Source organism: Triturus cristatus, chromosome 6, assembly GCF_964204655.1.
Source record: "Triturus cristatus chromosome 6, aTriCri1.1, whole genome shotgun sequence".
Classification (NCBI taxonomy): Eukaryota; Metazoa; Chordata; class Amphibia; order Caudata; family Salamandridae; genus Triturus; species Triturus cristatus.
The window spans coordinates 516,397,371-516,541,549 of NC_140589.1; positions in this window are offsets into that span (position 1 = coordinate 516,397,371).

A 144,179-nucleotide genomic window follows, 5' to 3' on the forward strand; every position below is an offset into this window, starting at 1 on the left:
CAGCTTTTAGCACACCTCACCCCACCGCACACTCTGAATTTTCAATGAACAGTGAAGGGGAAAAAAACATATATTCGTAGACTCGTCTTACACCAGTCTCATCTTCATTTAATTCCCAACATTGATTTTCTTCCTCCGGAGGTTCTGGGCTGCTACAGTGTGTTTCATTCACTGACTGAGCTGTTGTTGTAATGAAAACCAGAGCAGCGTGCGGTGCCCTCTGCAGCACACTGCCACAAGTGCTGCAGCGCACTTCACAACTCCGCACTGCATGCAAGGGATTTGTTGTGGAAACGTAACGTTTTGTATGTATTACTGTTTATTATCACGCGATCTGTGCTTCGCAAATAGAATGTGCCCGGGACAGTACTCCCGGGCGAGGCGAATTGTTGATTATTTATTCATTCATTGCGGGTTTAAGGAGTCTGGGAAAGGCCCTTTGCGATGGCCCATGTGAACTGCTGCCCTCTCCCTAGTGCAGCGCCCCCTCCCGTCGCAGCTGTGCTGATACAAAGTTTGCCCGCAGAGCAGGCATCTCCTTGCGGCTTCGTCTCTCTGCATAACCTCCGCATCCTTTCCCCATTCCAATTCAGCAGGTACTGCGGGCGCCACGCACATCACTGCATGCGCATCACAACATCCTTGTAGGCAGGGCCAGGGCGATGAAAAGGTAACGGGCACGGTGCAGACTGTGCCCTTTGGTAGAGTTGTTGTGTTAGTGTCTGGTAGGATAGAGGCACCCCGCAGCCATGGCGAGGTATCAGTCCTTAAAATCGACTGTGCTCTGCAGATAGGCGCTCGGAGTTCAGTTCATAAAATGAAAACCGCATGTAAAACAACTGCTCGACACATAAGTCTAATGTTGTGTACTCGACTGATGTGAAATGCAGGCTCACAATTGAAAAGGAGGCTTCTTAGTCCCTCCTTGTTACCGCCCTATCCACTTTAGGCTCCGCTCACCGGGATTGGATCTCTCACTTGCGGCATTACACACTGTCCTTCATTAGCTGCCACGCACTATATTTTTCGCACAACGCTCTGTATGACCTCTACGGCTCTACGGCTTCCCGTCCAGCTGCCTCCAGCTGCCCCTCGTCTGCCTGTACTAGCGTCACATTTAACGCTAATATTCCTCGAGGCTGCCTGTACTAGCGTCACATTTAACGCTAATATTCCTCGAGGCCGCTTGTACTAGCGTCGCATTTAACAGTAATATTCCTCGAGGCTATCCGTGCTGCCCCTGTGCTCGGTGATTTCAACATTCCTCCCTCCTTTGTTATTCTCTGCTGTTTAACTACTGCTCTCTTTTCCTGCCTCCAGACTCTTATTTACTTCTGCCTGATTAAAACGCTGCCTCACTGCGGTCTTTCTGCCTGGGCTCCTGGCTTGTAAGCAGTGCTGCCTCACTTCTGTGTCACCTCCCACTGTGCGGTCTTCCTATAATTCTGAGCCCCTCCTGGCTTTTTGCCTCACTGCCGTCACTCTCTGCTGGCTCATTGTTTTCATGCTGGTAACCTACACTCCCACCTGCTGTGCTGCTCCCCGTTATTATGGGCAGCCTTCGTGTTCTGCTGTGTTCCCTCCCTGTTATATCACTTCTCCGTTGTTATTCAACGCTGCCACCGTGCTAGGATGCCTCCGTTATCCAAGGAGCATTTTTAGTCTGCTGCCTCGCTGCTGTGCCATCGTGAGGTGCCATCACTGTTATTCTGAGCAGCCGGCGCCCTGCTGCCTCACTGATGCTCTTCCATGCTGCCTCCGCGCGATGCAACCTCCCTGCTATGCCATGCGGCTGTCCCACATAGAAAAAGTAACTTTTCACCCGCTCAGAGCCATATCCAAAAATCTAACTTAAAAAAAATCTTACTAAAAGATCAAATCAAATCAAATCAGGGACATTTGTATTGCGCACACATCACTCAAAGAGTCTCATGGCGCATGCAGACGGTTTATAAAATAAAACCTAATCGTTCCTAAGATTGGCCAGTTATGATTAACAGCTCATCCCCTGCCATGCACTGCTTATGACCTCACACATCACCACTGGTGACACCTCAACCAACATCATTAATGAGCTCCCAACATCACTGTACAACTAGTGTAATGTATGCTGCGGAGCATATACATGTCCAGAAACCACACGAAATCATTAACAATCATGGACATAGCCAATGGGTCTCACCTTTAGGACAGAATGGCTTTGACAATTGCTTTTGGTGATGCTTCACAGGCTAGGGGGATGCTGTGCAGCATTGTTAAAGTAACATTTAGTAGAAAATGTTTTAAAAAGTGTGATTGCGGCCGTCTAATTCCACTGACATCAGCATGCCTCAGAACGCATGTGCGCCAGCAGAATGACATGGGTACCATGGTGTACTTATCTAGGATGGCAGAAAAAAAATAGGATTTTTTTAGACCAGAAACAAAACAAAAAAAAACCAAGAAATGGAGAGAATAGCGCGCAGGAAGAAAAAGCGGATGGGATGAGAGAAAGCAACACAGAGTGGGGGCAGGGGAAGCACTTGTGGGAGACAGCTAAAAAAACAAGCATTGAAAATGCAATAGGTCGCGCCTTTGATTAAGTTAAAGCCATTTGCTTTGCTAATGGTATTGTATAGCAAAGCAAATGGCTTTAACTTAATAAAAGACTAGACCTATTGCATTTTTAATGCTTGTTACTACTAAACAGGCAGTCACAAGTGCAGTTACCTTGCAGACAACAGAGTCATGATTTGAATGGTGCAGTAGGTGCAGTGGCACTGGGCCCAAAGTCAGAACTCCTCTAAACACCTAATATTTCTATATTACTACTATACAGGCAGTCACAATTGCAGTTACGTTGCAGTTGAAAGGAGTTTGATTTAAATGGTGCAGCAGGTGCAGTGCCATCGGGGCCAAAAGTTGTCATAGCTTCACTAAACACCAAATATTGCTATATTTTACTACTAAATAGGCAGTCACAAGTGCAGTTATCTTGCAGGCACAGGGTCATTATTTGAATGGGGCAGCAGGTGTAGTGGCACCGGCCCCAAAAGTCATCAGAACTCCTCTAAACACCTTATATTGCTATATTTTACAACTGAACAGGCAGTCACAAGTGCAGTTATCTAGCAAGCACTAGGGTCATGATTTCAATAGTGCAGCAAGTGCAGTGGCACCAGGATCAAAAGCTCCAGGCACCCCACTAAACACCTAATATAGCTATAAACAGGCAACTACAAGTGCAGTTACCTTACAGACAACAGGGTCATGATTTGAATGGTGCAGCAAGTGCAGTAGCACCGGGCCCAAAAGTTTTCAGAACTCCTCTAAACACATAAAATTGCTTTATTTGACTACTAAACAGGTAGTCTCAATTGCAGTTAAAAGGGACTTCATTTGAATAGTGCAGCAGATGAATTGGGGCCAAAAGGCTTAGGGACCCCACTGAACCCAGATTATTGCTAAATTTTACTACTAAACAAGACAGTTACAAGTGCATTTATCTAGCAGGCAATTGGATCATGATTTGAATGGTGCCACAGGTGCAGTGGCACCAGGACCAAAAGCTCTAGGCACCCCACTAAACACCTATGACATATTTTAGTGCTAAACATGCAGTCACAAGTGCAGTTACCTTGCAGAAAACAGGGTTATGATTTGAATGGTGCAACAGGTGCAGGGGCACCGGCTCCAAAAGCTCTAGGGACCCCACTAAAAGCTGAATATTGCTAAACTTTACTACTAAACAGTCAGTCACAAGTGAAGTTATCTAACAGGCACTAGGGCCATGATTTCAATGGTTCTGCAGGTACTGTGGCACCTGGACCAAAAGTTGTCAGAACTCCTTTAAACACATAATATTGCTATTACATCAATTAATTCTATTATTTCCCTCTTTCATTTCATTTTGCAAAATTTTGCTACTACTTACCAGCACTATACCACTAGTAACAGCACAGTATATTCCCTTTTTGTACATAAACAAGTCATAACACTTTAACAGACTTTCTGTAACTTATATTATACAGCTACTCAGAAAGCTACAACTTACAACAAAAAACAGCTTATTATTAATCTCATAGGCAAAACCTAATGCATTTACCAATGCTTGTTTTTCTCTGCATCGGAAATATTTTTCGCCTCTGGAGAAATCCTTTCCCGTATGCTCTCACCAAATTTGGTTGTAATCCATTTCCCTTTCTACCTTGAAAAGGGATTTATGCTACCCGTTGGCTGTTGTAAATATATGACCCTTTCCAGTTCTGATACCAGAAAGACAGGGGTTTGTAAATGCTGACTGAAAGCTATATTTGTGTGCATTGACAAACTTCCATGGGTAACCAAACCTTGGAAGGCCTACTTTCTCACACATTTAGTGGGATTTAGCACTCATGACAGAGATTCCCGCACTTGTAAGTGGGCTTATATCTACCAGGAATCCCTGTGAGGATTCCTGGCAAGGGTGTGAGTGAGGTAAATTCGGTCATAAATCTATTCATACCGTGTTAGAAATGGGGGTCTCTGGTTGGCAGTGGATGGCCACTGTCCAAGCAGGGACCCTTCTTCCTAAGTCAGAGTGAAGGGCTGCACCCCTTTGACAACCCCTGCTCCACCCTGTGGTAACGTAGCACGAGCAGTTAGGCTAATCTCAGAGGCAGTGTGTTAAGCGTTTATGACCATACACAGTAATACAGTGAGGAACACTACAAAGGGACACAACACAGGTAGGTATAAAAAAAATAGTTATCTTTATATATAGGCTTATCACAAGACCAAATAACAAGAAAACCACAATACTGTGCAAAAATAATTCTCTCTGGATGCTGCAAAAATAGTTCAAATGGGGAATGCAAAGTTCAGTTCAGGGCAGTGGTCTCTGCGACCCTTTTACTCACAGTTCCGGGATGTTGTTGTCAATAATCCACAAAAATGCCGCTACGGCGGGATAGCGATGTTTTTCCTCGCGCTCTTGGTCGTGGCCGCTTGCTAACAGGTGTTAGTGACAATTTTTAGGCCGGCAAACGTGCGGGGCGATGATCAGGCCAGCGAGCCCTCAGCGGCAGCAACGCGATGAATTTCTTGACGCTTCGTGGCTGTGCGGCTCGCTAATGGGCCTTAGCGACAATTTCGAGGCCCACAAGCGTGCGGGGCGATGATCAGGCCAGCGAGCCCTCAGCAGCAGCCACGCGATGATTTTCCTGGCGCTCCGCGGCTGTGGCGATAATTTTAAGGCCCGCAAACGTGCGGGGCGATGATCAGGACAGCGAGCCCTCAGCGGCAGCAGTGCGATGATTTTCCTGACGCTCCGTGGCTGTGGCGGCTCGCTAACAGGCTTTAGCGATAATTTTGAGGCCTGCAAACATGCGGGGCGATGATCAGGCCAGCGAGAGCTCGGCGGCAGCAGTGCGATGATTTTCTTGACCTTCCTCGGCTGCGGCAGCTCGCTAACAGGCCTTAGCGACAAAATGAAGTCTACTGGTCCTGAGACTTCAGTCAGGAGGCAAGTTCTCTCTCTAGCCCTTGGTTGATTGCAGGTTCAAGATTAAAAAGTTCTCTTACAGCTCCTTTTCCCTCTTATTTCCAGTCCAATGAAAACTACTGCAGGCCAATCCAGGGAACAGCACACAACACCAGGACAGTCCTCTCCTGCAGCTTCCTTCAGTTCCACGGACAGAGGTTGGTCTTGAGATCCAGGGGCAATACAATTGGTAGGGGTTTCAGCACAGATAGTTATACCCCAAAAGTCTTTGTTCTCAGAAGCTACAAGTCACTGAACCCAGCCAGAACCAGTTCTGCCCAGCCCTGGAGCACTTTGTTTACCAGGCTGCATCCTTGCTTTCAGAAAGAGGGGGTCTGCCATCAGACGCACAGTGGGAGGTGGAGCTTTTGAAAAGTTGGTAGAGGTGGTCTTTACTACATGTTTTAAATACCTCACTCAGGGGTAATGGTGTTTAACATGTGTAATCATATCCCTTAGTCTCTTGCCAGGATAGCCTGAAGACGAGGTAGTATACCCGACAGTCGAGTTGAAGCATTCATTATGCAATATTCACTAATGGTGCCAAGAGCCTTGTTGCACCACTCACTGTTTTCTGACACTCAGATAGCATGACTCTCATTGTGCTTTGGGGTGTACCTTTCACATGAATACACTATTGAGGTATCACGCTGGTATGACATATTATGACATATTGATATCATTGCTTGTATAATGTTCTGACCATTTACTATTTCAATCTCACAGTTATCCCACGAGGTGGATCTCTGTTGCCCATTGGTGACTACTGTTTGTACCAGTATTTTTTATGGCTTTACATATATCACTTTTATTTATAGCGGAATGATTCTATTAGGTCCTGATGAATGCCCACTACACCTCTTCAAGCGTAATTTTAGGGCAGAAACATGTTGAACAATCTACCTAGTCAGGGATGGATCTCTTTCCTGCTTCACTGCATTGCTTTCTAATCATGCCCCTGGTAGACAGAATAAAATTGTAAAATCTGACCAGGGGATAGTTTTAACTTCACCACACTACTCGTTTTTTACTCTCTGAAAATGCACACACACCTTAGACTTCCATAAATTCTGGTTTAACATCAAAGAGCTTATCCTGTTTCAGGAATTGTAGCCCACACCACAATAGGTGTTTGTGGCGTGAGAAGGGACCCTATGATGAAGCATGCCACCTCAGGGTGGGTGAAGGTTCTCATCCTAAAGAAGGCTCTCTTCTCTTTCTTGTCAGAAACATTGGTTTTTAGTGATTATTCAAATATTGATTCAGATTCTAGTTGACAGACCCAGGTACAGTTTTGTGATTTACATCTTATAATACACACAGAATATGCAAAGGCAGTGAAAAGGCGCAACTATAACTGAATCCTTGTTTTTAGGTCTCGCGAGCCAAAGGCTCGAAGAGACATTTTATATGTGGGCTTCTCAAAGTGCTGCCGTGGCCTAAAGCTACAGTGCACGTGAACGTGCACGCGCGCAGCGCCATGTGTCTTTCCTCCGTAGCGATCGTAATCACGATCACTTTCACTTTCGCGGGCTCCTCTGTTGCTGGCATTCCCCCCTCCCTTCTCGCCCAGCCCTTCTTGTTCTTCGTGCCTCTACTCTCTCTGCCCCCTTCTCTATCTCTCTTTGTTCTCTCGTCCTCCCGTCTCTCCACCCGCCAATCCGTCTTCTTTCCTGAACTGTGGCGTTTGTCTGAGACTCACCTGACCCCTCCCTCTCTCAGACCCTGTCTTGTTTAGGAAGACATTGAACAGTAAAATAGCAATGCACGAAAAGAAGACTGGCTGCATTTCTCGTGTCTGTCGCAACATATTTTGGAACTATTTCTAGAAATGCACTCTACACTTGCGGTGATTAACTCTGTTCCTGCCACTGCCTAGCCTGGAAAGGCTCTCTTCTGAGGCCTGCTTAGATCGTGCAGCGGCTGCACAGACTGCAGTTCTTCTGAAACACAATGCAGGTAGTGTTGCAGTGGTGTATTGTCCCCCAAAATATAGGCCTACTGCACTGTTTATAGCGGCCATGGATCCATCAGCCAGCTTTCGTTTTTATTCAGTTAGCCCTTTGCATTCTGGGACCTGTAGTCACGCATTTACTAATTAATACTCGATACTAGCTAAAAGTGCCAAGCACGACCCAGGGCTCATTGACGGCTAAAATTAGGTTTTCAATAAAGTGGAACAATCCAACCCCTTACAAGTCCTGGGGTCTCTCACAAAGAAAAGCCGATGACCACGGGCTAAATTGCTCCATCCTTATTGGCGCTGCTACTCAAATCAATGGCATCCATTTAAGGAGTTCTGAAGGATGAAACACGAGTGGCCCCAACTCGAGTTCGCATTAGGGCCCACATGCTACACGCAAACAGCCGCCGGCCGGTTGTACAGAGGTCAGTTGCTATTCTCGCTTTTCTTTTTAAGCAGTGCTTAATTTGAGTCGGTGGTTTCCGGTGCTCAGCACCAGCACTTAACCATCTACACCGTGCTTTTCCGGAGCACCACTTGCAGACACATTCATTTATGGCAGGCACCTGAATTTGAAGTGATTTGCCCAGAATCACAGGATGTTGAACGGACGCAGAGGCTCAAACTTGGGGGCATATTAACAAGCCAGGCGATAAAATTATCGCCGCTTTAGCGGCAGAAAACTGCCGCTAAAGCGGCGATAATAGGCTTGATAATATGCTCTATGGAATTCTAATTGAAGCCCATGTTAGATGTCATTCACATTTAACATAGGCTTCAATTGGAATTCCATAGAGCATATTATCAAGCCCAGTATCGCCGTTTTAGCGGCAGTTTTCTGCCGCTAAAGCGGCGATAATTTTATCGCCTGGCTTGTTAATATGCTCCTTAGTTTCTCCGTTCCGAAGTCGGCAACTCTCGCATTTATTATTGAGCAGTGGGAGGAGACGCGGGAGAAGCTGCGAGGCGGGAACAGCTCACTTGTTTGTTGCATGATAGCAGACACAATAGACAATTATTTGTTAAGGCAGGTGGAAAGGAAGGTTCACACAGGTGTCAATATGGGGTCCTTAAAAGTTACATCTAACAAAGAAACGGTCCATTATTTTGTTAATCTTTCATTTTACTAATTACATTCTTTGGCTTGATGAACAGGCTGACCATGAACCCCAGGGACAACTGTTTACAAACTTCACAATCTCAACAGTATTATTTCAAAATTCAGTAATGAAGCAGGAACTCCAGATGCTATTTTTGATGTGTGATAATTCTAAAGAAAATAAAAAAAAACAAATATGTGCCTCATATTATACACTAATAATATTAATAACATTATATATTATAGCCTTATAGCCCGCCGTAGCGGGCTATACCGGCTGTTAATGGCCCGCTGCAGCGTTAAAGGCCCGAGCCGAAGGCGAGGGACTTTAACAACAGCAGCGGGACATTAACAGCGGTATAGCCCTGCTACGAAGGGCTATAAGGCTATTAGAACATTCTGCCACTAGAGGGCAGAATGTTCTAACAAAACGAAGCCCTTCAGGGAGCGCGAGGGGATTCAAATCCCCTCCGGCTCCCTGAAGTCTTTGTTCACAGCCAGAGCTGTGAACAAAGACAATCATTGGAATGTTGGAGCTCCGGGCTTATACCAGCCAGTATTAGCCCGGAGCGCTCCATTGTCTTCAATGGAGCTGCCAACGTTCCAATGTTCTAATTAGCTTTGTTCCTAGAAAAAAAATACGGAAAAATCCTGCATCCTACTACATGTTAGGAGCCGCTGAACAGCCCCTCATGCTTATACACGTTTTTTGCCCCTAGTAATAAATTAATTTCTGAATGACACAGCCCAGAACACTCAACTCAACGAAAGATGGTTGAAATAGATACCTTCAGCAATCACGTGACAAGCTGTATATGCCCTGGAGCTGCCATTATAGACCCCGGAGTGTTTCTACCAAATCAAAGAAATAACTAACTTGACCGAAAAGAGCACAGCCACTATTGCACACGTAGTACCGTTCTGGGGATGTTATTACAACATACCACCTGGCCAAATCAGAATAGATACAATCTTGTAAAGAGTGGCTAGATCTCCGTGGGGCCCATCCCATGAGCAACCTGAAACAGTTCAAACATTGCAGATACTTTTGATATGGGGAAGAAGTCGCTATATGATCTTCAATATCTATAAATCCCTTAGATCTACACAAAGCAAGGACCTAAATCCTCTAAAGTCTTGTTGGGAGAGCGACCTGGTAGTATATCTCACAGACCATGAATGGGAAGCCTCTGTCGGGTGTGTTGGTAAAAGCTCAAGGAACGCCCGTCTGAAATGTTTACAATTCAGCTACCTACACTGCTCTTACCTCATCCCATCCAAATCGCTCAGGAGGCTTTCTACTGTTTCTGCCTCAGATATTCTAATCCTGAAGCAACATTATTCAACAACGTATATTCGTTTCCGAATATCTTTGGGCTAAAATAACAGACTGATTTCTAGCTGGACAGATAAACACTGGTTACTGAAGCCAAAGGTTTGCCTTCTAGGGCTATTGCCTAGACCCAAGACAGACGCAATAAGGTGCAGCCTCATTGATTTGGCTTTCTTGATAGCTTAAAAAACATATCACAATCTGTTAAAAGTCATCTTGTGTACCGGAAATTACCAAATGGAGATCTGAGCTTTATAAATGTGCATACACAGGATACTCTGTAATTTGACTCAGTGGCGGCTGGTGACATTTAGGAAAGTGGTGCAGCGCAAAAGTTACGGTGAGTGCACTGTGGCGAGAGAGCGTAGCGAGTGAGCCCAATCGGCATAAGAGGGGTTCTGGTTGTTGCAGTGGAGAATAATGACTTGTATATGTTAGGATGTATACAGAACAAGGGAGCCCAAATAGAATCCGTCATATATGGAGAGCTTTAAGGTAGATACCAGGGCGAGGGTTCGGTGACTTGGTAGTCAGGATAACGAAGCCTCAGTTAAGGAGTGATGCTGGAAATGTTGTAATGGTCCAGGGTCGGCGTGTTGTATGGAACAAGCCTCGATTATAGCATGAAGCGGTGTGTGGTAGTCACCGCTCTCTGGGAGGTATACTACTACTGGTGTGTGTGTGGCCGTGGTGTGCATCAAAATTAAACCCCACCCACCCACTTCAAAGCTGCTGATGTCCATGGCTGAGGCTGACTTCAGTGGTGCATGAAATCAAACAAAATGCTGTTAGTCATTGTTTTAAAACTTACATTTATATATGCACATTAAAAGGGGGTTCAGGAGGGCCAAAATCCCAGTGGTGGCTGTTGAGATTTGAAAGTGGTGAGGCGCAAAGGTTGCTGGGAGTGCACTGTGGTGAGGAAGTGTAGCGAGTGAGCCCGATGGGCATAAGAGGAGTTCTGGTTGTTGCAGTGGTGAATAGTTACTTGTATATGTTTAGTGGTACAAGGTTTCAGTCTGAGACAGCAAGCACTGTGAACCTGTAAGTCATTATTTTAAACTTGCATTACACACAGTATAAAATAGACTGCTACAGAATGCACAAAAATGTTTAAAATAAAAAGTGTTACCAAAATATAGATTTTCTTTGCAGAGAGTACGTAGTGCATTTGTTTTATAACTGTCTTTCAAAAGCACTCACTTCACAGTTTAGCTGGTAGCACCTTACATTACCCCTCAAAAAGAATGAAGGTGTAGCAGAAACCTTCAAGTGGTTCCATCAATTAAAGCCAATACCTTCCAGGCACCCTTTACTTGCAGATTGACCAGTTGCGCACATTTACATTTCTTTCTGGGAAGCAGGCAAACTGGGCCTAGGTGTCGTGCGCTCACCGCTCACCCGCTCCAGTATACTACTGGTGTGTGTATGGCTGTGGTGTCCATCAAAGTTAAACACCCACACCCACTTCAAAGTCACTGATGCCCGTAGCTAAGGCTGACTGCAGACTGCTGCGAGCGCATGAAATCAAACAAAATGGCAGTAGTCATTGTCTTAAAACGTACCTTTATATGCACATTAAAAGGGGGTTCAGGAGGGCCAAAATACCTGTGGGTCAACGCCCCAACGCTGCAAGGCAGGAACCGGCCCTGCTTCGACTTCTGCGATAGCGCACAAAAAATCCAGCGAAGCTAACTGAATGGCATTCTCTTTTGCTCAAAATCAATTCAAAATGAGATAAGAAACCACCGTAGCCTAAGCTTATTAACTCTAGCTTCTAATGCTAGTTTTGCGCCATCTTGCGGCTTCTTAATTTGTTAATCTTCTTAGCTGACAATGTAACATACCTTTTGATCTGATGTATGGTTTATTTTGCCATACCTTGCTCATATTTATGATGACATTATGATAAATTGTAAGCCTCTCGTCTGTTATTGTCTTCAGTCTCTCACTATTAGTAGTTGTATGGTACCATGTCTCTTTTCTTGCACGCCTACTGCCTTATACTGCTGATAACACTGGATTCTACTACTAAAGTTACTGAGAATCCTTGGTCGACTGGATCTTTATTACCTGCTGAAAAGTGTATAAAGGGGAGAAACCATACGTTCACGACTAGCTAGCATGGTCCAATAAGTAAGACTCGAAAAGGATCACTGACTCGGAACTTCAATTTAGGGGTTTTATTACAAAGCCAAAAATAACTGAACGTTCAGGCACCTCATAACGAGGTTGTAAAAATACATAGGCACTAATACAAAGTCAATCCTACGAATCAATCTAATCCGATGCAGCATAGAGAGAATGAGCAACTCCAGAAATACTAAACAAGCAATAACTGCACCAACATCGATATTAGTCTTCATTAGTGGCTGTAAAAGAAATTCATTAATCTATCCCTACACTATCACTAAGGTGGCATCCCTACTTAACATTTCCCAGGCAAAACCAAGGAAAGGTGTCAGCTCATGAAGACTTCCTAAGAAGTACACTCACATTGTAAGGGTCAGTTGCCAAAGCTACAAATTCGTTCTAAGTCTTCCTTATGAGAATCGATCCCTTCCTTCTACCCTCTAACGGCTATCTGCTAACTCATCCCTCGGGGCACTGTCCCTAATACAAAATGCACAATTGATAAAACACACCCCTGAAACACCTCCTCTGGCCAGGCGCATCTCGTAGGTCATTTTCCACCAAAACTTGTACTCGGTCCAGCGGCGGTTGGGGTGTCCTTGGGCCTCAGGCTTCTTCAGCAAGAAAGAATATCGGCTCCCAATTATCGGCATTCCTGAATAATATGTAGCAGGTCTCCTCCATACCTAACTCCTGAAACAAAGGCGTTACGAGGACGGTGTCCTTGCACCTGCAACAGAACCATGAGAACAGAATAACCTTGCACACACATGAATTTCGCTGACTGCCTCTAAATGAGAGCTTTACCAGGGCAAAATACATTTCTGGCCTACACAAACCAGCTAACATAAGAAAAACGAATAGGTCTATCTTGGAATGTAAGAGCAAATACTCCATCTACGCCTTCGTCATCAAATTAAACACACATTTATAAAAGTTGCATCTACAAGCACCACATTTCATCACATTTAAGGCGTAATTAATCATTTCTACACATGCAGACTTTATGGTGCACATTTAAATCTAGTGCATTACGTTACATATGAGCTAATATATATTAAGCGTATGCAATGAACATCGAAAATCGACTCATTCTAACATTTCATTTACCATTGATTATTACAACACAAGTTACTAACTAAAGCTAACACACATAAGAATATATGCGGGTACGGACTATCCATGAATATGAGGTGACCCTATAATTTCCAGAATATCGCTGCGCTCTATCACTGCTAATGGTGTCTTTTTGCAACTGGTACCTGTTATATGTAAAACCAATAAACACATTTTTTTAAACTCTGGAAGAGATATTTGAGTTAGTGAAAACATCATCATTATCAAAAGTAGTGTAACTTGAGGTGGCAGGAGTAAAGTTACCAATGGTTTAAATTGCTCTCAGGTTCTTGGAATAGAGTGGTCAGGAGTATCCGGTTCATCTAAGGACCAGGTACCAGTCTTCCAGACCAGGATTAATGAAGATTTGCTTTATATTTTTGGCATATGTTATCAAAGATACAAACACAGAATCTATTAATAGTGAAACGTTTCTTGCGAGATAGCTTGCTGATGCAGAGTCTGCATGGAGATATAGATAACAATTGTAATGTTGGGATGTACTTGCAGGATAGCAGAACTATTTTAGGTATCCTGACAGAGAGGTATTCCACCACACAATGAGCTGGTTGGGTTTTCATAACATTGCAAAGGACTTTGAATCTTTTGTTGATTTGTTGATTGTGCGGTTCACTCTCCCATAGCAGTTTTGTTTTTGTTTCAATAGCTTAGAGGGTTGTTATCTCTTGTTAATGTAGGCTTTGACCCATTGTGAAATGTATTTGTTACTTCCTACTTGAGCTTACCCAGAATTTCTGATTTCCCCCAGTAATTCCTTATTTCTAAGGGGACCTTAAAGATCCCACTTGTAATAGCCTTAATTTTCCCCACCCCCTGAGTTGCCAATATCCCCAGTATTTGTTACTTCAACAGAGGGGAACATCTGGTCCCTTTTCCAGGCCTCTCGTAATGAGGGCCAAAGTGTATTACAGATGTCATACTGCAGCGACAGTATTGTCACCTGGCCAGGGAGATATTCAAACCCTTTTCCTGCAGCTGCACCACAACTTGCAGGAGTTTAATTTGATGCTCCTTGAAAGTTTTTTTTTCAAGGATATTAGTAAAGTCCAGATTAACAAGGACTTCTCGGAGGCTTATTACTCCAAGAGTGCATAAACTCTGCATTGGGACTTCTTCTCAACTTGTCTTTTCTGCCCAGAAATAGAAGCTCTAGACTATGAGTGTACCTTTTTCTTTTGAAAATGAAACATAATCTGACGAGAGTTTGATACATAATAGCCTTTGGTTAAATAAGGCTGGATATTTTTCATCACATGCTTCTCTGGGCAATTGCGTTCCTCTGTGTCAAGCTTTTGATTTAAAATCACAACTTTTTGGGGAACCATATGCAGACTGTTGTCTAGCTTTGATAAGTGCATTTGATGTTTCAAAATCCTGGAAGCATAAACCCTTTTAAAGGCTGCAGCAGCTGTTGCTCCAAGAATTCCCAGTAGAATGACTTCTAATGTATTGAAAATTTGAACCTTCTGTCCTGATAGCAGTGCAAGCAATCCTTCTAGCTACATGGGGAAATCTGCAATAGGATTCAGTGGCATTTTAGTACTTTAACAGGGAGCTCATTCACTCTTGGTATATCAGGTCAGGACTAAGTAGTTCTCTTTGCAAGTTCTCAAGCAGTTAATTCCTGGAGCAATTAGTCATTTTTGTGTATTTTGATTTTAGTAAATGCTCAGCGTGATGGTCACTCTTTGATGGCTGGAGGATGATCTCTACTAGATGAGGTGTTACCCTTTTCTATCCTCCTGGGTTGATCATAGCTATATTGAAAACTGGGTGGTCCTCACAGGGTTATGGATTTTGTGCTTTTTTTTCTTGATGCATGAATTATCTGCACCCTTATCCACCTTTGAGTCCTGTTTATTTCATCTTCTTGAATTACTCACAACTTTCCAATGTACATTTATAACAAAATGGGTTCTACTACAGCATGACCAAACTGGATAATTGTAACAATAATTCAACACAACGTTTCGGAAACACCAAAAGATTTTTAGCTCAAGCAATTTCTGCTTAGGATATTTGAAACAACACAAAAAGCAAAAAACAAGACAAAGATATACGATTAAACTAGATAGTACTAGATGATCAGTGATCAAAACAGGTGCAATCACAGTAAGAATTCATCTAACTGCCCTCTGTAGTTTAGGATGATAGCCATGGAATATATGTGTAATATAAGCCCCATTAAGGGCAGCAGGAGTACAATAACGTTCAGAGTAATAGAATTCGTGGTTATTTTTTTACTTTGTTCACTCAAGCAGGAGCAGCTCTGACATGATATCTGAGGAAACCTCACCAAATCTAAGTGGCTGATGCTTTCAGCGAAGGAGGCTTTACATCATGAAAAAGCTCGGGATCAGTGCTGTTGAAAAAAGAAAGAGGCTGTGAGATCCTCGAATCAATCAATACAGAAATATTCCTTTAGCCAGTTCTTTTGAGGTTTGTGTTATAAGGCAAACCTTCTCCCCGACAGGGTCCACAATGGCGTAATACTTTAAAGATTGCGAGTTCAGCTTTTCATTTAGTTTTGATGCCCTTTGAACTAGTGATAGTCACATGCAGAATTTGAAGGTGGCTTTGTTTTAAAATAGGCTTTTTGCGAGAACTAATATTTCTCCTAGACAGTGCTTAGCGTTTGTAAACAAAAAGAGGGCCCCTGTAATGATAAAGGCAGGAAAGCAGGGGTAAACAAGTCATGGACTGAACAAAAGTAACCTGCCTTCAGCTGCTAGTTAAGCAGGAGAGAGGAGTTTGGGGAGGGGAGTTGGCCTAATGGCTTGGGCACTCGACCCCGGATCTGGGGAACAGGGTTCGAGTCTCGATAATGAGGCTGAACATCCTGTGATTCTGGGCAAATCACTTAATCTCCCCGTGCCTAACAAAAAATGAATGTGTGTCCTCATGTAACGTAACTGGTGCAATGTAAAGCGCTGATACCTGATTGGATTCGGGTCAAGTTCGCGCTAAATAAAACTCTGCAGAAAATCTCGCTGTAATGAAGGAAAAGTTCACAGTCGCAATAGACCCATGGGATTCAAACAATGTGTATCAAAATGATTTCGAGCAAAAAGATAAATCTAATTATTTTTTTTAAAACTTCAGTTTTTAATTTAAATAAAGGCCAAATAAATATTAATAACATACATCAATGATATCAATTGACATTTATAAAAATGAAATTAGATTGATCTTTTTGCTTGAAACGATTTTGATATACATTGTCTGAATCACATGGCTCTATTGCGACTGTGAGATTTTCCTTCATTACAGCAAGATTTTCCGCTTAATTAGCAGCTTAAGGTAGGTTACTTTTGTGCAGTATAGTGCTCAGCATTTGCTTTATAATTATTTGTATTATTATTATTATTATTGTATATAATTATTTTACTGCATTTCTATAAAGCACTAATCTACTGGACGGAGTCAGTGCGGTAATCAGAGTACAATTTAGAAATGTATGTAATCCCTTTCAGAGAACCATAAAATAGCGAAAGCTGGAAAATGATACAGAAGGACATCTTTTGCAAGATATGGGGTAGTACGTAAATTAAGGGAAATAGGGCGCAAGATAGAAAAGAGAATCAAAGGAGGGTTGTAGTTTGGCAATATGAGGAAAGGATCTAAGAGAGTGGAACTGAGGGCAGATCAGAAAGTTTTGTGATATTATTGGGGTAAGGAGAGGATAAGCGATCTGGAAGATAAAGTGAAGAAAAATAGAGAAAAAAGAATGAGGTGAGAAGAATGACAGTGGAAGGTGAAGAACAAAGGTAGAGGGTTGAAGGTACTAAAAAGAGAAATAGGTAAAGAATAGGGAAGAGAAGTTTAGGTGGGTGAACATAATTCTAGGGAGAGGGAGAGTAACACAAGAGGAATCAGAGTGGAGAATGGAACTAGCCAAGCTAAAGATAACTTGTTGAATTTTTATTATTTCCAGTCCTATAGATGGTCCTCTGAAGATACAGTTTTGTTAAACTGGGAGCGAGTTCTAAATAGAGCTAAGCTGAGTAGCATGGCATTCTACCTAATATCATTTTTAAAAATATTGGGGCGTATTCTCAAGGTCTTATCGCCAAGTTAGCGGCACTTTATCGCAGCCAAAGTGGCAATAGATTTACCTCCCTATTCACAAGCTGGTGCTAACAGCCGATATCACCATTTTTCCTGCGATAGCAGCCGCAAAACACATCGCCACGGATGACACCGGCAAATAACTCTAATGAGATGTAGAGTAGGTGTTCCCGTGCAAAAAGCCACGATAACACCACTCCGCAATATTATTAACGACCAGCCAGATCAGTGATAAGATCTCAAAATAGGCGATAAGGCGCGTTAGCAGCAGGGATTTAACACCTGCCCTTACCTGCTGTTAAGTCGGACGACAACCTGCACCATAAAAGGGAGCCCAGCCCAGAGCCACACCTGAAAAACAACACATGCCAAAGAGCTACTGATCATGCAGCTTTGAGCCCCAAGAGGGCCACAACACCCACCGCCACCCCCGCCCTAGACCATCCCCCCGGACTACCACAGACGCAGCGCAGACAAAGACAGCGGACCATCAGAAAACGCACCAGCCTCACAGACTTAACACCAGAGGATGTCATTGCCCACTACAGGCTCAAAAGGACAACCATCCTCCGCATCCTCACCCACATTGTCCACAGGCTGACGATACCAACACAGCGGACAACCAACATCCCTCCGCAGACAAAGCTGCTGGCTGTGCTGCACCTGTTGGCCTCTGGAACCTTCCAACCAACAACTGCCAGAGTCGGAGGAGTCTTACAGCCAGACTACCAGAGTTGCTCACATCTGTCTTGGATGCCATCATCAGCTTGATACCCTGCTCAGCTCAGCCTAAACGGGTTTGGGTTAGGGAACAGAAGGTGCGTCCGACTGATTCCGCCATCAAGCCACAGCTTCTAATCGGCGATCGAGCCGTCCAAGATACATAATTGTACCTATCCTTTACCGGGTTAAAATCCCGAAGAATTCAACTGACGCCGCCATTGTAGCAGCGCTCTCACTCCCAATCGCCGCCAATTCAGCAGCACACCAGAAGCACCTTCTGTTCCCTAACCCAAACCCGTTTAGGCTAATAGGCTCTACCTAACAGGCATGTACCTTATGTCCTGATGATGAACTGCCCATTCTCTCCATGGTTTGAAACGCCGTCGACACCTTGATACACCTTATACGAAAAAACTGTTATTTATTTCTTTGTAAAGGTGTTTTTTGCGATTTGTTCCTCACAATTCTGTGTATACTCATGTGAAACAAACCAATTAGCATTGCCTGAGCCTCCTGTTGTTCACCGTTCTCTCTTGTACCTCATGACTAAGTAGGACACAGGCCTGTGAGACATTTAGGGGCCGATTCCGATCCTGGAAAAACCGGGTACGAACCGTCGGTCGGAGCGTTTTCTCCGTCCGACTCGTACCCGGTAAAAACACCATACAAACTTGCAAGTACGATTCTTACGGATACACCATTTCCGTACGAGTCGGAAAAAACACCGACCGACAGCAAAATCCATACGAATGTGATCCGGGACACCGCAGACGTGACGTCTGACGGAGTTAGGCATGTTTTTACGTCCCAGCAAGTACGATTCGCACCAACAGCAGTCCGGACGGCAATATTTTTACGGCACCCAAAAAGTGCCGTAAAAGCGAAGGACACCGCGATGCGAGCGGAATAGGGGGCCCGGTACGTGCCGTCTCCCCCCCTGCCCCACGTATGTACGCCCCGTCCCCCCCCAGCCCACGGATGGCCGTGCCGTCCCCCCCAGCACCGCGGATGGACGCGCCGTACCCCCAGCCCCCCCGCGGATGTACGCGCCGTACCCCCAGCTCCGTAGGTACGGCACGTACCCCCACCCGTGTATGTACGACACGTACCCCCACCCATGTATGTACGGCACGTACCCCCACCCGTGTATGTACGGCACGTACCCCCACCCGTGTATGTACGACACGTACCACCACGTAGCGCTGGGGGTCCGCACCGTACCTACGGGGGTGGGGGAACGTGCCGTACATACATGGGTGGGGGTACGTGCCGTACATACACGGGTGGGGTACGTGCCATACATACGGGGGTGGGGGTACGTGCCATACATACACGGGTGGGGGTACGTGCCGTACATACACGGGTGGGGGTACGTGTCGTACATACACGGGTGGGGGTACGTGCCGTACCTACGGGGGTGGGAGTACATGCCATACATACATGGGTGGGGGTACGTGCTGTACATACACGGGTGGGGGTACGTGCCATACATACACAGGTGGGGGTACGTGCCGTACATACACGGGTGGGGGTACGTGTCGTACATACACGGGTGGGGGTAAGTGCCGTACCTACGGGGGTGGGGGTACGTGCCGTACATACACGGGTGGGGGTACGTGCTATACATACATGGGTGGGGGTACGTGCCGTACATACACGGGTGGGGGTACGTGCCATACATACACGGGTGGGGGTACGTGCCGTACATACACGGGTGGGGGTACGTGTCGTACATACACGGGTGGGGGTACGTGCCGTACCTACGGGGGTGGGGGTACGTGCCATACATACACGGGTGGGGGTATGTGCCGTACATACACGGGTGGGGGTACGTGCCATACATACACGAGTGGGGGTACGTGCCATACATACACGGGTGGGGGTACGTGCCGTACCTACGGGGGTGGGGGTACGTGCCGTACATACACAGGGCTGGGGGGGGTACGGCACGTACATACGGGGGGCTGGGGGGGTTGTTCGGCGCGTACCGGGCACCTGTTTGGATGTCTCCATGGTTGCTATAGGAGTTCGCTCCGGACGGTCTTTTTACCATACGGTTGTACAATCGGACGGACGGTAGGAATCGTACTCGCGCGCTCGGACTTCAGTTTTCAGATTCGGACGTAAAAATGTCCGGGGACGTGTCGGACACCTTTTCCGACCCGAGGACGTGTCTGGGAATTTACCCAATGCGATTCGTATGGACTTTTTCACATACGAATCGTACTTGCCAGTTTGTACGGGACTTGTACGATTCGTACGGTAAAAAATCCAGATACGATTCGTACGGGGAATATTTTTCCAGGATTGGAATCGGCCCCAAAGTAGGGGCTTCAAAAAGTGCTGGTTTGGCTGGCCTAGCGCCTGCGTTCACACAAGCGTGCACGTGCGCAACCGCCAGCTTTCAGCGCCCAATCAGGCGCCATCTGTCTTTCCTCTCACTTGAGTGCTTTCTTAACGCTCCTCCGCCCCTCCCCTTCCCCGCCGCGTCGCGCTGCTTTCTCTTTCGACATTTTGTTTAGGATTAGCACGATGCCTACCTCACGGCCACCGCGCTAATTTAAATCATGGCAGCTGCTTCCGCAAACTGCACGGCTTTCTTGTGTATGCATGCGCCCGAATGTAACATTTTGTTTAAGATCAGTGCTGTGCCTGCCTCACAGCCACCGCGAAAATTTAAATCATGGCAGCTGCTTCCGGAGACTGCACGGCTTTCTTTTGTTTTGACTGGTTCCACACTACCTTCTTCCCGGCTTGCTGATGAAATTATTGCTTGACTGAATAAATGAATTTGCTCTTACTTTTCTGGATAGAAATTTAATTTTGCAGATATCCCAAGAAATGGGCTAAGTTCCTAAACGAATCTGAAAGAACTATTGTGCCTTTCAATACCGGTGTATATAAAATGCAGTAATGCAGCCGTGTTCATGCCTTGTCAAAAATGGCAACTACCTCTAAATATCTTTGATTGCAGTTAGACTTGACAGGTTAAAGGCCTCCCTATGGCTTTAGTTTGATCATGACTTTCTTTTGGGATGTGTCTCCAATAAAATGACTCTGGCTACTTAAACTCTAATCACTTCACGCAACAGCAAATCTGGCATGAGCCTTCATATATTAACCGAGTGCAACCAAGCATGAGCTATCTGCTCTCTATAACAGACTCCCCAGGTGCTTCCATCTACACCACCTCACCCCATGTGTAAACCACTTACCTCTCACAGCTCAGACATCCACTGGTTCCAATACCTCACAGTCACGTTTTTATGCTCCTCGGCTCTGGCACTTTTCTCCTCCTCAGGTCTGTACCCTTTCTATGTGACTAGGCCGAACATCCCCTCACTTCAAAATCCTCACTTCTACATGCGAACCCAGTCCGCCTTGAAGCTCAGACACCCATTGGCTCCAGTCTGGCTACATTACCTCACCATAACTTTTTTGCGGTGCTTCTCAGCTCAGGGAACCCCCTCTCTCGCATGTCTCGCCACACCACCTCACACCCTCTTCTCAGTCTAACTCTCTCTCGCCTTAGGACCCCCCACACTTCAGTTCACATTACCTCGCAACCTCTGATGCTTGCCACCCCCTCCTCCCCTTCTATGCAGACACATCCATGCTCCAGTCTGGCCTCCCACCGCAGACGTCTCCTCCCTCACATTCCACACCACCTCCACTTCACACACTAACATTCTGAGCTTATTGCGTTCACCCCTGTCTGTACTGCTTGCATCAGTGGCGCCACTCGCTGCCTAACTTAGCGCCTCACATGCCCACCTCACAGCTCCTCACCTACTCACCCTGAAGGCACCCTGTGAGCGGATGCCAGACTGCCTCCTTGAAAGGTACAGTCTTTACTTCAGGCTCAGGGGTACCTGCCCCTCGCTGCATATTGTTCATTTCAATACTGGTTATTATTGAGCGATGTATGTGCCTCGCAGCATGCTGGCTGTTCTGACTCTCACGCTCTCTGGTGCCCATTCTTTGATTAAAACAAAAACCTAACCTTTAAAATGAAGCACCTGTGCTCATGTGTTGTTTGGTTGGGGCATGCACTTTGACTGAGCGAGGCTCCCTGACTTTGTGACGGCCCGTGAAGGCTCAGCCTCACTGGTAGTGCCAGGTTGATTTGTGTTCACCTTTCCACATCCTTCTTCGTGGGCTGGACCTTGTGGTGGCCCCGGTTACAGTATGCGTAGCATTGTGAGAACATCTTTGCCCATACAGAGAGAAACTTAATTCTCACGTGAACACACTCTCCAGCAGCACAAGTTACCTATTACAATGGGCATCACTGAGCAGGCGATTGGAGCATTAGGGGGTTGTCTCTTGGTTGCGGTTATTTTACTTGGTTTTTACTATTGTGTGCCCTCAGGGCATTCATTTTAATTTACTGCCTTATGGGTTGCGTAAGGGATGCATCATTAAAAAGCCTTTGTTGCTCTTTTATGACAGCTCTCCATCGGTCAGGTCAGTAGGCAAGCCTATGCATTCCTGTATATGTTTTCAGTAATCGACCCAATGAATTATAATTGGCATTCAGTAATTAAGATTTGTTTTCTTTTCTTTTTAGTTGGCAATTGGTTTGTGCAGATGTAACCATAGACTGCTTATTGTGTTTCTGTGTTTACCTAGGTAAAGGTTTACCCAGTGGAAGATGCTGTAAGTTCTTCACATTTGGGGGATGGGCATAGTGTGACTTCGCAAAACAGACTCTTCAGTTTTGCCATTTACATGTTGTGGTCTGTGTGACTTGTATTTCCATTAGGAGTGTTGGTATCTTAGGTAATACGTCATATTAATCCTACCATCAGATTTAGCAGACTGTAAGCCCGTGGAAAGTTTATTGGCCTAATCCTGCACAACTGATATTATGTGCTCACCGCATTACCAAAAAAACACACTTGTAGTGTATCATGAGCTCAGTGCAGCCATCCAGTCGATAGTTTTGGAGCGGACGTCCTGTGGACGCATATAAAGGAACTTTATCACAAAACTTTTCAAAATGGAGTCCATCCATAATTTTGCTACTGGTTTGTTCTTTTGAACCGTTGGCAGATCTCTACTGGATGGTATGATATCGCTCGGCATCCCATGACCCACCATCCATCATTCTTCAATAAACTGGTCATTTTAAGTCGCAGTACATGTGCATTGCCCGGTTTTAGTATCCACCGAGCAAATTTTATTTTCAACTATTGGTTTTTGTACAGTCCTGCTTGTGGTTTTCTTGATGAAAGCGCCTTGGTCGCTGAAATGCTCGTAGATTCTAAAAAGACCTATCAACGACTCGAGCCACACATTCTGTGATCATGTCAATTGGGACATATGATCATATTTGAGAATCATTGCTCGCTCGTGATTCATGACTACTGTTGCCCTGACTTGAAAGGAATCAGACCAAGTTATTAGAGGCAATATATATTGATGTTGTTATTTTGTTGTGTGCATCGACGTTTGGATGGAGATGTGACTGTCGTTTGATATATGTGTGATGGTATTCTGAGGAAGAAGTGTGGCGAAGCGGCCAGAGCGGCTGACTCTGGAGCATGGGGCTTACGGTTCGATTCCTTGTGGCAGCTCAGCTCACCATCATGTGGCTCTGGCCATTTATACAATAGCCCATTTTTACAGTCATCAATCATTGTTGAAGTGTGCATAGTTGCTCTGGGGTGTTCTAATTACAATACTCAGTGCAGCCAGACACACTGTAAACAATGCATTATTCATGGGTGCTCTTAGTGCGTTCAGGAATTGGCCAAACACACTGGAATAGCGCACCCTAATACACACACTGTAAAAAAGCAAAGTGTAATAATTATATAGCTCTTTAATCCCTGGTGGTACAGCACCAAGGATAATGTGCTGCATGGCTGCACACTTATAATGTCCAAAAAGCGAGACCTATTAGCTATGCCAATGCTTGTTATGTATAGTCAGTGCTGTCTCTGACATTGCAGCGTGCATATGTACAAGGGTTAAAATACACATGTATATTTACCATTTCTGAGTGTAGATTTACACCTATGTGTAGACTTGCTTGCCTCCACCCCCTCAAATAAGTAGGTGGAGCCTCCTACAACAGAAATTAGAAGTGTAAAGTTGTTACTAGCAACTTTGCACACATATCTAGTGATCTCTGCCACCGTTACAGAGATCTTACTATCGGAAAGAATATGGAGCATTAATCAAGTTTATTATTATTTTTTAAAAATGTGGAAATATTTGAATGAAAGATATACAGGTAAATTAATTTTACATATTTATTTTTAACCTATAAATACTAGATTAAAGTGTTTCAGATCACTAATTTATCAAAGTATATGTGTATTAAATAAGTCATTAATTTAAATATATCAATGTATTTATAAATAATATTTTTAAACAATTAAACAAAATCCCACTCTCACTTTTATTTGTATGTAATATATAGTAAACTATGTTAAATGCATTTAACAAATGTAATTTTCTTTTTTTTAATGTAAAGTTAATTAATTTCTTTCAATTAAGTTTTCAGCACCAAGACACCTTTCGAGCTAATTTATGTACTTTAGAAATCATATAACATAACAATGAATGATTACACATATGCATTTTTTTAACGATAACATGTGCCAAGGCTGGGCTATATTACATTTACACTTGTTTTGACACTTTCATGGCTGTAATCAATTCAGAAGTGAAGTTTCTGAATAGCAATGGTTTTACCCTTTTGTGGGTATTGTGTTTGTGTTACCATGTCCCTCCCCAAACCCTCCTTCAATTACCCTAAACACCTCCCATTTAGTAGTATGTATTCCCCATTTTCCACCCACTCCTCTTTGTCCCTCCCACATTTACTACTGAAACGTATACTATATGTGGGAATGATCTGCTCCTGTGGTAGAGATTTCCACACAAAAAATATAGGACAGGTGTAGGTCTCTGGCCCTAGGTTTGTGAAAAGCATTTTGTAGCGAATCAGTTGTACTGCTTTAGTACATCTTTACATACTACAAAATGCAGTTTGTGAATCAGCCTCCTGTTTGCATTCTTAAGGCTGGTGTACATTTGGTAGACAACATTGAACATGTGAAGTATGATCAGAAACTCAATCTTTCAGGTGAAACAACAAAAACTCATTGAAGGGCCCCAGATCTTTTTGAATATCTTGGGACATCATTTCCCCTCAAATGCATATTTTTCTGTGGCCAAGCAGCAATCCAACTTCCTGGTAAAATACGGTTTTCTCCACCCTTTATGGGACTATTGGTCATACAGATCCAACTGCTTCTGAACATCAGGTGTTTGTTTGTTAAGCGCGACTACTCACCCGTAAGGGTCTCAAGGCGCTGGGGGGTGGGGTCGCAGGTTGCAGTCCATCAAGGAGGGGGTCTGTCGAAGTGCCAGGTTTTGAGGTTTCTTGCGAAGATGGGGAGCGATGTTGTCTGTCTGAGTTGGAGCGGAAGGTCGTTCCAGGCTCTGGCCGCACGGAAGGAGAAGGCCTCCCGATCTGGTCTTTCTGGTGCGGGGGACCACGGCGTAGGAGAGCTGGGCTGATCATAGGGTCCTTTGGGGTGCGTGGAATTTGAGTCGGCTGTTCAGGTCTGCTGGTCCGGTGTCGTGGAGGGCCTAGTGAGCGTAGGTTAGCATCTTGAAGGTGACTCTAGCTTCGATGGGGAGCCAGTGGCTTGTGCGCAGGTGCTGGGAGATGTGGCAGTGTCTTGGCAGGTCGAGGACTAGTCTTGCAGCGGCATTTTGGATGTTCTGTAGCTTGCGGGTGAGGATTTTGTTTATTCCGGCATAGAATGCGTTACCGTAGTCGAGTCTGCTGGTGACCAGGGCATGAGTGACGGTCTTTCTGTGTTCGAGGGGATCCATTTGAAGGTCTTACGTAAGAGGCAGAGGGTGTGGAAGCAGGAGGACGAGACTGAGTTGATCTGGCAGTCCATTTTGAGCTCTGAGTCCAGGATGATTCCCAGGTTGCGTACGTGGTCCGTGGGGGTAGGCGGCCTTCCGAGGGCTAGGGGGCACCAGTTGTCGTCCCAGGCATCGGGGTTTGGGCTCATGATAAGTACTTCCATTTTGTTGGTGTTTAGTTGTAGGCAGCTGTTTTTCATCCATTTGGCGACGACTTCCATGCCTTCTCGAAAGTTGTGTCTGGCGGTGTTGGGTTTGTTGGATAGGGAGAGGATGAGTTGGGTGTCATCTGCGTATGACACAATGTTGAGTCCATAGGTTCTGACGATGGGGGCGAGCGGAGCCATGTAGACGTTGAAGAGCGTAGGGCTGAGGGAGGACCCCTGGGGGACTCTGCAGGTGGTAAGTGTAGGGTCTGAGAGGAAAGGGGGGAGTCTGACCCGCTGCGTTCTGCCGGAGAGGAAGGAGCGGATCCAGTTGAGGGCCTTGTCTTGGATCCCTGCGTCATGTGGTCTGCGTATTAGGGTGCAGTGAGAGACTGTGTTGAACGCCGCTGAGAGGTCGAGGAGGATGAGGGCTGGTGTTTCTCCTTTGTCCCGTAAGGTGCGGATGTCGTCTGTTGAGGCGAGGAGGGCGGTTTCCGTACTGTGGTTTTTACTGAAGCCGGATTGGGAGGAGTCGAGGATGTTGTGTTCTTCGATGAATGTGGCGAGTTGGCTGTTGATGGCTTTCTCGATGACTTTAGCTGGGAAAGGGAGCAGGGAGATGGGTCTGTATTCTTTGAAGTCGGTGGGGTCTGCCGAGGATTTCTTCAGGAGGGGGTTGATCTCTGCGTGTTTCCAGTCGTCCGGGAACGAGGCGGTTGCCAGGGAGCGGCTGATGGTGTGGCAGAGCATGGGTGTGATGGTGTCAGCGGCTCTGTTGAAAATGTGGTGGGGACAGGGGTCCGTGGGGGCCCCGGAGTGAATTGACTTCATCGTCTTCAGTGTTTTTTCGGTGGTGAGGGCTGTCCAGTTGTCGATCGCCGGCTTCAGGGTGTCGGGGGTGGTTGGTGAGGGTTCAGTGTGTTGGTTGTCTTCGTCGAAGTTGTTGTAGATGCTCTTGATTTTGTGGTGGAAAAAGGTGCTGAGTTTGTCGCAGAGGTCTTGTGAGGGAGGGATGTCGGTGGACTCGCTGGTGGGTTGGGCGAACTCCTTGATGATGTTGAAGAGTTCTTTGCTGTTGTGTGCATGAGTGGAGATTCTGTCTTCAATCGCTTTTTTCCTTGTTTTTCTGATGAGTTGGTGTTGGGCGTTGGTAGCAGCTCTGAAGTTGTTGTGGGCTTCTGTGGATCTGGTGTTCCTCCAGGCCTTTTAGAGGCGGCGGCAAGTGCGTCTGGACTCTCAAAGTTTGGTGGTGAACCATCTAGCTTTCTTGGCGTGGGTGTTGTTTTTCTTGAGGGGGGATATGGTGTTGACGCTGTCGGAGATCCATCTGTGCAGGGTTCGTGCTGCGGTGTTGGGGTCGTCATTTTCCACGATGGTTGGGGTGGAGTTGCTGAGTGACGAGGTTAGCTGGTCGTCGGTGATTCTGGTCCAGTTTCTTCGTGGGAGCAGGTGCTGGTGTCTGTGGATGGTGGAAGTTCTGAAGGTGAAGTGGACCCATCGATGGTCAGTCCATGGGAGTTCGGTGGTGTGGCTGAAGGTGATGGAGTTTCCTGTTGTGAAGAGGGGGTCAAGGGTGTGTCCTGCTGAGTGCATGGGTTCAGTCACGATCTGGCAGAGTCCAATGTTGTGGAGGTTGTTCAGGAGGGATGTGGTGCTGGGGTCCAGTTGGTTGTCGAGGTGGAAGTTGAGGTCTCCCAGTAGGGTGTACTTGTTGGAAGTGATGGCATGCGGGGAGATTATGTCCGTGATGGAGTTGGCGAAAAGTCCGCAGGGTCCAGGGGATCGGTAGATGAGGGTTCCTCGGAGGGTGGAGGTAGGGCTGGCCAGTATCTTGAAGTGAAGGTGTTTCATAGGGTCTGTGGGCTCGTCCTGGAGTGTGCCCAGGTGGAGGATGGATTTGTGGAAGATGGCGATTCCTCCTCCCCGGCCGGTGGGGCGATCCTTCCTGGAGATCTTCTATCCTTGGGGAATGGCGATGTCCAGTCCCGAGGTGGTGTTGGTTCAGGTTTCAGTAAAGAATGCTATGTCCCGGGTGGTGCTGTCGAGGAGGTCCCAGATTTCGGTGGCATGTTTGTGGAGCGATCGGACATTGAGGAGGATGCATTGCAGGGTCTTCGGTTCTGTTGTGTTCTTGCGGGCGGGTTGTGCTGGGTCCGTGGTCTTGGCGGTGCTGCAGGTGTGCCGGCAGCGGTGACAGCTGAAGGGTCTGTGGGTGTCGGCTGGTGATGCTAGCTTGCAGTTGTTGTTGCGGCCTGGGTTGAGAGCATGGAGTGCCACTGGGTCGTAGCATTGGCGGTGCAGAGATCCAGGGTTCCTGGCGCTGGTCGCAGTTGGGTCGCGAACGGGCGCATATGGGCTTGCCTTTGGCGTGCCGGCGGCGCGGCCGTGACCGCCATTAAGTAGGGGTCGGGGAGGGCTGGACAGCTGGGAGGCGGGAGTGGGGAGGGGAGCAGGATTGGGCTGGTCGCACTGGTCGTGCTGGGGGGGAAGGGCTGCGGGGGCAGCAGCGGCAGGGAAAAACGGGCTGAAAAAAGGCAAAAACAGACAGAGAGCAAAGTGCAAATAAGGCAGCAAAAGTGCAAGAAAGAGTGGAGGAAAGACACAGAGGAACAGGAGAGTGAAAGGGGGAGATTGAGATGAGGGTACAAAACGAGTGAAAAACGGAGGAAAGACACAGAAGGAGAGTGAAGGGGGAGCTTGAAATGAGGGGAAAACGACAGAAAACGGAGGAAAGACCCAGAAGGAGAGTGAAGGGGGGAGATAGAAGTGTGGGAAAAAACGAGTGAAAAGGAGAGAAAAAGTGGAGCAAGAGAATGGAGACAGAGGTCCACTGGACCACCAGGGATGAGGCGCAGGTGAAACCTGCAGGTGGAGGAGGGCCTCAAACACCAACACTTGAGAGTGCAGGGGCTCGGGGGAAGGCCTCACTTAATGGTGGAGCTGCGAGGGAGGGAGAGCAATTTCACTGACAATTAGTCATAAAAAGAAAGGCCGCAGTTTGGAACCTGGTCAAATATTATGATTTAAATCCCCAACCTATCCACAGCCTCTGGAGCACAGATCCCTAAGCAATGTGTTTTTTTCTGGGCGGGGTTACTGGGGACGTGTGGACGCGAATGAGCTGTATGGGCTTATACATTTTCATTCAGTTTACTTAAAGCCAACCGTGAGCCTTATTAGAAGTGGCTGCTCATATGTTGCACACTTGGGCTCTTCATATAGTCACTGTTAATGGGCTTCTGATTTTTGTGATTTGAGGTGTTTTTATTTTAACAAAGGAAGCTTCTGATTTAAGGTTACATTTGTAGACTAATTAGGCCCACTGCTCATTTCATAGATTGCTCCATTTACTTTCGTATTTCCTCCCACTGTGCTGAGTGCCTTATGTAACTTGGTATTGTCTGTATATTAGTATTCAGGGTTCATCTTATCCTTTAGAAAAGCACATAGTAGATTACAGCCTTGCTTCCTTGTCAACTTTTTATAGAATTTAATTTGATTTTATCTTGTTTTAATTGCTTTATTTCCATGTATAAAAGAAACGGTATTATTAAATCGCTGAACCCTTTTTGCATCATAAATGCAGCATGGTCTTCATCGAAAGAATGAAGCCTAAAATCTTTTCTAAAAATATTTGGAACCTTTCTGATTATATAATCTGAAATATCTAGATCCTGTAAGCTTGTTCTTTAATCATCCCGAGAATTTCCAGTTTTTATGGAAGCTGGTTCTGGGCTCATATGCCCTCTACTTCAGTAGAGTGTATGATTATAGACTTTAATTCTTTTAATTTTCAAATTGAACAACTAATTTCAATGACGTGTATTTGTATTCCACATTATATGAGTTGAATTTATTTTTTAATCAATTGTTTCTTTTCTGTATACCTTCCTATCCTTATAAAATGCATTGCAAAAATGGTCTGAGTTTTCAGACTTTAATGAGCCTTAAAAATGCCAATACATGTTAACTGCCTCTGTTGGTTTTGCCAGTGCTTGCAGAATTTTCACACAAGCATTGTGAAGCCAAGAGCGGCAGGGAGCCATCTTGGAATGTTATTTTTCTACTCCCAAGCTGAATCTAAATGAAACGTGATGGCAATTTTAGGCCAACATAACGATAATTATACCGAATAATATTGTATTGATGGCCATCACGTTTCAGACTACACCTGTGGCTAACGGCCCTCTCCTTCCTTACTGACCCGTACCTCTGCCCTATAGCTATGTGCAGTCCTTCAACAACTGCTATAGCGCTTGCCAAAATGCTAAAATGCTATATTAGAACATTGAGAGCTCTACCGAAGACAATGGAATGGTTAAGGGTCAATAATGTCTAGTAAAAACGTTCTGCTCAAACTTTCTAATGTTTGTCTTTCTGTTTCCCCCTCTTTAAACTTAACATTCAACCCTCAGTGTGTGTAATGTTCTCATAGCAATATCAGTGGCGACTGATGGCCTTTGAAAGTGATGGGGTGCGCAAAAGTGAAATATATTTAGAACAAACAGTAAATGCTTTATGAATAGAATAGATGCAAACACCTCTGCAATACGAATTCCATTTTGAAGCATAGTATAGACACAAAAAGGAATTCGTAATGCAGAGGAGATCTGGCACTTTCTATATAGAAAGCATTTCCTTTCCAAAACATGAAGTACTGTAATAATAAACATTAACTTACCTTGGGCTAACACCTTTAGTTAGCACACATTCAGCTTGCAGTACACGTCACCCATGTTAAATTCTCCCACATCGCTCTGCCTCGCTGTAAAATAGGTGAATGCTGGTTCAAGAGAAAATAAGCCTGAAGCTTCCCAGCCAATCTAAGCAGGGCCGGACTGGCCGTAGCGGGTACCGAGCAATCCCCCAATGCGCCGCACGGGTAGGTGCCGGTTTTGGGCCCCTGGGGGCCGTTTTTGTTACAGGGCAGTTTTTGCAGCAAAATCGGCCCTATAACAAAATCGGTCCTAAAAACCGGCCCTGGCAAAGAGCTCGGCGGCACCCCACCCCCCAGCCCCCTTGGGGGGGGGGGGAGGGGTGGGGGGGGAGCCGGCCGAGCACTCTGCCAGGGCCGGTTGTGGTTGTGGTTCCCAGTCCGGCCCTGAATCTAAGCACTGCTTTCATGCTGCCTATAATACTAAACAGCATAAGAGCAGTGCCAAGATTGGCTGGGTCATGCAAACACAACGCTCCATCGGAGACCGATGGGGCAGTGTCTCTGCTATTCCAGCTCCCTCATAGCATTGGTCTGGAAGCCTGCACTGCACGTTAGGCTGGCCACAGTGAAAACACCGTCCAACATGACATGCGCAGTCCAGCTTTCATAACCTCAGCTGGTCCTAGTCAGCCAAGAGTGAGCGCGCTGTAGCCCCGTCCCTAGTGGGAGAACAAGTGATGTGCGGATATGTTTTGAGAAGGGAAAGTATTTTAATAATGAGTCTCTCGGCCTGTGGGGGCTCACAGCAGCAGGTCAACGCCCCCACGCTCCAGCAGAGGAACCGCTCCTGGGCAATATAGCCCTTCTGCTTAGCACTATACCTGCTGGTAAAGGTCCCCATGCCAAGTATATGCCCTCATCTGCAGCTTGGGGCATTGGCTTAAGTTCAGAGCATATAACAGTTGTTATCATCCTCGGAAGAAGGATATAATGCTATAATAATTTTGAGATCTTTGAAAGCAGCTGGCAGAAGAGCCACTCCGAAATGCATGGTACATGCTGATAAAGCAAGAGGGACAGACCTCCGCGTTCTACAGCACAATTCCCACATAAATATGCAAACGAGCCCTAGGTACTGAAAGGAAACTCATGAAATATGCATGGAACCAGAATCTCGTTCTCAGAATATTGTACATAAATACTTTGTCCTAAATAAGGGCCTTTTGGAGTTAATAATAGAGCATTCCCAGGTGTGGTGGGGGTTCACGCATACCAAGAAACAAGAAGAAATGGTTGTACTCTTTCTAACAAAAAAACAGTCTGAAACACCATTGGTGTTACAAGCAATTCAGAAAAAATAATTTCACCTGGCCTACTTTTTCTAGCAACCTTTTTCACTTCTAAGGTTTAGTTAATTGTATTTTCCACTTGACCACTGCACGTAGATTCTCAGCCAGATGTTATAATGGAGAATTTCTGTAGAAGGGGTCGGGGTGTAATATAAAAATGTCACGATTTGAGGCCACAGACCGCAGAGTTGGGCAGATTGTACAGGCTCATGCAACACTGCTATCACTCAGGTTACGGATACCTTACATGTGCGGATAGCAGACTGTTTGCACCAACGCTACAGGGTGGAGTAATAAACTACCTACAGCAATGGCGATTATCACGGAAATATTGGCTTTTGATATATGTATGGTTATGCAATCATTTTTTCCCATGTGTTAACATTTATTTTATGAAAAAACACACAACACTATCAAATAGAAAATGTTAATTTTTGAAGAAAAAAAATGTCATTTCCCAAAGCAAATGGTTATCATTTTCATGAAGAGAACTTTAGTGCAGCACGGCTTCATTTTCAGTAAATACATGTCTGGTGCCCAAATAGCAGTTTGTCATTTTCATAAGCTACTCACTAATGCCACTTTCACGCACGGTTTGATTCTGCCTAGCATGACCATGTTTCCCGGTCTCATACCAAGTATGCTCATCACAAGTCAGGAATTACTATCATTATACAAGTCAGCATCATACCAGGTTTGTGCATAATCGTGTCATTGACATCCACGTTATGCTAAGAGTTACCATCAGAGTACCAGGACAGGGTTGTTTGATACAACAATGCATGCCATAACCATGCATGCCTAAACAACGCTGTCTGAGCCACGACCGGGCCTTTACTACGCATGCTTTTACAACGAATTTCGGTGTAAAGGCATGATTAGTAAAGCGATAGGCATGGTAAAGATCACACCCCAGCCTCCTCGCCCTGAGCCCTAAAACCCGATAACCCAGCCCTGCAATCCACCCCACCCTGCCCTAAAAACGGCCGAACTCCCCACACTGAGCCCTAAAACCCAGCCCCCTGCCCAAAAAGCTTCCCTGACCCCATCCCCCCAACCTGAGGCCTAAAACTGACCCCAGACCTAAAAACTATGCAACCTCCAAAAAACACAGCCTCTGCCCCACTTACCAAGCTGTATCCTGGTCCTTCCTCTCCTGATCCTTCCTGGTCCTCTCCCCGCCCATCTGCTCTGCATCTAGACCGCTGACTGCCTTAACCACACATATGCTTTGTTAAGGCATATGCGTGGTTCAGGAAAGCATGGTTCCGCTTGCTTTGAAACAGCATGCATGGCTCTGCCCACGTTGTAAATGCTGTTTCCCCCAGGACAGCATTATATATGGCATGAGAACCTTTATGCTCTGGAGGTACACAATATGTGTAGAACGACCACGTTTCATTATCTGGGCTTGACATTAGATAATGCTGTTGTTGCCCCCTGTAAGGAATTTGCCTTTTCTGCATGTTCCCCCAGATTTTTATTTATTTGTATGTACATATATTGCTGTCCATTTTGGACCTCTAGGCAATGGGAGGTTGATAACCAATGTGGCGAACAGTTAAAAAACATAAACTGGACTATTTAACTTTCATTTAATTTCTTGACAAAAGTGTACAAAGCCTGTGCAAGCTACATAAATGCCAAACAACCAATTTAGAACACAGCACAACTTTCAGCGATGCAGAGGTGGAATTAAAACATAGGAAATGGGCAACCAGAGGGCTATGTAACACTGCAGACAAGGTTTTAGTGTTAACATTTCAAAGCAATCTGTTTTTGACATATGTATATATATTTTATAAATATGACATTTAGTAAGCAATCTATGTGTGTTGAACCTTCTGCTACACTATCAACCAAAGCAATTCTCTCAAACTTGTAGAGATTGTGACCAATCTTGCTTGTCACAATATTGTCCTTATGGAGGAAACTGAGGATTTTTCTCAGCAGGCATAGAATGAGAAAGCATGAACTAGTCACAGACCTGATCTGCAATTACAAAGTCACGAAGTACTCCCAGTGACTGAATCTTTGGAGCTGTAGATTGAAGACCATCAATATAGATTGGCCACAACCTATTGTCCCAGTGTTGAGTAATTACCCAAGAATACAGTTTTACTCATGTGTATAAGCACTGAGTACAAAGAAGGAGTTTGTCTAGTATGATAATCAATTGTGGATCATCTGCAAAGAATGAGGTTGGTGCCCAGAAGATCTTATAATAGTAGTTGGACTTGAACCTAGATAGAGAACAGTACTGGTGATAGTGACGACCCTAGTGGGATTACACAAGACAGGTGACCTGAGGGATTGCAGCTCGGATTGAAAAAACCCAGTCAAAAAGAAGGTAAATCAATGCTCCACCATGCTCTAATGAGGATCTAACTAACATCCATACCAGCAGTCCATGCTCCACTGTGTCATCAGCAGTAAATTGATCCATTAAGATCAGACCCCACATCCAGAATCATCCTGATCTCATCAAACGTAGGTAGCATTATACATTTAGTTTGCTGCCAAGAACAAAACAAGCCTGCCAGCAGTCTAAAATATCTTTTTGACAGTTGTTTTGTAACCTGCTTCTCCATTTGCTTTCCCAGTGCAGGGACAAGAGTACTAGGCCTATAATTATTGGTAATAAGAATCAAAAGGAGAGGCAGGAAAGGTACTGGAGCCAGTTCACTTTCCCTGTTATATATGTTTTATCAAAGAGAACTAGCCCTGGAGTGGGTGCTCCTAGCGTATGTTTGTTTTGGAAAGGAAACACATCATGATTATAGTAATACCCTTACTCACCAATCTGGTTGGTGACATGCTTCGTCAGCGGGCCCCACCCAAGGCACAGAGTGCACCTTGGGTGTGCTGTGATGCCTGGATACAGCGGAGCTGGTATTGTGCCGTGAGAGAGCAGTGAAAGGAAGTGAGTGAATGTTAAAAAAGATGGCCTAAGGGTCCCTGATGAGTGGTCCCTTGGCAGTTAATAAAAACGAGAGTCGGATATTTAAAGAGATCTTGAGGTAACTTCAATATCCTAGTCGGTCAACATGTTTCAGCCATGCTCTCTTAGTGGTATGGCTTTCTTCAGGACTCCATGGCGGCTGACGCAGGTACAGCGAAGGGTCCTAGACCTTGATGAAAGTGTGACTACAGGTCTGGCCCCCACATGGAACTCATGAGGCACTTTCCGGATATTGTCTGAGAAAGCGCCACTAAAAGAAATTCTCCTCTACCACATATCACACCTTAGCGCGGGTGTCACATATATGGTCTTTTAATAACACGTTTTAAGACCACTCACTTTGTACTACATATAGGTCCTGAAGAAAGCCATACCACTAAGAGAGCATGGCTGAAACATGTTGACCGACTAGGATATTGGAGTTACATTAAGATCTCCTTAAATATCCAACTCTCGTTTTTATTAACTGCCAAGGGCCCATTCATTAAAATAGTCATTTTTTTTATCCCAGGGACCCTTAGGACAGCTTTTTTAACATTCACTCACTTCCTTTCACTGCACTCTCACGGTACAATACCAGCTCTGCTGTATCCAGGCATCGTAGCACACCCAAGGTGCACTTGGTGCCTTGGGTGGGGCCCGATGATGAAGCATGTCACCAACTAGGTTGGTGAGTGAGGGCCTTACTATAAACATAATGTGTTTCCTTTCCAAAACAAACATACACTAGGAGCACCCACTCCAAAGCTAGTTCTCTTTGATAAAACCTATGATTATTGGTGTCAGTTGGGTTAAGGTTAGGCTTTTTCAGAAGGGGAATAGTGCCCTCAGCTCCTTAAACACCAGCCTGGAGGTGATGCTTACATTAAACATTTGAGTAACAAGACTGTCAATGTAAGGTTCTAAACTCTTGAAAGCTGCCACTGGGCATAGATTGTTTGGGGCGCCATGATTTGGAGATCAGAATTAGGGTTTCCACCTCATCCACTGGGATGAGTGAAAAGGATCCCAATTTTGTCCAGACAAAACTTTGGGAGTAGAGTAGAGAGGATATTTGTCAGTTAGCTGTTTGCTTTTAATGCTCTCCTAGATTCCTCTCCCCTTCAATTTAATATATTTAGCCTTGTCATTGAAAAAATTTGCGAACAAGACAGTACACTGGAGAAACAGAAATAATTACTGAACATCTTGAGGGTAAAAAACAACAGACAAAAGGAGATTTCTGCCTCAATTACCTTGTTGCAAAGATACCTTGCCATTGACTTTACAATCTTTTAATGAAACAAGTTCACCAGGCAAAGGTCTTGGCTTCCATGTAAAGCTTTCACCTGACCCATTCTGTTTGTCTTTGTTAGAAATTGGGTCTCCAGTTGGCAGGGGTATGCAGCCTGTCCAAATAGGGACCACAATCCTAGTCAGGGAAAGTCAGTTGCACACTTAAATTAACCAGTGCTCGCCCTCTGGTAACTTGGCACAGAGCAGTCAGGCCTAATATAAGAGGCAATGTGTAAAGTAGTTGCGCACACTTTAAAAAACAGTAAAACCATGAAAACGCCACAAAAGACTCCACACAAGTTACAAAAAATAATATCTTCTTTACTGTTCAAAACAGGACCAAAACAACAGAAATCCAATCAATATTTCTCAGGATATGAATATTCAAAGAATGTATGCAATCACAGTACTGAAAACACATTTGTTTCTCAGAGGTCTTTTACAGTAAGCCTAAAGATGGGAGTGCTGAAAAGAGCACTTGCTTTTAGTAGGTTTGTTGCGGTTTTGCTAGATCAGGGTAACTGACAAAGATCCTGGCAGGGGATCAACAGGCATGCACTCGCACAGTTTCTGACTAAAGCAGTTTCACGGTCACCCAAATGAAAGTTGGCCACAAGTCCCTTGGGACCAATGTATTCAAATAGTTTCAGCCGCCTGCTAATATCGCAGGTCAGCCACAGGTGCCCTGAGGATCCGTTCACTGGGGGCTCTCCACTGGAAAGGCGGTGCATCGACGACCATGCTGGGCTGCCCTCAAGTGAGCAAGGCAGGCTCAGCAGTCCGATAGCATGCTAAACACAGATGTGGCGATCTCCCTCAAGGTTACGGCGAGCTGCCAGCGTGGCCTCGGCTGACATGGGTGTGCTGAGGTGGTGTGTTAAGTTGCATTTGTAGTGACGGTAGAGAGAAGGTTCAGTCCTTCCCACTACCCAAGCAAGAGGCAGTAGGCCAACACTGGAGATCAAGTAGCAAAGTTGCGGTCCCACCTTCAGCACAGCAATCATCAGACAACAGACCAACACAGCAAAGCAGTTAGCAGAGTGGCAGTCCCTCCTGGTAATGCAGCTCTTCTTCTTGGCAGAGTCTTCTCAGGACCCAAAAGTGAACTGAGTACAAGGTGTCAGATGCCCAGTACTTATACCCATTTTAGTCTTTGAGTTAGGCATACTTAAAAGAGTCCTTTAAACCTCATAAGGTCCCTGCCCTTCCTTCCCTGGCTCCAGATGCACTGCAGGGGAGTATTCAGCTCTTTGTGTATGGCAGGCACAGCCCAATTCAGGTGCAAGTGTCAATCCTCCATCTCACTCTATTGCGGGAAGACCCATCAGTCTGGTGATGGGCCATCAGTATATGTGTGGCACACCTCAGCTCCCTTTGTGTGTGACTATCTAGAGGGAATGCAAAAAGCCCAGCTGTCAATCAACCCAGACATGTATTCAGAGACAGGTAGTGGCACAGAATGGTTAAAGTAAGAAAATGCCTACTTTCTAAAAGTGGCCTTTTCAGACTTACAATTCAAAAGCCAACCTCACCATAGATTGTGCAAAAAGTTTGGGGCAACCCTGCAAAAGGGCCATTTCCAACACAACACCCTCCAGCCTAAAGCCAGGGTAGACTAAGCAATACCTTGAGGGACTTCCCTGCTTAGGGTGATAGAACATGGACAGTGGCCCACCACTGCAGGGGTACTTTCCAGTTCTACGCCTCTCTGAACCCAGTTAGATTCCTCCGTCCACACTCCCAGGCCCCAGTAAACCGACCCATGTGGAACCCTTCTCCTCACTTGTGGAGCCCATCTGTGCAGCACCTAACTTTACTTTGTTCACAGATGCATCCCAGTAGGCAGATAGTATCACTAACGCCTACAAAGTGATGTGGCCCATTCCACCCCTTGGGTCTGGCGTCTGGCCCCAACCCAGATGCCACTGACAGCTGTCAGTGTCCAGGCCCCAGGTCTTTGACCTCTGTGGTTTCTCAAAGTGGGGGATAGTAGCCCCAGGTGCCTTACACCCTTTTCCACTTCACCTCCCACGAGTTCAGGGCTGGTATCCTGAAACTGGTCCTTCAACCTAGGGTCTGTACTGCATGTCTAAACAGGTGGCAGGGAGATTTCCTTCACCCTGTCAGTCCACCTGAGGTCCTGTACCCTCCACTTGGGAGTAGTACTCCCAGAAAACTGAACTGTCAGGGTGCTTGTGGTGGCCGCCCTTCCCAGTTCTCCTGATTATGGGGCTACCTCATTCCCCAGAGTGCAGTCAATGGGCATCTCGGAACTAACTATGACCCTCCTCTGTGTGACGTCCCCACCACACTCTAGGGATAGCAGGGCCATAGGGTGGAAGGAGTCCTTTCCATGGTCTGGAGTCAACCTGCACACCTGGCTGGCGTACTGCTCTGGTGAAACTATTTTTTCCACTACCATGGTCTGGCTAGCCCCCGTGTCACTCATAGCAGTGAATGGGACCCCATTTACATCCACCTGGTGGAAGTGATGACTCCCACCCTCAGGGATCACCCACGCACCCGCTGAGTTCACAAGTAAGGGAGATCACGGCATGGTCTATGAACTGCCCTTGGGGACTACCTACCCCTAAGGCCCTATAGGCCGCCCCTGTCGAGTCACTACCAGTAGGTGGGTTTTGAGGACAGACAGCATCCCCCTACTTGTGTACTAGCTGGGAACACTCAAAGCAGTGGGGCTAGATATGGGGCGCCCTGGGCCACTGCCCATCAGAACCTCCCTCCTTCTTTTCACAAGGGACATGGAAACGCTTTCCTTCCCCTTTACCTGGGACCGGTATGTCTCCCTTGACCTCCTCCTCACTCTGCTGGGGGCAGCCTCAACGCTTCTCATAGTGGTCACTCACAGGTACCTGCTTTTGGACCCTGGTGCTGACACAGTGGTCCGCCTCTTTAAGAAGCTCCCGTGGGCCAGTGAGCTTGATATCAACAAGACTGAACATATGCACTGTTGCAAATAAATTATACAGCCCCTGGTATTATTTTACCTCACTGCCCTTCACCCAACCATCCAATGCCTTGTAAAAGGAACCCACTTAATCCACCCAGGTCTTTTGGGAAATCTTCCGACGATCCCGGAATTTCTGTCTGTACTTTTCTAGGGTCAGACCAAACTTCTTGATTAGGGCCTCTTCATAGGGGGATGCCTCATCCTGTCACTCCCTTCTATGGCCAGTGGAGTGTCCCTCCCCTCACTAGGCATATGTCTCTAAAGACTAGCCCCCCAATCTGATTCAAGGACCTTGTGCATTTGGAGTGCAATTTCGTAGGCCTCAAACAATCTGTGAATGTCATCTCCTACCACAAAATCAGACACCCGACTCTTGGGTATTTGGACCCTCCTGTCAGAGGGCACTGCAGTAGTGCTGCCACCATATTGGCTGGACTCAGCCCTCCTGGCTTTGATGTCCAGCTCTCTAATGCTCAACTCCCGAGTCAACATCGTTTTCTTCTCCTCTATATCCAACCTGGCTTTCTGCTCCTCCCCCTTTATTGTAAGCCTTTTCTTCTCCAAGGCTCTCTCCCTGGCCAATTTGAGCTTAACCATCTCTAGTCTTAATTTCCTCTCTTCCCTCCTGTCCTCAAGCTCTGCTGGAGACAGGCCACTAGATGACATGATGCTTCCTGCCTTGGAGGGAGCCCATTCTCCTTGTAAGTTGGTTGCCCCCTGTCCCACAGTAGTCCCAGATTCTCTATTGAATCCTTGTCCAGCTTTTCACCATTCTCTATATCATCATCCTCATTCTCTGTAGTCTCATTTGCTGCATGCCTAATTTCCTAACAGGCCCTGAGTACCTTTTATAGCTGAAACATCTTGATTAAGCCTTTGGTAAAAAAAAACTCAAAATCTTTGAGTTGTTTCACTATGTAGGTTTGAATGTTAGATAACTCAAAATCCATGCTGACAGGGGAAGGTCCAGTTAGGGGACCTCCAATCAGAGACATGATCTTATGAAAAAGCAAAAATGCAAATCAGGGGAAATCAAAAAATGTAAAATGTCATTTAGAGAGAGTAGGGAAAAAATACCAAATGGGGATCAGGGACAATTGATTCGAAATGGTCTTAAATGTGGATAGTAGTGTACACCAAAATTCTGTAAGGTACTACACAAACACACCGTCCTATCCTCACCGCTGATCACCAATGTTAGAAACTAGGTCTCCAGTTGGCAGGGATATGCATCCTGTCCAAGTAGGGCCTCCAGTCGCCCTTCCTGTTTCTCCTCTTTTAATGATAGTGTTCAACCAGAGAATTAAGCTTGAATTAAGCTTGAGATTCGACACTGACACCGCTGAGCCTTCATGTAGTGTTCTAAACTTGGCCCCCATGACTGCTTTATATATATATATATATATATATATATATATATATATATATATATATATATATATATAAAGCAGATATTACATCACTGTATTTAGACACTTATATACCCATGTCTTCTTCCATTAATCTTTAGCTATACATATCTTACAAATATTTATTTTTCAGAAAGACACATATGTCATCAGTGATGTAATATCTGACGTCATCAGTAGAGGATTGCGGTCGCGTGAGTTATAGTTGCCTGCACTAACTATAACGGGGGAATTTCATTGGTTTTTTACGAGTGAAATGTCCAGCTAACTATAACATGTGTGAAATCTATGGTTTTTTAAGTGAATTTGCAAGGTTTTTTAAATGCTAATTCGTAACTATAACGTGTGTGAAACCTATGGTTTTTTCAGTGAATTTGTACGGTTGTTTTAAATGCTAAGTAATGTATTTATGATTTATTTTTTTTTCAGGTTTTTCACCGTGCGCGCACCGTGCGAGCACGGTGCGCGTCGCGCACCGTTCGCGCGCTGTGGGCGCACGGTGCGCTTCGCGCACCGAGCACCCACGGTTTGCAGTGCGTGCTGTGCGCGCGCGGGGCGCGCACCTCGCGATTTAAAAAAAAAATACATTGTTTTTTTCTCCCTTGGGGGTCCTTCTGTGACCCCCTGACCAAGGCTAGGGGGTCAGGAACTGTCCACTCTGCCCCCTTTTCACGTTCTCCACCTTTGTTTTTCACCCCCTCAGACTGCGAGAGATAAAATGGCGGCCGACACTTCCTGGTTTCGACCGATTCGAATGTTTACCGACATCTAACAACCAATCAGAATTGCGCTCGCGCACGACAGGGTGCGCGCACCGTGCGCGCACGGTGCGCGCTTATAGATATTGATATGCTTTTAAATGCTATTTTCTCAGGAAATACTGAACAGATTTACACCAGACCTGCAAAAGGCACTTCCTTGACCTTATGGCTACCTCCCTGCCAAATTTCACGTAATTCTGTTCAGCCGTTCGGGCTGTAGCTGCGACTAAAGGTCCTATGGAAAAATGCATGGGGAAAACGTGTTTTGGGACCCCCCCTTTTTCTCGGCCCCCGCTTGACGAATCACCCCGAAACATTCAGGGTAGGAGCTGAGCGGAGCGCCCCATTAGTTTTGAAAATTTCGTGAGGATTCGTCAACCGGTGCCAAAGTTATTCAAAATAGAATTTTGAGATTTCCTATGGAAACTAGGTTGTAACTATAACTATCTACTGGCGACCGCCAGTAGATATAATATATATATATATATATATATATATATATATACATATACATATATATATATATATATATATATATATATATATATTCGAGAGAAAAACCATAACTCATGCCCTGCCATGCAGTTTTCTCATCAATAATTTAATTGCTAATTTTGCACTGATATTATCAAATATGTCATAGAAGATGTCATTCGTGATGTAATATGTGGGGTAATTCGCAGTGCCGAGCAGCATAGGCCTCTTTCACCTTTGGCCTTGGTCCCGCTGTTCCATGCTTTGATGCTTTTTCCTTGGCAGCCCACTGAAGAGGAAAGGTGAGAAAAAAAGCTAATGAGTGCATGTGTCTACAACTTTATGACGCGCTTGAGAGCCTGAGTGCCTGACACAATCCCTACCATTTCATCCGCCGTGAGGGGAACGGCTTCGCCAGCGGGGGGAATCCTGGTTATTTCCTCATTCCTGACGCCGTGAGGGGAACGGCTAGAAGGCGACTACGCTACCCGGCATCCCACACCATCGGCGCTGCAGGTGACGTCACCCAGGCGTGCCGGAACAGCACTTAAGCCGCCGGGTGCCACCGCAGCCCGGGACGCGCTTGAGAGCCTGAGTGCCTGACACAATCCCTACCATTTCATCTGCCGTGAGGGGAACGGCTTCGCCAGCGGGGGGAATCCTGGTTATTTCCTCATTCCTGACGCCGTGAGGGGAACGGCTAGAAGGCGACTACGCTACCCGGCATCCCACACCATCGGCGCTGCAGGTGACGTCACCCAGGCGTGCCGGAACAGCACTTAAGCCGCCGGGTGCCACCGCAGCGCGGGACGCGCTTGAGAGCCTGAGTGCCTGACACAATCCCTACCATTTCATCCGCCGTGAGGGGAACGGCTTCGCCAGCGGGGGGAATCCTGGTTATTTCCTCATTCCTGACGCCGTGAGGGGAACGGCTAGAAGGCGACTATGCTACCCGGCATCCCACACCATCGGCGCTGCAGGTGACGTCACCCAGGCGTGCCGGAACAGCACTTAAGCCGCCGGGTGCCACCGCAGCGCGGGACGCGCCCGGGCAGCGCCCGGGCCAAGGGCGGGCCCGTCCTTGCCCGTCAGAGCCCGGAGGAGTCTGGTCTGGGCCATACCCCTGACAATTGAAGACAGCCAGAGGTCACTTGTCAGGTGAGCGCCACCCACTCCCTTTATCTTACTGTAACTGACATTGTTACCCCCTTGCATTACTGCCGTACTGTTATTGCAACTTTGAGAACTATGGGGAAGCGCACAAATGCCCCTGTCATGAAATCTACTACCACATGCATAGAAAATATGTTGGAGAGGGCGGTCAGTATCGTAAGTAACGAAATCGAGCTGACGGAGAGGCGGTTATCTCTTGGTTTGGGCCAATCTGTTCCATTCACTGCACCACCTAGCGGACCCACTGGTGAAACTAGCGACTTGTCCGCTAACAACTCTGAACCCCCTGTATTGGCCTGTGAAGCGGCTCATGACACCATATTATCTGACCTACCCGCATCAAACCCAGATGCAAGGAACACACCGACATCTACTTCTGGGGCCAAATGCAAAAGGAAAGCTGAAAAGACAGCTAGCGTGAAGAGGAAGCAACCTAGCCGTCCCTGTTCCACACGCTCGACCTTAACTTCATGGCTCCATCCATCTACCAATCAAATACCTGAGGAGGCTTCTCCGGTTGATATGATCTCTCATACGGTTGGAACTCAAACAGACAATAACTATTCTCTTTTCTCTATTGACAATGACTCTGCAAATAGAACAATTGATATGAGTTATTTAGTCACTGTTATTACCGATCATATTAAGCCAGTTCTTGACAATTTCCTCTCTTCATTGCAAGACCGCATTGGTAACTTTTTGTCTGTTCAAGTTCCTAATTTGGCACCACAATCTGTGAACGTGGTATCTCAAGCTCCTGCTAAGATATGCGACCGTGCCAATATTGGTGGGCGAACCGCTAATACTCCCTCTAGTAGTATACCCATTCCCCAACAAAACATCGATGCGACGCCCAACCCAATCCAGGGACTCAGCAACTGTGTGACTTGCAATAAGATTCGTACTTGCTTTGATGCGAGAAACATTAGGGATGTCAACAGACCTCCAGACCATATTTATCGAAATTTCTGATAGTAATACGGCAAATAATAAGACACCCACCAGGAATGTATCTGTGAACCCAATAAACAAGACCACACAAGAGGCCGATACTAACTCTAAGCCAATAAACCACACCGCGGGCAATAAGGAGGTGTTAAATCTGCCCCCTGAGGCATGCCCATATGTCATAATCTTAGCAGGCGTCCCCCCTCTAAGAGAAGATCAGACTGAGTCCTGGGAGCAATTACGCTGTAAGTGCATGGATTGGCTTACCAAACACAAGAGATTCAGGCCCTCATTGATTGGGAACATAATTATGGTACGACGAGTTGGCTGGTTGGGGACCTCACCTAAAGTTATTAATGGTGATTGCATTATTATTAATTTTCGGAGACAATCGGTGGTTAAAACTATTTTGACATCCCAGATGGAACAGAATGGTCATGACACTAATATATGGGCCTTACCCCTTGGCTATTTTTATAAACCTGTATTCGAAACATCAGCCCGTAACATATATAATTTTACTCCAACCCATAATAGATTCACTTTGCTGTCGGGTTTGGGCAGTCAAGATTGACTGCCCTCCCAGGCAGCAAATGAATCAAGAACTGAGGCCACAATCTCAATATCAACCCAAGTAAGTCTCCACGTTCCTATACTGGACACATCACTCACTAGGGAAGAGGTTACAATGCCAATACCAACCCCAGTAAGTCTCCATGCCCCTATACTGGACACATCACTAACTAGGGAAGATAACAAGACACTTAAAATATTGAGCTGGAACATAGCTGGTCTGACATCTAAGCTAAATTTAGTGGATTGGCAAGATCTAATTAATCAGCAGGATGTTGTCATGTTCCAGGAGACTTGGGCAACCCAGGAGCTGTATATGGAGGGGTTTGAATGTTTTAATATCTTGTCCGCCATCCCCACCATAGGTAGACCTGCTGGCGGTCTTTCAATTTGGATTAACATTAAGGCAGGTGGCCGCTTCAGAATCCTACCCACGAACAGTGATAAATTTCAAGCAGTCCGTTACACTAGGGGAGTCTCAATTTATTTGATTAATTTTTATAATGATGATTTTAAAACTGTGCCCAATATGAACTTTTCATCTCTGTTTAATTTTGTTTTAAAATTACAAGCCAATAATCGCGGTGACCAAATTACGGGTATATGTTTGGGCGGCGATTTCAACGTAAAGATCCAAAAAGACACTCTTTCAGTTATCCGACCTGACACTCAAGCACCTCTGAGCCAAAGAGGGGAACAGTTAGTGAATCTTTTAAATTCCCACAATTTTTTTGAATGTTATGCAGATTGCAGACGTTTCCCCCCTTGGAAGCAGCCAAATTCCAACCTATAGAAGCAGAGGATCCACCTCTATTATTGATTATATATTTGTAACTGCTCCCTTAAGAAGCTATGTATTAAAGGCAGAGGTGATCCAAACTATGCAAAGTGACCATAACCCTATTAGTACTACTCTAAGCTTCACACGCCGCCCAGCGCACGATCGTGGCATCAAATGATAAACTAAGAGTCGTTTGGCGTAACATCGACAATAATATATTATTTGAAAAAATGATAAAACACCATTTAAATCTCGTCGATATTTGTTTATCGCCATGTTCTCACAATATAAAGGTATTTAATGCCTTTTCAGGGTTATGCTCTGGCATTAAAAATATACTGTCTTAACCGACAAGGGAGCCAAATCCTGAGTCTGGTTGGTTTAACGCGGAATGCTCTGCAGCTAATAGAGCGCTAAGAAAGGCCCTAGTAAGCAAACCAAGAGTGGCATCTTCTATATCACTACTCAGGGCTAATTGTAAAAAAGCCATTAAATTTAGAAAGGAAGAGCTTACCAACAATTATTGGGCAAACCTTATGCAGGCAAACGTGCTAAAAGACAGTAAGAATTTTTGGAAGGCAGTTAAGGATATGAAATCTATGGGCAATACCTCCTCACCAATTGCCTGTAATATTCTGAGTGAATCTTGGGAGGCCCATTTTAGTAAGATATACGCTGCCCCTATCTCTAATAGTCCCAAAAAAGAATATATATACACCGGTGGGATACAGATTGATTTACAAGAGGTCGAAGAGGCAATAGCCCAAAGCCTGGGGGGTAAAGCCCCCGGACCAGACGGTCTTCCTAGCGACCTTATCAAAAGTAAACCTGATTTTTGGGCACCACTTCTCACAAACGTTTTTAATAATCTCACTAACTCATCTATCCCAGACACCTGGTCACTTAGCACAATTGTTCCAATTTTTAAGAAAGGGGACCGATCTAACCCGAGCTGTTATAGGCCAATTTCTTTGATTGATAACACCTTAAAAATCTTGGGGCGGGTGATATTTAACAGAATCAACTTATGGGCTGAGGATAATAAGGTCTTGCACCCGTCCCAACTGGGCTTCAGGAGTAAGGTTGGCACAGTGGAACAATGCCTGAACCTACATCTGATTGTCAGTAAATACACTATAGCCAAGAAAACACCAATGTATCTGGCATTCATGGACCTTACCTCAGCCTTCGATTTTGTTAATAGATCACGACTGTGGCTAACCCTTTTAAATCTTGGCCTTGATGACTCGTTAGTCTCCTTCTTGGCATATATACACAGAGACCTGAGAGCCAGGGTCCGCATAGGAAGAAACGGTGAGATCACTAAACCCATTGAAATTGGGAGGGGTGTCAGACAGGGCTGTGTCTTGGCCCCTCTCCTATTTATATTATACATCAATGATCTATCCAAATCTCTATTGCCCCTAACTGAGGACGTCCCAAGCATCGGTGGCAACAAGATCCCCGCCCTGCTTTACGCAGATGATGCTGTGTTAATGGGGCGCACCCCTAATGCCTTGCGAGCTTCGGTACATGGGTTCGTGGAATTCATGGCAACATTAGATTTGTGCACTAATTTCAAGAAATCGTTTTTAATGTCTTGTGGGTCTAAGAAGCATTTTAATCTTTCTATTGTATCTAACTCTATCAGATTGTCTAGCACCTGCACCTTTCCGTATCTTGGCCTGGTTTTCGCATCTAACAGGCTATGGAATGATCACATTGTTCACTGTAAAAGGAAATTTGTTAATTCCATTAACACAATTCTCAGGCTACCCAAATCCAAAAATATAGAGGAAGTGCCTGCTATTGTCAAAATTTACAGAGCACAATGTATTCCAACCGTTACATATGGTGCAGAGGTATGGGGGAACATTGTCAGCACACCCATTCAACGAGAAGAGAACAGGTTCTGCCGTAAAATACTGGGTGCCCCATTTTTCTCTTCCACATATGCTTGTCATAGCGAGCTCCATTTATTTTATGTGGAGGACTTCATTAAGGCTCGCCCGACATTGTTCTGGCTTAGAATCTGGAAGAATTCGGCTGCGCAACTGACTAGGGAAATTATTCTGGATTGCCTAAGATGTGACCGAGGGCTGGCTATACCATGGTTGGCTGGAGTCTACAAAAGTTTAAATAGCCTGAATTGGGAATACTTCTTTTCAAACCCTTTAGCCCACAACCTTCCAAGCATTAAAACTGTGGAAAAACTACTCTATCCATCCTATAAAGAAATAAGACTAGCAGCGGAATGTAAAAAAACTTTGGTTGCTAGATATATGCAAATCGAGCATGTAACCACAGTTATGCCTAAATACCTTTTAAAATCTGTTGGCCGCTGGGAAAGGGGCCTATTCTTCAGGCTAAGGACAGATACCATGAAATATTTACTGTCCTTTCCAACAGGTTATTCTCCGAACCTTGATCATACCCTCTGTCCATGTACCCATAATCTGAAACAATCTATGTTACATTTTTTATTCTTTTGTTCTTTTTATATACCTCTTACGAAAAAGTTTCTGATTCCATATTTTAAAACCCGATGCGTAACTGACTACAAAATAGCTTATGAGCTGGTGCTTGCAATTGATAATGATGAATTATGTTTTCGAGTAGGATCTTTTTAAAAAATGGCCGTACGCTTTCGTAACTCCATGAATTTGGATTAATTTCTTCTATGTGATATTTGTAAATATTGTATTTTTTAAACTGTACTTTTATGGATATGCTGTTTTTTATCCGAATAAAGTTCATATTGATTGATTGAAATAAAAGAATATCTTTCATATTAGAGTATTAAATGTGACATAGAATGACAAAGGCAAGCAAGCCACTCCCTTTTGCCATGCAAGGTTATAATTCTCACATACCACTTTTAGCAATGGGTAACTGGTTACCAAAAATGCAACAAAGCACACAGTATTTCTCAATGAAACACTATTTCTGTATGTTATTGAAACAAATGTCATAAGTGATACCTTAAACAATATCACCCTGTAATCTATTATGACAGTAAAAAGAAACATAACCGTGATTTGAAGGTCAAGAGTTGATGATTGGTTGGTAAAACCTGCATGGGTATTATGTGGGCATGTTATGGATGATACTTTTAATTGTACAGTCTATGCACATTACATGACAATGCTCTTTTGTAAAAATGTTAAATGTCTGGTTCACACTGTCTATGATGTGTGTCTGACATGATAAAAGTTACATAGCTTGTATGCGTTGTGTGGAGTTAACATTAGCAAGTCTCTTAGTTTAATAAACAAGGTTATGTGACAGTGTTGAGTTACACTTTTTATAAAAAACAGATATGAATTGAAAAGTATTCTGTGTGCATATATACAACAAATGAAAATATTTAATCAAAAAAAATTATAATATGTTATAAAATTGTATATTTATAACAATCATTCAACAACACATTATAGAAGATAACATACAGTATTGACAACATAGAACTAAACAAACAAATTAGACATGAGAGATGACACTGTGAAACTTTCAGTCCACAAGTAAAGTTTTTCCTATTATATATTGTAAGACTTGCCACCTTGCTGCTTCTCATGGGCTACCAGCTGAGAACCGAGTGTTGGAGAACTGAGGCTTGTATAGGCCTTCTCTGTGGACCCTCCTGTGCAGCAGGGAGAACTAGCTTAGGAAACGGGGTATGGGGCTGGGTGGATACCCCTGTCACATCTTCTGCCATAAACTTTCCTCCCATAAACTGCAGGTCACACTGGCTGTTCAGGTATGAACATCCACTGCACTACAGCACATAGCAATGTATTTCCAATGATCATTTCAAGCTTCATTGCTCAGCTGCGTTTCAGGTCTACCCACAAACCTGGTTATACTCCTAGTTGACTCTCTCCTTAATGATCTCTTCCTCTGAGAATCTGGTCACCCTATCCTGTTGATCCTAATCCATATGGGAGATTTCTTGATCAAAAAAGAGCAGTAGTATTGAGGAGGATGTGTGATGTTCTTTGGATGGCTCTGAAATGGCTTACTTTTTGTTCCTGTATGTCATGTCCTATTTGTCGCAGTTGGAAGAGAACTCCACCCAGAATACGGAGTTCTCCACCGCCGATATGTAGTTTCCCACCTACATAGTGGAGTCAGAGAGTTAGAAATTGGGTTACTGGTTGAGGGAGATGAAACCACAATTCTTCTCAGGGTGAAGTCACAAGCAAGCCCAAAATTAACCTGTGCTCGACCCTAGGTAGCTTGGCACAGAGCAGTCAGGCTTAACTCAGCGGCAATGAATAAAGCATTTGTGCAACACTCCAAGCAACACTTCAAGCAGTAACACAGTGAAAACACACCACAAAAGGAGCCCACCACAGAGTTAGAAAAATATACTTGTAATAAATAAAACACGATACAAATGACAAAAATCCAACCTGTAAAACGACAGATATACAACTTTAAATATTTTAGTGAGAATAGCGCCAAAAGACGTACATGGGTAACTGTGGATATCTGGATGCACCAGACGGGACAAAGTCCCATGTTCACACCGACCTCGATGGAGCACAGGCCAGGCTACAGGGTACCCAGTTAGTCCCGCTGTAAAAAGTACCTTCAATCCTGGTGAGGAGCGGCATTGAAGATGTATCGATCAGTCAAAGCGATGCGTCTGTTCCGAAATGCGGCGAGGCTGCAGTTTGAGATCCTATTACATCGTCAAAGACCCCGCCAAGGAGGGCTTGCAATGCAAATTCTGTAGTCGGGGATGTGTTGCGCACTCAGTTCAATGCGTTGGTTCTGATAAGCCGCAAGGCAGTAATGCGGAGTCTGGCATCATCCTTGAGGCTGCCGTTGATGAGGGATGCATGGTCCTGCGCTGAGGATGCATCGTGGAGCAGCACTTTCAGTGCAGCAACAGGGCTGTGATGCGATGCGGTTCTTTGCAGTGGTTCCGAACCAGCAGTGATGCATCGGTTCTACTCACAGTTGTGCTGCGCACCAGCAAAAATAAGATCAGCAAAAATAGAGGGGGAAGGCAAAAGTTAGGGGCATGACCACCCTTTTGCTGAAAGGTCTAACAGAGAATATTACAACGTGGGTGAATTAAAAAAGGTATATATATATATATATATATATATATATATATATATATATATATATATATATATATATGTGTGTGTGTATATATATATATATATTACCTACTGGCGGTCGCCAGTAGGTAGTTATAGTTAGGACCCTGTTTCCATAGGAAATCCGCAACATTCTATTTTGAATAACTTTGGCGCCGGTCGAATTTCTCAAAATAGGTGGGGCGCTACGCTCCGCTCCTACCCTGAAAGTCTCGGGGGGATTCGTCAAGCGGGGGCTGAGATAAAAGGGGGGTCCCAAAACGCGTTTTTCCCATGCATTTTTCCATAGGACCTTTAGACAGGGCTACAGCCCGAACGGCTGAACAGAATTACTAGAAATTTGGCAGAGAGGTAGTCCTCAGGTCAAGGAAGTGCCTTTTGTAGGTTTGGTGTAAATCTGTTCAGTAGATTCTGAGAAAATAGCCTTTAAATCAATATATATATCTGTGGCAGCTTACGGTGCGCTTACCGTGCGCTTACCGTAAGCTTACCGTACGCGTACGGTGGCGTGCGCGAGCGCGATTCTGATTGGCTGTTACATCTAAGTAAACATTCGAATCGGTCGAAACCAGGAAGCGGCGGCCGCCATTTTCTCTCTCGCACTCTGAGGGGGGGGCTGTAAACAAAGGCAAAAAACATATAAAGGGGCTGTTTAGACAGTGCCCATGCACATAGCCATGTTAGTTGAGTCCTCAAAGATCCCCCAAGGCCAAAAACGGTAAATTTTTATTTTTTGAAAATTTCGCCGATTACGCTTACCGTACGCGTACGGTGCGCTTACGCTAAAAATTTTAATAAAAAAAAAAAAACACTCTCTGTGCATGGCATATTATTGTCATCACTTACAAATTAAATTTAACAGATTACCTATCACAAGGAAGCGCATAATATGTCCTCCATGTGCGCACGGTGCGTAACGTGGGCACGCGGTGCGCGTAGCGCACTGTGTGCCCACCTTGCGTGTACGGCACTAACTGCGTAAAGTGGGTGCGCGGTGCGCGAAGCGCACCGCGTGCTCACTGTGCGCGCACGGTGCGCGAAGCGCACCGTGCGCGCACGGAACGAACTGCGTTAAGTGGGCGTGCACGCCACGAATGGCGTAAAGTAACTTAGCATTTAAAAAACCTTGCAAACTCACTGAAAAAACCATAGGTTTCAGACATGTTATAGTTAGCGGAAATTTTACTGATAAAAAACCAATGAAATTCCCCCGTTATAGTTAGTGCAGGCAACTATAACTCACGCGACCGCAATCTTCTGCTGATGACATATGTGTCTTTATGAAAATAAAATATTTGTAATATATGTATAGCTAAAAATTTATGGAAGAAGACATGGGCAAATAAGTGTCTAAATACAGTATTAGCATCAGCAGAGGATTGCGGTCGCGTGAGTTATAGTTGCCTGCACTAACTATAACGGGGGAATTTCATTGGTTTTTTATCAGTAAAATTTCCGCTAACTATAACATGTCTGAAACCTATGGTTTTTTCAGTGAATTTGCAAGGTTTTTTAAATGCTAATTCCTAACTATAACGTGTGTGAAACCTATGGTTTTTTCAGTGAATATATATATGTTTCAGTGCCAAAGAACTACGAGTATGTCTTCGCTTTTTATGGTTGTAGTTTATCACGTGACACAGAACATATGCACAAGTTTGAATGGTGGTAAAACTTTATTGGAGTTGTTAGTGAGCAAGCCTGCTGGGCAGGCGAAACGCGTCTGACTCTTTTCAGCTGACATTAAAGTAACTTTCCAAACGACGTGGCGTTGACATTCCGTTTTTTGGAATTTGAAGCATATTGTTGGACCGGGCTTCAGAGGTCCGTTAACGCCGACGCGTCTTGCGCTCAGGAGGTGTTGGGTTGCAGAAGCAAACTTATATCCATCCATCCTACTAGCGTTCGCCAGTAGGCTGTTATAGTTAGGACCTAGTATCCATAGGAAATTCGTAACATTCTTTTTCCAATAACTGTGGCGCCGGATGATGAATGTTCTAGAAATTTTCAAAACTGGTGGGACGCTCCGGTCAGCTCCTGTCCTGAAAGTTTGGGGGTGATTCGTCAAGCGGGGCCCGAGAAAAAAGGGGGCCCAAAACACGTTTTCTCCATGTTATTTCCCATAGGAAATTTTGGAACAGGCTACAGCCCAAACTGCTGAACGGAATTACACCAAATTTTGAAAACCGGAAGCCCTTGGCTCAGAAAGAGACCTTTTTTTAAATGGTGTAAATCCGTTTAGTAGTTCCTGAGAAATTCAAAAAATAGAGGTCAAAAAATCAATTTCCCATAGGAAACTTTAGACACAGTTATAGCAAAAACTTCTGAACGGAATTACACCAAATTTGGCAAAAAGTTACTGCTTGGCTCAGAAAGCGACCTTTTAAAACATTGTGTAAATCCGTTCAACAGTTTGTGAGAAATTGAGAAATAAAGATAGTGATATCTATGGCCGCGGTGGTTCCGCGCACCCTCCCGATCACGAGCTTCATGCTAATTGGCTGTCAACACTCCAAACCAGGAAGTGTTGGCAGCCATCTTGTGCCTCGGTAGAACATTTAAATCCTGAGTTTGTTGGGCATATTTACTAACACTTTGCAACTGGTTTGCGTCCCAAAACTGATCAGAACCTGGCACAAAGTGTTGTTTTTCGGATTTACAAACAGTGAAAAGTATAATAGTTTGTAGTGTACAGACAGCCTTCCAGTACAAAAAAACAAATGTACCCATCCAGTACATAACCAATGCTTGAATTCACATACAAACCCTTGCACTGTGGTGCAAGGCAATGGTGCTGGATGCTAGCCAGTATTTTTACCTCACTGAAGGCATTGGGCAAATGAGGCAGTCTGTTTTTGGATCACAAGTGCTCCTAGAAGAAAACTTTTCAATGTCTCTTTAAGGTTAATTTTCTATCTAAACTCTTTCTAGTGTTATGGGGGTGCTGTGGCACCTGGCACATCCCTACTTTCTGTGATACTGTTAAGGTTATGTGTGTGTTGCTGTACGGCAGTCTAGTGTAAGCCGGTGCTTCGGGGAAAGAGCAACAGTGCCTTATCTATGTTTATATTGCACTGTTGTGCTCTATCCTTTTCACACAATGTAGCGCAGCAGCTTTAGTTACTGCATCCCAAAATCATATTAAATATGCTCCTGTGTTTTTGCAGATAAAGCACTTTTGACATATAATGCCTATCAGTATGGGTGACATGTGACTCCTACACTTTGTAGTCCTAATTGTTTTATGTACCCTTACCTGCACATCGATTTACACACTTGTATGATTCATTGTCTCTGTATAATATGTGTGTGTGTGATGTTAAGCACTGTGACACCCAACACTGGTATGAGTAACGCTATATAAAAGAATTTAAATAAATGGAAAGGGGCCAAGGAGAAAGGAGAGGCATCATCAGAGGGCAATAGTGCGGGAATCTGGGGAGAAGGAGGTCATGGGGTTTGGAGGCTCCAACAAAGACGCTCGTACTGGGCGCCACCAACGCTTCAGCCAGCCCTGGCACTGGTCTTTGAAGATACCTTTAGATTTCGGTTTCCAAGAACCTTGAATTTACCTGTGTTTTTCATCGCATTCTGATGGGCTCATCGCTGTACTCCTCTCACAGGTAGGTTGCAGGGCTGCCAGAGGCACAGCAGGGATTAGAGCTCAGTGAGGAGGCTTCCTTCCTGCAGCATGGTGGCTCCGCTGCCCCAGCACCTCACTTTCAGTTAAAGACCTGGTGACGTATCACATAAAGTGAGCACAGCAGGTGCTAATTTAATGCACAGTTTCATTCTCAATTTTGGGCTGATTGGTTTCTTAAATAGTTGAAGAGCTGGAGCAGCATTTTTTTAACCAAAGAAGGGGAATACTACCAAGTTATTATCACACAAATATAATAAGTACGGTGCACACGATGGATGAATGTTCACCCAACATCCATAAGTAAGGACCTCTATCAGGAGACCCCAATGAGACAATGCACGTTCATCTGCAATGCATTGAAATCACAATAAACAGCTTGCTAAGAACAAGATTGAAGAAACCACGTTTGAAGATTACATCATAACTGTTGTATATATGTTTTTAGGTGTGCCTGATAAACGTACAGTGTTTTTACCAGTTTGATCAGTGATTATCGGAGGCTTGTCATGGGGACTGCAAAGGATTATGCTGCTCTTGGCTGGCAATGTCAACATTTGTTGACATATCGAAAGTAAGCAACATACGCAAAGTTGAAACACAGTACGCAACAACCACTGTACAGTACAATGTAACGTTACAGTGTTGCAGTAAAAAACACTGCTATTCCAAATATAACAGCACACATCACTACCACAACAAAATACAACACATATGCACAAATGTTCTTGTCAGACAACTCCACCACCAGAAACTTGCTTTCATAGTACAGTGTTAAGAGGTGTTTGCACCAAGCATTGCCTTGTGGTACCACCAAGGACACGAAATAGGGTCAGTGGAAATTGTTTAGTGATCCTTCCCGGCCTTCATTGCCAACAAATGCATCAAGCAAAGAGTTACATGCCTCTTTTTATGTACTTAATGAAAATGATTCTTATTTAAGACGACCTGTCATTTGTTTCTGGACCCTTGAAGTTAAAAAAAACCTGCTAAACATTTTCTTTTAATTATTAATGAACTTGAACACATTTAAAGAGTGTGTTGCAAAATTAACGCATCAGATACAGCCTATTAGACACCACTGCTTTACAGCAGTGTTAAATGCAACGTGACCATGTAAACTTGTAAAGTGCTTAAAGCTTTTGTGACTCATTAGGCAGAGTTTGTGATTAGTTTCATTCTATATATCTTCTGTGTGCATGTATTCCTCCTTTAATTTAGTCCCGTATTAAAGTGCGTACAAGACACTATGAAAAGTATATAAATCTTGTGCTTGAAAAAAAATAATTATAGCAATTGGTAATATTGCTGTATTGCTGCCGTACAACTAGAACACCCACCCCTCAGTAACAAGGGCACATTGTTAGACAAATGTCTGCTCCTAGTAAATCTAAAATAAAATCATTTCAGGCCAAGACAGGAGTTTAAGATAAAACACTGATATGTAATACTGTCAGACTCACAGTGTCTCGACCTCGAGAATGGGATAGGCACCCACTTGTCACACAGTCTCAAGTATCTTTATTGGGCCAATGGTCGTGGGCATAAAAACACTAAATGAAACCATTCTACATTTTACAACATGAATGAGAACATTTAAAAGAAATAAATTACGTCAGTATTCTTAAAAGCCTGTCAGCATCACCATAAACCATCCTAAACAAGTTAAAAATACATAAAATCTTTAAAACCACTTATATTTAATTGATGACAATAATTCTCCAATGAATGGTTATTATCTGCCCAAAGGCTAAAGTGCAGAGGGGCTCATTTATGAGCCCCTGCGTCACTTTTGCGCCGCCGGTGCGTCACTTTTTGTGACGCACCAGTGGCATAAAACATGCGCCATGTTGCGCCATATTTACAAAGTGACGCATCTAGGTAGATGCGTCACTTTGTAAACCCCTGCGCCACATTATACCTGTGCCAGGTATAATGTATGCAAGGGGGGCGTTTTGACGCAAAAAAGGGTCGTAGAAGTGACGCAGTGAAATCTACGAGATTTCACTGCGCCCCTTCTAGTGTGCAAATGCGTCAATTTCTTGCGCCTGCCTCACAGCAGGCGTAAGACTGACGCAGGCCCTTTCACATGGGGCTTGCCCCATGTGAAAGGACACATTGCTGGAGTTGCGTCACTTTTGTGACACACTCCAGCGATGCGTCACGTATCTGTGACTCCTTGCGACATGATGCGTCATACTGTAAATATGACGCATCACTGGAGTCGCAGGGAGGGCGCAGTGAAAAGTGGCGCATCACTGTTTTCACGCAGTCACTTTTCATAAATGAGGCCCATAGTTTCTTCTTAACTTAATTGCAGTTGTCATTGTCACACAGTCTTTGGGCCTTCTCTTGGGTCAGAGCCGATACTGGGGGCCTTGGCCTAAACACATTGCTGCCACGTTTTCACATGAATTATTTGTGACATTTCCATGGTTTCAGTGCACTTCACACTGGGACATGACTGCATGGCTAGCTTGTTCTTAAGAGGATCCGCTCCGTCGGATGTTCATGCCATTGGGAGATATTTTCCATTCCAGACCATCCTGCTCCTTAAAGGGTGGTGGCAGAGGCGTTTTAAGACATGGGCAAAGTGGGCCCTGGCCCCAGGGCCCCAGCTTTTCAGTGCCTCCTCTGATAGAGCCAGCTCTGTTCTGCAGAGTCTTGCCCTAATGAAGTTTAATAATTCTTAAGTAGATTGTTTTAGATACTGTTTTCCTTTTATTTATTTTTAATGTGGTGATGCGTGAGTCTGTTTCAGACATTTTGCAGAGAAACGTGTGTTTATGTTTCATGCAACATCCATAAAAAAATCTTTTAGATCGAAACAGGACTCACATATGAGAAATGGGATGGTGTCACAGGGATTCTTTGCAGTAAAATTAGTGAACTGCTGCTGTGTTACAATTTTGAAAACACTCGTCAATATCCCTAAAAATGAGATCTAAATACATTTAGAATTTGAACGAGTGGGCATTTGGACTGTCAGCGACCTGGCCAAAGTGGGCATGAAAGAGCTGAAATTGGATCAATAATTCAAAGCTGTTCCGAACAACTGCCTCCAAAATCCGTTTGGCCCAGCGCCCCCAAAATCCTTCAAATGTCCCTGAGTGGTGGCGCACACAAATTTAGAGACTTGAATTGAAGTGTGTCACTTAGCCTCAAATTTTCATGAAGAATGATATGTTCAGAATAACACCAACATCTTTATGTGTTGCAGTCAGCTTGGTGTCGGTGACCTTCTAATGAATGAAGGTGGAGGGACAGGGCTCGTCTCTTTAGCAAGAGGTTTTGGATGCTGGAGAGATAAGTAGACAAAACAGCCACAAGTGTCCTAAATGTATATCATGGTCACGGCGTGAGGGAGGGCCAATGTGGAACCACTTGCTTTTTATTCTCTGCACTGGGATTCCTGGTACATCTTGTAGCTATTTTTAGAAGGCGAAGATTGTGTCAGTGCAGTCAGACCAGGAGCAGCACAGACCAAAGGAGTGTGACAAACAAGTATTGCACTTAGGTTGGGATTGCCTGCTCCTGTGTAGGAACATTCTTGTTTGCTGTTGGTAGTGCCACCCCACGTTGCAGGTGAAAAGACAAGCGCCTTTCTTAAAAATGCCTTGGCATGGCTAGTACAACGTGTATCATACGTAAAACATACCTGTAGTAGTTACTTAGTTTTGGACACATAACCTCGCTCAATGGAAAAGCAGATCTCTTAGAATGAGCAGTATATACATGTAGATTAAAGAATTAATGTATATTTTTAAAATGTTTCAGGAGCTCATATTTCGTGTTTTAGAATAGGTTAAATAAACGTTACCAATTTCACTTCAGATAACAGGCAACATTTGCTAGCCATAACAGGGTCCGCATTTCAGCCTCCTACTCTTTTTCAGCAGTTGAGTCTCATGTATGTATTTTAGTGAGGCTCGCCCTCTACATAGCCCCCATCTTATTTTCTCACAGTGCTTCCCATATAAGGATGTCCAAAGAAGGTCTAACAAACTATGTATTATTGGAGCATCTGGTCAAGTGTTCCTTCACTATGTTATTTGAAAGAGGTGGAATTATTTACCCTATTCTGTGTCACAAGTTCGGCCCACATACATTTGCATATGTCAGTTTGTAGCAAAACACTGATCTTTTAGGCGCTGTCAGTCAGTGTTTTGGTTAGGACCAGTGCCAGATCAGATAACCTCCCTTTTTGTATTCCACTCTTGTTCCTGTGACATTCTCTTAATGTGAATTTCGGGGCAAGATCTAAGCCAACCTGCCCTGTAATCTCTGTGATTTACATTTAATTGCTAGACGTCAGTAGGAACCCACTTGGTGACAGCATAAAGTTCTGCTGAGTTTCTAAGGGCCAATGTAATATGCACCTTCTGTCTAGCATGTTCCAATATGTCTGGATCTAAATAAAAGACCTGGATGCCCAAGGAGTATAACAAATATTTCACCCATTGTTAAGGCAGTACTAGTAGATCAGGTGTCTGCATTTCCATAAGGGCCGTGATTTTCTATAGGCAAGACTTACCCCTGTTTCTCCATAGACAAGTTAATATTACAAATCTATCTCCTGGCCTGACGCGCCTCTCTGCATCAAACCCAGAGGACCAACAAACTGACCCAATGCACACCGCTCTGGCAGGGCTACCGGCTCAAGGAGGTTAGTGAACTCGAGGGGTTCCGAGCTTGGGACCTGATTAGTATCACTCAGTTGGGGAATATGTGGGCAGGCGACCAACTGCGCACTTTCCACGACCTACAAACTCGCTATTCCCTCCTTCCATCGCAATTCTACAAATACTAGCAATTACACCACGCCCTTCACACACACATACCAAATGGCACAACACTACCAGAATACAGTGCCCCAGAAGCAAAAACCATGATGGGAAACCTGGGGAGGGGGGGGTCTCACGCATCTACTGCTCCCTAGCTAACAGCACTCCAACTACTCTGAGCCGGCTCAGTAATCAATGGGAGGGCTAGGTGGGTCCCCTCGAGGAAGAGGATTGGAGGGACGCATTGATGGCTCCCAAAACCATCACCACCTCAGCCAGGCTCGGCCTGGTCTAACTGTACTACCTGCACTCTGCCTATCTGTTAGCCTGGCACCTTGGCGTGGGTCTCCCTTCCATTTTTCGCTGTTGCCTCATGTGTTTTTGCTGGTGTTAGATGCTTTGGGCACTGTGCCACTGCTGTCCAGTGCCACAGCGCAAGTGCTCCCTATTGTGAATTAATGTATGGATCAGTGATTCCCTGATTGGTTGGTTTGGTTACCTGTCAGACCCTAGTACAGTGCACCAGGAGTGCCCAGGGCTGGTAATCCAAATTCTGCTGGTGGGCTTGCAGCACTGGTTGTGCCACCCACAGAAGCAGCCTATAAAAGTGTGTCTAAGGCCTGCCATTGCAGAGTCTGCGTGCAGTCTGGTACTGTCATGCTGACTGGGCAAGTGCACCCACTTGCCAGTCCCTAAACCTTCCCTTTTCTTCATATCAGACACCCCTATGGTAGAACATGCCCTAGTGTGTGTGGCATGTTCTAATAGTGAATTACAGCCATTTTCGTTTTTCACTATTGCAGGGCTACCTGTTCTCCATAGGCCAGAATGGGCAGTTTGATTATTACATCTTATAATCCTCACTGACTCAGGGAACATGGTAGAAATTCGAATTTAGTATGCCTGAACTCAGAATGATAAAAGACATCTTTTAGTGAAGTTGTTTTTAACATCCTGTGTTTGAAAATACCACTTTTAGAAAGTAGGTATTTTCTTGTCTAACCATCCAAACCTGTCTCTGCTAGGCTGTGTATTCCTTGTCTGGAGTAAGCCTGGGCAAAGCACTATGCTACGCTCGCGTAGTTTGCGAAGTTTGCGCAACTTCGCACTGCGCGAATTGAACGTAGCACAGGGCAAACACGCGTAGCGTTGCGTAGTGCAGCGGTCATTTTTTGGTTGCTCGCGGTCCTCAACGTCAAGTTGGCGACTGCGAGCAAGCAAAATGACATCCCGGTGAGACTTTTTCCTCGTTCGCGATCAGCACCATCAAGTTGCCGATCGAGAGCGTGGAAAATAAACCTCCCGGCGTGATTCTCAACGCGGGGAGGTCAGGTTTCTCATTGCGAGTGGTCGCGTATGCTCGCGACCACTCGTGATGAAAAACTACCAGTCCGCGTTGAGAAAGCTGCCGCTCGAGTAAAAATCTACTCGAGCGGCAGAAAACTACAGCTCGCACTGTGCAAAATGCCGTTTTCAATGATTGCACAGTGCCGGATGCTTGTCCGCACTGTGCAATCATTGAAAATGGCATCTTGCACAGTGCGAACAGGGTATTACACAGTTCGCGAAGTGCTACGTGTAGTGCGGAGTGCCCTTTGCGTAGCTACGCGTAGCGCTACTTCGCGAACTACGCCCAGGGTTAGTCTGGAGGTTGAGTGACAGGGGCTGGGGAATTCCAGGAGACAGGGTGAGTCAGCAAAGGGCTGAATAGAGAGATCTGCATCTAGATGGGGGGAGGAGTTGCACCTGGGACCTGAATAGGGCTGTGCCTTCCCTCCACAATGCTGGCTCCACCTCCTGTGGTGCGTCTGATGTCTCTGCCCTGCACTGTGAAAGGAAAGAAGGACTCATGTCAACAAAGTGCTCCAGGACTGACCAGAACTGATTTGGACTAGGCAAAGGCCTCTCTGCCTTCAGAGAACAAAGAGAAACTGTGTATAAAAAGGGGGACCCAGACCCCATAACTTTAGATTACTTGGGAAACAAGAAGAAACCTTTGCTGAGGAGTGGAACTAGAAGAAACTGAGGAGAGACTATCCCTAAGCTGAAGTGCTGCTTGGGGGATTGGCCTGCAGTGGTTGCCTGACTGCCAAAGAAAGGAGAAAGGACTTTGTGTGCATTTTTATTCAACTTGTGAAGGATCTCCAAGGGCTTGGAAAAGAGCCTGCCTCCTGCTGAAGTCTCAGGGCCAACAGACTTCACCCCCAGCTCCTCAAGAGTTCTTTTAAAGTGCCTGCAGTTGTGCTGGACTTTTTGAGGACTTGCGTGTCGCAAGGAGTTGGAAGCGCGACTCAAGAACAAGAAGCGTGTCGCCGAACTGCCAATACGAAGCGTCTCGCATCGTCGGACAAGAGGATCGACGTTGCAGAAGATGCCGCCGCATCACTGGGAAGTGTGTCGCAGAAGAATCATTGAGTCATCGCAGGTCCACCGAAGCTCCTCACATCGCCAGGAGAAGAGGATCGACGTTGCAGCAGACGCCGCCGCATCACTGGGTAGCGTGTCGCAGGGCCTGTCGCGGCTCATCGCAGGAGACAAGGATCGACGCCGCATCAGACGCCGTTGCATCTCTGAGAAGCACGTTGCAGGGCCTGTCGCGGCTCATCGCCGGAGAAGAGGATTGACGTTGCAGCAGACGCCGCCGCATCACCGGGAAGAGTGTCGCAGGGCCAGTCGCGGCTCGCATCGTTGTGGAAGCAACTCAAATCGCCAGGGGAGAGGATCGACATCACAGCAGACGCCGCCGCATCACTGGGAAGCGTGTCGCCGGGCCTGTCGCGGCTCGCATTGTGAGCAAACATGTCGCATCACCGGAAAAGAGGATCGCCGTCGCAGCAGACGCCGCCGCATCACCAGGAAGCGTGTCGCATCAAGAAGAAAGCGCCATCTTTGTTTATTTGCACCGGATCTTCAACGCATCACCGTCCTTGCAACACTTTCGTTGCCCTGCGTGTCGCATCTTGAGGTACATTGAACTCTGAGCATCGCATTTACCATCTTAAGAGAACTAAGCTAAATTCTACCATTTTAAAGTAACAGTATTGTGGATTTGTGTCGTTTGTGGTCTTGTGATAAGTCTATATAAACAATACTTATTTTTGATATAAAACTTGTGTGGTGTCCATCTGTAGTGTTGTCACTTGATTACTGTATATGTTCACAAATGCTTTACACACTGCCTCTGAGATAAGCCTGTCTGCTCGTGCCAAGTTACCAAGGGGGTGAGCAGGGGTTATTTTAGGAGTGTACCCCCTTATCCTGACTAGATGCAAGGGTCCCTATTTGTCACAGGTACCTACCTATGCCAACTAGAGACCCCCAAATCTAACACGACCTGACCCCAAAAAATCTATATAGCGCTGGCTTGAGATCGACTCCGGCCTTTACTCACTGCGACCAAGACCAGGCAGACTTCTACAATATGGTGTGGACCTGCCCCCTCCTAGCGCAATATTGGGAGACTTTAGAGAAAGAACACACAGAGGTCCTGGGATGGGAGGTCCCGCACAATCCACTGAAAACACTCCTGGGGTTGCTGATGGATTAGATGGGTCCAGAGCCGACAAGCTCTTCCTTAGCCCTACCCCACCTAGTATAACGAAGTGGCGCAAGGGGGTGGACTGGTGTGTGACACAGGAAAAACCTCTGTACGAAGCCAGAGGATGCCCGACTAAACATCGCAAGGTTTGGATAAAATGGCTGGGTGAGATAGAATAAACACGCTCTACTCCATTAGCGCTGTCTATTGTGTGTGGTCTCATGGGATCATGGACTGTAAGGCATACTAAATTCCAAGGACATAATGTGGTTACGGCCTATCAATGCTGTAATGTGCTGTGTTTTATTTTAATTGTTCATTTTCTTACACTTGTGTTCCTTCGTTTGCAAATCAATAGAATTGAGTATTATAAAAAATATTACAAATCTATCCACGCTTTAATTTTAGCTGGCACCACCTCTGTCACTTTGTAGATATATGTTAGGGTATCGCCTACATAATGTGAGATGAGATGTTGGAAGTTACCCAAACAAAAGTCTGTTATAGGATCTTCTCCAAGCAGTACATGAAAGAGGCTGCAGTCCTAGTACAGAGATTACAAGGAGAAGAAATCCCTGCCTTATGCCCTTCAGTGTTAGCCCCCCGCGGATTAGCATGTCAATATACAGCACTTGTGTTATATCTGACCAGCCTCAAAACTACGTTCAGTTCCGTCTGCTTGCTCTGCAACACACAGCACACAGTACAGTCCACCAGCCACCCTCATACCAGTCTTTGTAGCTGTCTGGGCATACCTCATACTTCACATGCCCGGCAACCGCCATCAGTATAGAATGCATCATCTCCGCATCCAAACTGGAAATTTTGGGATGCAGGGTGGGAGCCTAGATGTCCATCAGGGATATTTCGGATCCCGACTCCTCTAGTTAGAGATGGTAACTTGTGATCCTTCTGCAGACTTGTCTGTTCTGCCATTGGCCCAGCCCTTCACACATAGGGGCAGATACAAGCCCCTTGCGCCACTTTTGCGTCACTTTTAACATGGGAAAAGTGACGCACAAGTGGCGCAAGGGGCTTGTAAATCTGCCCTATAGTGTTTTCAGCGCACACTATCACGCATCAGCATCCATCTTGTATCTGGCCCCTGGAAAGATAGGTCAGCAGTGAAATCTGACGTATGGAGACATCCACGTAAAACGTGCTTAATGTGAAGTCCGCTCAAACTGCTCTTTGACCTCTTTGAAATTTGTCTGTAAACATCTGGCACATCTGCTGCTCCATCTGTCACTGTCAGGGACTGCTGGTGTGTTCATCGTTGGCATTTTCTGACCGCCACTGCTCTACAGCAGGGCCAGCGCCAGGAGCACAGCCACAGTCAATATCGATGCTAAGGGCGCTTAAACAGCCAGCCACTACATCCAAGAAGAAAGTGGCCCTTAAAAGGCTGGCTAGTCGGCAGATGAGACTGCCATGCTATGACTGCACTCGGGTCACTGACGCTTGCCATCAGAAAGAAAGCCCTCTGCGATTGCTGAAATCCTTGAAATCACCAAGGGCGAGCTTGAGTCCAAAAGGTATCACCAAAAATGATAAAATCCTGTGAGCCACTGTGCTAGAAAAAAAAGGATAGCAGCAGAAGAGAAAAATAGGAGTAGTGGCATTTGGCGCTTCCTTGCCAAAACCCTGAAATATGGAAGTTTGGAAATAAATAAATTATAGGAAACACAATCGCACAATGTGGGTTGGTCTGTTATGTATCGACTAATGTGTTCTGCTAATATATTGCTGAATCTCCAACATGTTCTAAAAATTACATCCTGATTTTCTGACTTTCTGATTCTAGAAAACTCAGGAAGGTAAAATGTGGCAAGAGTAACATAGTTAATCCATATACCAAATTTATCAAGTTCCTCAAACCATAAACAATTCCAAAGGAAGTGGGGGCGACTTCCAAACACCTGAGGTTGTTATTTGCCGCAAATCAGCATATACCAAATTACCCAGATTCCTGGAATGGCAAAATGAAGCAGACACAGATAATCTGATCTACAACCTATGGTAAGAAATAACCTTTCAAATAAACTGGGTATTATGGGTATTATGATTTATGAGCTTATGAACTTTGGGTATCATGGTATTATGAGCTCATTACCATTAGTCTGAAAAAGATGCTACAAAAAAGAATGTCTAAACAAATCACAAATAAGGATGGTTCAATCAAGAATGCAAAGTAGTAAAAGAAGGCATGACGAGTAGACTCTTGTGCAGACAGATGGCGCACCAGAAGAAATCAAAAAAGTAAGATGCACCTGCAAACAGCTGAGTAAAACAAACGAAGGAATAGCCCCTTCAAAACAAGTGGCGAACGCTGCCCTGGAAAATGCCTGGTGAAATCTTATAAATAAAAAGAGATTTTTTATAAAAGCCAGCTTATCAGAGATAAACTGGATACAGCAACTCTCTTCAATATTCAATCCATCCCATGAAAGTTATACTGAAGAACGTAACAATTATCTCAATAAAGGGAAAAATACAAACGCTGACTTAGTTGCAGGAAGAAACCTATTTGAAGTATCTTCAACAAGAAGAACCTTATATCGGCAGTAAAAGATCTAGCAAAAGGAAAAGCCTCAGACCCGAATATGATACCTGCAGAGGGCCTCAAACAAAACTCTGAATGGTGGCAAAGCATCCCAACAGCAACCTTCATCGAGATTGCGGTCTCTAACATATGCTCTGGACCAAAGCACAGCAGCATAATTGCACATTTGTAAAAACAAAAGGGGTCCTAAAAACAACCCTGTTCAATCAGGACATTGTTTGAAAACTTTTCTCCAAACTGATATTAAAGTCCATAGATGATTGGGTACAAAATGAAAAAAAAAACTCTAAACTCAATTCAAGAGGGGTTTAGAGAAGGCCTGCCCATGATTGACTTCCCTACACATTGACTGCTAATCCATCTGGCTCAAATTGGCGCAGAACAGCTCTTGATCTCCTCCATGTGGTCAACTGATTATTCTTTCTATTCCATGAAATATAAATTCACGCTTATCTGGATGTCTTTCCGTAATATGTTGGGATATTGGATATGAGATGTCGCCATTTATTATTGTTCTACAATGCTCTTGTATACGTGTTTTAAGCGATCTTACAGTACTCCTAGGAACAGGAAAACCCGAGGTTTGCTCATTCTAGGACTACAAAAATATACCCTAACACCTTTTATCAATGCTGAGGATATATACAAAAGACATTCTGGAACTGAAAAAATTCAAAATTCAAAATTCTGACATGTGAGAGAATAAAGTTTACATCCACCACAGATAGGCAACCATCTAGATCTTAAAATCACAAAAAAATGAAAATATATGCATACAAACGCATTTGTAAAGTTTACTGAGTGAAATAATTTACTGAAATGTAATAGCTTCCTTCCATCACATGATGAAGTGCAATATCCAATCGAAGTTATGAGTCTGGCCAGAGTAAAGGCCAACAGAATATCCAAAGGTAAAATTTTGCAAAAACTGTATCATTATCTTTGTAGCAGATATACCAACCGATTTACCAGTACCATCATAAAAACAATAGCAGCCACTAATTTTGGTTAAAACTCTATTTATCTATATTGGGCAAGCAACTGTTTTTAAAAATAGTAATCTTGCCCCGGATCTTATATTTTTTCATAAATATACCACTATATTACAGACCCTTAAATGGGGACAGATGGGCCTAGAGTGGCCCTCAAAAAACATCAGCCACACGGGACAGAGGAAGAATTAGGCACCCCTGATTCTGTAGTGGCCGGTGTCAGAGGAGAAGGAAGGGCCGGGGGGGGGGAGGGAGGACAAACAGCATCAAAAGGGATTTTAAAAAAAGAACTTTTTCTGCAGCCCGCCGCATTGCCGTCTTCTGCTCCTCTTGTGGCTCCACTGCAGGCAAAGACTCCCAGACTCCCCTGCGACTAATTCTGTAGCTGCTCTCATGCATGAGAGCAGCTTCAGGATTGGCCTGAGCGCCGATGATTTGCATTCCCAGGGAGACAGAGTGCCTATGCTTTGCTGTTGCTGGGTTGGAGAGAACATAAATGTGCATGACGGTTTGGCCGGCCAACCCGTCATGCTCATGGATAACAGCGCATGCCACTCCCTGTGGGGGCCTGTTAGGCCCTTACCCCACCCCCAAGACTCCTGTAAACAAAATAAAACGATAATAAATACAGAGTTATTATAGTTTTGCTTTTATTTTTTTTGTGTTGCTGACAGGGGTGCGACGTTCCTTCGCCATAGCAGAGGAGTAGCCCCTGTCCTGATTATGAGACCTAATATTTATCAGTGCAACTACAATAGAGAGTACGATGGCAGCCAATTTAGAAACACAGAATGCCCGCTTTTTACAAGGAACACTTTGCAGAAAAACGCTCCTGGAGCCTTTTTTAAGGCGATTAAATGAGAGCTGACAATACACCCGATCAATGATCACTGTTAGACATTGCTGGAAATCTTCTATTTATACTTTCCAAAACAAAGGATGCCTAGTGGCAGAAGCTACAACTGGTGTGGTACCCTTAATTACGAGACAATGCTAAAGTGATTGGTGCCACATCAGAGAAAGAGTCAAACACAAGGAGATGATGGACGGAGTGCTGAAACCTTTCAGACACTCACTCCCAGTCACGGATCTGGGTTGGATCCATCATCGTTCTTTAGCTTACTTCGCCACCCCAGTTCAGACACAGCTATATGCAAATCAGTCTGACCCTGTGCCTCATGGGAACAGTCCAGCCCAAACTGCCAAGCCATGTCTTCCCTGGACCGGAAACAAGCATCCTGGGACCAGTTAAGCGTAACACCCCTCATCAGCCAGGCTAGCTTGAATCCAGTGGCAAAGTGAGCAAGGGGCCCACATCTGGGCCTACCGCAGAAAGAGGCAGAAATTTTACAAGAGTCGGCAGTTATTCAACAGAGGTACCGTAAAAGTATTTGCAGCCCTAAGGCAGGCATGTCAAATACCAGTTTAACAGTTTTTAGAATAAGCCCCCTTAAAAGAGCGATAGGAGAGACATACGAATGCAGAGTGGTTAAAATCACCAACACTTAATGGAGTACATATTTTATACAATATTTTACACAGAGGAAACCGCATTCAGAACAACATCTTTACCGTGCAAAGCCATTCACACAGCCTTTACCATGCAGATGCTTTTACCATGCAGATGCCTTTACCACGCATGGTAAGTATAGGTAAGGTATGTATATATAGGGGTGGGCAATGGTAAAGGGAGGTAAGGGTACATTCAGGGTTTATGATTGGGTAGTGGTAAAGGGGTGTAAGGGTAAATTCAGGGCTTAGGGTGGCTAGTGATAAAGGGAGGAAAAGTTAATTTAAGTGTTTAGGGTAGAGCAGTAGTAAAGGGATGTACAAGTACATTTAGGGTTTAAGGATGTGCAGTGGTAATGGAAGGTCAGGAGTAAATTAAAGCAAAATATTTGGAGTGGGAAGTAGTAAGGGGGTGGGGTACATTTTAGATTTAGGTTTGGCTAGTGGTAAAGGGAGGAATGGGTAATTGGCAGGTGTAAGAGTGGTGTAGGAAATTGAGTTACTGTTGGAGGGGGGCAAAATCATACTCGAGCAGCAACCACATTTCTTGTCAGGGTGAAGCACAAGCAAACCCCAAGTTAACCTGTTCTTAATCCTCTGGTAGCTTGCCACAAAACAGTCTGGCATAACTTAGAGGCAATGTGTAAAGCATGTATGTATTCAGCACTTCAAACAGTAATAAGGAGAAATTCCAACGCAAGAAAAAACCCAAACAAGTTTAGAAACATAGAGTAAAATGTAACATTGTTTGAAGGCAAAACAACAAAACTCAAATTAGTAGAACCAGAGATATGCAATTTTAAAGATTTGCAGTGCATCCACAGGCACAGTGGGAGAGCAAGCAGCAGTGGCTGGGCTCCACAAGAAGCATGTGACATGCTGGCTACATTAGGTGTAGATTTTGAATACCAACCCGAATCGGGCACACAAAAAGAACATGGAATGGAAGTTGTGACCCTGAGATCAGCAGATGAACTAATATAATCAACATATGGATACTGGAGCACTGGCAGTATACTAAGTGTGATGCTAGACTTTCTATCATTATGTTCTAAAAGCTGCTGAGGGTCATAGTGAACTATGATGGAGCCTTGTGGAGCCACAGTGCGGATTGTAAATATAAATAGATACTAGTGTCCCTCCCCCATCCCACGGTCTTTTGCTCATTTTCCAAAGTTGGCTCCAATTACAAGTCCCAGGTAGGGCCTGTGTTAGGGCTCAGGGTTATGTTTTTCTTAGGGGCTGTGGACCGGTTTTAGAGCTCAGAGTTAGGATCAGGGAAAAGCTTTACCATTCATGCTTTTACAACTAAATTCATTGTGAAAGCATGCGTGGTAAAGGCATAATCATTGTAAAAATATGCATGATAAAGGTTATGCGTGATAAAGGCATATCAGCCTCATTGTAATAATATGCATTACAATGGAATGTGTTGTTCTGTCGTACATCCCCTTGGGGTAACAAAGGCAAAAGGCAGCAGGGTAAAAGGCAACTGCACTACCTAGGCTAGTCACAAAAGTGATTTGCACTCGTATTGCTCAACTAATACGGCCAGCTGCCACATGACCACAAATAAATCCAGAAGAAAAGGCTGATGAGAGGCAATACTCAAGATCAACAATAGTACAGTACACAAATAGGAAAGTTCATTCAGCAGGCGTTGTGGGTTTCTGTTGCAAGTCTTTTTATTTTTCAAAATCCTTTGTACAAATGTGGAACCAGCCAACATGTTTCACCCTTCACAAGGGCTTTTTCAGGGCAAGAATAAGGTGAAGAAAATTTGCATGTCAATGTCATGGATCCAGCGGTAAATGTACTTGTGAAGCGTCCCTATTGGTGGACGATGTCTCCCGAAATGAAAGCCTTATGCCGGTAGCCTGTACCCTTAGACCCTTTGTCCAATTTCAACATTCATTGCCTCCAAAAGGTGGTGAAGTAAATCCTATGGCACTATAAAGCCTCCAGTGCAATCGGTAATAGTACTTCAGGCATCCAAGTATCAGTATTCCTGGCAAGCCCGTGTCATGAGCGGCGCAACTCATGCCACATACTTCTCCACCTTTTGGAGGCGCTGCTTGTGTTGGTCCAATAAACTCTATAAGGCCCAGCACCTTACAACATTACATAGTTTAAAACCTCTGCACAATTTCTAAGTCCGAATACAGTAAATAAATCATGCCACATATTCCTGTTTAATATAATTGCAGTTCTTTTTCTCCTGACCTTTCAACTCAATAAAATATTTGAATTGTCATTTCTAGTTGCAGTGTTAGCTTTTATTCTGAGAGTAATCTTTTGTAGGGATATGAAATGTAAAACTGAAGATCCAAACGGGCCTCTGTTCACTCAGTGCGTCACAGTTTTTGTGTGATGGCAGCTATTTACCCTTCGCATTTTATCTTCCAGCAGACGCTAGCCTGGGCGCAGATGAATCCCACGATGAGAAAGGTTGTCACTGTGATGTATCCGTCGAAGATCTCACCCCGGCTCTTAAATCTGTCATCCGGGCTGTCAGGTTAGTAAAAAAAAACCTAAAACGGGGCTCAGGGTTTGTTAATCACCGATTATGAGGATCATTGTAGATATATCCATTAATTACAAGCAAATCAGGAAGGATAATTGCCGGCCTGTAACCGTGCAGCACAATATATGAAGTCGCAGAACTGTTCTCATCACTGAAAGTACCAAGAATTAGGTGGATTTTTGGGTGAAGTGGAACAGATATCGGGGAATGTTATGTGGCCCAATTTCCAGACAGGATCAGGAGCAAGAGACAATATAACCAAAGGCGTACGGAGGCTTGGGTGAGGGGGGACCTAGAGGTTCCCAACTATTATAAGAAGATTGTTATTGATTTATCAGTCTGTTTGAGAATTGTCAGATTATTATGATGTGTATTCTCTAAAGAGATGGCATGTTGTTGCTTTAATAAAAAAAAGTTAAAACATTAAAAAAATGTAAAAGATTTATGTGGATTAGTGCTTCATAAATCCGATCTCATGTAATGAAGATGACTTTCACTGATTCTCAAGCGATGACACTGCTGATTGCAGGAGGACAGCTATTAGATACTTCAGGAGCCCGTGTTCTATGCAAACATATAACATAATGTAAGAGCAAGCTGTAGATAATTTCTTTCTAGATGGTACATTTTCAACCAGATGAGATCACCAGCCTCCAACCATGACTCTGGTTCACCAAAGCGATCATGGGTAAAGGCAGTGGCGGCTGGTGATTGCAAAAAGTGGTGGGGTGGAAGTTAATACACATCATTGCACCACACAAGTGAGCATTGCGAGCTAACCTGATGCCTGCTTTCTCAAGAGTCTGGCTGGGGATAGAGGGTGAACACAGATGTTCATTTTTACACAACTCAATTTTTTTGTTTTTACTCGACCTTGATAGGATGAAAGGCAGAGTGGAGCGCCGGAGTTCAAACCATGGGGTCAAATACAGATCATCAGCCTTGTCGCAAAACTCAGTGGATGCATTAGCTCAATGAGCCTTCGCATCCAGCTAAGAGGCAAGAGGTCTGAGACTAACCAGATTCCCTTCAAACCTTCATCAATATTTCTAGCGTCACTCCAGGCTGAAAAACAACGCCAACTAGTCTGACTTAAAACCCTTGACTGAAACTGAATTATTCAATATAATCACGAACTTAAAGCCATGGGCCCTAATTAGGGTTCCCCTCCCAACCACAAAGGTAAAAAATCTCAACCACATCATTGCCCCGTTCTGGACTCTAATCATCAACACATCTCTCACCACGGGCTGAGTACCGAACTCTCTCCAACTAGGACAAATCACACCCATTCCCAATAATCCCAGGGCTGACCCTAATGATCTCAACAACCTCAGACCTGTCTCCAACCTCCCGTTCCTAGCCAAAACTTTGGAAAAATGTGTCTTACAACAACTTTATCATCATATACGAAAATTCACCCTCCTTGACACCTTCCAATCCGGGTTCAGGAAAGGCTGTAGTACTGAAACTGCCATGCTCAATGTATCTGATGACATCCACAGATCCTTAGATGAGGGAGACGCTTGCCTACTTATCATACTTGACATATCTGCCGATTTTAATACCGTTAATCACCCAGCCCTACTTGAATCACTGAGGTTTCGCTTCGGTATCCATGGCACCATCCTAAAATGGTTCACATCCCACGTACAACACCGTTTGCAACAAATCAAAATCAACTCAAGTCTATCAAAACCCACACGGGTCACTATTGGCGTGCCTCAGGGCTTAATTCTCTCCCCCTCCTTTTTCAATCAGTTCATGGAACCCCTTACGGTCATCTTGAAGCAGGCAGGGATCAAATATCACCTTTATGCTGATGACACTCAACTTTACTACAAAATCAAATCAACCAGTGACATTCGACATCTGAACGCCACACAGAACAAGTTACAATCTTGGTTTTACTCTAATCACTGTAAACTAAACCCCAACGAAACAGAAATAATTCTATTCTCCCCCAAAAGCAACCACCTAACAAATCCACGAATGGCTCAGCGACCTGAACACTTTAAATTGCTCTCTCATTCTATCCAACGCTGCAAATTCCCTTGGCTTCTTCCTGGACAACAACATGACATTGAAAGAGCACATTAAAAATTCGGCTAAAGGAGCACTTTACACACTAAAGCACCTCAAGAAAATTAAACCATTCATTCCCTCCAATGATCTCAAGATTGTGGTGCAATCTTTGATCCTCGCCAAACGGGACTACGGTAATCCCATTCTCACAGGGACGCCAAAAACTCACCTTGACCCCCCCTTAGATCAGTTCTAAACATGGCAGCCCGGCTCATTATAGATGTTAAACGGTTTGAACACATCACTCCTGCCGTCAAGAGCCTCAACTGGCTTCCCATCGAAGGAAGATGTACTTGCACAACTGCCTGTATCATCCACAAAACCCTTCGCTCACATACACCCAATTACTTAGAAAACAAGCTTACGAAAGCAGGGATTACTAGATCATTGAGAAGCTTCAACACACTTTTTCTCCTACCTCCCAACCTAAAAAAAACGTAACCAAGTCTCGCTCTTTTTCTGGAAAAGCTCTGAGCATATGGAACTCTCGAACTAGCGATCTTCGATACAACTCCTTTCCCTCGCTTTAAAAGAGACCTGAAAATCCTCCTCCTCAGCAAATACTTTAACTCTTAGATTACTGAACTTGGTTAATTATCTCTAGTACAGGTCTAGACCCTCTGTCATAGCTGGCTATTTGTTTGCTTATGCTGTCTATTAGATCCTCTCGGATTGTTCTCTTGTTTTGGTTTTGGGTTTTTTCTTTGATGTGTACTATTATCTATTTGAGTCTCTCTTCATATGTTATTATGTTCCTGATTTACTGTATTCTTTCACGATCATGTAAAGCTCTCTGATACCTTTGGGTCTAGCTAGCGCTACATAAAATGCATAAATAAATAAATCTTTGTTTTAATTCTGTTTACTCAAGCTTTTGTTCTAGGAAGCCATGAAAGTAAAAGGGGCGCAGCCCCTGTGCCCGTATACAGGAGTTGCTGCTGGGTAAAGAGCAGTTTTGGGGACAATTGGAGTGAACTTGAGAGCAGCAAAGTGCCAGCACACATTCACCATATAAAGAGACAGGGTCCACTGAGCATTCCGCTGAACTGTCAACACCTATAGTGCTTATGCCCCCTACTGCCCTGTGGGCAGATGATATATCACAAACCAGAGAGTTTTCCATGGTTCTTTAGAAGGGCAATATGTTTTCAGGAATTCCAGAACATGGCACAAGAGAGGGTTCTCTAGACCCTCCGGCACTAAGAATTCAGTCAATTTCTCCAAATGAGACAGAGAACGCAATTCCACAACTCACTAAGCATTATAGAAGTAAGGTGCGCATTAGGTAATGATTAGTCCTGTAAGACTGATAGTAATAGTTAGTGTAACCCAAACATTCTTTCATCATGAATAGTCACACTCAAGAACACTAGGAAAGTAAGAGTATACTTTCAAGATTTATTGAAATCTAAATCCTATCCTAGTGCATGCAATATGAACAGTATTTATTATAAAAAATAAGCTAGATAGTAGCCATGATATTTGATAATAGTCAGAACAGAAAGTATTGGAACATTATGACACTATTTTGGGGTTTCTATACATCAAGATGCCCAAACTCTCCCTTCTAACTAAGCTAATCTTAGCACCAAGAGGGGCCTAATTGAGTGTCATATATGGCCTTGCTTGCACCTGTATACCTTTCCTGAACAACAGAAGCAGTGTTCCATAAGGAGACATCTGCTCTTGTCTCTGCACCCCAGCGCCTATGGTGTCCTCAAGCAGGCAGCTATGACTGAGGACTGGTGTGCCTTTTCTGTAGCCCTCAGCAAAGAAAAGTGTTTACAGCTGCTGCACAACCCTCAGCATGGAGCCCCTGGATCATAGTCCCTCTGCATATAATAACTGATTGATGCAGGTTAGTTGCTCTGTCTCAACACTGTTGAACATTTTCAAAATAAATAATAATGACACCCCTCAAGCCTTTAACCTACTGATAGTCTGTGAAATATTGCTTACTGCTTCAAAACAACTGAAAAATCAAGATATCATGTTCTATGAAAAATTGCTGTTATTTTAGGAATAACAGCTATAACATCAAAACATCAAGACATGCTAAAATAAGCACTAATATATTCGAACAGGATGAATGATCACATTGCAATGAAACATGTGTTTTAAGAATATTGATAATTGTGCATTTGAAATTGAAACATACAGCTAAATAAATGAACATGTATAACCAAAAGTGCATACCTACATATAAAATATATGATTATATCAAAGCGGTGTGGGCCAAAGGCCTATTTACCCGTGATTTTGGTCAGATTGTGTAAATGTTCCTGTAACAAGATCCATACCTTTCCATCAGGAGCCTTAGCCTATTTTATCTGTTCTCACGGTTCTGCTACCTTCATATTGATAGAGCTATAGGTGCCTTCCAGAAACTCCTCCAGGAGTGGTAGAAAAAAATCATCAGGGCCATCTCACCATTTTATTAGGCCTCAACATTATGCAGTTCATGCTTGTTCAAGAGCAACTCGGTAAGGTCACTGCTATACTAGTTTGTGAAGCATTTTCACATTACACCTGTTCTGCCAAGACAGGTGCAGCCATCATGCGTGCATGCTCTAAACTTTTCATAATTTCATTCCACCTTCAATATTCTTAATCAGGAGAACATATATCGTTATTTAAAGCAGTACCACTATTAAGTAAGATGGGTTCCTCAACAATCAGCTGTCTTTAGCTACCTTCCCCCACAAGGTTGAGTTTTCTGAGGTTACCTTAGTAAGGTGGAATAACCCATCCACTTATGAAAAAGATTACTTCTAAAAGTATGCATTTGGTAATTGAGGCATTAACTTACAGAAACCCGACTGTCCTCGTATTCAGCCATGTTACCCCCAACTGCTAATGGAACCAAACAAACCAACTTATGAGAAGACTGGTCAAAGGACCAGAAATACAGGGTTCTGACAAAAATAAAAATCTGGTAGTCACTAGAATGCGTGATAGTGATAAAAATTGTAGGCTGATGCAGGCATGTACGACCACTGCTGAAATAGACTGGGCATGGGTATCATTAGCATTAAACTCAGTAGCCTATAGACACAGTTCTAGCAGCAAAGACCTCTGTACCTAGCCTAATACTGCAACCCCCAAACAAGCAACAGCCGCTGTTGGACAAAATATGTATTGGAATGTGGGCAGATGGAAGCGCACAAGTAGAGATAACGAATTAAGATTTTTTTCTTATTTTGCATATTATTTTAATTAAAAAAGCCCGTAGTTTAGAAATCAAGCCAATTCACGGTTATGAGACATTCCATAAATAATCTATTAAGCACACAGGCAAGGGAAGGCCACCTGGGGGGTTGGGCCACACTTGTTACTTCTAAAAAGGCATATCGAATAACTTACTTGCCTCTCAATGGGCAAGAGCTCTTAAATAGTGAAGTCTGAGAATTAATAATGTATCTCAGAAAATAAGGCTTACCTCATCGTATCTGGTGAATTTACCATGAATCTCACACAGAGTAGTGTGGGTGCTGACTGGGTAATCAAATAAATCAAGGAAAGCAATTCCCCTCAGCAAAGAGTAGACAGTTTCTGCCTGATAATGCTTTCCTTTTTGCACAGAATGGCCCTACATGGGTGGTTTGCCTCAGATTCCCCAAAGCACTACTCATGTGTCAAAACATTGACATAATAGTCTCGATGATAACTTTGCTTCCTGACTTTAGCATGAGGCCAAGGCTTTAAAGTGACCACTTACTCCAAGAGGTTGGGTATTTGTGCTGCCAGCAACAAAGCAATAGCTCAGAAAGCATGACAGTAGGATAATGACAGATTTACAAAAAGATAAAACAGGTATCTCCTGCGGAGGGAAACCTAACTCAATGGAAGCCACGATCTCTGCCGGATACTGACCCTGACTTCCTGACCACTCCCTTAAAAATAATAACTCATTGGATTAGTTTCTGTACTTCATTAGTGGGATCATTATCTCCACAGGAAAAAATACCTACTCAAATAAACCTGCAACATAATCTAAAGATCCCTGGTAGGCGTCTGCTCTGCATCAGTTAAAGAAAGCATTTAGCAGTGAGAAGATAAGTGGTAATATCCAGGGTCACTGGCTGAGAGATCTTCATAGGCAAAACGAAAAGGCTCTGACATGCTCAGGAAGATGTTATGTTGAGTGTTTTGGATTTATTAAGTACAACTAAAAACCAAATAGCATTCTGGTCCTAAAATGCAATTGAACCAGATACAAGTACGAAGAGAGAGAAGTGTTGACTTACTCAAATAGGAAAGTCTTCAGCGATCTTTCTAAACTGTAAATTATTAGAAGTAGCTTTAGAGAATAAAGGAGGACATTCCAGCACTTGGCTGCAAGAAATCAGAAGGCACAACCCCACTTTCTCACTTTCCTAAAATAGGGAATCACTAGATTGTGGCCAAGAGAAGAATGTAGACATCAATTGGGAACACATCACTGAAATTTGTGCAACAAATAGGAAGGACCAGATTTATTTACTGTGCAATGAGTGAGACCGAATGTTTTCAAAACAATTATTTTTTTCCCCTGGGAGCCAATGTGGTTGGTGTCTGTAAGAGGAGAATTTTCTCTGGCAGTTTTTTTGTAGTTTTTTTTTTTTTTGAGTTTTATATAGCTCAAACTAGAATTGAAGATATCGTGTATCAGAGCGCTTTCCATAGCACCAGTTTCCTTACATGAGGACACATTCATTTTTGTTAGGCACAGAGAGATTAGGGGCCTCATGTAGGTAAATAAATTTTACCGGTTCTTAAATACCGAGCCGTACCGAATCGGTAAATTAGAATCGGTAAGTTATATGTAGGTAAAAATTCGGTAACAGTTACCGATTCGGTAACATTCGGTAAATACGAATCGGAATTCACCGATTCGGTAAATACCGAGGTGATAATTACCGATTCGGAAAATACCGAGGTGGTATCTACCGAATCGGAAAATACCGAGGTGGTATCTACCGATTCGGAAAATACCGAATCGGTACGTACGGATTCGGTAAATAACATCACATGACTTGACGAAACAGCTAATCCTGTGCAACGACAGCCCACCCAACCAGGAACTGCCCACACCCAGGCAGGTGTACACAATTAGCCGAAGTGGCCACACCCAGGCAGGTGTACATAATTAGCCGACCCTAGAGAGGCCTGGAGTGCAGAGGAGAGGCAGGGAGCAGTTGCATGTGCGAGCGGGAAACGAACAGCATGTCCAGCCAGAGAACACAGAAAGACGGAGGGGAAAGGAGGAGGAAGCTCAAATTCAGCCCCAAGGAACTCCAGGTGCTGGTGGAGGAGGTGGTGAAGCAGCACCAGAAGCTGTTTGGGAGGCAATCCCTGCAAGTGCCTGAGGCCGAAAAGCGCAACATATGGCTGGCCATCCAGGCGCAGGTCAATGCTGTGGGAGTGACCCACAGGGACATTGAGGTCCTCAAAAAGCGCTGGTATGACCTGAGGATTGTGACCAAGAGGAAGATGGGCGACATCCAGAAGGAGGCCAGCCAGACCGGAGGTGGAACCAACAGGGCACCTGCCCTCACCGAACTGGAGGAGCTGGTGGGGGCCACACTCGAGCAAGAGAGCGTCGTGGGTCTTGGGGACGCCGACAGCTCTGCCAGAGCCGCAACACACCAAGGTAAGACGAAAGCACAGCAATGTAGCCTCCCCTACCCCTATCCCACATCCCCCATTGTGAAACGAGAATCACACTGCAGTCCACACGTGTCAGTGCAGACAGGCAATGCATTCCGGGAGATGTAGTCAGGGCAACACTAACCATGACGTAAATATCACAGGGCAACAAGGCATGTCACGCACTCGAGGCACAAGGAGACAGAGGACAGATTGGAATGTGAAATGATTTATTGTGACGCTTGCAATGCAGCCCTTCGGGGACACTGAGCCAATGTTGTTTTTCTGTCCACAGATGTGACATCATGCAGTACAGGGCATGCTGCAGGGGAGACGGCACACCGGCCACAAAAATCACCTCTAGCCAGCACGAGTTCAGACCAGGGAGCAGGCCCACTTGCAGCCGCACCACCTACGCAGCCAGCCTCGCCGCACACAGAGCCAGCATCACCTCACCGAGAGCCAGCATCACCACCACCAGAGCCAGCATCGCCACTCATGTTCGATTCACCGGCCACATCTCCGCTTGCAGGTGTGAGAATGAGGAGGCGTCCAGCAGCCAGGCTACGAGCCTTAGACACCTCGTCAGACGACAGCATGGGCCCAGAAGACCGCACCGGGCCCCAGGAAGGGAGCCATCCCACTGTGCCCCACACCTCACAGGCAGCACAGACGGGAGCAAGAGGGCGCCGCAGGTCGCGTGTCCAGAGTCCACCAGCACCCACTGACGGCCATGGTGTCTTCTTGGGGCTCGAGGGCCAAATGTTGAAGCAACAGCGCCTGCAATCAAAGGCAGTTATGTCAGTCCAGAGGCACATGCGGGTGATGAAGACAAGCTTAGTCAACATGGACACAAACATTGGCGGCATGGCTGCGGGCATTCGGGACATGTCCCAGTCAATCCAGCAGTTGTGCAGCAAAATAGATGCTGACATCGAAGCACGGCGCCGGGAACGCCAGCGAAGGGACACTACCAGCAGGGCACTCAACCGTCTGGCAACTGCGACTTCCCTACTTTGCCGGCGCTCTGTGACGATGCAGGAGGGCCTAACACAGTGCTGCAGCGACCTGTCTCGGGGGATGGTGCAGGTGACAAGTGCACTAGGGGTGCTATTGAGTAGTCAGGCGTCGACAACTGCTGCAGGGGATGCTGCGGAGAGCATCGACACCAGCAGCAGCATCACACCCCCCGTCCCCGAAGCACGCAGGAGCAGCAGGCGGCTTGGGGTTGGCTCTAGTGAGGATGCACAGGCCGTGCAATCCACCACTGCAGCGCGTATGCGCAAACATTGATGTGGCCCTGCTTATCCACTTGCCATTGGGTGACGTAACCCTGGACATACTCATTGTATAGATGGCATATTGCCAGATTGGCCTGTTCATGTGTTCATGGCGTGGTGCCACATTAAACTACGTCATGACTTCTCACAACTCGCTGTGTCCCCTCACTTACTCAGAAATAGTTGCATGTGATCTCTGCCCGTCTCTCTCTCCCATCGACTGCAGTTGGCACTCTAGCTGCGCTGCCCTCTGGCTGGCCTGACTCATCCTCGTTGTCCTCAAAATATGTTAGTTCCACATCTGTACCTTTTTTCGTGGCAAGGTTGTGCAGCATTGCACAAGTGGCAATTATCTTGCAGCAGGTGATGGGTTTGTACTGGCGTGCGCCTCCGCTCTTGTGGAGGCAGCGGAACCTGCTCTTCAGTAGTCCAAACGTGCGCTCCACCACATTGCGTGTAGATTTGTGGGCCACGTTGTATCGTCTCTCACTCTGGGTTGCTGGGTGTAGGTAGGGAGTGAGGATGAATGACCGGCATGCATATGCACTGTCGCCTGGATGAGTAAAAGGGAACCATCAGTTACATGCCTCTATACACTCTGATTTGCAGGTTTCAAGGGGCGTCACTGTTACTTACCCAGCAGGTATCCCTCTCCGAATTCGCCGGCACTCAGTCGTGTGTAGATCCCACTATTCTGGAAGATGTAAGAGTCGTGGGTGCTCCCAGGAAACTTTGCAACAATATCTGTGATGATGTTCCCTGCATCACAGATCACCTGCACATTGATGGAGTGGGTGGACTTCCTGTTCCTGTAGATGTGCTCTGTATCAGCTGGTGGACAGATTGGGATGTGTGTACCATCAATACAGCCGATGACATGGGGGAACTGTGCCATGTGATAAAAGTCTGTTTTTGTTTTCTGCAGTGCAGCCTGTGTGTTTGGGAAGCTTATGTAGTGGTGCATTCTCTGCATCATGGCATCCAGGAACTTCCTGAAGAAACGGGACAGGCAACTCTGGGATACACCACCCACCGCAGCTGTCACCACCTGATAACTGCCGGATGCCAGTAGATGTAGGCTGCAGAGCACCTGCACATGTGGTGGTATGGCGTGCGCCCTTCTTGTTGGCTGGTCCAGGAGTGGGTGCAGGTCCCTTATCAGGTCCATGATGGTTTCGGGGTGTAGCCTGTACCTCTCATGTATCTCTGCATCAGTCAGCTGGAATAGTGTGATGCGCTGTCTGTAGATTTGTTCCTCCCGTCGCCACACCCTCAGTCCTGCTGCCTGTAGACGTAGGCGCCTTGCAATGACGTACATGGCGGCCATGTTGTCCACGCTGTTGCATTTTGGGATTGCTTATGTGCATTGTTGATGGTTACCACCTGCTTTCCATCCGTGTTAATTACCGACTCTTATTTACCGATTTTCCTGGATTTCTTAATTACCGACTGCTCCTACATGTCATTTTAAATTTTTACCACTTCATATTTACCACTTCATATTTACCGATTCGTTAATTATGTATTCGGTAAATATGAATCGGTATTTTAGAATTCGGTAACTATGAATCGGTATTTACCGCCTCATATTTACCGAAAAGTGGTTTTTGGACTCCTACATCTCACTTGTCTGAATACCGGTCGGTAACGGCATATTTACCGAAAATCGGCCGTTACCGACCGGTATTTCGCTACCTACATGAGGCCCTAAGTGATTTGTCCAGAATCACAGGATGTTGAGTGTCATTGCCAAGACTCGAACCGGGTTCCCCAGCTTTGACGTCGACCGCTCTGGCTGTACGGCTACATCCTCTACCCTACTGAAATCATGTGCACTGCTGAATACATGCTATTGCATTGATCAATTATTGAAATATTAGCTTCTGAATACCTGTCTATGGGAATTAACTATAAGAAATGTAGTAATCTTTTTCAACATTTTCAAAAGAAGAAAACAGGAGATAGTTGTTTTGTTTACCTGTTGTCAAAATATGAGGGCGTCATGTTGAGCTTGAGGACATTACACTGCATCAATCTGGTCACTAGACAGATTTTACAGATGGCCTAGTTTAATCCTGCCAGCCCATCAAGACAAATACGGAGCCGGATGTCTGGGGGATCAAGAGGACCCCCTTTGCCCCCTGCTGAGGGCTACCACCAGGGGGAGCCCTGACAGTGTGCCATCTTTTAGATGGTGCACTGTCAGTGCGCCTCCTGAGTCCTTCTTTGGCTCTACACCCATGTCTGTAATACGGCGCGTGTGCAGAGGCAAAGGGATTCCTTCATTTGAATAGGGCACACCGCCATTCGAATGAGGGAATGCCCTCTGAAGATAGAGCTTTGTGTGCGCCAGAGCCTTCATTATTATAAAAGGGGCCACACAAGCATCTGCGGCCCCTTATGTAATACCAAAGCATCCCCGGGGCGCGCAAAGCGGGAACAACCGATCGCTGTAACCCTGGGGTACTTGTATAATATGGCCCCAGGAGTCAGAACGGAAAAACTAGACAGTAATTGAATTGAGGCCCTGAAGTCCTCACAAATTTGACTCTTATTCTCATTTATGATTACAGTAGAATTGGCCCAGGGAGTGTGGGGGTCACACGGCACCCCCTCCCCTTCTATGTAGGACACATGATCCTGACTTCTTGGGCTTGGCGAAGGCACAGCAAGTTTGTGGCTGGTGGGAATTACACATTAAAAAACGATCTGAAATGCTTCATGGAGGTGAATGTATCATTGATCTATTGGAGCGCAATCTGTAGTGACTGTGACTAGTGGGTTCTTTCTTGTCCATTGTTCTTCCTTCAAGGTATTACAAGTATGCCAATGTGTCAATGTCTAAAATCTTCTGGAAGCTTTTCCCTTTTGGCATCGCCCTGTCCACCTTAATAGTATGCAAAGCTCTTCCCGGCTTTTGCCAGGATAATGGACAGCTTATCAAAAGACCCCCAGCACGTTTACGGACGATTTTGGTGACACATTCTTGATGCCTAAGAATATGAGGACATCTCCTCCAAACAAAAAATCACTTGCTTTATATAGATAAGAGGAAGTACCCTTGTTTGGTGGAGTTTTTCCTCTTTGTAGTCTCATTGTCTTCTTTATATGAGGATTCATGTTATCACAGATATCTGGATGAAGATGCACAAGGAACAATCACATCTCTGAAACTCACACAAGGTCACCAGAGACATTTTCTCGTGATCCATTGCGCAGCTGTACTGTAGAATATTCACTATTCATTTACCCAATGAGGTAGCACTTACTAATTAACCAGTAGAAAGTTCTCAGTGAGTAGATTTTTTTCTCCTAAACTGTGGACTCTTGTTGGATTAAGGGGCAGGTGATGTTCTATTCTGGCTCAGTCACTCACACAGTGACAGACACACCCACACATACACTCCCTCACCAACTCACACACCCATTCAGGCATTCTCACATACACTCACAGACTCACACAGACACTCACACACCCATCAGCCACTCACACACCCACAAAATCAGTAACACTCCCATTCACAGACTCATACAGTCACTCACACACCCACATAACCACACAAATCCATTCACACACCCATACAGCCACTAACACGCCCAGAAAACTACTCACAGACCCACTCTCATGCACTGACACACCCACTTACAGATCCATACAGCCACTGTCACACCCACTTACAGGTCCATACAGCCACTCACACACACATTCACAGAACCATGCAGCTGCTCACACACCAACTCACAGACCCATAGAGCCACTCACACACCCACCCACAAACCCATACAGTCCCTCACACACCCACTCACACACATGCAAAACTGCTCACGCACTCACTCACAGACCCATACAGCTACTCACACACCCATTCTCAAGGGTTACAGTTAGGAAATAAATTTTAAAAAACCTTAGAAATTTACTTTTTAAAAAAACGAAGTTTACACAAACGTTATAGTTAGGAAATAAGGTTAAAAAAACATATAAATTCACTGAAAAAAACAAAGGTTACAGGGACATTATAGTTGGGAAATACAGTTTAAAAGACATAGAAATTCTATGAAAAAGCCAAAGGTTACAGACGCATTATAGTTAGGCTCAGATTTCATTCATGCAAAACCAGTGAAATTCAGCAGTTATAGTCACCTGAGCTAACTTCCCTGGAATGTACTGCTTATGACCTGACATATTACATCACTCGTGACATGGTCAGTAACATCACTGATGACATTACTGAGACTGTGTGTATTTGTGTGTAATATGGTGCTTTTATGGGCTCTACACTCCATGGTTCTCTCTTGAAAAGCATTTTGAATTTCCCCTTCTGGATGGAGGTTTCAGGCAAGTACTGAGTTGTCTGGCTGAATGTCCATGAGCCTGTCCTCTTAAGCCTTGTTGGCTCACTCATAGTTTCTTATAAAACTGCAACAATACAAAACATCACCCCTTTTGAACCACACCCACTCTTCAAACATAGGACATTCTCCAATGACACATACAGGCTGTGTCCCTTGTCAATGCTACATCAGTGGCAATTGCATGCTGTCTAAATAGCAGACAATATATTTTACACCTGGTTCATTAAGGTGTCGATTTGGAAATAGGGAAAATGTGAGAAGAAAGGCAACATGTTTGTGAATATCCAGAAAGTTACAACCTTGACCTCATTTCTATCGGGCACTCCAGAGACAACACTTGTCACTACTCCCCTTGGTGACATGAATTTAGAGCACTCTGACTGTATAAGTAAGACCTTCTCATCTTCCAGTTTCTTTTTTTTTTTTTTTTTTTGAAAAACTTTATTGTGCAGAGAGTCAAAATTACAGACATGGGCCTACAACCACCAGGGCCGGCCGCTAGTTTGTGCCAGTCAATTACAAAGCGTCGCAGAGCAGCAACTGATCTCCAAAGGCACAGCAGGAATATAGAATTGTTCTCGGCAACTCAAAAGTTAGACAGGATACAGACATTTTTAAATTTTGGAGAAAACTAAAAAAAAAAAAAAAAAAAAACACAAAACTCAAGGCGAGAAACAATCGGAATGGTGCCGAGCGCCGACGGGGGGACCCCACCATACCAGATGAAGAATCAGGAGGTCACTAAAGTCAACCCAGGGGGGGAGGGGAGGCAGCGGGGAAGTCAGATCCATCCGCATAACAAGTACAGTATTCCGGGAACCCCAGGATCAGGGGGACAGAGGATTGTCAGAAGTAGCTTCAAAAGGGGGCGTGCAAATGTTACCTCGGTAGGCGTTCCATTGACCCCAAATTTTACCCCACGCCCCAGGCTTGCCCCGGACCAAATATACCGTCTTCTCTCTGAACATGCACCAATCCATGTTCTCCTTCCACACTGACACGGCGGGAGGCCGTCGGGAACCCCATAGCTGCGCGATATCCCTCTTTGCGATCATGTTCCCAAGTGCCGCCCACCGGGCCTGGGAAACGTTGTAGTCATTAGGCTCCCATACATTCAGCAAACATCGACGAGCCTCAGGCAACAGAGCGACCCCAGTGACATCCGCCATCACCGCATGCACACGGCGCCAGTAAGCCTCGTCATCTTCCAGTTTCACATGTAGGATCTCTAAGTTATGCGGACCAGCGTCTTGGATTTCATGCATAAAAGCATTGTGAAGTAATCTCTGTGTGTTTCATTATACTTTTCTGCCCTCTTGTGGCAGATAAACATATAACCGCTGCAATAATAAAATTGACTGTACAACTGGGTAATATCGAGTATTTTTCCTATAAAGATTAACGAAAAATCCAATCTCACCAATTAATAATTTAGAAAGACTCGCTAATTGGCTAGCGTGTCACATATTTAGCAAATTACTTATCACGGATTTAGCTATTCGCAAGTGTAGAGTTGCGCAGCCCATGGAACGACGGCCTGGCACAATTCGGGTGTGGCCTCGAGCGACCGACAACCCTCATTATTTATGCCCCTTGGCCACTTCTGGCCTCCCGGTTTTGTGGTACGTGTGTGTGGCTCACGTAGAGGCCGGGTGGCTCCCTACAGCAAGCACTTGTTTCTGTATTCTTTAAAAATACTGCAATGAAATTCAAAGCCACTCTTCTAATTCTTTTTTAATTATTTCACAAATAGTAACTATTTAAATATAATAAAATGCATTTTAGGGTTCTAACATACAGCACTAGGAGCCTAGATACGTAGTCAATAGGTAGAGAAAACATGCTGTGTAAGTCTGCTGAATATAAAATGTTTGCAACATTCCTTACCTGTGTTGTTGTCTCGGAGGCTGCTTCTTTCACGGCCAATCTATCGCATACTTGTACCTCTCAGCATGCTTCTAATTATAATTTCAAAGAGTTTAAATTAAGCAGCAGCTGGGTTCCAAAGGAGAGACTGTACAGAAAAGATTAGCGGTGTGTTAAAAGGTGCACACTGATGTTCGAGAGTCTGTGTTACATGTATGTGACATGTTCCTACTTCAAACGAGGAGTTTTGTCTAATGTTCTACTCTGTACTTACAAGACTGCAATCCTTTAGGAAATGTTGTTTTTGGTACCATATAAGCTAAAAGCGCTAACAACATAATGTGTGCTATATGGGTGCCACAAATGATGCAAACGTGTCACTTTTGTACCATCTTTTCAATTCCACAAGTAAATGTTTCCGAAAGTCTGGGTACGTTTCTTGTCTTCCCAAAACGACCGTACTTACGTCAGTGCATCTCACTATTGTTAAACTTTTAAGAGCAAATCATGTACAGTGGATTACGCTGCTTAGCTGAGACCCAGAACCTTTTCTTGCATGCCTTGGTCTAGGGCATGCAGAGTCTGACTGCCTAATTTGTGGTAATGGGCATAACCCTGTTCACCGCACGTGTGGTTATATAATGCGCCCCTATCTCTGGATACGCCAAAAGTTGGATGAGCCCATATGTTTTTTTTTTCACTTTAAAATATGTCTTATAAATATGCAGCTGTAGTGCCTCAGGGTGATGACGGTCTTCAAGTACAGTCAGCTGGAGCTGCCAAAGTCACCTGGATGGATTCAACCATCCATGGTCCATTTAGAGAAGATCAAACCAGTTCCCTCAAACAAGCTGCATGATCCCAGTCACCGAATATTAAGTGTGGTAGCTTAGTGCCATAATACGTTCGCTGCAAGGCGACAGATATGAATCCTGGCTGGTCTTGGCATCATTTCATCCCTCATAGGTCAATAAATGAACACTTTGTACTTGGATCTCTTCAGTTACATATGACAAGAAATTGATGATCAACGAGCGATTTACAGAATACACTTTTCTGCCTTGCACAGTGGTTTCCGGACCCTCCATGTGAAACCGTAGGCACTCTGGCTCGTTCGTTCCATCACTTTGGACCTTTTGACACACAATAGTTATTTAATTTGAGTCATTTTCGGCTCTTTTACTCCTGCCTCAGGCCAAACGTCTTGAACTGTCTTACATCAAACTATATATGAACATGAGAACCGTCCTCCACTACGCACCAAGATACCCAATGGGGTCGCATGTAGCATTGAAGGGTAGTTATTCATTTTCAGTGCCACAAGCACTTACCTTCAATTAACTTACCACTCTTTAACTTTCCAGGGCTCCACTTAACTATATGCTTGATGTGGTAAAAGGTTTCTGTCAGTGGTGCTGAAAGTGATTTTATCGATAGCAGAGCAGATGCTTGGTTAGGAGACCTCTAAAATCAGACCTGAATTTCACTCAAAAGCCTATCGATGCTGATGAAGGTCCCAACACCCAGATCCCTCCACTGGCATCTTTAATTGAGACAGAAGTCTGCCACTAATAATAATCCAGATACTGGCCTCAGACCCAAACCTGTCGGCCAATGAGAAATCATTTGTTTATAATTTACTGCACTGAGGCAATTGAAGGGGGTCTCTTAGTCAGGGTAGTGCTTGGATGCAGAACATAGGGCCGCCAATCTTAGTTTATGAATATTTTTCTTGTAACTCTCTAATCCTAAAGGTACCTGCCTATTTCCATCCACCCAGCAATGTGTGTTCATCTTAGCATTTAGACAAACATCGGCTGTCTTGGCCAAAGATCTACTGTTCTACCACGAGGAGGCTTCACTTTAACAATAACAGGACCAGTTTTGACAGTCGGGCATCATTTCATAAGATGCTGCCGTCAAGGAAGTGACTGGTCCTGAAGAAAAAATGTCTTGTCACCTTTGCCCCTTACCAATCAGGGAGCAGAAGAGAAGGTTGCACATAACCCAACTCAGTGAAATCTTGGAAAAAGCAAGGAGATTTTTTTATATTGTTTTACTGGAAATTCTAGACCTGCTTTTGCTCCAAGAAAGTTTAAGATGAAACGTTTCCATTTTTTGCAGCACTAAGAGTTCATATCAATCACATTACAACAGACCGTAACCAAGCTAACCATAGGGTATTATAGAAAGGATATGGCGTATAACCAGTGAGAAATCCCTCTTGATAATTTAAAATGTGCCCTACAAAGGAAGACTAGGGGAGAGGGCGCTAAACTACTAATTAGCTATTTTAACATCTATCTAGTTCTGTTTATATATAATGTTTGTGATGAAACCGCAGACACATCATCACCAATAGACTTAACGTTATCGGGCCAACATTAAACTATCTAAGATAAGAGCATTTCCCTTGTATATTGCACATTTAGAGCAGAAATTCCCCTTTTCACCAAATGAGGTTTATGTAGTAGACTTTGTTGTTGTTTTATCCCTTCTGTCGATTCTGACTTGATGATTTGAGGGATGAAATTCCTCCAATTGTGTCAGTCGATAACAGAATTCTTTGGGTCGTGGAGATTTTTGTTTGTATCGTTCTTGACTTCGACTAACCACCATGATCTTGGTCTTCCTCTTTTCTGTTTTCCTTCCATCATTGCCAACATAATGTTTTTTTTTACTAAGGAATCTTCTCTTCTCATTACGTGCCCAAAATATTTGACTTGAGTTTTTATCATAAATGATTCTAGTGAGAGTTCCGGCTTGATGTGGTCAAGTATTGATTGATTTGTTCTTCTAGCAGTCCATGGGATATTGAAAAGCCTTCGCCAGCACCAGAGTTGGAAGCAGTCAATTCTTCGACGATTATTTTTATTAGTTGTCCAGCGTTCCAATCCATACATTGTTATAGGAAAGGCCATTGATTCGTATCTTTGTTGTCAGCAAGATGTGTTTGCTCTTTGCCAAGTTGTCCAGGCTACTCATTGCTTTTCTTTCCAGTAGTAGCTGAGGAAACTTTATTTGCAAAAGTCATCCAAACTGTCAGGTAATCGGGTTTCAGGAAGGAAGTTCACGAGGAGAGTTACTTTGCCTTTTTACATGCCCAGTGACAAAAGTCTACCCCTCCATATTAAAAAAAAAATGCCGTGACAGACTGCATGCTTCACCTACAGACATAATGGTCTGTTTATTGTGTCTATAGGGAAGGAGGTGCATAAAAGTTGTCAGCTGCCCCAGGAGACTCCCTTCATAGACATAATTGACAGGCCATTATGTACACAGGAAAGCAGCCTTAGCATAAGCATATAAGTCCATGGAAAATAGTCTATAACAGGGAGACCCAATACAGCTAAAGGCTGGGGCAAGCTCACTTTTTATATAAACATTAGCTATATTATTGTAACCCTAGTTGTAGTTGCACTAAATGTAAAATAGTAGTCCTTTATGTTAGTAACATAAATGAACTGGAGCAGGTAAGAGTCCATTTTGCACCTCTTTGACCCCTGCTACACTAGACATATTGGTATGTTTATTATATGACCCGTGGTAGGAGGATCCAAGGGCTTAACCGAGACACCTGCAGCTTTCGCACTGTGGACTTCTCCATTCTGTAGACATCCTTAGGTAGCCTATGCTCAGCCCAAGACTTTTGTATAGCTGTCTGGTGGCCAGCCTAAGCAAAATCGTAGGTACCTTTCACCAAATCATACAGAGGGAGGCAAAGTTTACTTTATGCCTCTGCATATGGCTGCTTCAGTAACATAGGCATGTAGGATGGTGCCACATCCACTGACACTTTGTACAATAGCTGGCTTTCAGGGACCATCCATCCCCATAAGATAATTAGAAAAAGCCAGAGACCCTGAATGAAAGGATTTATTTGTGTAAATATTAAGTTTGTTATGAGCAGGAAGAACACAAAACTGTTCGTAATTCGCATTGGTAAAGTACTTAATAAGAAACCCTGATTCTTCATACAAAAATATTGAACCATACATAAGGGAAAATAATTTGCTATATGAAAACCAAGTGCTACAGTAAAAGGAATATGTAGGAAATGTGATTATTATGTGGGGTGGGTGTCTGCCTCAAGGAACAACCACAACTCTTGTCTGGCTAAACAATCAAAGTCACTGAATTCAATCAAAGTGTAGATTTGTAGAGTGTTTCTTGTCACCCATGAGGGTATCCAGGCACCGAATGACGATTCTCCAATTATTATGCAGAGAGAATCTTGATTTCATTAAAGACAAACGGAGGCTAACATAATGCAAATACTTTTATTTGCTGCCCAAACATGCAGCCCTTTAAAGAATGTAACTACATAATAATAAGTAGAACATTGGTAACATGACAAGGAGACTGTGCAGGCTCCCATCTTCCTCTTGGGCTGCGATGACACAGCTGTACAACTTGAAATTCCAGTAAATCCAGTTAGTCTTTAACATTGTTATCTGAGAAGAAAGAAAACACTGTATAGTGAAATGTATAAAGACCATTAGTAGTAATGTACAGTAATGGATAACAATAATAACACATTAAAGCATAAACATTACCGAACCCAAACCTCTCTGGGAGAGGAGGGTGGGATAATGTTAGCCTCCGTTTGTCTTTAATGAAATCAAGATTCTCTCTGCATAATAATTGGAGAATCGTAATTTCATTACAAGACCGGTGGCTACCATTATGCATGGTTAAAGCCATGTAAAGCTACACTGCTAACATGCTCTATTAGTCTCAAGTAAAACTTAGAGAAAGCACTTGCGTTAGACCAATCTGCTGCTTTAAGTATTTCGGGGAGAGATCCTCCTGCCCAAAATACTTTGCTAGCCATTGCACCTCTAGAAGAGTGAGCTCCAATTCTAGAGATGTCCACTCCAGCCTCATACATAATCAAGCGGATCCAGCTGGCTAGGGTCGCTGAGGAAACAGGTATAAAAGGTCTGACATATGATAAAAGAAGTTGATCACAACCAACAGGTCTAAAAGTTGAAATCTTATTTTCATAGCACTTCATACAATTCACAACACATAGTTTTTCACATTCATGAAAGGTAGAATAGAAGATAGACTCTGACATTGTTTTTGTTCTTTTCCAGATGTTGAAATGGACGCCTTCGCATGAGTAAAATCTATTAGGAAGTTCTAGTGCTCTAATATCGGATACCCTTCTAAAGGAGATCAGACACAGGAGAGTCGCCAGTTTCATTGAGATTCTTTTAAGGGAGAGTGAGTCGTTGCCAGGCCAAGAAAGGAAGAGATTATAAATAAGGTTAACGTCCCAAAGGGATTCGTAACAGGCCTTGGGAGGTCTACTTAGTCTAATACCCTTCATAACTCTTTTGATAAGGGAATTGCTACCAATAGCAAGGTTATTAATGAGAGTATGGCCTGAAGAAATTGCTGATCTGTAGCAATTGATGGTTCTAAAGGAAAACCCTGACTCAAAGAGATGAGCAAGATAGTTAACTACCTGTTGTAGAGGGCAGTGAACGGGATCCAAATCCCTTTCCAAGCACCAACAAGACCATTTCCTCCAAATGCCCTTGTATCTTTTCCTAGTTCCTGGTGCCCATGAGTCTTCCAATAAGCTTTTAGCTTCTCCCGAAAGGTCAGAATATCTGCCTGAATTCCTGATATCCTCCAGGCAAGAAGGTTCATCTTCCCTTCTAAGACTAAAGGGTGGTCTTCTCCATCTGGAGTAGGCCTAAGGATGATGGGATCAGCCGTCGAAAGTCCACTGCTAACTCCAGTACCCCGGGAAACCAAGCCTGGGATTTCCAAAAGGTAGTTATTAGAATGGTAGAGCACGACTCAAGTCTCACCTTCCACAATAATCTCTGAATCATTGAGAAGGGGGGAAAGGCGTAACCCTTGATTCCTTCACAATGGTGGAGGAATGCATCCACTCCCGATGCATTCGGGTCTGGTCTCCAACTGAAATAACTCTGGAGTGGATGAGTTAATCTGCTGGCAAAAAGGTCTACTTGGATCGGGCCCCAAAGCTCTTGGATCAGAGAAAAGGTATGAGGATTCAATTTCCAGTCACTGAAATCGTGAAGGAAACGAGAATTCCAGTCTGCAAAAATACAAAATTCGCTTGGCAATGTCTGAGAGGTTTTCGGATTTCGCGCCCCCAAGGCGATTTATATAAGAGACAGCTGAGAAGTTGTCTAGTCGGTTTAGGGTATTTGAGTTATTTCGAAGCTTTTTGAAGCTCATTAGCGCATTCAAAGCTGCTAGCATCTCCAGACAGTTTATATGAAGGGATTGTTCTTGAAAGGACAACGTCCCCCCGGTCTCTAGATTGTTTAGGCCTGTGCCCCAGCCGTGGTTGCTCGCACTAAGGTGAAATCTGGAACACTCCCGAAAATAGCTTTCCCGTGCCAGGCTTGGAGATTGTTCAACCACCAATGAAGATCCTCTCGAGCATCTTCCGAGAGAGGGAGAGAGTCTTCGTACCAGAGGCCTTTCCTCAGGCCCAGTGTTTTTAATCTTTGCAAACCTCTGTAGTGAAGAGGACCCGGTGAAATAGCCTGAATAGAGGAGGAGAGAAGACTTAGGACTCTGGCTAGATCTTTCAGGTGAATAAATTCTTTAGAAAGGATAAGAGAAACATGTTTTTTTATTTTGGTAACCTTCTTGTGGGGAAGGATTAAGTTGGAAAGGAAGTGTTTACTTCGAAAACGAGAAATTCTATTTCCTGTGTAGGTGTCAGAATGGATTTTTCCATATTTATGATGAAGCCCAAGTCTCGTAGAAGGTCCATGGTCATTTGTAAATGATTCATAATTTCTAACTTGTCTTGAGACATGATGAGGATATCGTCTAGGTATATTATCAGACAAATCCCTCTCTCTCTGAGGTAACTGACCACTGGTCGTAGGACCTTGGTGAAACACCAGGGAGCTGACGACAGGCCGAAGGGAAGACATTGTAACTGATAGAGTTCCTTTCCAAGTAAACCGATGGTACTTGCGACAATCCTTGTGCATGGGTATCGTAAAGTAAGCATCTTTGAGATCTAGTTTTACCAGCCAATCTTTGGCTTGTAAAATGTCTCTCAAAAGATGGATACCCTCCATCTTGAAGTGTCTGTGAGTTAAACATTTGTTTAAATACTTTAGGTTTATAACGGGTCGCCAACCCTTCTCCTTCTTTTTGACAAAAAAAATAGTGCTTAATTAACTCTTTGGTATCTCTGATATAGGGATTTTTATAATAGCGCCTTTGTGTAACATTTGTGATATTTTCAGTTCTATTCGTTTTGAGTTTTCCTTGTCTAGAGTAATCTCGTTTGGGATCTTATCTTGGAAGGGTTCTTCCCAAAAGTCTATCTTGAAGCCCTGTACCGTTTCTAAGACCCACGGGTCTTGGGTGATACGTAGCCAATTGTGTGCGAAATATTTTAGTCTCCCTGCCACCCTGGGGGAAAGGGAGGGTATTGAGCTTACCTTGATAAGATTGGTTGGAGGATTTTGATCTGCGGGCTCTTGGACCCCTTCCTCTCTGGGGGCAGAAGTTTGACCGGAAACCTCTATAAGGGCGTGAGCCTCTTTCTTCTTGTGGGTAAAATTGGGACCTGAAGTAGCCACGGCTGACCTGTTGTCCCCTCCTGTCAGCCCTTCCAAAAAGTGGTCGTCCACCAAAAACTCTTCTCATGGTGGATTGTGCCTTGCTGAAGGCATTGAAGGTGGACACGTACTTGCCCAAGGACTTTACGAAATTATCGCCGAACAAAAGGCCTTTCGGGTTCATTTTAATGAGGACTGCTTTCCTTCATTTGGTAATGAGATTGGCGTTGTCAAGAAAACAGACAGCACGTTGAGACCATCCTCGTAGGAGTTCAATATCGACCGGGGTGTTATTAGATCGCGCTTCTTCGGTCATGTCAAGTATTCTGGATAACGATCCCAGAACGTCAAGAAGTTTATCTTGACATTGTTTGAGGCATTTTTCGATCCCTTTTCTTGGATCCTTCCCCGATTTAAATAAGAAGGTGATCAATTCAGGGTCGAGATTAGGTGTGTTACAGATCTTGTCCTCGAAGAGGGTCGATGGCATTCATTGCGCAATAAATTGCGAGTGTCTCTGTCCAGGGGCTTCCTGACCCACTGGCAAAGGTACTTACTCACATGGACCATAGGCCACCATTCGGTGCTGCGGGGGTGGCGAATGGTAGTGGGATTGAACATTTCCCCACCGAGGGGGTCTTTGACTGTAGATGAGGTTGAGGGATGACTTAGGTCCTCGTCAAGATCCTCAGGGGTATCTTGGGGATCGAAAATAAACTCATCATCATAGTCTTGATTTAGTTGTAAGGAATCATCATTTAAGTCATAATCATTTGTACCATATAGAATACCATCATCTCTAATGCCGCTAAGGGCACCCCTTCTCTCTGTCCCAGCGAGCTGGGATCTTTCTATTGTGCTGCTACGAGCACCAAAATCTCTTGTAGCGCGAGGGCTACACGTCTGTAATGCATTGGTGAATGCTTCCTCTAAATGTTTGCTTTTTTGGGGTACTATGCCCCTTTTTTTAGGCCCAGTGGTAGAGGGGGAGTCCCCGGAGAGGGAAAAATAGATTTCCTCAGGAGGGGGCAGCCTCTTCCTCTTAAGTAATGCAGCGTCAACTGCTTCTCTCACAGAAGATTTAAGTTCTTCACTAATTAGTCTCTTCAGACTATCCCCCATAGGCTCCTTAGGGGACTGGAGTGGGGTATTAGGCTCAACATCCATGACAGTATGTAAATATAAATTCTCAGTTGTAATTAGCCTTGTTAAGGCTTACTCACAGTTGTGCTAGGTAAGCACTGCAATCAAAATCGGGCCTGGTAAAGTTTATATTCCTTGAAGAATAAATGCGGGTTGTAGCATGAGAGAAAAGCCAGCAGATGGTGATCTTCTGTATGTTATAATAATTTGGCAAGGGAACTAAGCAAAAGGACTCCGGCTCCGTTCCGGTCACCGTTACGTGCTCGAGAGAAGCGTAACTATGGTCATCTGACGTGGAACCGGAGGGAATGAAACTGACTTCATGCTGCCGTGTGTATTGTCGCGTCCCCTAGCAGGTTGCTAGTGAACGCGTAACTCAAGGGACTCAAGCTCATGTCCCGTTTCCTCAAGTGTTTATATAAAAAAATATTGCGTCTGCAGTCACGATTACAAACCGCTTAAGGTGGGCAAAATTAAGTAATTATTTTCATGTAAAAAAATACCAGCGTCAACAAAGGGAATCAAGAGTGCACGCGTTCGTGATTTAAATACTTACCAAGCCATAAACGATCGCGAAGCGATCGCAAGGCGAGTGAAAGCCATTCACCGCCATAAATTGGACAGGGGAGATGGCCACCAAATTAAACCTAGAAGGAGAGACCAAATTAAATGTAGAGGAAAGGCGTGTGTTTTAAAATGCCAAACAATTCGTCAAAAAAATTTCAAAAGACGTAGGGAGTATCCTTACAACATGTTATAAGTTCTATCATACAATATATAAGCGAATTATACAATATTGTTATAAATAACGCTTATAATAGTGGAGTGAGAAAAGGTATACTTAGCTGTTTCAGAGCAGCGAACAAAAGAGGAAGATGGGAGCCTGCACAGTCTCCTTGTCATGTTACCAATGTCCTGCTTATTATGATGTAGTTACATTATTTAAAGGGCTGCATGTTTGGGCAGCAAATAAAAGTATTTGCATAATGGTAGCCTCCGGTCTTGTAATGAAATTAACCTGAGCTCAACCCGGTGGCGTAACGATAATTGAGGGGGCCTCCCTGCAAAGTACATGGCGGGGGCCCCCTCTGGACAATATCATGGGGCTCTGTGGCTGAAGTGTTGTGCTGAGGGGGGCCCCTGGGGCATGGAGGGCCGCCCGCACTGCAGGGGCTGCGGGGGCCTGTGTTACGCCCCTGGCTCAACCCCTTGGCAGCAATTACACAGAGTCAGGATTAACTTAGGGTAAAAAGTAAAGTATTTATGCAGTATCAAAACAGTAATACGGTCAAAATGCAAAACAATAACAATCCTAAAATAAATTGAAAAAATAAAGAAAAATGTATTGAACAAAAAAACACCAAATTAACAAAAATACAATAAGGGGACCTGACATGAAAACTGCATTAATAATTGCAAAGCGCCAATGTTTGTCAATTGTCGCGAAAGAGCTCAGGTCAGACACAAAAAGTGGATTGGTACCAGTTGTCTGCATTTTTTCTCAGACAACGCATGGCGTGACCTAACAGAACAGACACAATTTATGAAGGTCCTTGCGACAAACTAAGAAAGCTCAAGCACCTTCTCAAAGGGCGGATATGACAAGCTCTTAGATAACTGATTTTAATTGTGCAAATCTGACATTTTGGAGAGTGATAGCCTACAGAGGGCATCCAGAAGATAAGCTGCAAAACAGCCTTTTACTTTCAAGTCATCATTCACAGTTAACATGTATGACAAGATATAGTTGGAGTTTGTACATCTACGACCAATTCTAATAAAGGGACTACCCAGCCCATACCGGTCTTTTGGATACTAGCAATTGTCTTATACCTAGAACTGAAAATAAGAGGTGTTTGATCTTTTCCTGACAACATTCACGTTCCATGAGAGTCACATTCATGTATTGATAAAGATTTTCCAATTGAAACTTTCCATCGAAACACGTCGACGCTTATATTCACAATCTGTGTAGTGTCTGGAACTACAGATAAGAAATAAGGAGCAGAGTATCGGGTTCCAGGTCCCATTGTTTCCAACACGGATGTGTGTTTTGAATGACAAATTTTATTGTCTTTTGTGTGTACTCTCTCTCATAGAGTGTTCTTGTCTTTTTGTGTTCTATGTTATTTGTCTGTTTTTATTGTACTTAATGAACTGACTATAGATGTATTGGTATTGTCGCTCTAACAAGTATGTAGAATAACCCAGGTTGATCTAGTTATATACTTGTAACCTTTTTTGACATTTTATTTTAGGTTTACCAATTTTTAATGACATTTTTATTTTGTGTTTTGTATTCGTTTTTTAAACAACAATAATTAATAGATATTTTTCAATATTTCCTTGTGTTTTGGCTTTGGGTTTACAATTGGATTCCCCAAGTATGTATGGTGTGTGAAAAGAAACATATGACAGCTTGATTCTAAGCAACATTGATGATTTGACAAATCCAAAGGAAACACTTTTTTTGTGGCCAGTTGTCTGAGGGTCAAAAATTTCAAAGTACTAATCCAAAAAGGGACATTATTATTTTTTGGAAGAAAAAGCTGTCTCTCCATGGGACAACTCTCAAATTGTAGCTGATGCCATACCAACCACAGGCTGATGCCACTAATGCACTGGAGCTTTTGAAGTGTTTACTTGAAAAAGTTTATAAGTCTCAAAACAAAAATGACATTCACTCCTCATCTTGGGCTACAAGACCTACATAGGGCTGACAGACTAATATTTAAAATAGATATATTTACCTGTCAAAATGGTTATTTTGACAGGTGGCACTGCAGGTTTTATACTGCAGCAGGTAAGCTACACAGGGTAAGCCTATAACCATATTTGTACTACCATTGTAATGGGTGGCCCAAAAGGTGCTACAGTCCACAGGTTACATTTAACTTTCAGGCTCTGAGTGCACTTTCTTGACCATATACTGGAGACTTGCAGGCAGGTTAAATATGACAATCAGGAATAAGTGGATTTAACAAGGTTTAAAGGTGAAACACAAGCACTTTACTGTTGGTTAGCAGAGGTAAAGTGGACAGAGCTCTAAAACCAGAAAGAAATCAGGTCTAGCAAAAGGCAAAAAATCTGGGGTGACCACACAGAAAAAGGCAAATATCCCACAGAATACAAGTGAGATAAAAATTTACTTTGTAGTGAAATTCATTACCCGGAATACAAAATCAATCTAGAGTCATGACCATAAGGCTTCATCACTTTCCGAACCCGACCTCAGAGATACCATCTAGAAACGCACCTAACTCCTAAAAATCATATCATCCATTTTATGTCAAAAACATTTAAAAGGGAGTGAACAACTTCTCTGGATAAGGGATCAAAGAACAGAGTTTTGGAATACTGGATGTGGTAATTTCAGCAAGGGTTCGGCTGAAAAGAAAGGGGAGTATATAGAGGTGCCCAGAAAGTCTGCAACCATAGCCTCCAACCCAGTCCACATGAGAAATTAGCTGAAGGGTTTCTGCATAAGGTAGGGGAGTGTATCTGCATTACACTGCATTGGACGTATCCAGCTGAATCTTAGCGAATCTCTTTCTGAAAAAACAAATATGGCTAAACTTCTACTGAATGGGTCTGTGTCTTGATATTTCACAAGCTTGAGGAGCAAACAGAAATCTTCGTGTAAATTGTGATTATGATTGGTTATCCATGATTGGCATATTTGATTTATTGGTAAGTCCCTAGTAAAGTGCACTGGGTGTGCCCAAGGCCTATAAATCAAGGGGTTATCTAGGTGTGTAACTCCCTTATCCTGACTAGAAGGAAGGGTCCCTACTTGGACAAGGTGCATACCTCTGCCAACTAGAGACCCCCATTTCTAACATATTCCATATCAGGTTACTCAGTTTTTATAAAAACAACTATACCAAGATACAGTTCCCCGGTTAAATTTAAACAAGGTTTTCAGATGTGCACTGCTAGCATAGTGTTGCTTGTTTCGTACTGCCCAAAAGCCCACTGTGACATGAAGTAGCAGCTACATCTAATCAGATTCCTTGAGAATGATATTTGCATTTATAGGTGAATTTTCACTTTGCAGTACTACATAAATGTCTTTTGTGGTGTTTTGACCAGATGTGTGGGTCAAGCAGTGTTTTTTGTCATGTACTGAATAAATTGCATGAATGAATGAACTATACTTCTATAAGAGATTTGAAAATGTGTGCGGTTTGTAGGCAGTAGCTTGTAATGTTCATCACATTTTGAGCAGGCAATGTGGATAATGGCTGGCCTAGCCATATGTAAACCTCTAGCTACGTAAGCAATACATATATATGTTCATAACAATAATTTATATACCAAAGTGCCTGAAATTAAGATGGCCTACACGGTTGCGGTGATGTGTCCTCCACCATCATTATAGAGTGCTGTCTCCCTCAAGGGATGTAGACCTTAATGTACACTATGCTAATGATATCTTCCACGCTAACTTGGTGAATGGTTATTCATAATTATGAATTTTTGTCTTCAAACTAAATTATCTCTAAGCAGCCTTGACCAAATGCATCTCAAATGGACAGAAGACACTTTTATGTAGGAGTCTGGGGTCTATCTCATTCCAATTAAAAAACTACTTTGCCAAATGATCTTAATTGACAATAATGTGATAACAGACTAACATGCAAACAATTTCCTCCACAGAATCATGAAGTTTCATGTTGCAAAGAGAAAGTTTAAAGAGACATTGAGACCATATGATGTGAAAGATGTGATTGAGCAATATTCAGCTGGTCATCTGGATATGTTATGTAGAATAAAGAGCCTTCAGACGCGGTGAGGATTTATTATCTGCACTATTCTGATGGTTTATGAGCACAATCCCTTACACAATTATAATAACGTAATTGTTATTTTTTTTCATATGATACCACTGCTCTTCAAGCAACATGTAGTGATAGTGAAAAATGCCAACATCTTGCCTTTTGTGTCACTCCAAGTATCTGTACACGTTTAGAAATCACAACATGGATAGAGTGAATGTAACATCTAATTTGTGCAGTTGAAATTGAAGAACATGTGCATAAGATTTAGAGGAACGTGATTACAAAAAGCACATATTAAGTGTAGGGGTCAATATCTATGACTATCAGAGAGAGGGGTCACAATCTAAACATGAGCTATCGCTAAGGTTTAAAATTGCCCAAACTCAAAGACCCCCAATAGGTTTCAATGAGGGTTAAGTATGGATGTCCTGCTAGCCATCAAGTAAACAAAAGGAAGATAGTAACTACAGAATATTTGTGAGAATACAAATCCAAATGCAGTACAATTAAAGAACCGAAAAGTCCACACTAATTATAGTTAAAACGATACACTTGTAATGGTAATGATGCAGTGTTTGGGACAACCCTCTTTCCATTTGTCCTCAGACAGATCTTTTTTCTGTCCGAGAGGTGAGGATAGTTAACATTACATCAATAAATTTCAATTAACGGTGTAACCCATTTGGCTATAAAATAAGGATCAGGAATCAGTGACTATAGTTAAGAAGATTTATTACAAATTAGAAATCAAGTTAAGGTACACGATTCTCAGCACCATGCTATAAAAATACAGAATGACAACTGGAAACCCAACCTCGTAATGAGGTTTAGGCATACCAGTATTAAGCAAACAAGATGTTCAGTCAGAGCAATACAAAAGAACAACATTAATATCTGGTGCTCAATATAGAGTTTCGATTCTCTCTTTTATACATGAGTAAATCTAAAATCATTTAAGTTAAAGTCCAAACTAGGAAGATTATTTGTTAGTTTAAGGAATCTCAAATTTGAGGGAAATGCAGAAAAATAGGAAGATTTGGGAAAATGCCGGAAGTGAGAGAAGGTGTCAGCACTGCAGGAGCTCAGTCAAGAGTCTTCTTGGGTCAGGTCAATTTTGAGTGTTTAGCCTAAGCCACACCCAGCAAGTGTCAAGGGGAATACACATAGAAATCTACATCTCTCAAAGTCCAACAAAAGAGGTTCTAGCATCAGACAGTGTAGGCTCCAGTTATTCGCACTAAAGTCATTCAGGTGCCACAACTCTGTTAGCTTCATCAGGGGTTCATTTTCTTTTTTTACAATCTTTATTCATTTTCCAATTACAATCCCCACCAACCCTGCCCACCTCCCTCCCCACTTCAGACAGGTATGATTATAATACACAGCTATATTACAAAAATAATTCATTACAGTCTTTCATGAGGTCCAATAAGTTTATCCTATCAACTACTGACTAAAGTGATATGTGCAGTATCTTTCCTCTATAATATAAAACAATGTTTGTTCTATCTCACTTTAAAGCCCACACCCATACAGACAAAGTGGGGTAGGTTTTCTTCTTACATTATTCTCCACTTTGGGTTTGGATCCAGATAAGTAAGGGGTTCCAAATTTTCAAACCTTTTCTACGCAGGTTACTTCCTTTTTGTTTATAAATGGTGATTTCTAAACTATACATTGCTATAAACCTGGCAAGCTATTGGTGGAACACTGGTGAGTTGGGGTCCAAGCAGGTAGATGCAATACACATCATCAGGGGTTCCATTGTCCTTTTCCCTTCTTATGTTGTAAGCTGTAACATTGGCAAAATATCCCACACTAAACATTGGAACAACGTCGTACTTACCCAAGCAAGCCATGCTGAAATATTGCAGAATAGGACTCTTTGTTTAACACTCTGGCTCTCCATGTTCCTTCATCAAGTTCTTCTTCTTGGCTCTCTCTCTCTAGCTCTAATACAGTGTTGCATCTATTCTCAAACTAACAATGTGTGTGAATACACCTGCAAGGGAAAGTCATGTCAGCAGACATAGAAAATAGTATTTTCTGCAAAAATAGGCCTACTTAAGACAAGGTTAGAATACTAAGTCAGTGGTGCACATTGAATATGTGTGGGCAAATGAATATGACCTGTCAGTGCATTAGATTCATATTGTACGTGGCATACAGTAAATCTTTAAAAGCATGTGTAAATAAGGCTAAGAACTACCTTTTATATGAAATATATGTGTAACATTAGAACACACATTATATAAATCCATTATCGTACTGGAATAAACACAGTCTAAATATGTGAGGATGGTTACTGTTCAATCTTTTAAGTGGTAAATCTTGTTTAATGAGTTAAGGCACACAGTGTTATGGATACATTCCCTAATTCTAACAGGAACTGTCAGTACATCTGGGGCACTTAGAGCAAGTGAATTAGAAGGGTCTGTCATTCCTGAACTAGCTATAAATCACAAAAGGAGGGACTGGGGCTTTTTTTATTAGGTCCAGCATACACACCCCTATAAATCAATGGCAAAAAACAGTATGCAGTTCCTAAGGAAGGCGGTGACTGAGGAAAAGAGAGGGGTTGTGTCCCAGGTGCCAGGAGGTTGAAAGGACAACTAGGAGCATCGCTCCTATAAGGAGCGAGGGCCCTCACACACCCTGGAAGGTGTCATGCTTTATCAACAGGTAGTTCCTCATTGGGCCGGCGCTGCAATGCCCAACAGGCCCCACGAAGGGACCCTTTGCCCCGCATACAGTAATCCACTGATGTCATGACCTGTGTCACTTCCTTTACACCCCAGTCCAATCGCATGCAAAAAATCATTAGGAAACTTTAGTCAATATTACAGACAGGGACCATGTGTCCGGCCAGACCCAGATGTTCTTATAAAAGAACTGTAAACATTAAGGACATCATCGTGCACACAAGACCAACCACTCCCAGATTAAGACCACAACAATCACTGTGGGGGCTTCTCCCTGTGACGGGCCACTACCTGTGCAGGTCCTGAAGTGTGTGCCCCTTGACGCATCCCTCAAAGCAAATTAGTCTGAGCCCTACTGACACATGGATCCAAAAAACCCATACTAACATCAACACAAAGAACTGCATATATATCATCACATGTCCCTGCCAGAAATGCTATGTAGGGATGATGACCAGGGCAGTCAAGACCAGAATTACCAAACACTACAGCATTGTGAGGTGCTGTAGGAGTACTACCAAAATGCTCACCCACTACATAGAGGTGGGACACATCCAGGACGATATGTACTGGACGATAATAGAAGCCCATACCAACATAAGCACAAGAGCCCTGTTTTACAAAGAAAAATGCTGTGTGTATCGCCTTGCCACCCACCACACAGGCCTAAATGATGATATACCATGGGTAGAGGTGTCACGGTGACATCTTGCACCACCTTATGATTCTGGCCCTTTTCTTCTTATGTAGGCTCACCCAGACCTTTGCATGTGCTCCATCTTACCAATAAGCCTTGCCTCTAGGCCACACAGAACCCACCATGGCCCTCACGGCTGCTCCATGCATACAATCCTTTTGGGGTGGAGAGATTTAATTTCTAGAGTAATCTTATATACTTTAATCAATACGGAGTGGGCCATTTTTATCCAACTAGGGGCACTATGCCCCTGCACACTCGTGCCCTCCTTAATGCCTTGTGTCATTACTTCTCGGGGAGACAACAATGACTTCGACCTCATAACGTGACCTAGACTTACAGTTGTTCACACGACCAAGTTCGGAACCCTTCTAAGATGGCCCCCATACTGGAGAGTCCAAGATGGCATCTATGCCTTGCTGCACTCCGGACTAGGTCCTCGCGCCAGCTTTTCCCTACTCACCAGTCATGCCGGCGTTAAGTTCCCCTTCCACTCTGAAGCACAGCCCTTTCCGTGTGCACCAGACCTGGGTAGGACGCATACCCGGAGGAGCGCAAATCACTGTGCTACCCCCCTGATATTTACCATGACCTGCCACGACACTGTTGCACATTTGTTACGAGACCTGGACCGCCTTTCTCCTCCACCTGAGAGATCCAGGTCACAGCCTCTAGGGGCCTCCGCCATGAGGCCATCCCCTTTCTTTACCACGACTGGGCGTCCCAAATGGGACTGTGCCCCTTTAGCACTACCAAGGACCCTTTACTTACAATTTGTTACGTTTAACCGGCTTTCGCCAGGGGTACGCTTGATAAGAGGTGATTCAGGCACCTCTCCCTCCCTCCCATGCTCATTGGCATCCCCAACTATGCCTCGGGCTACCATGTGTGAGGGGACATCACCCATGGAGTGGGCAATCCCTTCTAGCTTCACTGCTTTTCCTCAACTGGGCTTTTACACTGCCCTTTTTATTAGGCTCAGGATTAAAGCCCTTTTTCCTCTAGGCTGCGTCTCTTGCCGCTGCACGGATGCCCGGAATGACACGAGGGGGCCAGTAGTTCCCCTTTTGTAGGTAAGCCTCTAACCGATCTGGGTAAGCCATTTTCCCAGACCTACAACTCGTACCTGGCATTCTGTGTGGCCGGGTGTTTGGGCTACATATTGGTGGAGGTGCACCTGTCCCACTATTACCATTTCCTTCTTCATGTATTTTAATTATCACACTATTTTCATAACACTGCACAATGATTGTTTATATTTTGAACTGCATAGCTAATCAACTACCACCGTCAAGGATGGTTAAAGAACCGTATTAGGAATGGCACACTGCTTTATTGATTTTGAAGCCTTTGAAGTTAGTTTGTGTCCCCCGGCCTGTTTATTTAACATATCTATTTCCATTTTTGTCCTGCAACAATCCAACACCGCACACCCCAGCATCAGAACCCTGATTGCCTGGGTGAAATAACCTTGTCAGTTTTATTCTCCCTCCAGGTGTATCAAGAAGGTACTTTATCTTTTACTTGTGGTGGACTACATCACGAGTACAGCTACCGGGGTACGTCACTTCACACACTTCACATACACTCAATACATCCCTGTACAAGTAGACGAGGATCACTTGGTCCTGTCGAAATGCTGAGATCTCTTGGACTTTAAAAAGGCATGAAACATGTTGACCCCATTCACTGAACACATACTATTTTGAGCTCGAGAGGTTATATATTTCCCCTCTCCAGCCACGACTTTACAGTCCTTGTTTTTATTATAGCATAGAAACCCAGTGCATTAAGGATATATTGTGGGTTTGCTTATAGCTATTTTTAATTCTCACTTGCACTTTCCCGTTTCTACTCACATTATTTTTTTGCTCCCGCCAACCCACAAACTTCACATCTGCAAAAATAGAAGAGGTCCGGCAAAGGGCACCTACGCGGGTCCCGTTGGGCATTGCAGTGCCGGCCCAGTGAGGAGCGGCTCGATAATGAAGCATGACACCTTTTGGGGGGGGTGAGGGCCCTTGCTCCTTATAGGAGCGCTCTCACTAGTTGTCCTTTCAACCTCCTGGCACCTGGGACACAATCCCTCTCTTTTCCTCAGGCACCACCGTACTCAGGAACGGCAGACTTTGTTTTTTGCCATTCCTGAACTAGCTCCCATTGGAGTAGAATTTAGGTTTACTGGTTTAAGTTCTGACGAAGGAGCAAGCCTAGATTGTACACCTTGAATTGCATAAATCAGTTTCGTGTTTTAACTCAGCCGTGATGCGGTCCTACAAAAAACAACAGTTATGTATTTTAACAATACCTTCAATTAGAACATAATCTGTGCTTCAGCTAATTATTGTCCTGCTTCTGATAAAATATCGTATTACAAAGGATGTTTTTTTTTTTCAAACTCCCAAGCCTTCCTTTTCTTGTTCCAGTAGAATTTCTCTTCAGATAGCAAAGATGACATTTAGTCCTGATCAGGTGTATTAAACAGATTATAGCTTCAGCTGTGTTTGAATTTGTTTGTAACTGCACTGTTCATCTGCGAATCAGAATTATGTTATTCTTGTGATAAACTTCATTTTCATTTAACTGCTGCTAATTATGTTCCTTAATTTTAGTGTTGATCAAATTCTTGGAAAAGGTCAAATCCCAACAGATAAGAAAATCCGAGATAAAAATGCTGTGGAAAATGATGCAAGTGATGACATCAGTATGTTAGGTCGTGTTGTCAAGGTGGAGAAACAGGTATAGTATGTTGATAGTGTATGTGTTCTTGATACAAAAGTCCCATTTGCAACTATGTATTTGATCACTTTTTTTAAATGTCAGACTCTTCCAAATACCTGATGGAGGTAGATAGGTCACAATCTTTAAAGTTTGATCAGCTAAGATTAGGAAAAAGGAAATCTGTGGTCCCAAATGACAGGCCGAGATGTTAAATGCTATAGGGCCTCATTATCGCATGTCAGGTGCCTTTCTCTCAGAGATTACAGCTTCTGCAAGCAGGTAAAGATTCCGGGCAAATGCCAGGGTAAAATATTAGTCAACCAGCATGGTATGTCCAATTTCTGCATGTTATTCCTCAATATCTCATAATACCAGTTATTCCTCCCTGGAATCATAGTAATTCCTGTGGAAGAGATACCAGGTACAATGTCAGGCTCACTAAATAATCTACCCTATATTCGCCAGAAGCATACAGAGTTTGAGTACATTATACTAGTAGTGTGGGGTTGTTAATGTATTAATGTTGTTTCAATTTTTGTCAGAACCTTGCTCCTGGAAGGCCATGTGAATCATACTGATGTCCTAAATATGGCCTATGTTTCTTCAGCAGCTACCAAATATTATGGGTTAATCACAAAGCAAAAGCAGTCAGTTAGGGCCATATGTATCAAAAAAGAGTTTTGCGATTCTCAACTTGTGATTTTTATCGAATCGCAATTAGAGAATCGCAAAATGCAATGTATGTAGGATTTGCTAAAAAATTTGCGAATCCTACATTTTCCTTATTTGTGATTAGCAGATTGAGATTTGCAAATAAGGAATACCTTCCCATTCATTCCTATGAGCTAGGGGGCCCATAGGATTGAATGGGAAGACATTCTCAATTTGCGATTACCAATTAGAGAATAGCAAATTGAGAATGCAATTTCAAAGTTGCAAGGGTGCCAAAAGGACACCCTGTTGCACCCCTGAAATATGCATGTGTGCACATTTTGCACACATACATGCCCTAAGGGCATGTATGTGCGACATATGGCACTTTTAAATACAATTTAAAAAGTGATTTTTTTAAAGAAAATCGCAAATTATCACCAACTTGGAGTTGGTGGTAATTTGCAATTCCTTAAGGCCAAATAGCAAATTTCTGGTGCTTCCAGATTTGCATTTAAGGAATCGCAATGTGCAATTCCTTAATTGCATTCGCAAAATGGAGAATCGCAAATTTTGCAATTCTCTATTTTGCGATGGGCTCTTTGAATGATACATCCCAAAAGGCTTTTTCAAATTCGCAAAAGGGCCGATTCTGAGAATCCGCCCATTTGCAAACGGGAAAAAGGCTTGATACATATCGGCCTTAGTTACATGAGTCTGATTTTTTTTATCACCAATTTGGCAACTTGCTATTTTAGCATGATAATTTCGTGATTCAATAAGCAAAACTGCTTAATTGTTTCCCTCTTTCTCTATTTAGAATTGTTAACGTTGCATACAATTGGCAGTGTCTTGTTAGCTAAAGAACTGAAAGAGCCACTGAAAATAGTCCACGCCGTAATGATTTGAAACAGCATTCTAAACTATAGAAGAAATCATGTCACTATACGTTTAAACCTAACTGAATATTGGCTCAAACATGAAATAACTATAGACCCAATACACAAAAGAAACGTGTTCATCTGTACACCTGCCTCTAACACACATGATTGACATAGATGAATTCATGTAAGGGGATTCATGAACATTTTTATACTTCCTTGTCTGCTTCAATAATGACCCACACAGTTTGATACTAGAATATTTATGACCGAATATAATTACCTTGCCCCTAAGTATCGCTTACTAAAATATCACTACATTGGAGTCAAATAACAGGAAATGTACACACCAGGAGACTATATTTAGGGCACAATAAATATAATCAAACAGTATTTTTGTAGAAATGTTTCTGATATACCATGTAACACCAAACTGATGTATATGAGTAGCTTTATCTTTTATATGTTCTGTGCTCAGCATCTAATCACTGGTGTACACCTTGTTTATTCTTTGGTTGTTGTGTTCTTCAATAGGTCTGAATACATAATGTTAAACAAAGATGAATGTGGACTTTGTACCGTGAGTGGCTACAGACCAGTCCTGCCTCTGGGGTTAGAGGGTTGGGATATGGGATTGCAGGGTCAAATGCTTTCTTGAGATTCTCAGATTGGGATCCATCTATTGTGCAAAAGAAGCTTTGCAACTGGTGTCTTTCTCTCAAAATGAGAAAATACTTTTCTAAAATGTCCAATTTTGGTGTGTGGCCATAATGGTGGCAGAGTGGGATGTGACGATTGCATCTCTGCCGCCCTGACCAGCATTCACTGCTGAAAACTCAGTCCTGGGGAACACTGCTGCATCTCAACATACCCCAGGAGGGGCTGCCATAGCTGGGCTTCCGACAGAGGGCTAACGCAGGCCCAAGAGATGCATGTTCATGGAGCAGCAGCCCACCAGCGAATTAGCAACTACCCAAGTCTGAGGACTGCCGCCTTCTCACTCTCGCTTCTCCGTGCAGCAGCAGGTGCCTGCTGGCATACAAGCACAACTGGGACTACTTGTCTCTGCTGGGGGCCTGCTTCGCTGTAAGTGATTTCCTGCCAATGTGCACAGAATTGTTTTGGGGGTCAGTATGGCAAAGGAGGGACAAAATGGCAGCCATCAGCATCCACGGCCGACTGATCTAGCAACAGCATTTCCTGCAGTAGCGGAGAACGGTTTCTCCAGTGGAGGACAGAGTTGAGGTGGAGGAGCAGCACGGGTAAACTTTGAGGCTCCAAGCAGTCTAGCAATGTAAGCATGGGCCCCCACAACCACAGCTCGACCAGAACCTGAGAGAGGGCCTGCCAACTGCCCCCGGGCCAGGGGGAAATGGCGTGAAATTTCATGATTCCTGGATCTGGAGTGGGGTGCTCCAGCAGGGCCCGATGCCTGAAGCGGCCTTACACTGCATGTTCCCTGTGCTGCCTGGGCGTCCTCCTGCTCTGCAACAGGAACAGGACCCCCCCCCGCCCCAGCTGGAAGACTAAGGACAGCGACTACTGGACTTGCCAGGAGTTTTGCTCCATTCCTCCCTGGAGGATTCCAGCTTGACCTTCAGGACTCAGTGAGTATGGGGATTGGGTGAGCCGTGTGGCATTCCCAGGGCTGAACACCCCTAACACTGACCGAGCGAGCCCCAGAGGGTGTGCCATGGCCTAGCGCCCCAGAGTCTGACTATCTGTGGCCAGGACATACCACTAAACAGTATCTCTCCAGCTCACGCTGTCAGTTTGTGAATGCTCCTGGCGAGTGGGGTGATCCGAGCAGGGCTCTGCTGCAGTGAGGCCACAAATCTATGTCTGCCTCAAATCCGACATGGCAGAAGCAAAAGACTAACACGCTCAAAACACTAACATGCTCATCAGCTATAACTAGCGGCCTCCAAGGATCCTCTACTAGGCCCTCTACGATCTCCCTAGGAAGACCACGAGGAAGACCCCAACCAGGATCAGGTGCCAGTTACCCGGGCCTTCTTGGCATCCTGGTTGGACTCACTCAAGGCAGATATTCAAGACCTCAAACAGGACCTCTCTCAAGAGCTTTGCAAAGTGAAACAGGACCTGAACTCTGTGGGTGAGCGGGTTACCCTGGAAGACAGCGAACTGGCAAAGGTCAAGGAGGTTGAGATGCTGCGGCAAGAAATTATCCGCCTGAACGAACAACACGATGAGCTCCAGGCAGAGGACTTGGAGAATTGTTCTCGCTGCAACAACGTCTACCTCTGGGGTGTACCAGTGGGCTCCGAGGGCTCTGACATACAGAGCTACATTCAAGCACTGTTCTGCTCTATCCTGGGTTGGGATGAAAACACCTCCTTGGGGCTTGACAGGGTGCACAGAGTTGGTCAAACTGGAAGCCCCAATACCAAACCACTGGACATCCTGGCCTGTGTACATGTTTTCCAGGCCAAAGAAGGTATCATGAAAAAAGCAAGTGCTGCGCGACATCCATTTCCGCAGACACCAAATAGGGGTCCTTCCAGGATGTCTCAGCACGCACCCTCCGATGATGTAGATACTTCAAGTCAATCACTGAGTTCCTACGCTCTAAAGAAGTGTCCCACGGTTGGGGCCACCCCTTCAAACTGGTTTCCGCCGGGAGGGCCAACTGTTTTAATCCAAGATGCTGGAGGAGGCAAGCCTCATCCTGGACCTGCCTGACATCTCACCTACCCAATCGACAGCCGGGTCCCCCGGGGATTCCCCCACATGGACTACTGTGGCAGAAAGCTGGCAAACAGAAGAAACTCTCTCGAACAGGGCCGAAAGAACTGGCTCACAAACATCAAGCTGTGACGGACAGTCTGGCATCAGGAACTGCCAAGACGACCGCTTAACCATTTAAATCTCTTGTTCCTGGGGACTTTAGCACGCACATATTTTCTGGGACTTTACTTTCCTGTCTGGTCTGAGGCGGCGGAAGGAGGGCTAAACACCTGCACTCAATGAAGACCATGAACTACTTTCTTGGAGTGACTATGCCCAACTTCCAGTTTTCCATTTGAATTTGATTTACAAACCTTAAGGCTTGGTTGTTAATGTTGTTGGGGGTTTGTTATTCCTTTATCCTGCACATCTCACAATTTTGATCATCTCTTTTCACCTGCTACAGGGCTCAGCTGTCCCCCCTCCCCCGGCCTGGCTTTGTCTCCCCAGCATCGAGGATGCTTCCCTAAAGGGTAGGGACCTGATGCCAATCCTCCCAGTGCCCCCTGGAGATTAGGGTTACCGGTTTCAATGTCCGAAGCCTTGATAACCCGACCAAGCGGGCCGCTGTTCTGTCTCTCCTAGAAAAATTGAACAGTGAAATCCTGCTGGCAACCATGCCAGCTCTGGGTCCCTGGGCCTGCGAAAAAAGGGTGGGATGGATTCCCTTCTCTCCAGGGCCTTCAGGTGCGAGGTCTTGTCTACAGTAGCAGAGAATAAAGAGCGGCTGCTTGCCTATCAACTTCAAGTGGGCCACCTTCACATCACTCTTGCTTCTCTGTATGCACCCAACCACCACCAGGAGGAATCATTGTGGCACCCCTCTCATCTGTACTGCAATCCCCTGACGCTGCCGTCTTGGTGGGGGTTGACCTGAACCTCGTTATGGACTCGGACCTGGACAGTTCAGGTCAGTGTTTTGGCCAATCTGATGCCTTTTTGACTCAGGAACTCAAACGGTTGAGTAACTGTGGCTTACGGAACTTATGCCGGATCTCCCACCCTATTAACTGAAATTATATGTACTACTCTGCAGCCCATAAAACGTAAGGCCACATTGACTGCTATCTAGCCTCCCCTGCGATTCAGATCCTTCTCCAGTATGTCCACTTTGCCCTCATATCATTGTCTGATCATGCCCCCCTCACAATGGTTATTTGGTCGGACCGGAGTTCCACTCGGCCCTCTCATTGGAGGCTTGGGGATAGCTTCTTGCAGTTTGAGACTACGGTTGCCACGCTCCAAGAGGTGATCGCTGACTACCTCCGGAGCAACGACACCGGGGAGATGTCGGTGGCCTCGCTTTGGGAGGCCTTGAAGCTGGAAGTCAGGGGGGAACTCAGTGCTATCTCAGCAGCAGACAACCGCCGCAGGAAGGAAAAACAGCTTGGTCTGGAGCAACAGGTCCTCGAGCTAGGAACTATCCACAGATGCACAGGGGCCTCAAGGGTTTGGAGGAAGTTAGCAAAGGAGCACCCACAACTTAAACACCTGGACCTCAACAGGGAGAATACACTCTGACCTGTCTGAAACTTTCGCTAAAACACATAGGGACACTGTCACAATGATAAATAATCCTCGGGGAGCTGAGGTTTTAGGAGATATGCAGATCGCAGACATCTTTCAAGACTTCTACAAAACACTATGCACAGCCGATGACTGCCCTGTAGATAAATTCTCCTCTTATCTAGAGGCGACGCCGATTATCTCCCTCACTCCTCAGGACTCTAAAAACTTGGAGAAACCTATTGAGATTGAAGAAGTGATCTCAGCTATTGCCTGCTTAAAACCTCTAAAAGCTCCTGGGCCCGACGGCTACTCCCCTCAGTGTTACAAAAGTTTTGTCATGCTCTGGCCCTCTTGCTTACACAGCTTTTTAACTCCTTTGCTGAGAGGGGGACCATCTTTGACACCATGCTTGAGGCATCCATCTCAGTCATGCCTAAACTGGGAAAGTCAGCACGGCATGCAAGTCCTATTGACCCAGCTCCCTTCTTAACGTTGATGCCAAGCTCTTCACCAGCATCCTCCCCCAACGCCTTAACGCCCTCATGCCCGGCCTGGTCGACCTCGACCAGGCCAGTTTCATCCACAACCGCCAATGCAGGAACAATACCAAGCGTATCCTCTAACTTTGGACAAGATCCATTCAATAGGGTAAAATGGTTGTTTTGCAACCTTGCAACAATTTGGTTTTGGAAGGAGGTTGCTACCCTGGCCCCAGAGCATCTATAGCTCGTCATGGGCGTCAGTGAGAGTCAATGGAAGTTTTGCCTCAACTTTTCCCAATCCAGAGGGGGACTCAGCAGGGGCGTCTGCTTTCCCCTCTGCTTTTTGCTTTATACATGGAACCACTAGCCCAACGTGTGAGAGTGGATGCGGCTATCACAGAATGCACGTTGGAGGCGAATCACATCATTAGCCTTTACGCTAATGACGTTATTTTGCCATCTCTAATCTGATGTCATCCCCCCCCGCACCCCCCCCCCCCCGATGATGGAACTTTCCTCATTCGCGGAAGTCTCCAGGTGCAAGGTTAATATACAAAGTCCCAAGTACAAAGCCTGTTCCTTAAATCACAGTACGGCACATAATCCTCTCCACATTTATTTTTGAATGGGCATACCTCTGTATTCAGTTGGCCCATTCGGTCATAAAGACAGTGACGCTTAACTAGCTGTCCTGGCTCACGCTGATTCTCTATGTCTTCCAAGCCCTGTCACTCAAGCCACTGATACGCACCTTAAGGACCCTCAAGCTGGGGATCAATACATTTATTTATGATAGGAAGAGACCCATGCCTTCATAGGCACCTACTTTCCTGCACAACCACGAAGGGGGGATTAGCCATACCCTCATTGGTCAGATATTTCCATGCCTCTCAACTACGCTTCTTAGTGGAGTGGAGTGAATTTGACCTGCCTCTGAGAAACACTGGTGCTTTATGGATCAGGTGGTGATGGGGTCCCATATCTGGAAGGAATCGTGGCTACACTGTAGACACAGAGTGTGGGGTTTCTACTCGTCCCCTGTAACCGGCTCCACCTTCAGAGTGTGGGATAATATGGCGCTGCAGGCTGGCTTGAATTCTTTCCCCTCCCCCATTACTCCCATACTAGCTAACCCTGACTTTTTAATTGGCGTGCAGCAGGAGAAGTTTAGACGTTGGTGGGAGAGTGGTTGCAAGAGCATTAGTTGCATGTTAGACACCCAGGGGATCATTCCATTTGACTGCCTGAAAACGGACTATGGCTTAGACGAGGCTGACCGTATCCAATACTTACAAATTCGACATTGGGTGATGCAGCCGGTCATCAGGCAATATGCAGAATGTCCTCTGACACCTTTTGAGAAATGGGTCTTCCTCAAGAGGGATGACAGACAACTTATCAATGAGCTCCACGTAGTCTTGGTGGGGCAACGACACCAGACAAGAGAACAGGTCAAAGACGATGGGAGGCAGAGTTGGGCAAGACACTTACCTTCAAAGAATGGGAGAACATTTACTATTGAGCCCTACACACTGCACATTACATGGCATGTACGGAGATGGCATTCAAAATAGTTTTCTACTGGTACCATACTCCTGCATGTCTTCAAACATGTCCTCAGGACATTCAAAAGAATGCTGGAGGGGTTACTCTGGTATGGGGACCTTAGTACACCTACTCCAGCACTGTCGGAATCTGGTCCGGTACTGGGAATTAGTTTTGGATGGGGCATTCAATACTACTATCCCAAGGTTACCCGCTTACACTATCCTAGGGCTCCCTAACCATCTCATCATCAGGTGACCTGGGATATAATTTGGGATGCCACTAAGCAAGTAATCAGAGATTAACCCATTTTTTTACACCTCCAATTGTTGCTGAATTGGCCAAGATAAAAAATCAGAACTCAAATCCAAATACAACAACTGATTGTCCGTTTTTCTGTTTGCAGTGTCTGGAACGCATACATATAGCTCAAATATTTTCTGAGTTAAGTCGTGAATTTCAGACAGCAACGCTCAGAAACAAAGAGTCATTCACTGATCATTATTTCTGTGCTATTCTCTCTGCACGTTCTGCACTAACCTGGACAAATTCAGAGTTAAATATATGCACTTTAGACCCTGCAAACACGCAAACGAGCTGTGTGCTGATCTAGCACAACTATTCATGAAACACCCTTTGGTGTCCAAATCTCTATTCATGAGTCATTTGTATGTGTTAAGTAAACCTTTTAGCAAAAACATTATATCAGACTAGTCTTCAATAGTCAACTTCCATACACAGTAGAAAAAGCATCTACATTATTTTTCATTCAAAATCCATGAATATAGGCAAGCCGGAATACCCAGAGAGGAGGTATTCTAGAATACTAAGAAGTATTCTAGAATACAAAGAGGTGAAGAGAGAATAAAGAAAGATTAAGTACAATGTTACACATCTTTCCCTTTACAGGAGAAACAAAAGTTACAAATATAATTTTTTAAGATATTTACAATTGACATTTTAAACGAATAAAAGTTTATGCTTTCACCAATCAACCAGTTTAAACAATGTACACATTTTTTAAACATTTTATGACATAACAAAATCCTTAAAGCAGGTAGCCTACAAATCCTTCTGGAAGCCAAGTTAGAATAACAACAAGAAGGACTTGTTGACGGACTAAGAATGACAAAATTGTCCTGAGGCACAGAAATGGACGTGCTGCACTGAGACACTAAGTTGGAAGCATTAGAGGAAGAGGCCGGAGACTCAAATAGAATGTAATCCTCTGAATCAGAAGTAACTGCAGTTTTGAGATAGATTTTGGCTTGTTCTTCTGAGATAGAAACAAGTCTATTCTTGCTCCACCATCTTCCATCTTGAAGAAGGCAAGAACTAAGACCAGCTTTAACACTCTTGTAAGGAGAGGTATAGGAAGATTCAACTTTCTTGACACTATAAGGTTTTTTAATTAAAACCCATGAATTAGGAATAAAATCTATAAATTGAGAGTGTTTCCGAACATCAAAATGAAACTTTTGTTTATTTTGCGCCAAAGTGACAGATTGGCGCATACTTTCATTTTTCTTTGAATCACTGATACTGTTAGAAGAGGAGGAGTATTTTTCTAACCAAGAAGGTAAGAGTAAAGTACGACATTTCCTACCCCTCAATAACTCAAAGGATGTGAAACCAGTTGTAGAGTGACACGAAATGTGGTAGGAATTCATGTTTGACATCCATAGAATTAAAAAAATCTTTCATGGCATGTGAAACAAAATGGGTCCCATTATCAGTTACCAACTCTTTAGGAGGACCCTCAAGTGAAAACACAGACTTGAGAAATTGCAACACACAATGAGTAGAAGCTGAATCCACAAAGGAAAAATATATCCATTTTGAAAAATAGTCAATTAAAACTAGTAAAAATTTTGAGGAGTTAGGCAAAAGGATGAAGGGACCTGCAAAATCTAAAGCAATTTTTGACCATGGGCTGCCTGGAAGAGGAACTGGACGAAGAGGATTCTGAGTGATTTTCCAATGCTTGTCCGAGATAACACATTGAGGACAAACATCTATAAAAGAGAAGACGTGAGTATTCAATGAAGGCCACCAGTAATTTTCTCAGATTTTTTTGCAAGTGGCTGTAACTCCAAGATGACCTGCATGTGCAATAGAAATGATTCTGTTCCTAAGAGAACAGGGAGGAATGAAGCAACCATTCCTAGTGCAAATATCATTTTCTAATGACAACTCTGATGCAACTTGAGCATAAGATCGTAAATCCTGAGGAATATTACGAATGGGAGGCCAACCTTTAATGATAAAATTGGATACTTTTTTAAGAGTCTGATCATTGGCAGAGGCTTCAGTCCAATCCTTTTCTGAAATAGTACCATTAGAAATAGAAGAACCATTAATGGATGCAACAACACAGTCAAAATCGTCAATGGTGTCATCAATTAATGGCAAAGGAAGTCGAGAAAGGCAGTCAGCTCTGAAATTTTTCCCGCCTTGAATGTATTTAATGATGAAATTGTACTCCTGTAGAGAGAATACGTACAAGGCAAGCAGAAGCTTTACCAAGGCCATCACCTTGTAAAAGGTAGACAAGAGGTTTATGGTCGGTAAAGATTGTAAATGGACACCACCAGAGATAAGCTTTAAATTTGGAAACAGCCCAAACACAAGCTAACGCCTCCCTCTCTATCGTACTGTATTTGGATTCAGCAGATGATAAAGATCTAGATGCAAAGGCAACTGTATGATCTTTTCCTGAATTCTGTTGACCAAAAACAGCTACAAGACCATTTAGACTGGCATCTACGGTGACAGTACAATGAAGACCATGAACAAATGGACTGAGAGCAGGAGCATTAACTACTAACTTTTTGATATTGCTAAAGGCCGTGTTAGCATCATTGGACCAAATAAATGTAGTTCCCTTTTTAAGAAGAGATCTTAATGGTTGAACACAATAAGAATAGTCTGGTACAAAACGAGCATAGTACTCGCAAAGACCTAGAAAAGATCTTAGGGAATCTTTATCAGATTGAGGCGGAGCTTTAACGATAGCCTCCACATTGCAAAATGTTGGTTTAATGCCTTCCGGCGTGATAGTATGGCCTAAATAATCAATCTGCTCAGCTAAAATTTTGCATTTATCAGGTTGAACAGTAATGCCTCTTGCACATAAAATGGAAAATACATTATGTAGAGTATCTAAATGTGATTCTCTACTTTCAGTAAAAACAAGGATATCATCCTGAAAGTCCTGAACATTTGCAACATCTTTAAATAAAACATCCATAACTTTTTGAAATACTGAGGCGGCTGATGCTAAGCCAAAGGGAAGTCTCAAGTATTTGTATGCCCCCAAAGGGGTGACAAAAGTAGTTAGTTCTTGAGAATCAGCATGTAAAGGAATTTGATGATATGCTGAGTGTAGGTCAATTGTCGAAAAATATTTAGCGTGACCAATATTGGAAAGCATCTGTTGGATATGAGGAAGAGGATGACAATCAACTATTATGTTACGGTTTAAAGACCTGAGGTCCACACAAAGACGGAGATTCCCATTTTTCTTTTTAACGAGAACAATGGGAGAAACCCACTCGGAGGAATCAGTAGATGTGATGATACCATCTGCAGAGAGCTTCTCCAATTGTACTTTAAGATCATTCCTGACACTAATGGGAACGGGTCTGACTTTGTGAGTTACAGGTGTAGCATTTTTCTTAAGTCTGATGATATGCTCAAACCCTTTGATGTTACCAATTATATCACTGAATACAGAAGGAAATTCTTTCTTTAAGGTGTCAATAGAACACATTTTTTCCACACAATTGTCAATGGACAGTAAAGGAAGATCACCCAAGACAATAGGATTTCTGTGACCAGGTTTAAGGATAATGCCTAGCCTGGCTAAGTCCTTCCAACCTACAAGATCTATGCCTCTGATTGCAACATATACCTTAGTGTCAGTAGATCTTCCCAGTATTTGTAGAGAAGTGACAAAGAAACCAAGCAGATCAATATCTTTTTCACCAAAGGCTTTGGGAGAAATGTCAGGAGCTTTAAGTGCGATGGAGTGGCCCCAGTTATTAAAGAAAGTGGTATCAGCCAATACTGTGATGGGAGCTCCGGAATCAGCCATAACTTGTAAGGGTTTGTTGCTTATAAAAGCTTGACAAAGGGGACGTTCAAAATCAGTGGAATCAAATGGTTCATCAATGGATAACATGAGATTGGAAAATGTATTGGTACAATCAGAGACAGAAGATGCTGATGATGAAGAAGGATTATTCATTAATTCCACACTGAACTTTAACAATAGGAAATGTACGTCGAGATTTGCAAAATTCTTGGAAGTGACCAGTCTTTTTGCATTTGCCACATTTTTTTCCTAAAGCAGGACAAGATGGAAAATTTGCAATATGGTTTTTGTTACCACAGCGAAAGCAGAAAGACCTTTTATACTCTTTGTTAACTCTGATAGCAGAGACAGTAGAGGAATCTGTATTATCAGAAACATAGGAAATAGGAGAATGACCCTCATGACCTGACAATGCATGTGAAGAAACTATAGAACGCTCAATACTTTTCCCAATATCAATAACCTCGGATAATGATGGATTACGACAAGTCAAAAGCCGTTCTTGCATTTTCTTGTCGGTGTAATTGTCAATGTTAGAATCCGGGGTCTCTGGTTGGCGCAGGTATGCACTTGCGACAAGCAGGGACCCTTTCCTCTAAGTCAGGGCGTAGGATTACCTCTTTAAAAATAACCCCTGCTCACCCTCTAGGTAACGTGGCGCGAGCAGTCAGGCTAGATTTCCAGAGGGCAATAGGTTAAGCATTCAAGGCGTCCCACACAATAATCACCACCCCACCACACAGAGACACAAGGCTGTATTTATGAAAATAAAGTTCTTTATATAAATCTCTTATGCAGGCTTCAAATACAGTCTTCTCTCTTTAAATAAGGTTCCAGTTACTTTCAATGCTTTTAGGCAGTCCACAGATGTAAAAATGGCAATGTTCTACTCAAAACAAGCTTCTTTGGGGTATTGTGTGCTTCCTAGCGCCTCCGGTACGCTTCGTATCGCTGTTTGGTCGTGTCGTGTCGTTCCTCACGCTTCTCGCTTGAGCACGCGTACTCGGGACGTGAACCGTACGGACCGTACCATCGTAGGTACGTGTCGTACACGTTCGGTATGCCTCTCTCCAAACCTCACGCTTCCCGCGTGAGCACCGGCAATGTATTGGATGCTGGACGGGCCGCACAGAGACAGGGATGCGCCGTACACGGACGACAGTGCAGGTACGGCTCGTACGGAGTGAAGTACGTGTCGCACCAAGGTGGGCAGTTCACAATACCTTTAGTCTTCGGCAAGAGGGTCGCAGCAGCCTCAGGGGTCCTTAGAGGGGTGTCCCACGTCGCGTTGTCGTCCCTCCTGATCAGCGGGCGGCGATGCTTCGTGGGGCGCTTCGGACGGTCCCAGGCACACGACCCAGTTCAGAAGCAGGAGGGGCAGCTCGGGGGCAATTTCTTCAGCGCGTCGCGCTGTCAGCTTCACTCAGGGGACGAACGGTGCACAGGTCCTTACAGTGATCTCGGCGGCGCAGGGTCGCAGAGGCTCGGCGCTTGGAGCCTGATCAGTCTCTTCTTTGCGGTGCGAGCTACGGCTCGGGGGGCAGTTGCTTGCCGTGCTTGGGCCAGGCAGGCAGGCCCTTGCGGTGCTTACAGTAGCCCTGGTGGCAGACGTCGTGGTGCTCAGATGAGGGGCACACAGGTCCTCTGGGGTCAGCGTTACAGGATCGCCTCCAGCAGCTTCTCTTCTTCATGGGGAAAGGTAGAGCCCACTGTTCCTGGGGCGCAGTTCAGGGGGCAAGTTCACCAGCAAGCCCTTGGAGATTGTTTAAAGCACAAGTTGATCAAAAGTCTTTTCTTCTCAAGTCTTTTCTTCCTCTCCTTCTTGCAGCAAGGCACCCACCACAGGCCAGTCTCACAGGTCAGAGACAGTAGTCCTCCATGCAGCTTTCCCAGGTCCTTCTCTTCGGGCAGAGTTTCTTCTTGGCGCAAACAGGATCTGATTTCTTAGGAGCAGGGCTCCTTCTTTTATAGCACAATTCTTTTGTTCTTTGTCGCCAGGGGGCCTGGGCCTGGCTCAGTCCAGTTTTGGAGCACTCTGTTGTGGTGACTCTGCTCTTTCCTTTCAGCAGCAGGGCAGAGACATCAGCCGCTCCACAGGGGGCGGAGCCGGCATTGTGGTGGCAGAGCACAGGTGTACTCCTCCCACCCATCCTGGTGTAATCTCTCTACCCACCACCTGGCAGCCATCCTGTCTCCTGGAATTCCCCAGCCCTGCTCCTTTACTGTTACTAGGCAGAACACACACACACAGCAGAGGCGGACTGAAATGGCCAGGTCAGTAAATACTAACTTTCTAAAAGTAGTATTTACAAACACAGGATATTAAAATAAACTTTACTAAAAGAAGTATTTTATTATTCTGAGTTCAGGCATACTAGACTTGACTTTCTACCATGCTCTATGAGTCCACTGGGATTACAGCGTGTAGTAATTCCAGCAGCCCATTCTGGCCTATGGAGAGCAGGTAGCCTTCAATAGTGAAAAACGAAAATGGCTGTAATTCACTATTAAGACATGCCACACACATCAGGGCATGTCCTACCTTATGCCTACAATGCACCCTGCCCTTGGGCCTACCAGAGGGGTGACTAATATGTAGTTAAGGGAAGGTTTAGGGACTGGCAAGTGGGGGCACTTGCGCAGTCAGCGCGACAGTACCAGACTGCACGCAGGTTCTGCAGTGGCAGACCTTAGACACATTTTACTGGGCCGCTTCTGGGGGTGGCACAACCAGTGCTGCAAGCCCACCAGCAGCATTTGTATTTACAAGCCCTGGCACTCCTTGTGCACTTTACTAGGGGCTGATAGTAAACCAAATAAGCCAAACATGGACACCAATCAATGTATACACTTTTCCAAAGGGAGCACTTGCACTGTGGCACTGATTAGCAGTGGCACAGTGCCCTGAGCAGCTAACACCAACAAAACACAATGAGGCACATCAGCAAAAAGTGGAAGGGAAACTCACGCCAAGGTGCCAGGTCAAACAGTCAAATTCACAGGTAAAGGCGAGAACTCAAAGAGCAGCCACATATTCTTCTACGGATTCATCACTGGCTTGTTTTCTTTTAAAGAAGGTGTGTCTCCCCAATAGAACATTTGGTTCATCTGAAAATTGTTTCTTAAGTTTTCCAATTGCCTCAATGTAGACGTTCCAGGTTCCATCACCAGAGGGTCTTGGAAAAGGAGGTAAGTTGTCAAAAATCTTTTGTGCTGCAACACCCAAATGATTATAAAGGAGAGCATGTTTCCTTTCTGGAGAGAATTATTTTCCGTCGATGGCAACCAAATAATTTTCGAAAATGTGAATCCGTTGTTTCCACTAAATTTCTGGTTTGCCTGGCCTTTGTAGAAATGGTTGAGGATGTAATGCGCTATCCGAGGAGGACATGGTTTAGATGAGGAATGGAATACTTGCAGAATGTAAAAATAGGAGAATTTTAAACTATTAGTAAAATATTATATATATATATATATATATATTTATTTTTTGGTTTTTTTAAATAAACCAAAATAAAATTATTACTCAATTTGTTCCTCTAAGGGTATTTATATAGTTAATATTAAAATTCTTCTTGCAGAATAATGTAGAACAGGCAGCTTTTATAAATAGAACAATCAACCTTCTTATTTGGAAGGTTAAAATGCTGGAAAGAAGTATTCCAATAAAGAATGTTCTTAACTTAGTGAAGTCTGAAAGCAACACAGAGTTCTGTTACTATGTAGCCTTTGTTGAGAAAATTTCAGAGAGAAGAATGCTCTGGAAACAATTGCAGCAGAAACAAAGGAAAGTTCCAAAACACGAGGCTTGAAAAGCACTCGTTCTGACTGGAATGTGGGAAAGCTCCAGTTGCTAGGATACAAATAACACCATGCGTCATCAATCATAAGAAGGCTGGTGTTAGATTACCGGAGCTCGCGCTGGGCCAGAGACTGTAAAACTTTCATTGTTCGTAGCACGTGTGTCAGCGCGTGATGAGATGAGAGCGAACTTGCCTTCAGACGCGGTCGGTTGCCAGGACACGCGTTTTTAAATACAGCGCGTATAGGCCGAAGGACGTTTCTCTCTTCTATCTCGCAATAAATAAATGTTCAAAGTAAAACAAGCTAGCGCGATCCAAACTGATGGAGCGTATCCTGCGGGTCCGTAGATGCAAGGCAGATTCAAATAAGTGATGATTCCTTTGACATGGATAGCCAAATCCGTGTAATTAGGGTAGATAGAAGACGAGATGTTTCTTCATCCCTTTCACTCCTGGTACCAAATATGTAGTATCGGAATAATCATTGCAGAATCCAAAGTAGAGATGTTTCTTCTTTATTGAAGAATTCAGGTAACGGACCCACAGGGAAACAGCTGATACACTGAAGAGAGGCAAGCCGGAATACCCAGAGATGAGGTATTCTAGAATACTCAGAAGTATTCTAGAATACAAAGAGGAGAAGAGAGAATAAAGAAAGACTAAGTAGAATGTTACCATATGTTACTGCCTTTTTTGAATGATTTTTTAAATGTTTTAATATATCTTTATATGGCTTACGGATTAGTGTTTATAGTTTATGGATATTGTGTGTCTGTGACCTACTTGTGTGGAAGCATTAGCATGACTAAGTAAAATAAAAAAAATATATTAAAATACCATTGCTGAAATTTATAAAAAGTAGCCAGGTAATAGAGCGGCATTTTACATACAAATGTATTTATCACTTTCCATCTTCACATGAGAATGCAGTTTAAATAATGTCTCTCTATTATTTTCAATAAGCTCTTATTCTTATTTTCACAGGTTCAATCCATAGAGTCAAAACTGGACAGTCTATTAGATATCTACCAGCAGGTCCTAAGGAAAGGGTCTGCTTCAGCACTTACATTGGCCTCATTTCAGATGCCACTTTTTGAATGTGAACAGACTTCAGACTATCAAAGTCCTATTGACAGCAAGGATTTATCTAGTTCTGCACAAAATAGTGGATGTATATCCCGATCAGCTAGTGCCAATATCCCTCGTGGACTACAGTTTATACTGACACCAAATGAATTTAACGCTCCGGCTTACTATGCTTTCAATCCAGCTATGCATAGTCAAGCAACCCAGGTGCCAGTGAATCAAAGTGATGAACCTGTAATAGCCAACAGCATATCAAACCAAATAAACCAGGTGTCCAAACCAACAACACCCACGACATTACAAATACCCCCTTTGCCATCCTTAAAGCATATTACTAGGCCGGAGCCTATACATATAATTCCTGCAACCATGCAGGAGGATGTTTATGATGTCACCGCCTGCCTTGTTGCCTCAAAGGACAATGGACAGATTGCACAACCTAAACTGACCAAGGGTTTTTCAAGGAGAAAAAGTCTTGATGCACAAGGGGGAATACTGTCTTCGGTCCCTTTAGCCCCACGCAAGGAATTTGGAAAATCATTATCCGTGCAAACCCTGATACAGTCAACAGAAGAACTGAACCCACAGCTTTCCCCTACCAACTCCAGCTGTTCAAGAGTAAGCCAAGAGGTTTACCCTGGATGGAGAGAGTCAACATTGTTCATAGCAGACGAAGAGTTAGAGATAGAGACTGAGACCGAGACTTTTGAAGCCACTTCTCAGACAACAATGGAAACAGCTCTCTCTTCTGACTCTCTAAGGACTGGAATTGCAAGATCATCTCAAAGCATTTGCAAGACAGGGGATGGTACAGATGCACTTAGCCTGCCTCATGTTAAACTTAAATAACATTTGGGTTTTATTCATAGGCTTAGTAATTATTTTACTCATACATATCATTGCATGAATTTGTTTGGAAAGCCCTTTTAATGCGATAACATTGCAAGAATCAGGAAGAAACTGAAAGGCAGTTGTATGAGCCCATATCTTCTAGTTGCATGGAAATGCATGTTTAAGTGAAGGCTACAAATTAAAATCTATATCTATGCTGACCCATTCATGTAGTAAAGGATAGTAGATTGAAATACTAATTGATCTACAAAGGTAACGCTACAGGGTTATGAAACTTCAGAGATGATCATTGTGGAATACCAGATGTTTCACAATGCAGACATTACAAAGCACTTTGCTTATGGGTTCACTAATAAACGTAGGTCCTGAATTAGACAATAGTTTATGTTTACAAAAATATCATCAACAGCTGCTACCGAGGTACCAAGTAAAGGAATAGTGTGGGATTATAATGACTGCTAGTTGGAAGGTACAAACACGTTAACTCATTCTTAATTATTTTCATACTAACAGAATTAGAAAGCTAATTTCTGTATATTTTTGGTGATTCAGTGTTGGGGCAAATACTTTGCACACCACGTTCAGGTTGTTCTTTTGATAAGAACATTCTTTTGCTATGAATTGTACGAATTCCGAAAATTTGTTATACATCAGAAAATGTCACTGCAGTCTTAACCTTGACTAAATGCTGTACACGGTATTGTGAAGGACTTGAATTTCTTTTACAGAAGTATTCTTGAATGTTAAAGGATAGCCTTGTTATGTGAAAGTACTTGCTGTAGAGTGTTTTTTTTACTGCATCCATCCTGTCTCGGAGACAAAGCTGGATGCACAGCTGTGATCCATACTTTATGCTTGATGAACAAAGTTCAGTTGGCAAATTTCGAAAGTTGTCTTGAAGCACAATTAGCTGATCACTATTTCGCCACAGGATTTACCTGCATCCAGATTTCTCGTGCTCTGCAACATCGCTGACCTTATCAAAACTTGATTGCTGATAGAGGTTTTGCAAAGATTGATCGTTTTTTCACTTTCTGAGATCGATTTAAATATTAAGTTATTTAAATGTCTGCATTTGTCTAGCCAAATGACCTATATCTTTAAAAAACAAGGTCTTCTAGGATATATTCAACCTCTATAAAGTTTTCAGGATTATCTTATATCTAATGTTTTATGTGCCTTTTTTATTTTACGTTAACTTTGTCATAATTGTTGAAACATGAGTGTGAATTTAGGGCCAAGAAAATGGTTTGGAAAGAGGACAGGAAAGTATCCTGAAACTGATGTGTCAATTCCAGCCCTTCCCTCTTCCATTGTATAACAGCAGGGGTATCCAACATGAATTCCTTTTGCCAATAATTTATCACAAAGAACTTGGTATATTTGCCTTAAATTACATGCTTTACAGCTTGAATTCTCTCAGTTTAATTTAATTTATTTGAAGCAATCATGTGCGCATAACTGAACAGTTCTATAAATGATGTATGAAAATGTAAATGTCTTTTTCTCAAAGTACAAATAAATCAGGAATACCTTATACTTTTTTAGTTACTCTTGAAACTTCGGGTATTTTTTATTCTTTTAACATGCTTTCCACTTCGCATTGCTGATGTGATACATTAGAACAGACATTTCCTCATTTTAAGAAAACTGCACACTAGGGCCATCAAATTTATTTTTGGGCACAAAGGAGCCCAGAGGAGGCTTAAGAGGGCAGTAGCATGCCACATTTATAGGATAGCCTTTACTCCTGACTAAGCAAGTGATTCCCATGTAGATTCTTTGTATGTAAATTCCTACATGGATGCCTGAAAAATTGTGAAGGTCCAGCACTCCTATCCACACCCTATTGCAGTACATATCCTAACATTAGAAAATGAGGATGTTAACACATTAATAAAGTTCAGACTTTTAGCGCATTTTGACACAGAATCAGCCCGTATGCGAACGGGAAAAGGCCTTTTGGGATGGATCATCCCAAAAAAACATCACAAATTAGAGAATCGCAAAATTCGCGATTCTCTATTTTGCGATTGCATGTAAGAAATCGCAAATTGCGATTCCTTAAATGCGATGTAGAAAGCACCTAAGTTATGCGAATTTGGCATAAGAAATCACAAATTACCACTAACTGACAGTTGGTGGTAATTTGCGAATTCTTTGAAAAAAGCACTTTTTTGCTTTTTTAAAAGTGTCATGTGACATACATACATGCCCTTAGGGCATGTATATGTGCCACATGTGCACACATGCTCATTTCAGGGGTGCATCAGGGTGTCCTTATGACACCCTTATAACGTTGAAATCGCATTCTCAATTTGCGGATCTCCAATTGGTAATCACAGATTGAGAATGTCTTCCCATTCATTCCTATAGGCCTCTACGCCCATAGGAATGAATGAGAAGCTATTCCTTAATTGCGAATCGCGATTTGCGATTCGCAATTAAGGAATATTAAGAAATCGCAATTATTATTGCGATTCCTACATACATATCATTTTGCGATTCCTTAATAGCAATTCGCTAAAAATAGCTATTAAGGAATTGCAAAAGGACTTGTTCATACATATGCCCCCTAGTGCACAATTTAGGAGGGTGATGCAAGAAGATGTCCAAGAACAATCCAATCCAAATTCAGTTGTTAGCCTAGGTTGCATACATGTTCTTTATTTTATTGCAAGAAGCTATAATTCAACCTCATCCGTGCAACATACATCAGCTTGTCAGCTAATGCTATCCTGCAAGGAGAATTGAGGACTGAGTTAGACACTGGTGGTCAGAACTCTATTCTGCCAGGGCAGCTGAGGGATGTACACCGCTAACCTGGTAGACTACAGCCTGCCATATTTACAGATTTCCACCTGCCTGGCTGAGATCACTGCGTCTTCCAAAGTGCCACTGCCACAGTGGATCCGCTGAAGGCCCGAATGTTTTGCAGTAAGAGTTCAACGTGCAATGATTTTTATGTTTTATTCCCAAAGCAGGAGTTTGTTTTTGAAATACAAAATACAAATTTCCCTGTCACTCTGCGAGTTTTTTCCTAGCATGTTGGAGTCATTTCTGTGTCTCCCGAGAAGTCCCGAACAGGAAATCAAAAAAACATCAGAATATCTACTCTGAATAGTGCTGAAAGTCTGAAGTACATAGACCGAAGACGTGATGTCCATGGGGCTGTCAATACGCCAATGACAGTTATTTGGCTATCCTATCTCAAATTAAGATGGTTTACTGTAGTCTTGTCTTGATTTAGTTTGGCTTCCCTGAGAATGAGTCATAAATGCTTGCAAATCGTGATGAACAAGATCGTGGTTAAAAAACAGAAACTGAAAGTAATCAAAGAGCAGCTTTTGCAATGATTGATCAACATTCCAAAGCAAGTTGCCCATCAAAATGATTGCCAGGTTATGCCCTAAGGTACAGTTGAAGTTGACCCCAACACACAGGAGTAATGCCAGCTTTAATGGAATACATTTTAAACTTGATGTTCATTGCTGTCATGTATGTGTTCCCTTTATTTACGCTGCACCTTTTTTTTGATTCATTACTAACCTCTTCACAGTAGCTCAAGATGGTGAAGGAAGCAACAGGGAACACCGGAAAGAGAGCTGTGTTTCATATACTTAAATATTTGATGTGAAGAAGAAGCATTGGATGGAATTCCTGCCACAAAGAAATTAATGGAAATCCAACATTCCCAGGCACTGGAAGAATTTATGTGGTGGAAAATGTGGTGGAAAATGTCTGCTCTTTGAATATACCAGTTTGTATATAACCTTTCTGAGTTGGTTTACACAGTTTCAGGCTTATTGGTGGAGTTTTGGGTAGGCACGTTTTGCAATTTTAGAAATACCACTAATTTTAAAAAAATCTTTGAACTGCTGATGACTTTTCCGTTCCATGAAAATTCATAACAGAAAGTGAAGCGTTACCCTGTTCCGAGGGGTTTGGGAATCCTGCCCTGGTTCTAGTTCTAGTTCAGAGGCTTATCATTAGGTAACATTTAAATATCTTCAGTCAATGCCGGTGCCTGGTTGTGTCATTCGTTGTGTTACTGATGAATAATTGAAGGATAAAGGAATCTGAAACTAGTAACTCAGAGTTTGCAATTAATTAATTCTTTGTACGGATCTGAGTGGTTGAAAGGCTTGAGTTATATAGCATATATTAAGTGAAATGACAATTTATGGTTGCTCACGAACATGTCCATTATGAGACACTTGGCGGGCGTCCTGGTCAATGGTTCCTGAGCATCTAATTTAATTTACAGGCCTGCAAATATGATTCAGCCACTCCTGTGGCACTGGCTGCCAAAATGAACAACAGTTCTAAGATGCTGGCAAGTAACAATCGTAGATCAGTCTCAGGACTGGTGTTAGCTACTCATGGTTCTTTTGCTTCCTCTATCATAGTTTCCTAATTTCTAATCCTCAACTGTCCATAGTGACGTCTCTACAGGTGAATTTTAGGGGGGTACACAATGGGCCACCAATAAAACTGGTGGTGACACAAAAAGTAAAGTAAATATTTTAAGTAGATTTTGAATTAAATATTACTATGGTCTGGGTGAAGGGGTAGTGGTCTTCACTTTGACGTAGTCACTTCCGTTCTACACTAAACACCGCGCTCTACAGAAATCTCTCAGTTAAACACTTACACTCTTTTTCTCCTCATATGTTTTTGAAACACTCCATCTGTATATCTCGTCTCATTTCTTTCATCTTCAACACCCTCTTTTTATTCTTTACAGCATGTGCTTCATTGCATCTCCTTCACTTCACTTCACCACCCCCTCACACACAACTCACCCAATTACCTGTAATTACCGTATTTGATTTAACTTTCACTCTGTCAATATTTTGAAAGCTGTGTACCCCCTACTTTCTCATAGAATCAAAATTGGCACTCATGACCAATGCTCTGTGCGCTCTGCATAGAGGCCAATGACTGAATGACTATATATTCTAAACCCCTTTCTGACCCACTGACAGTCACTTTGAGAACTTCGCACTGCCTTCGGCTTGAACTTCAAAGCTTGGAATCGTGGCCCATTATCAACACCCTCCTGTAACATCCTCTCGCATAGATACACACAGGCAACTCTTTGCATAGTACACACTCTACAATAATAATATTTTGCATGGAAAAAAACAGAACCACACGATCTTGAAAAAAGCAAATACTCTAAGAGAATGTAAGAATACGTAAAACGTGGAATAAAAACAGGAACAACAGGATGAGGGAGTAGTGGCTGTTTTTGCTGCCTGCTGCCATCACTGGTGTTGTGGCACAAGGAAGAGGGGCAGGACAGGTACAGATGGGGCACCGGCCTAACCTGACACCCCTCTAGTAATGCCGCTAATTATCCAAACTCCCAAGGTACCTCCTGATTTTGCATACCCCACTTCTGATCCCATATCATTCTTATTTTTGTCCACTGTTACTTCAGTATTTGCATAACTAGCATTGGAAAATGTATTTACAAATGCATAAATTCAGCCAGTATGGCACAATTGCCATATTTACAAGTACAGGGTGTGGGTAGGACTGTGTGTTTTACTCTGTGATCTTTAAAGTAAGTGAATACCCACACATTTGCAAATGCGTGCATATTTCCATAATACTTCCGGATAGATAGTCCGCCCTAAAAAAGAATATTTAATGGAGGTTATGGGAAGAACTATCTGCTGTGGGAAAATGACTTTCCTGTTTCCAAATAGTTACTTGTCCAAAAGTACATTTGCATGCTACATTTACACATGTCGAAGTTTCCAGCCTTATGGAAAATCTGCACGTATAAATATTGTGTGTTGAAGTACTCCATGAAATGTATGGCTGTTGTAGATTAAGCACTCAGCGCATCATTTTCTAGTAAAATGTGCCCTTGCTGCTAAGTAGCAATGGGTACAGGTGAGTGGTTCATCCCATTCTACAGTTTTAACGACTGACTTTTATTTTCCATCTCAAAATCCTTCAGTAGAGTCACGCTGGATGCTGTAGTGAACAGTGCTGCTAAGGATCAGATGTTTTTTTTTTTAATCCAGTTCCACAGTAGCTTCAAACTTTACGAGCATAAGCGCCAAGTGGGATAAACCGGGAAAAAGGAGCTACAGAAGTAAATTTTTTGGGGTGTGCTCTGCACCTTCTCCAGGTTGTCTAGGAGCCGAAAATTTGCAACTTTACCAAAGATTTAATATTTTCATTCAGGATGCTCCAATTGTTCATGTGGCCATAGTCAACAGATTTAAATTTGTGGCAAACCCCTTAAGCGCTCTCTTCTCGGTCACAGCCAAAATGACAGTTCCAACACATTGTGCTGGTTGTCTCTATTGTAGAGCCGTGAACTCTGTTCCTCGGACCCTCCTCCTTATTCCCAGCCCTAGGAAAACTGAAGGCACAGCAGCAGCTCTCCTGACTCAGTCGTGGGTCCCCCTTCTGTCTTGTGAGATGAGAGTGGATATCATCGGTGAAGAAGAAAACCTGGAAAAACAGGCCTTCGGATATTCTCAAGGCCACCCAGAAATCACTAATTTCTACAGAATAAAATCAACATCATAACAGTTAAAATGCACCTAACTAAGATGGACCTGTGTGCGGTAGCTGATAGAGTGTGGGAATGGAACAGGCAGTGGATCCTGTTAAGCAAAATGTCAGAGAACTATGAAATACAGTTGAAGATGACACATGCTGGAATTGAAAGTCGACAACGCTTTGGCTAGAGCAACACAAAAATAATCGAAACATTATTTGTTACTGGTGATAGCAGAAGGGCCATCCGTTGAAGTGTACCTCAGATCCTGTTTCAAGTTGCACTCCAAGGACCTTTCTTCATTTATTGTTGGAGAGGCCCACAGAGCTCTGGCCCCACCTTTCAGGGCCAGGACTTCCCTTAGAACCATTTTTCTAGGCTACTGAAGTGATAGAGACACTATATAACAATATCAATGAAGGGGGGTGGAGCCAGGCCGGCGGCCAAGATGGCCGCCCGGGCTCCCGGCTCCGTCGACTCTCTCCCCTTGCTGCTGGATCTAGCTGTCGGGGCAGCTCTGCTGACACTTTCCTGGATGTCAGAGAAGGACCTGTCCCACCGAGAGTTACTCCGGAGGCTCTCCGAGCTTCAGGGACGGATATATGCTTCCCGGTCGGTGTGGCCTGCGCGGGTCCCGGAGCCGGGACCTCACGTGATACTGTAGCCGGCCGTGAGTGGAACAACAACGGCCGGGAAAAAACGGTCACCCGCGGGGGCGCTCGAACCCACCCTGAACAACAACCTAACATCCGTTGCTGAGTGCCGTCCCCTCATGCCGGACGGGCCCCCCCCCCACCCACCCGAATGCTGCCTTGCTAAATGTGGACGTGTGACGCAGCTCTTTGTCTCTCTGCCGGAGATTGGTACGACCCGCTTGCTGCTGTCTGTATCCCGCGATTCGGCTGATCGGGGCCGATTGCTGCATGGCGATTTGGAGTCGTTCGGACGCACGGGGTGGCGCAGATGAGACCTTCCGGGGGGCAGTTTGAGATGGCTATCATAACGTGTGCAACCGGGGAGACGTCCGGATGGCACAAATGATGGTGGCTCTGGTGTGAACTCCGGTGGCATTTATGCTGTGCGCCCCATTCGGTAGTGATACCCTCACGGAACCCTGCCCACCCGAGGCGATGGCGATGCGCATTTCAAAATGAGTGCGGAGTTCGGAAGCCCCTTCCCGTGTTTTGGCAGCACAGCGTGTGGGTTTGGTTCGCGTGGCGATTAGACCCCGGCATAAGTGGAAGTATGAGAGAGCCTGATGCGATATTTTCACCGTGTGCCTTTGTCCAGTGACTCCCTCTACAATCTGTGGTATGGCCCGGATGGGTGTCTTTACGGAACCCTACACGTTGCTGATGAGTGGACGTTGGTGCGTGGGGTCTCCTCGATCGTCGCAAAGGGCATCGTCGGAATGGAACTTGGTCCATGGACACATGGAGTGTTCGGGGATTCCATCGGATGTGAGGCTTGTGGGGACTCCTTTATTGCCCTCTCCCTTGTGGCTGACATCGTCGCGCAACCTAGATAAATTGAACTGCTCATTCTTCCTGAACCAGACTATGTCTTGCTGTGTGGGAGGCGGTCGTGGGCTGTGAACGGCTGTGAAATGTGTCGTGTCCTGGTGTATTGCAAGAACTCCTACTCTTCTTTGGATATCCTTGTCTATTGTACTCTTGGTGTTTTGTTGGCTACGCTTTGTGCGGACTGGGACACGTTTCTGATAAAGGCCGGGTGGGGTTGGGTTACAAAATGGTGATTGTTTTCCTCAGATGCTGAAAAGGGGGTGACTGGGTGGGCTGGCGGGGCGACTACTGTTCTGATTCGATGGGTTCCTCGGATATTTTGCAGCAGCGCTGATATACTTGTAAGCTACGGGGGGGGGCCGGGAGCCTGTACTGGGGGACCCCCCAATATGTCTTTTTCTTTTATATTTCCTTCTTTTATATTTCCCCTTTCTTCTATATTTCGGGTTCCGTACACCGGGCGACAGGCACGCTGTTAAGGGGGAGGCCATAGCCATTGGCAGAGGTGCAGGGTGGGGGGTTAGGGGAGGGGTACTATTGTTCTTCCTTTTATGTTCCTAGGGCCTCTTTCTTATTCTTTGTGTCTCTTGGTCTTTTTTTTTTTTTTTTTTTATTTTTTTTCACTTCTCCCCTTTTTTACTTCTTTTGGGAATTGTTTAATAGGTTCCTCTCTATACGTCCTGGTGGTACAGATTACAGGGGTGGATGTTTCTATAACGTTTTTATGTTGCAGCGGGCATAAATCTGTATTGGGGGGCGAATTGTATTGCTCATTGTTTACCCTCCTTAAGGTGCGTCAACGCCAACGTCCCGCCTGCAGTAGTCCTGCCTGTGAATATCCTGAGCTATGGTAACCCCTTGCTTTTGTATTATTGGATTGTATGGCATCAGATCCTGTTCCTTCCTAAAATTCTAAAAGAAACCTCTCTCATCCTGGTGCCGATATGGTACCGATAATATCCTGAGTTACGACGGGGCATTTGGGAGGCGGGTTGTTGCACTCTTATGGCTTGATTGATTTGCTTTGACCGACTCTGTATTACTGGCCGGCTGTGATGGTTTCAGGCCCGGGTTTGTAACTGCTTTATGTACCAATAAAGGTTTACAAAAAAAAAAAAAAAAAACAATATCAATGAAGAACTTACACTTATAACTTTACAAGGACATATGAATATGATCCTCCCAGTGTACAAGCCACTAAGGCAGAAGCAAATCCTATGAGGGAGAGAAAAGACATAAATTCAGGAACATAACATGTAATATATAGTTTTGCGCCCAGCAAAACAGAAAGTGGTAAGAGAAGGGAAGACATACTGTTACACTGACCCAGAATCTAGCAGTGACTGGGACAGTGGCTAAGAGAAACCTCAACAGAAACCAGCCACCAGGGAGGGGAAATCCCACACTTCCAACTGCTTCATTGGCTACCTCCTCTCTTGGAAAATATTATCCAGGAGCAGTAATAGTGAATGAAGATGATAACCCCACTGCCTTAGCTCTAGGACATGAGGGCAACTAAATGTGGAACTATGATACTGTGCAATTCTCACAATATGTTTGGGTGTGTGGCTGATTATAGCAAATTTTGCAGCAGCCTCTGGTGCCAGAGTGTTGGAGATTGTTGTATACTTGCTCTGCTCTGCATACTGAGACACATTGATAGTTTGTGGGATGGGTCCTTTTCTTCTCTATTGGAATCATATTGTAGACAACAGGAGTCGGTGGATTACCAGAGATAGCTATCTTTCAGATCCTTCTTGCCAAAATAGTCTCTATAGAAGACTACAGCTGGATGATCACTTCTGGCTCTCAAGTCCTCTCCTGGTTACTCGGTTGTGCATTGCTTTCATGTTCTAGGTGTTGTAAAACTGGGACAGGCACTATATTATCCTAATAACTGAGCTTAAATTGGAGCATTTATTTTCAATAATTGTGAATTTCATGTTGGTGCCCATGGAGGGGTGTTGAGTGGTGAGAGGATAACGTAACAGGTTGCTACCTCTTGCTGACGTTTCCTCACTTTGACATATTGGGTCCAGAGCTTTTCTTCTTTGTATCAGACACTTCACTCTTGGAGGGTATTTTTTTTGTCAGAGGTGGTGATTGGCTGTTGTATTAGTTAGGAAATACATTTGGCCAGACAGAATTGCAAGGGTATAGATATGCTCTGAGAAGAGGCATTTGAGGCAAGAGGTTAATGCTATGAGGTGCTACTGAAATGATGATCAAAGCCCCTGCAGCTCACTGTACTAAAATTGGGTCAATTCACAATTTAATATGGAATGTATAGGGGTTTAATAATGTCTTTAAAATGTACATGCTGTTTTCTCACTTACGTGTATTTAAGGATACCTTGTTTTTCTCCAGTAAACACATCAGGTAATGTCAGAGCATGCAAGTTAGCCAATCTAAGGATGGGACAACTTTTCAGCCTCCTTTTCTGAATACTCCAGAGGGTTGGAGGCCTGAAGTGCTCCTGGGGTTCCCGTTTTCATATAAACTCACTAGCCAGTGCCCAAATGGGGGAAAGGTTCCTGGATATAAAGGAGAGAGTGCTCATCTCGTGTCTATGTTGTCCGGGTAGCAACGTTGCGCTGCCTCTCTCCTCTCTGTGTGGCACGCGGGGCTTCCCTCACTGATACGGGAGCCCCGCCTCACATCCCGCACTGTGCCGGACGGTTTTCCTCACCGGCTGCGGACTTCCCTCACGCCGGGGAGCTTCTGGCCTGGAGCATGCACTGCTCCACTTCTGTGTAACTGCGGGGCTCTCTCCCTGATTCACAAGAGCCCCGCTCAGGCCCGTACCCCTTCCAGCTCCTTTCTCGACCGGACGTCCTGCAGGGCGAGTAGCTGCTCTCTCCCAAGGCCTTGGGATGTTGCTAGTCAACATAGGGATTCCCAGGCTCCCTTCCCGCCGCCGCGGCTTCACTTCCTGCTGCCGCGGCTTCACTTCCTGCATTCCGGTCGGCAGCCACTCCCACTACCATGCCACAACTGCCTGGCTTCCTGGCCAGCCGTGCTTCTCGGAGCAAAGTCTCCGCTGCTCCTGTGGCTCCTTCTCTTCTTCCACGAGCAGGGAAATCACGAGCACTGGCAGGCGGGAGCCCCTTTCTAGGGCTCCAAGGAAAACAGTTCAAAGAATGCCCACCACGCTCTCCTGTTACAAAGGCACAGCGCTAGGGACACAGTGGGGAGCAAGGAGCAAAAAGCGCTGCGCTCTCAGCAGATCACTTTCCTCAATCCTGGCAGTGTTCTTCTTGCACCGAGTGTGCTTCTTCAGTGTAATGGCAGGCAGCTCCCCAGCAAACCAGGGGGAAAGTCCAATGCCACCAAGACAAGAGCTGGGCACAGGCAGGCCAGCACGTAGGGATCCCCAGGTAGCAACAGCAGGGTCCCACGGTGGTTCCTCCTTACCCAGCAGTCCTTCGGCCTCACAGCTCCTAGCAAGCACCCAAGCACACCATTCATGGGGTCACAGCCCCTTCCCTTATACACCAGCTTCCTTTGTCACAAAGGTGCAGGGAAGGGGCAAACCAGATGCAACTGGTTCCTGAGCACTTTGTTTTGCTCAGCCCCTCTCCCTATTCAAAGGATAGGCCAGGGACATCAGACGCACCACAGGGAGCTGAGCCAGCATTGTGTAGGGAAGGCCCGGCCCTATTCAGGTCCCAGGTGTACCCCTCCCACTCATCACATGCAGATCTCTCCACTCACCACTGGGGCAGACCCATCCTGACTCCTGGAGCCAGGCACACCAACCAATCACACGCCAGACAGTCACTTCACATTTATTCCACAGACCTGCCAGCTTCTAGAAGTGGCACTTCCACACTAGACACACTAACGCCGCACACATCATCGCGCAGCATTCAATCTCACGAGTTCGCACATACCAAACTCGACCCTGCACTCCCCACACACCAGGAACTACCATGGACACATACATTCCCCATGCATTCCTATGGGAGGGCAGGTCAGTCTCACTAACTGTAACCCAGAGCGCACGCACTTTCCACTGGGACACAGTGTAATAGCGCCTAGAGGCCTAAAACCACTTACACAACATAGGGAAAAAGCTAGGATAATTGCAAAAAGTTTTGGGTGTGAACCCGCCAGAAGGGCCAAGTCCAACACTACCCATCACTCTAGGCGACTTCAATGCGTCCTGTAGATCAAATGGCTGCTTCTCTCCTCTGTGAGGTGCGATTGCCTCACCTTTCGAGCTCTACATGCCGGGAACTAGAGGAACCCATCAAGGCAGAAGAAGTAGCGGCCCCCCTCAGAGAGATATACTGGCTACCAGTCCTGTAACAATGCCAATACAAGCTACCCACCCATGCATACAAAACCCTCCACAATGTTTGACCTGTCTACCTCAACCAATGCCTCAACTTTCAACAACCCATCAGGAAACTGCACTCAGCCTCACTCCACCTTGCACCATAGCTGGGTCTGAACTGAGGTGGCAAAGTGCGCTAAAGAGCGATGATGGATTCAACCCAGATCTGTGACTGGGGGTGAGCGTTTGAAAAGTTTCAGCACTCCTTCCATCATCTTCTTGTGTTTGCTTTGTTCACCCTAAGTTGGCAGGGTATGCCCAGAAGTGGGTCGCTTGCTCACTTTGCCACTGGATTCAAGCTAGCTTGGCTGATGAGGGTGTTACCCCGAAACCAGTCTTAGGATGCTTTTTCCCGGTTCAGGAAAGACTTGGCTTGGCAGTTCAGGCTGGACTGTTCCCATGAGGCACAGGGTCAAGACTGACTTGCATATAGTTGGGTCTGAACTGAGGTGGCGAAGTGAGCTAAAGAACGATGATGGATTCAACTCAGATCAGTGACTGGGGGTGAGTGTTTGAAAAGTTTCAGCTCTCCGTCCATCATCTCCTTGTGTTTGTCTCATAATCTTTGCCCAATTTATTTGCGGCTGGGGAACCTTTGTTTTCAAATGATCAATCATTTGTCTATATTTCCCCTTGACAACTGGTGAAGGCGTGTTCTAAGAGGCTTTTCTCTGTGCTTCTTCTACCAGCCACTATACTATGGTCTTAAACTCAGTCCACAAATCTTCTAGCACAGCAATTGAAAATAAAGCATCCACACTTGTCTACAGCACCTTTGAAATGGTCACAATCCTTTCTACCTCTGTGTACCACTTGTCTGACTCCAGTCTGAGCTTTGGGAAATTCTTTGAAAATCTATAAAGATCACTCCTTGATCATGGAACATACACATACGCTTCTCTCTGCACTTCTCTCAATGGAAACACTTTTTGAACAACCACTTTACAATTAGAATCATTCACACTCATATTTTTCTTTGTCTTACTCTTTTTTGACACAGCAGGGTTGTCAGGCAATTTTGTCTATTCTTTCTGATGCTTCGTCAATCCTCCCATTTCCCTAGTAATTCCATGAGAGTACCTTACAAGGTTTTAGAATTCTTATTCATTAATTCTCTAACTTATATGACTCACAATTTCCTTTCGTCCTAAATCTAATTTTAGTTCTCTAGCCAATTGATAAAGTTTCTCAAATGCTTGAGGAGCGTGTTTTCGTACTGTTGCACCCAAAAATGCCAATTCAACTTTATTATACTTTGAAATTTTATCTTTATCTAGTCCTGTTTCTATCATTATTTCCAAATCTTCTTGGATTTTGAATGTATCAGTCTCCACACTTTTGTCTCACTATGTGAAGATAAGGTAGGCACTGTCTCTTCTCTCTAGACACTTGGCTCTCCTGCTCCTATCTCTTAGGTTTGCACGGTGGTAGACTTACCTCAATTATCAACCGGTCCATAAACTCGCCATCTTTCTCTGAATTATTTTCATTCTTTTCCGTCTCATTCTTGTTCTCATTTTTGTTATATTTTGTTTCTTTTTGTCTGATTCATTAGTAATTATCAGGGAAAGCTCCTATAATTTCTAACACTTCCTACCTCCATACCTTCTTCTGTAAATGCAATCTTACGTCCATCCGATGGTTGACAGCATTACCAATTTGTCTCTAACATTTTTATTAGAAATGTGGTCTCTGGTTAGAAGTGGTTTGCACCCTGTCCAAGTAGGGACAGTAACTTCAGTCAGGGTAAGGGAGTCACACACCTAAGATAACCCCTGCTCACCCCATGGTAGCTTGGCAAGAGCAGTCAGACTGATCTCAGAGGCAAAATGTAAAGTATTTGTACACACACACATAGTAACAAAATAAAAACACTACAAAAGGAGTCCACACAAGTTTGGGAAAATAGCCAATACTTATCTGAATAAAACAAGACCAAAACTACAAGGATCCAACATACAGAAGTCAAGATATTACTTTTCAAAGATTTCTTTTAACACAAAGTACCTTGGAGGCATCAAAATTCAAAGACGCAACAGGTGCAGGGGAGGTGAGGTGATATGTCGGAAAAGTAAAGTGATGCATCCGTTCCTTACTCCCAGGAGAGGTGGTTTGTCTGTTCCTTACTGCTAGGCAGGAGTGGTGATGCACTGATTCAATACTGGAAGGGGAGGTGATGCATCGCTCTCCGGGAAACACAGCCTTAGTTCCTTATTGCTCAGCAGCATCAATGAAGAGACGGCAATGTGCCCAGAATCCAGATGAGCTGCGTCAATGCGGCAGTGACGATGCAGGTGCTGCATCAATTTCACAACTGCGAAGCAGGAGCGGAGTCGATTCTCCAGCGCTGAAGCAGGGCCTGCATCAGGGTGGGTACCACGGATGTTGGTGACGTGGTACTCGGGTCTCTGGCTGCAGTAATTTTTGAGCCGCAAAGCAGGCACTGCGTCGATTCTTCAGTCACACTACAGGTGTTGCGTCAATTCTTCTCCCACACGGCCAATGCTGCATCTCGAAAATGGGCACTGAGAGTCGATGCGTGGATTTTCTCATCAGGTTCCACTTCCAAGGGCCCAGAACTGGATTTGGCACCACTTGGCAAGTCGGGGCTCTCGTCAGACGAGCCCAGGAACTTGTAGGTGAAGTCTTTGATGATCCAAAAGCTTCTTAACAGGAGGCAAGCACGCACAAGCCCTTGGAGAACCTTGGAAGTAGGATACCGAAAGCAAAGTCTAGTACTTTCACTCACAGGACAGAAGCAGCAAACAGCAGGCCAGTATAACAAAGCAACAGGCAGAGTGGAAGTCCCTCCTATAGCATCCAGCTATTCTTCCTGGTAGAATATCCTCAGTCCAGATGTCTTCTGATTTGGAGATGTCAGAGATCCATTACTTCTACTCCTTTCTGCCTTTGAAGTAGACAAACTTCAAAGGAAAGTCTTGGTAGTGCTCAAAACCCTGCCTTTCCCTGACCTATCTCCAGGGGGGTGGAGACAGCTTTGTGTGAGGATAGGCACAGCCCTATTCAGGTATCAGTCCTCCCACCACCCTAGCTCAGGAAGGCCCCTCAGCCGTTGTGTGACTGTCTAGAGGGAATGAACAAGAGCCGCCCAACTGTCAGCCAGTCCAGACGTGCATTCTAAAGATAGGCAGAGGCACAGAATGATTAAGCATGAAAATGCCCACTTTCTAAAAGTGGCATTTTGAAACATGCAATTTAAAAATCCAACTTCCCCAAAAGATGTGTTATTAAATTGTGAGTTCAGAGATCCCAAACTCCATTTCTCTACCTGCTCCCAACGGAAAATTACACTTAAAAGCTACTTCAAGCGAAGCCCCATGTTACCCTATAGGAGAAATAGTCCTTGCAATAGTGAAAAAAAACAATTAGCAGTATTTCACTATTAGAACATGTAAAACACAACAGTACATGCATGTCCTACCTTTTAAATACACCATGGGGCTGGCTTGGGCCTACCTTAAGGGGTGACTTACATGTGGTAAAAGGGAAGGGCCTTGCAAGTGGATGCACTTGCCAGGTCGAAATGGAAGTTTAAAACTCCATGCAGAGACACTGCAGTGGTAGGTCTGAGATATGTTTGCAGGGCTACTCATGTGGGGGGGGCACAGTCAGTGCTGCAGGGCCGCTAGTAACATTTGATTTACATGCCCTGGGCACACCTGATGCATTTTACTAGGGACTTAGTAAGAAATCAAATATACCAATCATGGATAAACCAATCACCAATACAATTTATACTGGGAGCATTTGCTCTTTAGCACTAGTCAGCAGTGATAAAGTGCCCACATTCCTAAAACCAGCAAAAACAAAATGAAGCACACAGTCAAAAACAGGAGATCAGAAGCAAAACGACATGGGAAATCATGCCAAAGATGCCAGGTCTAACAATTTTCTTATGTGCTCTCTCATTTTCCGCATAGTCTTACTCATTCAAGGCTTCAAACTGTACAGGTGTAGGCTGCGGCTTCATCTCAAACATGGCATACCTCAAATTCCCAATCTTTTTCACTTCAAATGTACCATACACAGGAAACTATAACGTCTTCATATCAGCAGTACTTATATTCCATTCTTTATGCCATGTATGTAACCCATGATCCAAAAGCATTTTGTAAGCGGGGGGACCAATCGGGGCCAGAGAATCTCTTCCGTTAGTAAGAATCGCCTGCTTATTCAAAAGCGCACCCACTGTAATCTCAATCTAGCTCACAGTACACACAACACTAATACAACCTGTAGGAGAGTAGGGTCTGCAATCCTATGATCACCCAGATTTTTTTGCTTTTGCTTCATTGGTTTACGACTTTCCCTGGCTGCGGGCCTGCCAATCCGACCCACAGCCTAGCTGTTCTCTCTCGAAATTAACACACATGTACATTAGGTGCATCCACTAATTGGAACTGGGCCGCCGTATCAGTCCCTGAATCAGCATACCGCAGGTATCCAGGGCATCGGTGTACCCAGGGCCTACCAGGGGCTGCAGCATGTATTATGCCACCCCTGGATGGCCGCCCAAATCTGACACAACTGGCTGCACGACAGCTGGGGCAAGGTGGTGTAATCACCCGTTGCTGTAGGTGTAGTATTCCTATACCTAACCCTAAAATGGACACATGGATTCCTATCAGTCACTCCTATGGCAGGCCTTATCAATCCTGAAGGCAGAGTGCTGGGAATCATGTGTGATGGTGCTCTGGCGCGAGCTGAGCCCGTCGACGGCTTGCGGAACCAAGTCCTAATAGCCGTTCCATGGTGACGCGTGCCAACTACCTTAAAATGCATTATAATCCTCGCGGTTATTTGCTAACTTTGGCATCGCATCACCCACACATGTCGAGTAAGGTGTCATACGATTTGGAATACGAACCCCTCGCCAATTCTGGCGACGGGGTTAGCATTCCCCCCTTTTAGAGGGGCACGACATGGAAGTAACCTTGAACCCCGGTTAAAGTTTACTCAAGCCTCAGCATCACAAAATGGATGCTGCCACCAGACACAAGTCTGACCTCCTGCTGCTGGGAGACCTTCCAGCGAAGGGAGCTTGGACAAAGGGTTTCCTGTCGAGGGCGGTGTTAGCACCATCCCAGACAGGGTTTGTGTATCCCAGGTAGGCAGGGCTGAAAGGAAGGTGATTGCAAGTGGCACCCCCGGTGCTCACTGTGCATAGCCCGGCTCAAACCAGTTTCTGGGGCAACCCTGCCCCTGAGCTGGGGCGAAGCCGGACAAAGGATAGGGGTGTAACCACCCCCCTCCTGGCCCCACCCATAGGTAGGACCTAGTCACGGGCCAGCCCCTTTTCCTAGAATAAAGGTAGGAGCGAGTCCCCTTCCCACATTGGATAATTCTGAATCTTGAACTACTTTCCACGAAAGGAACTCTTGACTTTTTCCGAAGACTCTACCTTGTGGCTAAGGAGTAGCCACCCTGCACCAGCAGGCACCACCTAAGCGCTTGCGGTTTGCTGTACGTCTCTCCCACGGATCAAGACTGCCCAGCTCGACGAGACCCGTGTTCCCTGCCATCTCTGACCTCTACCTACATCGTCAGCCCAGCTGAGATTCGTAGGTGTGACGAGACCTGCGGGACCGGCCATCTTCAGAACCTGCACGACGCTTATCTAGCACGCCCACCGAGGGACCCTCGAGTGAGTGTACCTAGGGTTTGAGAAGCCCTAACCCTGAGCAGCTCCAGCACCGAAGTCTGCCTCCCCAGCATCCACGAGATCTGCGTGGGGGCCCTTCCGCTCCTTGCTGTTCACCGCGTTGTCCGGCCACTCACCGACCGGCTTGTGGTCCTCTTCACGACGCACCACGACAGTTTTTCATCACTGGTCTGGTTGCTCCAGACTGGCTCCTGCTCCCCTTCAACAGAGGAGTACCTCGGACCCTCCTGGTCCACTCCAGACGCCATCTTGACTCCACCGCGTTGGCTTGCCACTGCCAAGACCTGCTGCCCCACTCCTGGGCCCAGCATCATCGACGGCAGACGCCTTCGTGGGACAGCTCGCCCTCCATCCTGGTCGCCGCCGCGCCTCCTGGTCCGAGGAACAGCCGAGTCCGACGTCATCCACTCACCTGGTCGAGGTGACTTCATCCGGTACCATCCTGGTGCCCACATGATCGCTGGCTAGCGGTTGAGAACTGAGTCCCCTCTGCTTTCAGGTTTCCTTCATCACCGATCCAGGCTTGGATCTCGCTGAACATCGACACTGGTCGCCTGCCAGCAACTTCTTCTTTCAGGCTCCTGAGACTACAACGAGGACTCCCGACATCTTGCTGAACCCCATGCAGCCGCAGCCTCTGGGCTAGGTAACTCGAGCATCTCGGTGCTCCATCGTAGGTTCACTCTACAAGTGTCCAGCTCCTTGTTCGTTTAGTCCCACTGATCGGATCTCTCCGGAATCAGTAACTTTAGACTCTAACCATTCGCATTCCACTGTCAGTGTAGATGGTTTCTCGTGCCCCTCGGGCATCTGTGTAAATTGTGCAACTTGAAGTATTTTCATAAGAGTTTTGTAGTGTGCTTAGCTCCCTGACTCATAAAGAGCCAGGGTAGTCTTGTCATAAATAAATATCCTTTATTTTCATAACAACTTGTGTGGTGTCCTTTCACGTGGTGTTCAAGGGGTAAATGTGGTGGTAAAACAGCTGGCTTAACACGCCCTCTAGAGTTTAGCCTAAAGACTGCTCTTGTCCATGCTACTAGGATAGCTGGTCTATAAGGTTGACTTACAACCAATCATCAATAAGGGTCGTTTGGAATGATACACAGTGATCACTAGAATAGTGAGCACTACATATCAGGCCAACTTCTCACACAACCAATCACAACACAATTTCAAAACAAGCCTTGAAACGCAATATGTAAACCCAAACAAATGCCTTGCAATACAGACTTCAATGCATGCCCAAAATAAAACACATAACACTATTGACATTATAAACTGTGCAATTTGCATGCCTCCCAAAACAATTACTCACTCCAAATCACACATCTCAAGACAAAATAAGTTAGTTGATATAATCTACGAACGACAATTCACCATGCAAAACAACTCACCTGACAACACACTACATATACTCATGGAATTCACCCCATGACAGCATCAACAGGTGAGGTTCATCAGCATAATCCACTCAATTCCAATATTCCATAACTCCTGACAATTTTGAAGTGCAATTTGTTATCATATTTTGCACCGAAATTTGCACCAATTTCCCACCAAATACCCTCATTGTGCTCTAAAATTCAGTTGGCACTTTGCACCAATAAATTCAAAGGGCCGATGCAGAAGATCAGGCCATGTGAGTCCTAACTTACAAGAGTACAAGGCAAATAAAGAAAACATTTGTAAGACAATATTCAAAGTCAAAACCATAAATGGTTTATTCAAAATTAAGAATTATAGCAGAAAGCAAAAAGGTAGTTAGTTAGTCAGTTTAAATCAATAACAAAATGGTTAATAGTCAAAAGGAAAAAGTTTCAGTATAAGGTCAAATAACAGTCGAACATGGAAGACTGCTCAAAATGAAAGCAAGAAAAGGTCTGGCCCACATCCCAGAAAAAGGCACTTTTTATAGGTTCAGATGAGTAGAAAACCATGCTCTCAACATGGTGGGTAGAAGCACTAGAGGGTTGAATTAATAAAGTTACATGATATAAACCAACAATGCAGAAATTGTTGCGCAAACAGGCTACTCTATGGACCAACCAAATTATCAATAAATAATGTTTTTGTTTACCCTACATACAAGGGGAATGACATTGCACTATTGAACAATAAGCCATGTAAAATAAATTGACTAACAGCTGTGGCTGTAGGCAGAAACAGCATTGACAATTGCAACATGTGAGAACATCAGCTTCCTCCTTTTCAGCTGGTAGTGCAAAGCTCAGTGAATTCATACTAAAGAAAACAAGTGTGAAAAAAATTGCTTTCTTATCAAACAGTCCGTCAGTGGCATGGTAATCTGAATTATGTAGCCTGTTATATTAATTCAATTGAGCTACAAACAACATTTTTGTGAAATCTGCAAATTATCTAGCAAATCCATATTTAAGTGTCAAAGCTGCAGTCACAGGATTGCATATAACCACTGGCTCTCCCCATAGCCCACTGTTCTTCAACAGTTTGTTAAAGAAAGTTAAACAGAAAGTGAACAAACTACTTCCAATCATCGCCCATTGTTACCTGCACTTTGTTGAAAACTGTGTTTTTAAACTAACTACCAGAAACTAAGCATGTAACCTAAAATATAAGATGTTTAATATAGTCCTATATTGCTGTCTCAGGATTCTGGTGACATTTAACAACCAGGATGCTTGTTTCCGGTCCAGGGAAGACATGGCTTGGCAGTTCGGGCTGGACTGTTCCCATGAGGCACAGGGTTAGACTGATTTGCATATGGCCATGTCTGAACTGGGGTGGTGGAGTGAGCTAAAGAATGATGATGGATTAAACCCAGATCAGTTGACTGGGGGTGAGTGTTTGATTTGCTCAAACGCTCCGTTCATCATCCCCTTTGGTATCGCTTTGACATTTAAAAAACACCTGGTCTTCAGCCACATGGTTTATCTTGTTACCAGAAGAAATATATATATCTATATACATATTCACTGAAAAAAACATAGGTTTCAGGCCTGATATAGTTAGGAATTAGCATTTAAAAAACCTTAGAAATTCACTGAAAAAACAATAGGTATTAGGGGTGTTATAGTTAGCTGGACATTTCACTCGAACAAAACCATTGAAATTCCTCTGATATAGTTAGTTGTACTAACTACATCTTGCGCGCCCGCAATCCACTGCTGATGATGTCACATATTACATCATTCATGACATGGTCAGTGACATCACTGATGACATCTCAAATTACATCACTGATGTAATGTGAAATGTCCAGCTAACTAGAACACCCCTAAAACATATTGTTTTTTCAGTGAATTTCTAAGGTTTTTTAAATGCTAATTCCTAACTATATCAGGCCTGAAACCTATGGTTTTTTCAGTGAATTTCGCAGGTTTTTAAAATGCTAATTCCTAACGATATCAGGCCTGAAACCTATGGTTTTTTCAGTGAATTTCAAAGGTTTTGAAATGACAATTTTTAATGTATTAATTGTTATACTGATTTTTTTATACTGATTTACTACATTGTTTAAACTGTTTATTTTTAGATATTTTATTTTTTTAATTACATTATACATTACAATACAAAATATACTTTCTCAGAATGAATTACTTTAGTTTAAATACTTTGCACATAGGCAATAGACTTTTAAGTACAGTAGTTACA